This window comes from Callospermophilus lateralis, chromosome 9, assembly GCF_048772815.1.
Source record: "Callospermophilus lateralis isolate mCalLat2 chromosome 9, mCalLat2.hap1, whole genome shotgun sequence".
In the NCBI taxonomy this organism is placed as follows: domain Eukaryota; kingdom Metazoa; phylum Chordata; class Mammalia; order Rodentia; family Sciuridae; genus Callospermophilus; species Callospermophilus lateralis.
In genome coordinates this window covers 46,263,872-46,408,050 of record NC_135313.1, presented here as the reverse complement: position 1 = coordinate 46,408,050, position 144,179 = coordinate 46,263,872, and the positions used below count along the sequence as shown (strand labels likewise).

Here is a 144,179-nt window from a genome sequence, read left to right as displayed (position 1 = left end):
CTCATTTGTAATCAGGAAAATGAATAACTGAAAGAACAATAAGATACATTTTTCATCTAATAGGTTAGCAAATATTTAAAGTTTGATATCATCAAAATCTGGGTAAAAGGAAAGAAATATTTTTATATGCTACTAATAATATAAAATGTTAATGTCATTTTTACCTAAATGTTTAAAATGTGTGCTCTTTGGAAGCTATTATACATCTCCCTAGAAAACACTTCACATATGCATAATAAGGAATCTTCTGAGAGCACCCCCTGCAACATCATTTGTATAACAAAATATAGAGTAGTACTTCCCTGCTGTCTTAATCCCCAATAGAAATGAGTAGGTGCCAGCCCCTTCACATTCCAGAGAGATACACCAATATTGTCCTAAATTTGTTCCCTAAGAATATCTGAAACTGATGGTACAATATTGGGAGTATGATAGTAACCAGCCTAAGAGTACACGCCAACAAACAAGAAAGAATATGTTTGTTTGTGGTTGGTTGGTTGGTTTTTTTTTTTTTTTAAGATATCATTAAGTCAATGGCTTAAACTTTGGAGCAATTCTACCCAGGGATTGCTGCTGCTGTTTTCTTTCTTTCTTCCTTCCTTCCTCTCTTTCTTTCTTTCTTTCGTTCTTTCTTGATCTTCAATGTTTATTATAGTACATAATTTTATTAGTTTTTCTAATCTTTCTCAGTCTTCCACTAACCTCAAAATTTTGGTGACTTCCCCATAGACTTTTGTACCCCATCTACCATCATCCTCTCCATCTTAATCCACATCAATGATAAACAAAGATGATAGAAAGTAACATATTAATAAAAACTATATTATATTTATATTAATAAAAACTATGCTTATTAGGTGTCAAATGCAAAACACTATGTATTATCTCATTTGATCCTCACAACAGTTCTAAAAAATAGGAACTCATGACTCCCTTTTTATGGATTAGAAAACAAACAGATGTGGAAAGGTTTAATAACCTTCACAGGTCACCCCACTGGAGAATGGCAGAGCTGGGACTTGGAGCTAGGCCTCTCTGACTGCAAAGCTCCTGGTATACCCCCTGGGCCATATTCTTACACAGTCTTTCCTTGCTGTGTTCTGGACGTCCTCAAACAGAAGCTCCACTCTCACATCCACCACCTGGCAAGGCCTCCCTAGACCTCATCTCATTGATGTTGCCTCACTTCCAGAAAATCTGTATTCTGATCTTGGCTTCAAGTCCCCCATTTCTTCATGATCATTGAACTTATTATTAATTCAATAGTGTCCATCTATGTCTTGAACTCTCTTTCAGTTTATCCTCTAGCTTCATTTGTCATGTCATAGTGTACCAAGTCATGTCAGCAATATACTCCTTTTTTGTTTGTTTTTAAGCAATATACTCTTAAACCACCACCACACGGTATCCCTTGCCATTTTTATCTTCTGTCATTCCTGTCTTAGTATTTTCAAGGTCAAAATAATGAAAAACATGCTGTTTTGCTCTGAACATTTTTAGGAAAAGTCATTGTTTCCATAGCAATTAAATGTGTCTATTTTCAACTAAGCTCACATTACTTCCCAGAAATTATTTTATGCATCTCTAACCAGCTCTCAACCTGCTATAATGGCTCCCCTATCCTTCAGTTGCCATACCATTTTGGGAAATCTCTCAGAATTTAAAAGTGACTTTCTCATTTACCAGTAAGAACCAAGTTATCTTTTATGAAGACCTGTGTGATTTCACTTTCTCTGTCTCAATATCTCTTAGAACTCCTTATTCACAACTCCAAAGAAGATGATGTGAGTTTCTGCCATTATGAGGCTGAGCCTGGGCTCTATGCCCATTCTCACTCGCTTTCGCTAGGATCACTACTGAGAACCTCTCTGGATGGTGTTTTCATTTAAACATCCTCCCCTTGGATGCCACCTTCTCAGTTACTGCCCTTTGTTTTTCCTTCTTTTCTTTGGAAAATGTCTTTAGAAAGTAGGCTGCCATCATACCTTCCATTTTCCTACCACCCACTCATTCCTCAGTTCCTTGGAATTTGGATTCCACCCATGGTTCTTTTTCTGAAACCATTCTCTCAAAGGTCACCAATTACCCCATACTTGACAAAGATTACCTCTTTCTCTAGCCTTTGTGTACCATTTAGCACTATTTAACACGTCCCTCTTTCCTGTAACTTTGTCCATCCTTGGTACTGTAACAAGTGTCATTCTGGATCACTGATCTCTCCTTTTGTGTCCTTTCCTGGGTTCTCCCATCTGCTTTGAGGAAATACCTACTGAACTCATCAGAACTTCTTTCTTCCTTAGTCCCTCAGGGTTCTCAAGAATTATCTCTGTACATATTATTCAATATTAACTTTAAGTTCAAACAGCCTTAAGTTTCTTATACACACAGCAAACTTCCCTTCAGAGATCTTCGGTTTGTATTTTAACACATCTATGTATCTATATCTATCCATCTATCTAATTGTCTAAGTGAGATAGGTAATGAGAAGATTTTCAAAGATCTCATGATGAAGGGGTGACAGAAAGTGTCTACCTAATGCAATTGCAGTAGTAGTAATTATAGTAATGATAGCTAAAATTCATTGAGTCTTGAATGTATACCAGCCACCATGATGAATGTCTTACATTTAAAAACTTCCTTCCCAACAAATTTATGTGGGAATTATTAGTACTGGCCTCTTAAGGGGTTTATACACAGATCATTTTATATGTCTTTATAACAACCATATGCAATAGTTTTTGTGCCATTCCCATTTTGTAGATGAGCTAATCAAAGTTTTAGATATCAAATCATCACATAGCTAGTAAATGACAAAGTCTGTATTTGGACTCATCTCTGGATAATGATGGTGGTGCTAACTATCCCTTCTTAGTACCTATCACATGCCAGGAACTATGTAAGGTCAGTATACGTGTTATCTACCTTTCACAAGTCTATGAGGTTTTCCTTCCAACACATTAGGAAAATCAAGTTGAGAAAGGTTAAGAAAAATACCCTAGATAATAAAGTTAATAAAGCACAGAATTGATATGATAGCTTAAAAATGGGAATATTAAAAATATTTCTACACCACTGGAAGCACAGAATGGAGCCACAAGTGACAGAGTTTTTTTTTTTTTTTTTTTCTTTTTTGAGTGTTCCATTGGTACCTCAAACTCATTATTTCAAGTCTGAGCTAAATGTTCTATCACTTGCATTGGTTAATTTGATGTGTCAACTTGATGGGCAATAGAGTACTCAGGTTAAACATTATTTCTGAGTGTGTCTAAGGGATATTTCTAAATGAGGGTATGATTTGAATCTGTGAACTCAGTAGATTGCTGTTCCTGTCCCCAATGAAGTTGTGTATTATCCAATCTGTTGAATGCCTGAGAAGAACAAAGGGTACAGGAAGTTGGAATTTCTCTTTTTGCTTCCTGTCTACCTGCTTGAGCAGGGACATCTTATCTGATTTTTTTCTTCCCCAGCATGGTGCTGGGATTTACATCATTAGCTTTCCTCAAGCCTTCAGACTTGGACTAAATTACACCACCAACTTTTCTGAGTCATCAGCATGTCCAGTTTCTCAGCCACCATAATCATTTGAGCTAATTTCCCATAATAAATTGATTTCTCTCATAATTTTCCTCAAAATATCTTACTATGCATTACTTTGGGCCATGGTTGTGTTCAACAGGTTGGCATCCCTATGATCAAAATACCAACTGACAAGAACAACTGACAAGAAGAGGGAAATTTATTTTGGCTCAGTTTCAGAGATTTAGTTCATGGTCAGCTGAGTCCATTGCTCTGGGCCCAAGGTGAAGCAACACGTCTTAGTGAAAGGACATGGCAGAAGGAAGTTGCTCAAGATACCGTGTGGCTGGGAAGTAAAGAGACAAAAAGAAGAAGCCAAAGCGAAGAAGAACCCTTTTAGGGCACACCCCCAGTAACATACCTCCTCTAGCCATGCTCCATCTGCTCACAGTTACCACCCAAACTAGAATGGACTGATTAGGTTACAGCTCCTCTATTCTAATTATTTCACCTCTGAATAGTCCTACATTAACACAGGAGCTTTTGGGAGCACCTCATATTCAAACCATAGCAATGGTTGACTGGGGGGTGACTGAAACCATGGAAAGCAAAACCATGGATAAGGGTGCATCCGCAGAATTTGCTATTTCTCCACAAATATGACTCTCTGTCCTTGTTCCTCTGACATCAAACTCATGCTTGTCTACTTTCGTGGCTTTGTTCTTTGCTAAACATATTCCCTTACCCAGTCAATCTGTTAAAATAATAACTATATTAAATACCATCTCTTCCATGAGTTTGAGGTTATTGGGTTTTTTTGCTTGTTTATTGGTTTTATTTTGCTGTGTCTCATTGAGTTGCAGAGTCTGGCCTTGAATTTTCAATCTTCCTGCCTCAGCCTCCCAAGTTACTGGGATTATAGGCATGGGCACACCCAGATCCTTTTTTTCCTTGATATCTCCAGATAACAGTAATTTCTCTTCCTTTGAATTTACCAAAACACTTTGTTTTGCTTCCTTTATTTTAAAAATTCATCTTGTTTTTACAGTTATTTGTTTCACTCTTTTTACTAAATTTCAACATCCCTAAGGAAAACAGGGATTAGTCATTAGTGTGTCACCTGCAGTAATCTCCCAGAACATTCAACATAATAGGTTTTTAGAATTTGGGAACCCAATAAATATAATATGTTTCTCCTTCTAACTCAAAACCAACTGAGAGAAAAGATTAGGGAGTCAGATTTGTGGAGAAATACCAGCTTTATTTTTTACAAAAAAAAAAACAAAACTGAGAAATACAATAAAAAATCTTGGAACAGTGCCCTAACTCACTGTAAAATTCAGTATATGTTGCTATCACTGTCATCATTATTACATTCGTGTACGCTTCTAAATTCCTCTGTGTTAAATCAATTTCCTATTCCTTGTTCCATAAATATGATTTGGCATTAGCTGAATATAGACTGTCCTTTCAGGTTTCACCCTGAAGGTGAAATCCTGATGAAGACCAATCCTGATGTCTCCTGTGGAGGGACTGTAGCAAGATTAATAACTCAGGTCTCTCTGCTCTGTCACTCACTTCTCTCCCTGGAAGATGAGTGACTTATTTTATTGCTGGATTTTGGAAAAGGAAGTGGGCTATATGATCAGTGGATCACTGTGTTGACCAGGTATGTTCTGGTCTTGCTTACCACAGTCAGACCTGTCCCTTGGGGAGGACTTTCGCTTGTCTTATTCTATGACAGGGTAAATGATAAGCCTATTATTTTAGGGTTACAACATCAAAACCATTTGGTTATGTTTTACAATCAAACATCCCAACAAGTCTATGAAGAATGAACTGATATTATCTCCACTTTACAGAAAAAGAAACCTGGATAAAAAGAGATTCGAAAAAATTAAATTAAAAAAAAAAAACAAAAAACCTTTTCTAAGTTGACACAGTAAGTAGTAAAGATGGTCTCCCTCTGTAACCCAGATATTTGTAATGAAAAATGTTCCTGGTCCTTTTCATATTGTTGTGCTATATAAACCTCCATAACCAATACTCCACTTCCTTGCTATAGCAATTCCAATAACTGGAAGTTTCTCTTTGTTGTAAATAGGCAATTCTTGGTTTGATAACTTGCAAATGAAAAATGTTTTTGTGACATTAGATTCCACACAACCAACAGATATTTACATTGTTAATGAAACCTTAGCCTTCCAGAGTCACAGCAGCAAATATTGTCCTCTAATTCTAGTTTTTACTGATTGCTTTTCCATCATTAAAAAAAGATGATAATCTGGGCATGGCACATCCCTATAATCCCAGGGACTCAGGGGACTGAGGCAGGAGGACTGCAAGTTTGAGGCAAGCCTCAGCAACTTACCAAGTCTAAGCAATTTACCAAGACCTTGTTTCAAAATAAATAAATAAAAAGGGCTGGGCATGTGACTCAGTCATTGAATCCCAGTACCAAAAAGAAAAGTGTTGGAAGTCTCTCATGTACATGGCTCTCCTTTTTCCCTACTCCCATTCCCCAACCCATGTAGGCATTGAGGGGTTTTGTTTGTTTGTTTTAAAGTCCAGTTTATACTAAGACTCTTTTTTAAGCTACGAAAGCATAGTATGACTGTGTGGCATGAAGGTATTAGCATGAACATGAAATCTCCTTTTGGTTAAATTCATGCCAGAAACAATTAAATGATTGTTTTTGGAGACATGCTGAGTTAGCCCTAATCAAGATCAATTTTTATGAAAAGAAGTAAGTACATACAGCACTCAGTTATTGAGGACTGTTACCAGCACAAAATTCCAGAAAGACTCCCTCATACAAAGTCCAATGCTAGAAAACAAAATCCACCAGCATTACTGCCAGCAGAGATGTGATTGCTTCCATATCAGCAGTCCCAAAACATTCGGTAGGTTGGGCCAAGCTAGGGAAGCATAGGGTAAAGAAAGCAACACCCCCACTGATAGATTTTTATAGTGCCACCATCATTCAGCTGTATTTTGATGGCTATTTTAATGAAAAGAAGAAATTATCTTTGAAATTTGGACAAAATCTGGGAAGAGTCTGATATGCCCTAATTTACTTTAACAGCTCCTCTCCATCCTTACCCAGTGAAACATCTCCATATCTGCCCTCAATCCTTCATTCCTTATCCCATTTGCTTTGTTTTGGGAAATCTAATGTCATTATTATTGGACAATATTTATTGAGCAAGGACCCTTCATAAAACAAACTAAATTTAATTTAGTTTACATTAAACCTATAACCTAAGAAAGCAGGAAAATACTTTTCCCATGTAACAGTGTTTCGTGCGTAGTAAGTACTATACAGATGTTAATACTAGTCATAATAGTTCCTATTATTTTACTTGGTATTGCCTCTGATTCTATTCTTTGGTACTTTCCTGTTTCACCCAAACTCCATATTCCCTAGACAACTGGTCAGTTTTTGTTGTTCTTGCCTCTGTTAATCTCTGTATCCCTGAAAGGTTTTCTCTCTCTCTCTCTCTCTCTCTCTCTCTCTCTCACACACACACACACACACACACACACACCCTGCTCTCAGGATCAGAATTCAGGTTTAGTGCCTCATATTTAAACGAATACTTCTCAACATCTAAAATGATAAATTTACACCTAAGGGGGAAAAAACTCAGTGTTCTGTTCAGAAAACTTGTCTGTGTTCAAAAGAATCATAGTACAGGCCTATCTGCTAAAAACAGACTGGTAAGGATCAAAATTAAATACTTGAAATTTTGTTTCCTTTTAAAACTTAAGTGTTGAATGAGCAATCGCTCTGTTGAGGGACTATTTGCATCTTTCCAGTCATCAGGATGTTGTTCAAAATGTGTTTCAAAAGAACATGAGTTATGATGATTTCCCACTTGGCCAAAATGAATTATAATTCCTGTTTTGAAACCAATGGAAGCTCAAATGCTTCTGACTGTGTCAGATCTTACTGGAACAGAACCCTTAAGTGAGTGAATCATTAAACAACATAATTTACTAGTACTGATATTATGCAGGGAACCCAGCTGGACCCCTGCTATGGAGTAGCTTGCAGTACAATGGGGAGACAGGACTGATGTGTTAGAGATGACCACTGAAAACCAGTCTTAACTCTATGCCTAATGAGCAGTTCAGTCCCATACTAAGACCACCTAACCTGGAGTGTGGAACAATACTTGTACACTTTTACCCTTAAGGGAATTTCATACCTAATACCAAAACAACAGTATTTTTTCTCAAGATTCCTACTGTGTAAAATATGAGCATTTCAACTGTGCCTACAACCTGTGACAAGATAAAATAATAAGTATAGGGCTGAGGTTGTGGCTCAGTGGCAGAGTGCTTGCCTCACACGTGTGAAGCACTGGGTTCGATCCTCAGCACCACATAAAAGATAAATAAACAAAATAAAGATATTGTGTCCGTGTATAACTAAAAAATATTTTAAAAAATAATAAGTGTAATAGACTTGGAAAAACGGACAAATAGTATATAATTACAAGAAAATTGGTGTATTCCAGTTTGCAATTACTCATAGCAAAGACAATTCAGGAAAGATGTGAGGTCCCACAAATCCATGTGTCTTTTATCCTTACCAGCTCATTCTAAAAACTTTGTCTTGTAATGTGTTCTATTACCATAATTTCCTACAAGGATGCCCTCTACATGTTCATTAATTCAGTAAATGTTATTGTTTATTTATCATGCATCAGGTACTATGCCAGACATGGGAATACAATTATTGCCCAAAAAAGAAGAAAAGGGAGGAAAAGTCAGTGTGCCTGCATTAAATAGCTTCCAATCGATCTATATTATAACAAATAAGTTTTAACTTTGATAAAAGAAACATTCTGAGATATTCTAAATTTAATTACAAGGACATTGAATGCAAGTGGAGAAATAGGGAAATTAATTACCAGCTGCACATGAAGTCAACAACACTATTGTGTTGAAACATCAACTTGTATCTTACCTTGGCCCACCCCAGGGCAGGAATGAGGCCCTTATAAAAGAGGCTCATGCAGCATTAGCTCCTTTGTTTGCCCTCTGGCTTTTCCTTCTCACTTTCCACTATGCAAGAACACACCATACCACCCTACAGGGTGCAGTGTTCAAGGTGCCATTTTGGAAGCTTTGGATAATTGGACTTCACGAGACTGAATTTGCAATATCCAAATTTAGCTTCTACTATTTGGCGCTTTATCCTAGAAACTGCAAAATAATTCTTGTTTATCACTAGTCTTTCTAGCTTTTCAATAACTCCCTTGATTTCTTATAATCTTTTCTACTCTCATTTTACTATCCTCAGTGGCTGCCATAATTTTAGATCTTGAATGTCCCAGAAAGGCCCACATGTTAAAAGCTTGGTCCCAGGTGATGCTATTGAAAGGTGGTGGAGTCTCTGAGAAGTGGAGCCTTTTGGGAGGTCTTTAGGTCATTGGAGGTGTACCCTCAAAGGGGATTGTGGGAGCTCAGGCTCCTCCCCTGCCTCTTTGCTCACTGTAAGTGGTTTTGCTCCACTACACACTCCTGCCATGATTTGCTGCCTCACTACAGGTTCAAAAGCAGTAGGACTAATCAATCATGAACTATGACCTCCAAATTTTGAGCCAAAATCAATTTTTATCAGTTGATTATCTTAGGTATTTTGGTATAGCAAAGAAAAATTGACTAATAAACAATGGTAATGAGAGCAGTCTTTGCCAATGCTATTTATCTATCAATATGAAGAATTTTTCTTTTTAGGAGGAGGACTTTGAAGTTTGGTTAGAGAAAACCTAAATTCTGTAAGTAGTGCTTAACAGGTGATTCTGTTATAAGAGCTCAGAATACCAGAATGCTGATAGCACTTTGGGTAGTAAATGCTATGCTAATGTTTCAGATGGAAATGTGTTTTCCATTGTAAATTACACTAGATGCCATCTGCTTATACCATATCAAAGAATTCTGATGCATCTTACCTGTGCCCTGAAATATTATGGAGGTCAGGCTTAAAGGTGCTAGCCTAGGGGCTGGGAATGTAGGTCCCATACAGCACTTGTCTAGTATATACAAAGCTCTCTGGTTTGATTTCTAGCAGTACAAAAACAAAACAAAACAAAAAAAGGTGAGGCTGCAGCATATGTATTACTGGATGTTTTTAGCCAAATTACCCTGATAATCAGGAGCCAAAAGAAGCAGAACAGAAAGGTTTGGAAAAAATTGTAGCATGACTAGAAAAGGAGAGCATGTAAGGTTTTGATCAACATGGGTGTGGTTATAAGCCAAATGCTTTGCAGCAGGATAATAGGAAGGAAGTTTGTAGGGCCCCATGGATAGAAGCCTGTGCCCTGCTCTGAGTTACTCTATTTTATAAGAAGGAGTTTGCCCTGAGCTACACCACTTTCAGTGCAAGTGTTAAAGCAGAATGATTCAGCAATTTGTCTGGATAAATAGATTACCTACAGAACCTAGGAAAAAGAATAATCCCCAGCTGCACAGCATAATCTAAGGTGCATGCTGATAAAGAAATTAATTGTGTTAATAAAAATTGCCACCTGTGAACTTATCAAATTACATCAGAGACACAGGTTGCATGAGGGTATCAGACTCATATCAAAGCCAAGTGTATCAATGACCCCAACTACTTGAAGAGCTGAGCAGGAAGACAACAAATTTAAGGCCATCCTGGGCAACTTTGTGAGATCTTGTCTAAAAATTTAAAAAATTTAGCCAGGTGTGGTGCTGCACACCTGTAATCCCAGCAGCTTGGGAGCCTGAGGCAGGAGAATTGAAGCCAGCCTCAACAACAGTGAGGCACTAAGCAACTCAGTGAGATCCATCTCTAAACAAAATATAAAATAGGGCTGGGGATGTGGCTCAGTGGTCTAGTGCTCCTGAGTTCAATCCCTGGTACAAAAAAAAAAAAAAAAAAAAAAAATTAAAGGGGTAGGTGTTTAGCTTAGTGGTAAAGCAATTGCCTCATGTCCTGGGTTCAAACCTGAGTACCATAAAAAGAAAAAAAAAATCAAAGAGACCAGGCTTGTGATCTTATCAAACACACCAGACTAATGAACAATGAAGGACCCTTACCTAAAACACATAAAAGGTAGGTCACCTAAGATGGTAGTACAGAAGCACATAGTGACCCATCATCTTACCAATCTTATCAGACCACCCAGTGAACCAGTCCCAAGACTGACAGACAAGGAACAAACTCCTGACTCTGTGCCTGGGGCTTGAGCTCAGTTCCATCTCCCTGCTTGATACCTTCCACTTCAAAACTATCTGCTATCTGGACCCTCACCTTGAACAGCTCCATGCCCCCCAATAGCTCCACCTCTTGCCTTGAACAGCTCTGTGCTTTAAACAAGTTCTGCTGCTGGCTTCTTAACTCTTACCTGGCCACTACAATGACTCTTCTGCATTCAGCTCAGCTCTCTGCCTTTGCTTTCATTTCTGTAGGTTTTAAATAGGCCACCGTTAACCTTTTGCTACTCATTCTGTAACCTATACATCATTGCGTAAAGACGGATGCACAATTTTGGTGCTATAGATATTAGTAATTAAGATTGTAATGGAATTAAAAAAAAAAAAAAACTTGTGATGGCCCCATTGCTGACTACCATGGTAAGTATGACTGGTGAATTAAAAATTGATGAAATTGATGTAGTTTTTGAATTTATTGTTATTCAGTAAGTTTTGACATTGTGGAAAAACACAAATGTGTCTGGATAAGTTAACAGCATATTTCACTCAGTACAGCCCATCAGGAATCTGTGAATCTGTTTGATCTGTGAAGCCATCCCACCCGTCACAGGCCCGAAGTGAAAAAATACAAACTTGTTTCAAAGATTTCCTTTGTGGGGCTGGAGTTGTGGCATGTGTGAGACCCTGGGTTCAATCCTCAGCACTGCATATAAATCAATGAAAATAAAAAGATCCATTGACAATTAAAAAATATTAAAAAAAAAAAAAAAAAAAAGATTTTCCTTTGTGAAATAAACCTCACATCCCTGCTCACTCAGGAGTTTCCCTAGGATTTCTTTCCAGTGTGTTCAGAAATCAAGGGCAATGCACCCAGAGGCCACTGAAGCCATGATTCAAGTATGCCCAGGAGTTCACAGCTCAGTTTGGCTTGAGCTTCATGGAAGACTTTGGACTTGAACTTTTAAGTGAAAGTGTACTAGCTAAGATTTTAGAGAGCTGGGGAGATAGACTGAATGTATTTAACATCATGAGATGGTCATGAACCTTTAGAGACCAGGGGCAGAATGCTATAGTTTGGATCTTCAATGTCCCCTGAAGGCCCATGTGTGATGCTACTGGTGGACGGTGGAACATTTGAAATGTGGGGCCTTTGGGAGGACCTTAGGTTGTTGGGAGTGTGCCCTCAACGGGGATTGTGGGACCTCAGACTCTTCCTCTGCCTCTTTGCTGATTGGTGATGGAAGTGATTTTGCTCTACCACATGCTCCTGCCATGATTTGCTGCTCACCACAGGTCCAAAGCAACAGGACCAACGATCATGGACTGGAACCTCCAAAACTGTAAACCAAAATAAGCCTTCCCATTTAACAGTTGATTATTTCAGGCATTTTTCTCTATAGGTGCAGAAAGCTGACTAACAAAAGGAGTAAAATCCTCATTTCATCTTTACCCAAACTGTATAGGGTCCATGCTATCATTATCTTTATTTTATGCATACAAGTACCCATGTTTCATGACAAAAGAAAATGGTTCTGGGAATGTGGAAGACTAATAGAGAACCTGTCCTATCAGTATCTAGAACTGTCAGCAAAATAAAATAAATTATATTGTGAATACCATGGTGAGCTTGCAAAATGATTAGGAAAACACCAAGTATTAAAAGGAAACTAAACCTTGGTGGGTAAGTTTTAGTTCAGGGTAGGTATGAGGTTGAAAGAGGCCTTAAGGCCTAAGGAGTTAGACTTTAAAACTCAACAGAAAGAAGAGTTAAAATAGAAATTTGAAACTAGGACCTCTACAGGAACTAAGATTTACAAAGGAGATGAATGGAGAACCACAAAAAAAAATCTATTTCAATCCCAGAGAGGGCAAGGTGATATCTCTTCCTGAACCATTGAATTCTGGACCACACCCAGAGAGAGTTGGTAGAAACAAATGAAAGCACACTCTGAGTAGGGCCACGGAAGTTCTCTTAAAAAAAAAAAGCAAACTCTAATGAATTCTAAGACACATAAGGAAATAATTTGTCATGGGTGAGAGCTGGCAAGTGCTATAATTAGTATCTCTAAGAATTTGAGAAAACAGAATAATATGAAATAGGCTACTAACAAAGTACTTTGGAAAATAAAACACATGAATTAAGGCAGAGAAACATAAGGTAAAAAAAAGAAATCACAATGAAAAAAGAGCAGGTGGGTTTGAAAAAGGATCAAATAGGATAAGTGGAATAGAAAATAGAGTCATTGACAAGTGAAGTAAATTGAGGTCTCCTGCCTTTACATGTCCCATGTTCTGTGTTATAAACATCAAGCCACACTAGCTCCCTGCAGGTCAGAATCTAAGCTAATGATTTCCACAGGAAAACCTTATTCCTTTTACTTGGTAAAGTCTTAAGAGTGAGCATATTAATGAAAATCACACACAAACATCAAATCCTTGATTTTCTAGAGGGAATTAATAAGTCACAACAAAAAGTGAGTTTTTGTTTGTTTGTTTGTTTAACTTTTTGGTACTGGGGATTGAAATCAGAGGTGCTCTACCATTAAGCTAAAACACCCAGTCCTTTTTATTTTAAGACAGGGTCTCTTTCTATTGCTGAGGTTGGCCTCAAACTTGCAATCCATTTGCCTCCTGAGTTGCTTGGATTACAGACATGCAGACATGAGCTATCACGCCTGACCACGAAAAACATTTTTAAATTGGTGTGGTTAACAGAAAGATTTTTTATAAATTACTAAATAAGCAGACCTCTCAGCAGCTATGACAACAAATGATACAGGTCATTCCTTTTTATTTAAACTTCTGAATTATTTGGCACTTGTTGTGTACTTATTGAATGAATGGGTAGAAGTCTGCATGAAATTGCAGTGTGGGGATGGATCATTAACTATGCAGGGGATGTTGAAGAAGAGAATCTGTTACTGACAGCTCTTATGCCTTTGAGGAAAGAGGCTAGGCCATAAAACTCATGCTTCGGAAATATGTGGAGTCAAACTGTAGGAAAATACATCTTATTCGAAGCCAGATTTTAAGGCAGACAGAAGAAAATTGTTTCAAAAGTTCTCTCTTTGAAAAGCTTTGAGATAAGAAAAACTTTTCAAAGGAGGAAGGAATGCATTATGATAAAAGTCCGAAATTTTACAGGTTTTCACTTTCTTCCAAGTGATTTCCAAAGGAATTTCAGAGGAGTCATCTTCTTCCCAGTCCCTGGAGTCTTCTTAACATGTCCAAAGGAGTTGGGGCTTCCTTCAACATCTGTATCTTCCTAATTTGGTGGTTGGGGGTGGGGGATGCAAATTCAATCTGTTTCAAGCTGAAGGGTATTCAGTCTTAAAAACTTGAATCCTGGTCTAGTTAGCTCTCTTCTTCCTAACTACTTTACCACTCCTAGCAAACAGTCAATTAATAGATAATTGCTCTGAATTAAACAAGAGAGAGTCTGATGAGGTTTATTGATCTACAGCGCTGGCAATAAACAAATCACAGAAACACTGTTATTTGGGGCCACATCTAGGTCAGTGAGTCAGATTTATTTGAAACTCTTCTTTTGAGGTTTGATCTGTTGAACATTGAAAAAATAAAATACAAATACATACATCGTTTCCAAATAACATAGTCTCCAGGGCAAGGATCTACAAAGATCGTTAATGACAAGCTTGATGTTTTGCCCTTCCTGTGGATTAGTATTATGTTACAGGTACTTATTTCTACACTCACAGACTCTCAATGCAGTTAACATCTCATACTTCTCTTTACACACTTTCATTATGTTCCCTTGAAACAGAAGAAATAAAAGGCAGGTAGTAAGGAGACAAAAGGAAAGAAAAGGAAACTAACCTGAATCTGGAAGACGTGTGTTAAAGTTTCTCACACATTTTCTTCCCAAGTCAGTTTTTCTCCAAGGCCTGTCACTCCTGAATTTCTGGGAAATCTATAAATCTTCACTGACAATCTTAACAGTTACTGGAAATTCACTCATTTACGAAGGCTGCCCTGTTCAATGTGTTAACACGTGCAAAGGGAGGTATAGTATTTTTAAAAACTTGTAATATTAAAAAAAGAAAAAGAATAACCCATAATTGAGAATACTTTCCAAACATGATCTATTGATCAGACAATTGAGAAAATGTCATGCTAGAGATTCTGAGAACTCCAGACCACCATAAATGATCTTATGACCACCAGACTGATGTCATCCTCACATACCTTCCATAGCCCTCCCTCCCTCAGTTTCCTTTAAAAGAACCTGAGACTCCCAAAGAGTGTCTCACTCTCAAGAAAGCTCTGTTCTCCCTTGAATCTGCATTCTTTCCTTTCCTTAATAAATCTCTGCTTGTGCCTCTGACTCATTTTGAAATATTTTCCTGTGATATTCATTAAGGACCCTGTTGCTCTGAGTTGAGATACCCCTCTTAAGACCTTCCTGGACCTCCTCCAGTGACACTAACTCTATCCTATGCATAAAATGCTCAAAACGTTAGTGAATACCTAAAAGAATAAAATGTGGGCATCGTGGTTGATGCAAGGTGCTAAGATATGAATAAATGAATGTGCTAGATCCCCTTTCTAAATTTCTTGATTATAGGGCAGTTTGTGTCTCCTCTCTTCCAAATAAAAGAGAACCTTCCAAAAGTTGTTTATTAGAAGTAAATCACTGGGCTGGGGTTGTGGCTCGGTGGTAGAGCATTTGCCTAGCACACATGAGACACTGGGTTCGATTCTCAGTACTAAATAAATAAATAAATATGTTGTGTTCATCTACAACCAAAAATTAAAAAAAAAAAAAGTGAATCATTATTATGTACATGGGGAGGATAGGTCAGATTCATTCCACTGTTCTTTCCTTTGAATCTCACCTTTATAGCCACAAAGTATTAATTAAAAAAAAAAAAAAAACTGTAAGAAACTGTTAGTAAAAGGCAGAAAGATCAATATAGAGAGGAAAGGGAACAAAGGGAGCAAAGTGAAGAGGGAAAGGGGAAGTACTGGGAAATGAATTAGAGCAAATTATATTTCATGTTTTGTAATTATGATAAAATAAATCCTAATATTGTATATAACTAAAAAGAACTAATTAAAAAGAAAAAAAAGCAGATTATGCTGGGTGCAATGACACATGTCTGTAATCACTGCTAATTCAGAGGCTGAGGCAGGAGGGTTGCCAGTTTTAGGCCAGCCTGGGCAATTTAGCAAGACTGTTTCTAACATTAGAAATTAAAAAGGGCTGGGAGTGTAGCTTAGTTGTGGAGCACTTACCACTTACCACTTAGTTGTGGAGCACTTAGTTGTGGAGCATGTGTGAGGCCCTGGATTGAACCGACAATATTGAAACAAAAAAATGAATCATAAAACTAATGTGTTTAAATGATGTTATATAGCTAGTCGACTGCATATGTAGCTAGGCAGAACTGATATTGTGTTTTTTGCCCTTGTGTTCTCTGTAATTTGATTTGAGTTTTTGTCAGGCAACCAACCTGGAAACTTCAAGGGTACTGACTACAGCTGGGCCATCTTTCTTTAGTCCAGGCTGTGCCCAGCAACAGTACTGAGCTGATCATGTCTGTGAGCAGCTCTGGAAAAGGATCTCTGTGCACACAGTGATTCAATAAGAGAAGGCAGCTTGGTCATCCTTTCAGGACATAATTACACTCTAGTGTGGTGACCAGTGGTAATTAATTGTACTTTGTTCCCAGCATAAAAATAAACAAACAGAGGGGGAAGTGCAGTGCCTGGTAATTGCCACGGGCATTCTTGGAATTTAAGCTTGCTTCTTTGAATGGTGTAAAGGAAGTGAAAGCCTCATTTTCTCCCAGAATAAAATCAGGTCCTAACATGCAGCTGACTTAAAAAAAAAAGAGCCTTCACCCCCAGCCCAAATAAGCCTTGAAATTTAATAACAAAAACAGAAGCTTCATAAAATTTGCATTGCTCATATTCTCTCAAATAACATAAGTCATTTATACAGATCTACACAAAGCTTCTTCTAGATAAGTTTTATGGAAAAAAGGCAAATGAATAAATATATATGTTTAATTACATAGGGGGAAGATTATCAAAGTGATTTCACATATACATTTACTTATGGTCCCAGTAGGGCCTAGAAAACACCTTAAAGATGATTGAGGATATGTTGAGTGTGGAATCATAGACTAAAAGGCTACAAGAAACTATTTCATTAGATTTTTTCTTTTCTTTTCCCCAACACTGGGGATTGAACCCAGGATGCTCTACTAATGGATGCATCTTCAACTCTTTTCATTTTATTTATTTATTTATTTATTGAGATAGGGTCTTGCTGAATTGCCCAGGCTGGCCTTGGGTTTACTTATTTAGGTTGGGATAACATTCTTTTAAAATAACATTTGCATGCCTTTTTATAAAAAAAGTGCATGGTAGAGTTGTTGGGAGATGTGTAAAAAATTCACCTGCCACAGCTTCCAGAAGAGATTACAGGTATGTGTCACAACACACAGCTAATGTTTTATTTCTTGATGGAGAAATTCCATTCAAGGACATTGTTAGAACCTGCCTAAGGTTAGTGGCAGAGCAAGATCCAACCTGCAGCCTCTGAAAGTGAGGCAGAAGTTCTTTCTACAACACAATATTGGCTCAGAACAAGGAGGAGGAATAGAGAATGTTCCCATGTTTTTAGAAGTCTGGGAATCTAGAGTCCAGAGCAATTCAACAACAGTTTACCTTCTTTTATCTTGAAGGCTAGACTTTTCATTTCTTTCTTAATTCAAATATTTTCATAGTACTAAGGAAGATAAGACCTCAGAGTCCTTTTGGGGTTTGTTCTCATTATTTTATTTGAAGTATTTTAGACTCTAATCATTGTATTACCACTAGTATTATTTTTTGACACATATTCCAACAACTCTACCATGCACTTGTTATAAAAAGGCATGCAAATGTTATTTTAAAAGAATGTATATCCCAAACTAAATAAATTAACCCAAATAATTTTCCATAAATAGAAAGTAAATCTTAGAAATGAACACAAAATAGTTATTAAAGTTCCCCTGCCTATGCCCCAACATTCTTACAATAAATAAAAATATTAGCAAATGAGTAGTGATGTTAACACAAATTAGCAATGTTCAGAGTCTTACTTTTTTGCAATCAGAAAAATTGAAAGAAAATTGACAACAGAATCACATTCTTATTGTGATTGATTATTATTTAATATCAAGCACTTCATATAACCCCTTTAACCACTGTATCAGTTTAGAGAAAACTACAACAGTTATGCATCTGCTATCAACAATGCTTAAAATTAAGGTCCTTTAGGATTGTTATTCCCTGCAAGAACTATGAAACAGTATTGTGTAGCATAGGCTCTAAATATATTTAAATATATAGTTGCAGAGCTATTCTTGAAGTTTGACCTTTAAGTTGATTTGTTTGTGTTCATACCCTGTCTTCATCACCCAATTACCAGTGTGACCATGGGTAAGCCATTATGCTCTTGTTTTTCTCATTTTTAAAATGGAGTAATGATAATACTTGTACTAGCTATTATAAAGATTTAAAGGTCAAATTCATATAAAAACATAGTAACTGCTTAACAATTATTAACATAGTTACTGTTTTATTGAATAATGTCCTTTTATGGTGCTGGCTGTGTTTTAAGAAATGCTGTGTGAGCTTTTCCTGGCAGGAAGAGCAAACTACCTTTGTTTAGAAAAGAAACATTTCAGTAGCTGACTTTGTATGAAGGACAGATCTGGAGTCATTTCCACATTCCCCTCACCTGTCTCCAGGAGAAAGTTTTCTGAAAGGCACCCTGAAGAACCACAGTTAAATGTTTGCAGAACAATATGTCACCCACAAATCTTAATGCTCTTGTTCTCTGTATCTCTTCTGAGTCACCTTTTCAAGTTGGCAGCCTTTCAACTTGCTAATGGGGCCACCCAGCATCAGTGGCATGTATGGACTTAAGGTTGTTTTTCCAGCTCCTGGTAGCTGCTTCTGGAAGTGGGGGGAGAGGTAGGTCACAAATTCTGGAGTGGTGGGGCACTGGGGTGCAGGATGGAGCAGTAAAAAGATGGAATGTGTAGGCTAGGCATGAATGAGGGAAGAGAAGAGAATGCCTGATGAGGGAAGGAGACAAAGAGAAAACAGAATATAAGTAAAAAGTAAAAGAAATATTGTATGGGCTCCAGCATTCCAGCTTTCCTCAATCTCAGCAAGACTGCAGAAAAGATTGTGATTTAAGAAAGATGGCTTAAAAACGGATGACACTGAAATGACAAAATTAGGGGGGAAAACAAGGACTTGGTTAAAAAACAAAACTTTTATAAAAGGTTCCCCCAGGGGTGAGGCTGTAGCTCAGTCACAAAGCACTTCCCTAGTCTGTGTGAGGCACTAGGTTGGATCCTTAGCACCACACAAAAATAAATAAAATAAAGGCAACTTTGTCCATCAACAACTACCAAAAAAAAAAAAATTAAAAAAAAAGTTTCCCCGAGCCAACTTTATGTCAGCAATCCTGTTCAGTGTAAGTATGTGTTATATCTTGCTATATTTGTATCAGTTGCTTTGAAAGAAAACTTTCATTGTGGTTGACATGTCTTTATGTGAAAAAGAACAAAAACTTAAAGATTTGATTTTCTTCCTTAACTCACATTCCTTGACTCTAACCAAGCCTCAAAAAGAGTAATAGACAATAAATTCTGGTCTTTTCCAAGCCAGACTAACTCTGAGGTAGAGGTTGTTTGGTTTCCATTAGAGACATTAAGAAAAATAAATTATTTTAGACTCATGGAAAAAGTATTTTCCAACAATCATGATGTTACAGATATAAAATTTCCAAATCTGGAAAACATTTAATGGAAAATATTTATTATAGCAGTTAAAATAATAGAAATCTATGGCTTTTCTTAATTGCTTAGAAAGCACAACTGAATTGGACACTTTGTAAGGACTTGTGGTGTTTTTCAAACTTCAGTCTCTCAAGATTACAGTAAGTGTGTAACAACCAGCTTGCCAGTATTTTAAGGGTGTTTTTTTTTTTTTCACTCAAGTGATAAACAACAAATGTTAACCAGCATACAAGTGAGCTGATTGATCAAAGACTGAGGTTCTTAACATAGGAAGCAACTGAAGAGTGAAAAAACAGTACTGACACAGGACTCCCACCCCCAGGGCTTCAGATTGTATTTGGATGGAGAAGAGCCTGATCATCAAGAATTTCAAAAACTCCCCCAGAGAGTCTTATATACAGAGAAATTTGAGAAACATTAAAAACCTTGCTACTGACAACAGTGGTCCATTGGACCAGAATCCTGGCTCTCTCCTAGAAGCTTTGTTAGACACAGAATGTCAGGTCCCATCTAAGGCTGCTGAATGAGAATTGGGATTTTTATAAGAACTCCACGTGGCTTACATGCACATGAAAGTCTGAGCCACATTGCTCCAAGGGATTTTTGTCAGTAATCATTTATGTCTTTCTCTGATGTTGGACAGTAATTACATGACTCCCCCCAACCCCCCACCCCAGAAAAAAGATGAAAGAAAAATAGCAAATTTCATTGTCTAAATCTCAGGAAAATAGACCATCTCTATGAGATTTGTAGTATAATAAATGGTGGGTGCATGAGGCATATTTGTAGAGTTGCCAGATAAAATATGAGATGCCCAATTAAAAATTAATGTCAGAAGACTGGGATTGTGGCTCAGTGATAGAACACTTGCCTGGCATGTATGTGTGAGGCACTGGGTTTGATTTTCAGCATGACACACACACAAAAAAATAAATAAATAAAACAAAGGTTTTGTATCCATCTGCAACTAAAAAATTAATAAGTGAATGTCAGAAAAGCAAAAATTTTAAAGTTGAAAATATGTTCCAAATATCACATGGAATATAGGTATAGTGAAAAAGTATTTGTTTATCTGAAACCCAAATTTAACTGAACATCCTGTATTTTTATCTGCTAAATCTGGCAACCTTACATATACTCCCAGGAGTCTTTCTGCTCTCTAGGCTCCCAGTTGGAAAAAAAAAAAAAAAAGGTGTATGTGTGTGTGTGGGCGGGGGAAATAATACCATAAATGGCCAAGTAGCTGTCCCCTAAACTGTCTAGACTAATTGACTGTAATGTTGTTTCTCTTCCAGCCCAGACATCCAGGACTCTGTGACTTCCCCAAGCCAGGCTGATGACTCATTCAGTTGGGAGAGTAATGGGAACTTTACTTGCTGACTCAGGAAGACGCAAACCTTGGCAAATTTTCCTTCAATCTAAACCAAAAGAAAAAAAAAAAATCCAAAGTGTTAAATACAGGAAAATATATTAAAATGCTTTAACTTGAGGCAGGATACATATTAATCACGTTTCTTTTAGTTGATTAAAAAATACATCTTTTAAATGATATTTTTGTGGTTTATTTGATTTTTTTCAATCAAGTATTTTTCTTGAGAATCGCTGCTATTTAAGCCCCCTCAAAGGCCACTCTCCAAGAATGCATTTTAAATCTGTTTTCTTGATGCTGTATACAGTTTGCAAATACAGTGGCAAATATTTGGAGCCGAGATTGTGTGTTGGATAGTTGCCCTTTCTTTGCTACTAACTCAAAACAAGCATTGCAACCATTGGCAAGTCTGATATCTCAATCCTTCCTCCTGAAATGAGCTTTTAATTCATACTCTGTATCAAACTTCTCAGACTGGCTTCAATCCTTCTTTACCCTGTTCACTATTTTTATGTTTAACTGAAATCTTTTGCTGTTATCAGAATGGCTCAAGGATAAGCTATGGCAGAAGAGAAAATTAAGTTCGCATTAGCCAATTCTGACTTTATTTTTCATATTTTGAAGTTTTCAATGGGAAAGTACTGAATAAAAATAGTTGTGAATAATTACACAATTCTGTTGAAGTATTAATGATGTTTCTTAAATACATCCATAGTTGGTTTTGAGAAGGTCCACAATAGAAAGGTAGCTACCAACTCTAGCGCTCTCTCTCTCTCCCTCCCTCCCTCCCTCTCTCCCTGTCTCTCTCTCTCTCTCTCCCCCTCTCTCTCTCTAATGATGCCAGGGATTGAAACCAGGACCTTGTGTGTGCTAGGAAACACTCTACCATTGAGCTTTTGTTAACTTCTGAATATTCTCTGCTGAGTATGGACCTTTACATTTGATGATTTTGTTAACCATGTTATTGACAATTATGATTTTAGGACCTGAAAGCAAACCAACCTGTTCCTAGCAAATATTAGCAAAAATTTTGATCTCAAATCAAACTCCATAAATTCCATATTCTAGAAGTTTCATAACCATTTCAATCCTTGTAGATATCATAGTAAAAGCTCAAAGTATAAGTGCTGTGGCATGGAGAAGAAATAAATACAGCTACAAATGCTTTGCACATCCTAGCAAGATTTCCTTTAGCACAAAATAAATGGAGCTTATTTTCTCATACTTTGAACCTGGTCTAGACTTATAACTTGCTTTTCCAATAAAAGTGGTAGGGGGTCTGGGGGTTGTGGCTCAGCAGTAGAGCGCTTGCCTAGCATGTGCGAGGCACTGGGTTCAATCCTCAGCACTACGTAAAAACAAATAAATAAAATAAAGGTACTGTGTCCAACTACAACTAAAAATATATATATTTTTTAAAGTGGTGGGAATTCTGGGTAAGCAAGCCTAGACTCAGAGACCTTGCAGCTCTATCTTTGCATCTTGGGAAGCTTCCTTACAAGATGCTCCAGCCAACTGGAGATGAGAATTCATGAGAAGGAGAACCGGGGTGCCATGCAGACAGCCAGCACCACACCAAATACAGGAGGGAGGCCATTTTGGACTTTCCCAGTCTTACATGCCTCAGTGATGTGGCTTGAGTGAGACCAGGAGAAACCAGATGATAAACTTCTAACCAACCCAAATAGAATCATGAAACATAATAAATTGTTATCTAATGTACCTAGAATTGGGGAAAGAGGTTGTGATGTCACAATAGGTAATTAAAAAGGTGAAATACTCAAACCTCAGTGTACGTTAAACTTCCCATTAGAAATTGTTAAAAAGGAAGATATCAGGTTACCACCACAGAAATTCAGATTCAGTAAGCCAGGTTCGGATCCTGGCATCATACTTCATATATAAGGATGTCAGACAGCAGTAGTCCTCAGTCAACCCTTTAAGACGACATCCTACTAAGATTTCCTTTAGCATGGAAGAGACCTGAAGCAGGTGGCTATGTAATTGTGCATTGCCCTGTGTATAGTACCACTGGAGCTGACATCTTCATCATTATGCACTGTCCCAGGTAAAGACAGATGCATTTTTAAATGTTTGTGTGAAAAATAGAGCATATTATGATTTGGATTTGAGGTGTCCCCCAAAAGCTAATGTGTGAGACAAGGCAAGAAGGTTAACAGGAGAAATGATTAGGTTATGAGAGCTTAACCCAATTATGAATTAATCAGCTAATGGAGATTAACTGAGTGATAACTGAAAGTGGGTAGGGTATGGCTGGAGGAGGTGGGCATTGGGGCATGGCTTTGGGGCATATATTTGTATCTGGTGAGTGGAGTCTTTCTGTATCTGCTTTTTGATCATCATGTGAGCCACTCTCCTCTACCACACTTTTCTGCCAAGATGATAGTCTTACTTTGAGCCCTAAGGAATGAAGCCTGCTGTCTATGGACTAAGACCTCTGAAACCATGAGCCCTCAAAATAATCTATTTCCCTAAAATTGTTTTGGTCAGTTCTTTTAGTCACAGCAAAACACACTAAAACACTCTCTCTCTCTCTCTCTCTCTCTCTCTCTCTCTCTCTCTCTCATACACACACACACACACACACACACACACACACACACACACACACAATAGAAAGATTATTTTTCTTCTTCTCCATAACCCATTAATCAATGGATTATGAGGGTAGGAATCAAAAGAAGAAGCAGACTTTTCACAACCTCCTAGGGAAACAGATTTGGTAGGAGAATTTGATTGAAACTGAAATGGGCTAAAGTATTGAAGAAAAAGACTAAGTAATAAAAATGTAAGTAAGCTGAATGCAGTAGCCCACATCTATAATCCCAGTGATTTAAGAGATTGAACAGGGACCCTGAGCCTACTAGAAGAAAAAGTAGGCCCAAATCTCTACATGTTGGTTTAAGAACTGACTTCCTTAACAAGACCCCTAAAGCACAAGAAGTAAAATCAAGAATTAATAACCGGGGTGGAATCAAACTAAAAAGCTTTTCCTTAGCAAAGAAAACAATCGATATCGTGAAGAGAAAGCCTATAGAATGGAAGAAAATCTTTGCCAACTGCACCTCAAGTAAAGCACTAATTTCCAGTATATACAAAGAACTCAAAAAACTTAATACCAAAAAACCCAAATAACCCAATCAGTAAATGGGCTAAGGAACTGAACAGACACTTCACAGAAGAAGAAATACAATCAATCAACAAATATATGAAAAAATGTTCAACATCTCTTCTAATTAGGGAAATGCAAATCAAAACTACACTGAGGGGGTGCTGTAGCTCAGTGGTAGAGTGCTTGCCTAGCAAGTGTGAGGCACTGGGTTCGATCTTCAGCACCATATGTAAATAAATAAAATAAAGTTATAAAAAAAATACAACAAATAAATAAATAAATAAATAACTACACTGAGATTTCACCTCACTCTAGTCAGAATGGTAATTATCAAGAATACAAGCAACAATAAATGTTGATGAGGATGTGGGGGAAAAGGTACAATCATACATTGTTGGTGAGGCTTCAAATTGGTGCAACCACTCTGGAAAGCAGTATGGAGATTCCTCAGAAAACTTGGAATAAAACCACCATTTGACCCAGTTATGCCACTCTTCAGTTTATACTGAAAAGACTTTAAACAACATACTACAGTGAAGCAGACACATTAATGTCCAAAGCAGATGAATTCACAGTACCTAAACTATGGAACCAACCAAGGTGCCCTTCAACAAATGAATGGATAAAGAAAATGTGGTATATCTACACAATGGGATATTAATCTTAAAGAAGAATGAAATTATTACATTTGCTGCCAAATGGATGGAGCTAGAAAACATGCTAGGTGAAATAAGCCAATCCCAAAGAAACAAAGGCTGAATGTTTTCTCTGAAATGTGATGCTAATTCACAGTGTGTTGTTCCCACAACAGTCTAAGGAAAAATAGATGTACTTTGGATTAGACAGACAGGGAGGAGTGAAGGGAGGAGGGGGTGTGGGGGTGGGAAGGACAATGAAATGAATTGGACATTACTAACCTATATATATATATATATATATATATATATATATATATATATATATATATATATATATATATGATTACATGACTGGTGTAACTCTACATCATGTACAACCAGAAGAAAGAGAAGCTATACTCCATTTATGTGTGATATGTCAAAATGCATTCTACTATCATGTATAACTAACTAGAACAAATAAAAAGAATATTATGCAACTGGTAATTTTCACAGTTAGTTTAAAAACAGATTTAAGTAACTGAATATAATATATATGTTATTATATATTATATATATTATATTATTATATATGTATTGCATGTAGCTTATGCACTACATAGTTATATAATATAGTTATATGAAAAAGAAAATTTTATCTGAGAATCTGGAAAAAGAATGCTGTTAAGTTAGGCTAAGAACATTTTTAATTTAATCATACATATTTATATATAATTATATAGTTTTCACAGTTGGTTTAAAAACAGATTTAAGTATCAGAAGAAGGAGTAGGGGGATATTTTAAAGTTTTCTAATCAAGATAACTAATTTATATTGAACTTAAAAATTTGGGGCACATTTAGGGATTCCTTTCTCCCTATATAAGTACCAAGAGTTGTATGTGAAAAATTCCTTGGGAATTAGACATATTTTTCTTTTAAATTCTATTTCCCATATGTATTGGATTCTCACTGTATTGGCTAATTCTTAAATAAACACACACACACACACACACACAGATATGCTCATCAAACTGTTTTCAATTACTTTTTTATCTGTATAGTTACATGACTTTTTCTTATATGGGTGGGGTCTCCCTGTGTTGCCCAGAATGGCCTTGAACTCTTGAGCACAAGCCGTCTTCCTGCCTCAGCCTCCTAAGTCGCTCCTAAATATTATGGAACAAGAATCCTGTGAAGTTAGGGTAAGAACATTTTTAATTTAATTATTTACTTGAAATTTTGTGTCTGGCAATATAAAACCTAAATACAATGTGTATAAAATAGGACAAAACAGACAGATGTCTGAATTGCTCAGCATGAAATGTGAGAGAAATTTAGACATAGCTTTGGCCCGAGACAAGAAACAGGGACCTGGGGATGAGAGGAGAACGAGATCTGGTAGAGGTGGGTGCAGACAGCAGGATATGGTCACAAAGGCTGAGGAGACGCATGGTAGAGTTGGGTGCAAGCAGCAGAATGAGGTCACAAGGCTAGGTGAGAAGTTCTCGTGGTAGAAATGGCTGAGGACTTTACGGAACAGGGATATCTAATATTCAGCTGCAAATGATTGACTGTCCTCCACTGCATTAGCCTCAAACATTAGTCTCGGCCTTTGTGCTCAAACTTTCTAATAAATTCTGCCACATGTAACTGTCCTGTATTTGGGTTTCTTTGTGGAATAATTTAGAAGAGGCCATGCTGCATCACTGGGTGAGAACAGTGGGTAGGCAAGGTTGAATGAACAAATCAGATGCAGAAGGTAATGTGCTCTTGAGACTGAGAACTCAGAATTGGCTTAAGTCCTTTAGAGAATCTTTGAAAACATTGGGAAGAACACTGGTAATAGTAGGAATTACTTGTGTTTTGCAATCCTAGATGCACCACTGATATCACTTTAAAATCAACTTAATCTCACTTAAACCATCATTGTGCCTGTATGACCACATCAGTTTCTGTGGCTCTGCTCTTTGAGCAGAGGAATAGCTGGTAAACCTGAATTCCCTGCATTTAGGGCTTGGTCTGCAGCCTGGTACCTTGTTATCACATCTGAAACGGGAGATGTCCCAGAAGGGAAGAGCTATTGAAGTCAGTAAAAAGGAAATGAGAGAAGGTCAGAAATGTGGATGCCAAAACAGCTTCTGTTTTTTTCTGCTGCACTTGGAACGCTATTATTTTGTGATGCCTAAATTAGTGAATGAAAAATTCCAAATATTAGAAATGGAAAAATTTGATGGAAAATGAAGCAGAAATGGAAAAAAAGTTTAACCACCAATTTTTATAGCTCTGGCATTGAACCTGATTCTTTCACGTTTCTATGAATGCCATTTGTAACTATCTGTCCAATTTGGGAGACATTAGCCACACGTGACAGTGCCAATTTTTAAGAACTGCATTTCAATTTATCAGTCATACTAGTCATATTTCAAGTACTAAAAAGCTACAGGTGGATAATACAAACATTTGGACAGTATAAATACAGAATATTTCCATTATTGCTTGAAGTTCTATTGTATGGCACTGATATATTACATCCCTATCAAATGGCCATAGAGCCTTACTTTATGTTCTTCTTTTATTTATTTGTTTGTTTGTTTATTTATTTATTTATTTTGGTGGTACTGGGGATTGAACCTAGTGCCTCGAACATGCCTAGGCAAGTGCCTTAGCATGGAGCTACATTTTTAGTCTTTATTAAATTTTATTTTAAGATCAGTTCTCACTAAATTACTAGGCTGACCTGGAACTTGTGATGCTCCTGCCTCAGACTTTGAAATCACTGGATTCCAGGCATGTACCAACACACCCTGCCAGCTTATGTTCTTCCTAGTAAGCATCACTCACTATCGAATTTTGGTCCCACCCATAATTGTTAGGCAGTCCTTGAAGTTTTCATTTTATATATTTATCTTAGATTTTTTTTCTTTTTGGTACTGGGAATTGAACAAAGGGTGCTTTATAATTGAGTATACCCCCATTCCTTTTTATTTTTATTTTGAGACAGGGTCTTACTAAGTTGCAGTCCTCCTGCCTTGGTCTCCCCAGTCACTGGGATTATAGACATGTACCATGTCTATACATGGCTAAAAGTTAACTTCTTAAAGTATTTTTATTATTTATACTAGTGCAATTAATTCATATAGCCATCTCCTTAGTTGCTATCACTTTTTTAAAATAAAAAATAGTTGTAGAAATACCATGTTGCTTCACAAAAATGTTGAACATGTAACAAACATTTAATTCTTCTTTGTTTCTATGAGCTAAACCTAAACCAAATTATGTAATAAGAGCTCTGTGCCTAACTCCTTAAGGAACATAATCATTTCCTGTTAAATCCAAGTATTTAACATTTTATGAAAATGAAAAACCATATTTTCATCTTGTTTGAAAGGTGAAGATCCTTAATTAGGCTTGATGTTTTAGAGGAAGCAAGACTGGGAGATTTTAGAAAACTCCTCAAGTGAATCATTTAAAAGGTACAGAATTATCTGGACACATTATTAATACCACACAACATAGGGATTTTATTACCAAACAAGACAAAGTCAATGAGTATTGAATAAGTAGCTAGCACTCTTTATCAGAATAGGTGTACTATCCTTTCCATTGTTGAACTGGTTACATTTTATATACATATTTACATTGGAAACACAGTTGTGTAGCAGTAAAGAGCAGAGTTAGTGATCCTATGTTGCAGTTTGTTTTAGAGAGATCCAGAATATAACTGTTATATGCTAATAACAATACTGCTGCTAACTAATAATTATTACTAGTCCATCTATTACTGTCTTAAGTGTCCCAGTTGGACTATGAGTTGTGTGGTCACCTTAGCCATAATAAACTGGATGATACCACTTATACATACCAACTCTGCTATCTTAGCAAACTACTAACTTCTTTATACTCTTTGTATTAACTCTCTGCTACTTAATAACAAATTATTCACAAAATATTTTGATTCCAACAACAAATGTTATCTTACAACATCCATGGGTTATAAATTAAAGAGCTGCTTAAATGGATAGTTCTGGGTCAGTATCCAAGGGTTGGATGTTGGCAGGAGCTGCAGTCAGCTGAGAGGCTGCTTGGGAAGGAGAATCTACTATGAAGATGCTTTACTTACCTGGCAATTGAGAGGAGACCTCACCTTCACACGTGGACCTCTCCATAAGACAGCTTGTGTATTTTCACAACATGGTGGCTGGTTTCCCAATCTAGACAAGTGAAGGAACCCTGGGTATCTTTTAAAAAATTATATACATATTACACACATACATACACACTTAATTTCATATATATATATAAATAAATATATATATTCACACACATATATGTATGTATATATTATGGACCTTTAAAAAAATTATTGATATGCAGTGCTGAGAATCAAACCCAATACCTCACACATGCTAGGCAAGGGCTCTACCACTGAGCCACCACTTCAACCCCGACCTGGGTACTTTGTATAATCTACTCAACAAGATCTCCCCAACACTCTATCTGTATTCTAATTATTAAAAGTAATTCAGTAAGTCCTGCTTACACTCCAGGGGTAGAAAAATAGGTTCCTCTTGAAGAGAGCATTTTAAAATCAGTACACTTATTTTTCTCATCTGTATAATGATAGAAAATTACCCTCATTCAGCAACTATATTGTTATTATAAGGCATAATTCATATAAAGTATTTTAATTTTTTTCCTATAAAGAACATTTTTTTTGTAGATGAACACAATATCTTTATTTATTTTAGTGAGGTGCTGAGGATTAAACCCAGTGCCTCACTTATGCCAGGAAAATGCTCTACCACTGAGCCATAACCCCAGCACCCCTATAAAGCTTTTAAAAAATATTTTTAGTTGTAAATAGATACAATGCCTTAATTTAACTAATTTATTTATTTATTTATTTATTTGTGTGGTTCTGAGGATCAAACCCATTGCCCCAAGAGTGCTAGGCAAGTGCTCTACCACTGAGCTATAACCTCAATCCCATATAAAGCATTTTAATAGAGTACTTGGGACATAGCATTCTTATGTTAACTAATAATATTTATCTAAGTGTTCTTCTAATCAAACTATAGGGTTTTTAATTAATTAATTTATTTATTCTTTTGAGATGGGAAAATCTCAATGTGTTGACTGGTCTCAAATTTTTGGGTGCTAGTGATCTTCTTGTGCCCCACAAGCAGCTTAGACAGCAGGCATATACCACTACCTCCAGCAAACTCTAGGCTCATGAGAGGGACTGTATGTGTTTTATTTTAGCAGATCAAGCTCCAGTTGAAATCTTGGGCACATAATTGGGGGTGTGTGCTTAATAAATATTTGATTAAATGAATGATTAACATATCCTATAATATGACCAGTTAACTGGAATGTTTCTCAATATAGGAAAAAAAGCAATGCAAGAGTCATGTAAACAAATTCATTTTATTGGTGCTGGGGATTGAACCAGGGCCTTGTGCATGCTAAGCATTCTCCACTACTGAGTGAGCTATATTCCTGAAACCTCTTGATATTTAAATTTTCTCCTGAAAAAAATGCATTTATGTAGACATGTCTAGCTAGACTTCTTGAAATGTGAAGATTATTTTTTCTTACTAGCAAAGTATTGCAATAATTATTTAGATGACATGTTACTAACAATAGTAGGCTTAAAGTATAAAGCAAAAATTATTTCAGGAAATATACATTATTATATAAAATGTGCATTTTGCCATTAATGACTCATATTCTTGTCATTTTTTTTCCAAAGAAAAAATAAACATATGTATAACTTCCTAGATTGTAGTTTTAAAAAAGGTCTTTTGGTTATGAGTATTTACATTTATCATATGACTGAAGGAAATAATTGCTAGAAGTTTGGATCTATAAGATCCAGTAACAGCAAGACTATATTTGAACAAAATAATTAGTTGGAGGAAAGTATTAGCAATCATTTATCAAGTGCCAGAAACATTTTAGATTATCCCACATGATTTCTTTTATGAGTCATGACATGTGTAAAAGAGTGATTTTTAAAATTATGTTTTTTTGATAGATTATTTTTTAAAAATTCTATTATCTGATTCTAAACATACCATTAATGCTTTGCTTTTCTAGTTTAGCTTTTGAATGATAGAATGATAACTTAGCTTTATCCTCATCCAAACCTGATTCTTTCCTGTGATATAAAAGTGATATAATGAGAAATGAGAAATTATTAGCACCCATAAGAGGTTTCAACACTTCATTCCAGTTTTCAAAGCAAATTAAGTCTCCTTCAGTTGTTATGATGTAAGAAGAGGCTGTGTTTTGTTTTGTTTTGATGCATTAAGATGCATGATCTTTCTTCCAAATTGATCATTTAAAGAGAAATTGCAAAAGTCACGAATCATGACCTTAACATTCAGAAAGTCTGTCTGGAGAACAGAGATTCTTGCAATGAGGCACAGAAAACACTAGAGAAGTACACAAGACATTTGTTGCTATATGTGATTAATTTTGTTTCCTTCATAAATCCCAAACCCTAATCCTAATTGCAACAAGGAATGAAAAAACATACAGAAACTAAGAAACACTTTCAGGATGTGAATAGCTGCTTATTGTAAAATGAATTTACTAGATATTCTTGAACTTTTCTACTTCTTCAAAACAATGTACTCATTTATGGAAGAAAACTTATTATTACCTTCACTTTGTGCATTCAATTTATAAAGATGCCAATTGCTGATTGATTTTGAGGTGCTGGGGATCAGATCCAGGGCCTCAAGCATTTGTTAAGCAAGCACCCCACCACAGAGCTACACAACCATCTAACCAATTGCTTTTTTTTTTTTTTTTAAATATTTTTTTAGTTGTTGATGGACCTTTGTTTTATTTATTTATATGTGGTGGTGAGAATTGAACCCAGTGCCTTACACATGCTAGGCCAGCACTCTACCACTGAGCCACAAACCCAGCCCCCCAACCAATTCTTTTTTTTTTTTAATATATTTTTAATATTTATTTTTTAGTTATCGGCGGACACAGCATCTTTGTTTGTACGTGGTGCTGAGAATCGAACCCAGGCCGCACACATGCCAGGCAAGTGCGCTACCACTTGAGCCACATCCCCAGCCCCCCAACCAATTCTTTTTAATTCATACTTCCCTTCATTTACCCTTCAATAAATACATAATTGTCTCTTGCTATTTGATGATAATTGTGCTGGACACTGTATATTAAATGATGGATACCATCAACATGTTTGTTTTCCTGATGGAGTTCTTACTGAAATCAATGAACATTGTGTTCAATGTTACGGAAGTATATAAATTTTTTTTAATTACCCCTATATTTAAGGAAGTGTTAATTTTATCAGGCAATATACCTGTAGATGTCATACCTGTAGATGTCAAGAATTACTGTTAAATAGAATGTGTTCAAATGCTGTCAAAACCACCAAGAAGTACATACAAGAAATTAATTGGATTCTAGATTGTGAGTGGATTAGACTTGGAAATATAAACCATTTTTAAAAGAAAGGAGAAAAGCCATTTAAAGCTCCCTGAAGAGGATGAATCTTAAGCTGACTGCTAATGTTTGGGAGCAGTTGGAATAGGACAGCAGCTACAAGAATGGCATTCCAAGGGGAGGAGGAAAGAATCTTGGAGACAGGAGCACTGAGGAAGCAATGAGCATGGAATACTTGTAATAAAGGAGATCTGCGCAGATGCATAGCCTCCAGAAACTTCCAGCCCCCGAGATGTGCTGCTTAGTTTCAGGTACAGATTTTCAAGGGCCTGGAGAGTATGAGAGTTATCTTTTGGGTGTGAGTATGGTACTGAGGATTGAACCCAGGCCCTTGAAAACTAGGCAAGAATTCTCCCACAACTATATCCCCAGGCCCCCAGAAAGTTACCTATTGTTTGTGATTTCTATTCTGGTTCTTTGAATCTCACTTCCTTGCATATCTTTCATTCTAGTGTTATCATAGGTAGGGAGGTAGTTAGAGATGAGCAGGAATGGTAAAACAGGTGGGGGGGGGGGAGAGAGAGAGAGAGAGAGAGAGAGAGAGACTGATTTAAAAAGGCCTCTGATGGGCAATTGACCCAAAGCACTCACTCACCATCATGTGATACTATATGGACATAATAAGTTCCTGCTCTCCTTGTGTGAGTGGGGTGATGGAAGGAATTCATCATAGGAAGATGGGCAGACTACTCAGAGCCACCAAATGGTACCACCAATCTCCTCACCCACATTTATGTGCACATATTATGTTCCCAAGGTCACACACTTGCCCACAAGTTACCACAAGGTAACATAACATGACCTTCTGTTGGATGGCACTAGATTTGAAAGGGCAAAATGGTCCTTTTGTAGGCACATGCTCTCAGTTTTTACACAGCACAAGCTTATGACTTCCCCCAAATGGGCAGTAGCAGCCGCATCAGCACTGATCCGTAAGAGGCATAGTTACCTGCTACTCCAAGGTTTCATGCCACTGCAAGTTAGTACCCTCTACCCTAACAAAAATCCAAAGCCAAATCCTGTCAGTGCATTTCCATCCCTTGTCAATCTGCCCACCCCAGTCTCCAGGGTGTATCTCACTTTCTGTTTCTTTTCCCTTGTCTCACCTGTGGCCCACTCAGGCAAGATATACCGCATTCCCCTGTGAGTAGTGAGCTGGCGAAAAATCACACAACACAGAAATAATTTTGAAAATGCGAGGGCAGGATGGCTCTGCGACCGTAAGAGTCTTGCTTCTACACTGGAAGGAGAGAGTGAGCCGGTGTTTTTTATATTTATGTGGGGGATACACAAAAGTCTTTTCTATAGATTATTTGTCACCAAATAAGGCAAGGGGTGGGCTACCCAAGCCCACTGGGTAACACCAAACTCCACAGCTACTACAGAGCATCCTCTATAGCCCAGCAAAGACTGAGGTCATGTACTTTGCATAATAAGCCACAAAATGACTTGCAATACCAGACAGAAATTTCCTTGGCTTCAAGGCCAAGTAGAGGCTATGCAAATAGCTCAGAAGTGGCCCCCCATACCCTTGCTTACAATCAGTGTCACCTAAATAGTGTCTTTGACTTGCTGTACTTCTGCTTCCATGCTGGGGTAAAATTGTCCTAACAGTAGACATAGTACTATAGGACTGAAAAATAATTTCTTTTTTTTTTTAATTTTAAGTATTTTTTTTAGTTGTTGATAGACCTTTAATTAATTAATTAATTAATTAATTTATTTATTTATATGTGGTGCTGAGAATCAAACCCAGTGCCTCACACATGCCAGTCAAGTATGCTACCGCTGAGCCACAGCCACAGCTCCCTAAGGAAGAATTTCAATACTCCACTTTAAACCTCCAGGAACAATAACTTAACCAAACCCTGAGAGACTGTTTGAAAAAGAACTCTTATGACAATAGAACTCCAAGGAAAACACTTCATCAATGTGCATATATAGGAAGAAATATGGCTGTCTATTTAGAACAGAAGTTTGATTCTAATAGAAACAATAAGTTTTAAGGTGTATTTTCTTCTTTTTCTTGAGTCACTGTGGATTGAACACAGGGCCTTGAACCCATATCTTCTTTCCTGATAGCAGTACTTTGATAAATTAAAACCATTTTTAATTGGGCGCAGAAATGCATGTCTGTAATCCCAGCAGCTCAGGAGGCTGAGGCAGGAGGATCAAGATTCAAAGCCGGACTCAGCAACTTAGTGAAGCCCTAAGTAACTTAGTGAGACTCTGTCTTAAAATAAAATATAGAAATGACTGGGGATGTGGATTAGTGATTAAGCATCGCTGGGCTCAATCCCCAGTCCCAAAAAACCAAAACCAAAACCAAAACAAAAAAACCCCCACCATTTTTAGTCTTTAATAAAAACATTGATCCAGGTCTACTTTCATAACTTCTTGGACAAACATGGCACTTAGAACTTATTTTGATGAATGCAACCAATGACAAAATTTGATTAAGAATTTTTTTTCCCCTCTGGTACTGGGGATTGAACCCAGGAGCACTCAACCACTGAGCCATATCCCGAAGACCTTCATTATATTTTATTTAAAGACAGGGTCTCACTAAATTGCTTAGACCTTGCTAAATTCCTGAGATAGGCTTTGAATTCACAATCCTCCTTCCTCAGCCTTCTGAGCTGTTGGGATTATAGGCATGTGCCACTGTGCCCAGTTGATTAAGACCTCTTATAGACAAAAAAAAATTATGCTATAAAAAATTCAAATAAAGTTGGGTGAGGTGGTAAACTCCTGTAGTTCCAGTGACCCAGGAGCCTGAGGCAAGTTAAAGGCCAGCTTGGGCAACTTAACAAGACTCTATCTCAAAATAAAATAAATAAAAAGGGCAGGGAATATAGCACAGTGGCAAAGTGCCCCTGGGTTTAACCCTCAGTTGTTGGTGGTTGGGGGGATCAGATAGATTTAGGGAAAGGAGACTTTGTTAAGTAAATTCTCAGATTACTTTAAATATATTGTCCTTCTTTTTCTTTGTTCATTCTTGTACTGTTACATTATATATTTTGATATTGTGAAGATTTATGCCACACCAGCTTCTTGATTTTGGAAAATTATTTCACCTTTTAAGTAATCAATTTCTTCATCTTTAAATTGGGAATACTATAGAACTTACCTGATAAGGCTTGTGACTAAAAGTACCCTAATATATACAAAGATTGCTTCGCACAATGTCCAACATAAAGTGAACAGTTATATGGAAATGGTAGTTATTATTAAGTCTCTGGACAATGGAAGTAATACCTAAGGCCCCAGGTGGAGCTCAAAGAATAGAAAGACAACACAGAGAAGCCTTCCTGGAGGACATGAGGATGTCTGATGTGAGTCTAGAAAGAAGAGCAGGAACTAGCCAGATGGAGGAGATTGTGTAGGTTTATATGTGACAGGAGGATGGGGCTGAGGGCAGTGGTTAAAGAGGGAGGCTAAAGTTTTCCAGGAAGATGGAGCTCTGTGAACAAAGATGGTGCTCTGGAAAAACGGTAGATATTTTAATACAGCTAAAGCTCTTTTGTTAGCTAGAGTGTTAAGAAGTGATAGTTGAAAGCTCAATAATAAATAAGCTCACCCAGGGCATGAGAAATGCAGTGAATCAAGGACAGGTACTCAGACGGGTAGTTTAGGAAAAAGGTCCAGAAAGGAGACAAGTTTCCTGCCTGCCTTTTCTTGTTTACCACTCATCTAAGGATCATGATACTGGTTGGGATGTTTTCTGATACATACCAGGTAGGAAAAAGGCAGCACTGATGCTAGAGGTGCAGAGAGAGAGGCCATGCCAATTCCCTAATAAATGTTTGGGAGTGGAGAGACAGGAGAGAGTTCAACAAACAAAGAAAGCAATACAAACTGTAGGTCTGGGTTCATAAATTAAAGGTTCTGCAAAAACGCAGGGTGGTAGATAGGCATTTCAGAAATGTTTCTATGGGTTATAAGCTCAATTTCCCTTGCTATTATTTAGGAAATAAAAGTTTGAAATTTCTCTAAGATTATCTTGGTGTAACTGAACTGAGCTCCTTTGTGTACAAAGGAAAGCCAAATGGAGCCTCAGTTTGATTATGGTCATTAAAGGAAGCATTGACTAAATAGTAGGAGCACTAATACAGTGTAATAACAATCATCCAGATTAACTATTATTACTGCACTGAGTATTAGTGGCAACGAATGCTGCTCAATTCTAATAGATAGGTACAATTATTATTTCCATTTTAGATAAGAATATTGAGGGAAGGAATGGTTGGATTGATTTTCCTAGAGTCACACAGATAGAACTTGGTGAAGCCAAACATTGAACCTAGACACTTGAATTTACACAAGATTTTAAAGGACAGCAGATTTTAAAGGACAGGTAGAGGGTAACATTCAAAACCAAAAATTTTAAAGGACAGACAGGCAGAGGGTAACATTCAAAACCAAATTTTTTTTATTGCCCAAATTTTTATTTCCTCTGTAAAAAGAGCAGTCAGTATTAATGTAGCTATCTGAGGCGCTTCTCCTTTTAAAATGGAAACTTGTTGCAGTGTACCTATTTTAGACTAGAGCTGTAGAGGTGGAGGTGGGGCACTGTTTTTCCTCCCCTTAGAACAAAACATGTTTTTTCCTTGTCCATGCACAAAGTACCCAGCACAATGTGGACTTTGAATAAGTGCTGGCTGAATTGATATGCTCTATAATACATTTTGCAAGGCACTTGTGTGGATGACTGCTCAAGCATGGCCACACAAAGATGCCTGCCTTTATAACCCCAGGTACTGTGATGAGGGTTAGTCTATTTCATTGTCTCCTAATAGAAATGCATGTTGTTTCTTCCTCCTCCTCCTCCTCCTCTTCTTCTTCTAATACAAAATGCTTGATTTGCAAGGCCTTTAATCTGAAATAAAGTCATAAAGAATAGCTAAAGAATAATTGCTTTGCAGGCCTAGTTGAGGAAGTGTTATTCATTTAAGTTTTGGTGGGCATATTGTATCACCATTCCCTTGTTCCTCCCTTTCCCTGGACCTCATGTTTCCTTAGTTTGTTGGACTTCTACCTAGAATCAAGAGTTGAAGAGGAGAGCTGGGCACAGTGGTGCCCTATAATCCCAGTGACTGGGAGGCTGAGGCAGAAGGATCACAAGTTTGAGGTTAGCCTCAGCAACTTTTGTGAGACTCTGTCTCAAAATAAAAAGTTAAAAGGGATGGGGATGCAGCTCAGTGATAATGTGCTCCAGAGTTCAGGCCCTGGTACCAAAAAAAAAAAAAAAAAAAAATTTGAGGAAAAGGAAGCTTACTGGGTCTACCACATTCTAATTTGCCAGGTGTGTGTGTGTATGTGTGTTACTGGGGACTGAACTCAGAGACCTTTACTACTGAGTTACATTCCCAACCCTTTCTCTTTTGGTACCAGGAATTGAACCCTGGGGTGCTTAACATCCACATCCTCAGCCCTTTTTATATTTTATTTAGAGACAGGGTCTTGCTGAGTTCCATAGGACCTCACTAAATTGCTGTGGTTGGGCTTTGAACTCTTAATCTTTCTGCCTCAGCCTTCCAAACTGCTGGAATTACAGGCATGCACCATCACACCCAGTTTCCAACCCTTTTTATATTTTATTTTGAAATAGGATCTTGTTAAATTGCTGAGAATTTGTAATCTCCTGCCTTGAATTTATAATCCTCCCTCTTCAGCGTCCTGAGTTACTGGGATTACAGGCACACTGCCACGGGTCCCAGCTAGATTCACTTTAAACTCTTCTGCCTTCCCTAGCTGGATGGACCTCCATGTGGATAGCCTCTCAGATTTTTAAGGTATAAAAGATCCCAGAGTTTAGGTGTACATATTCATGGACTCTTGGATGTATTAGGAAACACTGAAGAGAAAGATGTGTAAGATACCAAATACTTTGCTGCATATCTTTTAGTAAAATTTAAAAATGAAGATACTTAATGTAATGTTTAAACTTCAAATTGGGAGATACATATATATTATGTACTGGTTATTAGCTTAATGCATATTGTGATTGAGATTGAGGATTTTTGTTTATTTGTTTCGGACACAGGGTCTCCTTGTGCTGTTCAGCCTGATTTTGAACTCCTGAGTTTAAGGGATCTTCCAATCTCAGCCTCCCAAGTGCTGAGATTGCAGGGACGCAGCATGCCCCTGCACCTAATCCATGATTGAGTTTTAATAGTCACTAGGGAAAACTTTGAAATTACTGTTCCAGTACTTGTAAAATCAGGTCCACATAACCTATTTATATTTTATCCTTTTCATCAAATTCTTTAACAAGTGATGCACAACATGGGAAAGTCACTTCTCTGAGCAAAATTTACTCATCATTTTATCTGCCATTCATTCACTGATGAGCCATTTTATTGTTTATTATTTGCTTGGCAAGGTGGTAGCAACTGGGAGTATAAAGAAAAATGTCAGGGTTTTTGTCCTGCAGAAGTCTCTCAGTCCAGTGTTGCCAACAGCAAGGGAACTACCAGGGGCCTTTGTTTCTGTGGTGCATATTCCTTCCTCCAGCTCTCAAAGTATGTCTATCCAAAGTCATCGAATCAGTTTTCTGAAATTATACAATTTCAACTAACAAACCGGGAATTCGACTATTTTGATTTGCTTTAAAACGATTACTACCGATTCTCTGCCTCACCAATCTTTTTGTCAGCCACTGCAATTCCGTTTTAACACACCTCGCTTGTGAGAGGCTGTGCTAGCACTCGGGAACTTTATAATTATGTTCAGTGTTTGTGTGTGGGATGGAATGGGGAGGAAAACGACAAATAATTATAGTTTCGCTGGTGAGAGTCTGCCAGGCTAAGTAGTAGAAATACGAGAAGCGGATAAAGCTTTCAGCATTCTTAAAAGTCCTAGGGAAGTTCCTGGCACGACCGGGGGACGTGGGGTGCCTTGCCACTCCTGTGAACGCGGGAGGACACTTGACCATCACTTGACCTCAACTCTGCGTTCTCGGTTTGAGGCCATCGTCAAGGAGTACTGCCGATAACCCGGGCTCTAAGGGACTGAGACGGCACGGGAGCCCCGCTCTTGGGACAGGCTGCGACAGCGCGCACGGAAGTGCTTTTGGCTCTCTCCAGTCGGAGAACGACTCTTCCCCTCCAACTTCCTCCCGGGGCTGGGCTGCTCGGCCTCCCCAGCCGGCTCCTCCTCCTGCCCTGCCTCCTCCCACTGCCCGCCGCAGCTCTCAGGCCCGAGGTGCGGCGCTCACCCTGGCAGTCCCCAGCCCGTGACGCTGCGTTGAGCCGACCTCAGAGGAGGCCAGGGGCACTCGCGCTGCCGCCCCCGCCTCGCGCACCCTGCGCCCCACTTCCAGGGCAGCCACTTGGAAACAGCCCTCCCGCCTCTCCCAGCGCTGTCCCAGGCTAGCTGGGAAGCGAGCGGCCGACAAGTTTGGGCGCGCGCGGGCGGCGGGCCGCTGGCACCGTGCGCCCCGGGAGGGGCGGCCGCCGCTCGGGGCTCGGCGTCCCGGGCGCACTTTGGCTATGGATTCTCCGGTGCGACGGCGGCTGCACCTTCGCTCCCGCCGCCTCCTGCTTCTTGTCTCCGGACTCCTGCTGCCTCTCTGCGGCGCCTTCAACCTAGATGTGGACAGTCCCGCCGAGTACTCTGGCCCGGAGGGAAGTTACTTCGGCTTCGCGGTAGATTTCTTCGTGCCCAGCGCGTCTTCGTAAGTGGCGGCACTTGGAACGCGAGCCCACCCCCTCCCCCACCGCGCACCCACCCTGCGTTTCCCCACCCCCGGGCTGATCTCCCCGACGATCCCGGCGTCTGTGTGTTCCAACCATACCAACTCCGGGGTGGCTTATATCCTGAGTGGGTGAACGATCGACACCCAGTTCCATCTCTTAAAATTGGTTGGGGGCAGAAGGAGAGAGAGCTTTGAAGCAAATCTGTTCTTAAAATTTAGGAAAAGTGGGAAATCAACAAAGACTGGTCCTGCCGGACTTCGCCCAGCTTCTGTTTTGGTTGATTTCATCTCCCAACTTCTTTTTCTCCTGTACCAGTTAGCCCTTTTCTGCTTCACAGATTTAACACCCATTCTTTTCGCCCTCCCCCACTCTTTCCGCCTCTTAGTCTGATTCTGTTTCTTCTCACTCCTTTTCCAGACATTCTGATGACTAAAGTGACCATATTGTTGTATTAAATTCATTGTGTCTTATCTTTGGGACTGTCAGACATTTGAGCATTTGAGTTGAACAGATGAATTGAATGTGTCATCTGCGCTTTTTATAGTGATTCACTATTTAGGTCATTGTTCAGAAAGAACAAGAGTGTTTGCTGAGTTTTCACTCGCTGCAGGTCACTTGAATGCTGCATTATTTTTGTAATTCAGTTATGTTTTCAAATTGGCAACGTTCCGCTTTGCAACGACTCTCAGGATTTGAAACAGTTATATATTCATTATTGGATTGCAGATTGTCTCTGACTCTACTGAACACTGACATCATTCTTACCCCCACCCCCACCCCCACTCCACTCCCATTTTAGCCTTAGAAATACTGATTTAAACGAGTGTTCACTGCATAAGTTATGGTGTTTAAATCTTTTCAAGAGGGATACTGTACATTCGGATCTAAGTTTTTAGAAGTTTTAACATATTTTTGTTTCTACGTTTTCTCTGTTAGGTATCCTTTTTTGGGAAGTTAGGAGGAAGGGTACAGGATAATTTGGATGGTCAGTACTTAAGACCATTTTCCCAATTCATTCATGCCTAATTTGAGGGTGGTCTACATATTTTCCATGGCTGTTAGGATATTCTTTAGGATTTGTTCTTGTCATTTTTTTCTGAATGTTACTGAGTATCATTCATTTTGATAACAACTTTTGCAACAATACTTAGATTTGATGCAGTTAGTGGAAACTAGGCATTGTTTCATGTAGCAGACTTAGATCTGTTTGTCATTTCCAGTCACAGTGGTTCTTGTATGACTTGAGCACAGATTTTTCCAAAGTGGTAAAAATGGTAGTAACTTCAGATAGCATTTACAACTTCACATTCTATATAATGTTTTTTTAGGGGAGGAGGGAATACCAGAGATTAGATGAAAGAGCCTCATGTATGCTAAGAATACACTCTATCAGTGTGCTACTTCTTGATTTCATCATTTTAGCTAGTTATACCATTTAAAAATTTTTGTTCACAGATATTTTAAAGTACATATCCTTTGACAGTATAATACATTTCAGTTGCTTCTAAGGATGCACCTTTAGATTTAATTTGTTTAGAATTTCTGATAATTAAATGTATAATGTGTCTTTTATGAAAAGCAAGCATTTAAATACTTCAAAACTGATGGAGTGTTTTGCAAATATTCTGCAACAATCTCCTTGAGTTCAGTGTAGGGATACTTGACAAGATGACACACTTTGAAGTACTATTATTATGGAAAACACAGTAATATTTACTATTGATGATATTTGCTGTTGCAAGGCACGTGGCTAATCTTTGGCCAGTCATTATGATCATTGAATATGCTAGGACTTCATACATCTATATGACCTCATATGTTTATATAATCTCACCTGTGGGCCTTTAATGGTAAACTAAAATTGAAGTAGGGTTTGAGTTCATGTAATATTTTGAAGTATTTGTCAGCAACTTTGTTACTAATAGAGTAGGAAACCCTAGTATTAAAATTAAATTAAAAAATGAAGCAAATGAAAACCCTTTGAAGTTTTTTAAAAAATAAAATATATAAACAAAGGTTTCTACTTATCTTTTCAGATTAAACACAGATTAATGTAAAATTATGCTTAGTTTTGTAGAAACACACTTTTAAATTTAACATGCATTGAATCCAAGGTACATGGGATGTCATTTACTATATTGCTAGTTGGATTTATTATTGTTATTTGGTGTTATCATAAACTAATAAGAGGGAAAAGGTGTTTGCTATTTAAGGAATTTTTTTTTCTGCATAGGAGGAAGAATTAGTGAGCAAGCAACAGTTATGAAGTCTACTGCTGCCCCTTATAGTTTAAAGTGTCCAAATATCTTATGCAAGCTGTAGAACTGTTTTATACCTTATTTTTATTTCTTCTTCTTTTTTAAACTAAGATAAAGATGAACTAAGATACGCAACAGCCCATCATTTTTCAGGTAGTACAAAAATTATTATTGAATTATCTTCATATTATTATTGTTGTGAAAATTAAAATGGGCCGATGTTTATTAAAGAGAAGGGAAAATGAAGTGCTAAGCAGAAATGTTAAGGTCGCCACTCAAAATATTGCTCCATAGCTGAGTCTTAGGTTTGAAGTTGGAATTTCCAAAAATAGTGCTTAAAAATTATGATCAATAAAATATTATCATTGCATAGTTTTCTTTTTGTACGCAATGACTTATGGATACAATGTTGTTATATTTACATAAAATTGAAAGATCAGATTAAGGCCAAGAACTGTAATCCTGTTTTTTCTTTTTTTTTTTTTTTTTTTTTTAATATTTTTTTAGTTGTAGATGGACACGATACCTTTATTTTATTTTTATGTGGTGCTAGGGATTAAACCCAGTGCCTCTCATGTGCAAGGCGAGCACTTTACCACTGAGGTACACAACCTCAGTCCAATCCTGTTTTTTATTTTTTTGTGCAGAATAATTGGAGAAATTAAAAGCTACATACTAGGTTTGAGTACTATAATGATATTTTACATTGGTAAATCTATTTTACAATTTGCAAAGCACATTTACTTATATCTTATTTCAGTACAAACTACCAGGGGAAGTAGGGGAAAGGCCATGAACTAGTTCATATAGACAGGGAAATAGAAGCCAAGAGTTTAGTATTAAGTTATTTGAGCAGCTTGGTGTGGGGTGGGGATAAGGGAGGGAGCAAAAGATAGCCTGTGTAATTCAAATCCCACCTACTTTATCTCTTTAAATACTGCATCCTCCCACTTCTCCCCAACCCCTGCCTGCTGGGGATCAAACCCAGGGTTCTATGAATGCTAGGCAAGATCTCTACTACTGCACTACATCTCCAGCTTACTGCTCTCCACCACCCAACTTTTCCTACAAATAATGATTTTTCCCTGCCTTAATGGGAATTGAGCCCAGGAAGGGTTTACCACTGAGCTCTTTCTCCAACCCCTTTAATTTTTTATTTTGAGACAGGGTTTCCTGAGGTTACTTAGGGCTGTACTAAATTGCTGAGAATGGCCTCAAACTTTTGATCCTCCTACCTCAGGCTCCCAGGTTGTTGGGATTACAGGTTTGTGCCACTGTGCCTGGCTCCACATAATGAATTTTTTAAAATATTTATTTTTGTAGTGTTAGGTGGACACAATATCCTCATGTTTATGTGGTGCTGAGGATTGAACCCAGCGCCTCACACATGGTAGTCAAGCACTCTACTACTGAGCTACAAGCCCAGCCCCACATGATGAAGTTTTAAAGAAAGCAATTTCCTTATGTATTCTCAAAGTAGTATGTCATAAGGGTCTCATTTTACATACATATCTACATATGTACACATATTCATTCTCCAAGTAGTATATAAAGTTCTCATTTTAAATATATGTGTGTATGTATACATATATATGTATACATACATATATAAATGGTGCTGTACATTACACACACACACACATGCACACACACACACACACACATAAATAGTGCTTTATAGCACTAAATTCAAATTTTTGGTTTTTTCCTCATTAGAAACAAATGGATTTGGGCTGGGGTTGTGGCTCAGTGGTGGAGCGCTTGCCTTGAACGTTTGATTCTCAGCACCACATAAAAATAAATAAAACAAAAAAAAGGTATTGTGTCCATCTACAACTAAAAAAATATTTTTTTTTAAAAAAGAAACAAATGGCTCTTTTTTATAGTTACTGTGTGTTGCAGGACAGGAATGGATGAGTATTATATGGAAGGAGAATTTACTTTTAAACCTCTGGAAGTCCTGACATGGCAATACCTGGAAAGTTTTAAAACAAAACTGCTGCCCTGGTGTCATCTCAGATCTAAAAGTAGAACTCAGTCGTGATATTCCAGTGGATTGTGGCTCATTTCTCCTTGATGAGCCCATCTTAATTCATTCTGACTAAATGTGAGTTCCTTTTTACCAAGAGATCTCCATGGTACCTCTGCTTCTATTAGTGGTACCATCATTTTCACTGTTGCCCTGGAAATAATTTCATATTCCTCCCTCTCATTTTCTATTTTCCTTTTTCTCTCCTACTGCACTCCTCCAGCATTAGTCAGTGCTTAGTCACCAGCAGAAGGTCTCAGAAGTCCCTCCTCTGTTAAGGTTTCCTGGTGTCCCTCTCCGCTTTCCACTTCTGTTACTGCCTTTTTTATCTCGGCCCTAGTCATCACAGGTGTGGCCCCTGGTGCTCAGGTCGTCCCTTCTCCCTCTGACCATCGTGTGGTTCTCGGGGATGTATCAGACATTGTATATGTTTCTTTTAGTTTTATATTTCAGAAACATCCTTTTGGATCCTAAAGTTCTTCTGCCACTCAGGTTCCTTCAAAAGGGCTTCCATTGCCAGAGGAGTCCAGACTTGTCAACCCAGAGAAGGCCATTGTGGTCTGCCTCAATCTGTGTGCACTTCTTAAAACTTCTCATTTCATTTCTCCCTTTACCATTGTAAACGTTGTCATGACACTTTATAAAATGACTTCAGTTCATAAACTTCAGTGTGGCTTTGGCTTTGCTGGCTGATTTTTTTTTTTTTTTTTCATCATAAATAGCACCTATGTGGGGGCCTCAGTCTTTATTACTTAGAAAGCAAATCCTAGGTAGATTACTCCTGATTAAGGCCACAGGTTCATAGGACATCAGAGAAAGGAAAAATCTATGGAATTTTCAGTTACTGTTTCTGTTTTACATCATACAATTGCTGATTCTGGTATATTTTTTAAATGAAGGTAAGTCTGAAACTGGAATTATAGCTGTGAGATAACATTCAGCACTACGTTATCTACATTGCTTTGTACATGCATGTATGGTATATTTTTCCCAAAATTCCTTTTGGTGAAGTCTCATTGGTCACCTCAGAATGGAGCTAAATATATTAAAACATGTTTTATCTTGAAAAGGTCAGTGCTGAAAGCAGCCAAATAACTCAGTTCATTTGGAGGGCTTGAAAAATGTCCTTGTCCTGGTTTGGCAGGTTGCCCTCCCTTGGTAGCCAGGGTCACATTCCCTGAAGCAACTGCCCTTCAAGTGCTCTTTGGATGGGAAGTGCATCCAAAGGCCATCTTCCTGGTTGGTTTTCGGATCCTGCCGTCTGCCTCTCACTTCTTTTTTCACTTCTTACACCTCTTCCCTCCCCTTTTTTCCTTCTCTTGTCCTCTTTTGTTCCTTTCCTCCTGTCTCCCTCCTCCTGCTCATTCTTCCCCTGCTCTCTCCCTTGCTATACTTTCCCCCCTTATCTTTGAGCAGTTCTTGGCATGTTATTAATAACATACCCTGGGGATATAAACTTTAATTTTGGAGTCCTAAGGAGTCACTTAAAGCTTAGGAATCCAGTCATGGCAAAAGAATAGTGCGGACGGGGATCCTGATAATATTCTTGGGCAAACTTTTTGGAGAGAGATGGAGTCTGTCAGGAAAAAGTTGAAGACATGAATTGAAGTTATTCAGCCATTAGACGAATAACAGTATATAGCCATAGAATGATGATTTCATTGTTCATCAGTGAAATCTCTTGTCAGCTTTCTGGAACTCTGTGCATACAATCAACCTGTCCGCTTTGTCAGAAAAATGTTATAAGCTAAATTTTCTACCCTTTATCAGTTTTTCCTTCATTTGAGTTACTGGACTCAATAGCCATTTGAGAAAACTGAGGAAGGAAAATGGCTTTTAGAAACATATTTTAAGTTTTATATTTTCTACTTTGTTAGGGAATAGTTTATTAATTGTATTAATTGTCGTTGATAATTCCAATGCCATCATCTTGTGTTTTTAGGATGTTTTTGGATTGTCTAAGTTTGCATTTGTCTGCTATTTACCTTTAGAAAATTTTTCTTGGAAATAATTATAGTGGACATTGTTATTTGCATTCACTGGAACAGGGAACCAGGGACTCAGAGAAAAGATGTGCAGTATTTATAGCTTTTAATGCCAAACGTTCCATCAGATTGTGCTGCTTATAGTCTGAACATTTTTTTCTGGTTTGTTACCTCTCTTAACTGAATTCAGCTGTTATAGCCATATATTACACATTCTTAGATGAACTTTAAACTTACTTGATTTTTTTTTAAATAAAGCATTTCATAAACAGGCTTTTCATTTTTGCAACATGTATTGCTTTTTCTATTCCTTAATTTTCTCAGATAACATCTTTTACCATTCTATACCTTTTATTCTATGCAAATATTTATTTTTTTCACTACAAAACTATCTCTTAAGACTTTAACATATGTCTAAGGTAGTCTTACTTTCTCCATCTCTCTGTTTCTCTCTTTTAAAAAACCCTTAAATATCTTAAAAGTAATTAAAGTATCTTTAGCTTTTTTCTTCTAGTAGGCTAGCATTTAGGTATTGACAATGCTCTCACATTCCTTTTATAATATTCTACTATTTTTTGTGTATTTCACCAGTATACAAGACTACACATGAAGGTATGTTTAGGAAAGCTGGGTGAGCATCCATATTAGTACATCTAATTACTGTCATTTCATGCTTATAATGTGCAAATGGTCTGATGAAAAGCGGCAGCCTTGTTTGTGGTCTTATTCAAGGAACTCAAGCTATGTGCTGCCAACACAGTGCTGTTTTCATTCCGAGGACTCTCCTACTGCGTCCTTTCTTCTGTCTTTGCTGAAGGCTTAAAATCTTCCCAGCTCTTTCTGTCTCATGGTGCCAAGTAAAGAAGATATCTAGAGTCCAAAATTGAATAGAGTTTAGTTTGTTTTGGTTTTGGGTACTGGGAATTGAACCTGGGGTGCTTTACCACTGTGCTAAATCCCCCAGTGATTTTTCTAGTTTTTATTTTGAAATAAGATCTCTTAAATTGCTTAGGACTTTGCTAAGTTGCTGAAACTGGCCTCCAACTTTCATCCTCCTGGCTTAGCCCTCTGAGTTGCTGGGATTACGGGCATGCATCACCATACCTGTCTTTTTTTGGGGGGTGGGGGGTGGGGGGGCGGTGTACCAGGGATTGAACTCAGGGTCACTTTACCACTGAGCCAAATCCCCAGCCCTATTTTATATTTTATTTAGGGTATCATTGAGTTGCTTAGCACCTTGCTTTTGCTGAAGCTGGCTTTGAACTCTTGATCCTCCTGCCTCAGCCTCCTGAGCTGCTGGGAATATAGACATGTGTCACTGCTCCCACCACTGTATCTGTCTTTGAATAAAATTTTTGAATAGGGAAATTGTTTTAAGGATAATTAAATGGTTGGACATTTAGTAGAGGATGATTTCTACATCCTAGGGATATTAGAGCATACTGGAAAATTACTTTTTAAAAATATGTCATTACTTTGAGAACTATAATTATTAAATTTGCTTGTTACTCCATTATGAACTTTTCTGGAGTTCTTACATGTATGGCAGGCATAAGGGTGAATTAGAGCCCCCTATATTCGAAGAAGCAATTTATCATAAGGTGGGAACAATAGTTTTGACAAAACATTATAAATGGTTCTATTAAGTGATAATTGATACCAATCTAGAAATGAATTTGAATGTAGGTGTCAAGGCAGATTCTGTGAACTAGTCCTAACCCCTGGAGCCTGGTATGGTCCACAACACTCAAAACATGTCGATACCTATGTATTATCCTTCTTAGGACTATTGCATAAATGACCCAAGCCCTTTTCAAGGTATAGCCCTTGAAATGCACACTTGTGTGAAATGTTATTTTTCATCAAGATATACAGGAAAAAATATTTAATTCAGATGATGTACAGTTTTGAGATTTTTGAGATCATTTTTTCTTTAATGGTGGTGGAGCTATAACCTAGCACTAGACTTTCATGCTAGGCAAGTACTCTCTTACTGAGTTACATCACCAGCCCTGTGGTCAAAGTTTTGACGTACTGAAAGAAAAGAACATTATACATGTAATTTATATATTTACATAAATGTAAATTTACATACATATGTAATTTGGCTATGTAAATCAGCTCTGCTCTAGAAAAAGAATAAGGAGGTTGTGGTACGGTAAGGGTCAGGAATAGGAGTAGGTGGCAGTTCATTTACTCAATCCTAATTTTTTTTTTTACTTATGAAAGATTCTTACTGAATGAAAACTAAGTTGATTTCCTACCCAGAATTATTTTGTTATAATGGAAGAGACCCAATGTGTATTATTGATGCCAAATATGACTGCATAAAGCTTTATTAAACAGGGCGTGGTTTGCTTGTGAGTTTCATTTTTATTTTCAATTTGTAGGTTTCAAGATAAGTGTCAGACAGGAAGATGCTTATAACTAGTAATTCACACAGCCAGTTATTTATCTAGTATAGATGAAATTCGGTAGCTCCTGCCCAGAATAAATGAAATTGAAATTGATTTAAGAAAATTAAAATGAGTGCATTTCACATTTAAAATATAGATTTGCTCATAATTTCACAAAAGGGGAAAACAATTGTAAATATACTTAGCATTTAAGGAAATGAATGATAATGACATAGCATTTACTTAGTGCTGTGTCTACCCATATCCTGTTTTTTCTTCCTCTGCATCTCAGTCAATTTCTTTAGAAGACTGAGAGTCTCCACTGTATCCTCTTTCTCCTCTGAATTCCTGAGAGTGGTTCCTCTTTGGAGTGTTCTCCTAGGATGACTTCTCTCTAAAGCTGCTCCGGGGTGAACTCATCTGTTTTATGATCTGATACTCTCAGCACACTATTTCTCAGGCAGAGCTCTCCTCAGAGCTCCAGGCTACCAATTAGGTGTCTCAGACCTCTCAAGTTGACATACTGAGCTAAATTCATGGTTTCCTGTAAATACTTAATCTGCCTTCCACTCCTAGACTCTATAAGCTTCCCTCGCATCCATGCATGCAAGAAAGATCCCTTTCTCCCATCTTCAGGGCCACCAACTCTCCCTGTTTATTCTACTGCAGATTTCTTCAATCTGCCCACCTTCCTCTCTCCACCCACCTTCCTACTGCAGGTCACTGTCACCTCCTGGCACTGTTGCAGATCTCTTGCTTTCCTTGTCCTATTTTTGTCTTTATTTTTGGTACTGGGGATTGAATTTGGGGAGCATTCGACCTCTGAGCCACATCCCCAGCCCTATTTTGTATTTTATTTAGAGATAGGGTCTCACAGAGTTGTTTAGGCCCTTGCTTTTGCTGAGGCTGGCTTTGAACTTGAGATCCTCCTGAGCCTCTGGGATTATAGGCGTGTGCCACCGTGCCCAGATTATTCTTCTCTTTCTTTCTCTTTTTCTTTTTCTTTCTTTCTTTCTTTTTTTTTTTTTTTTTTTTTTGAGACAGGGTCTCCCTACATAGCCACAGATTGGACCTCAAACTTGTGATCTCTTGCCTCAGCCTGCTGAGTAGCTGGGAATACCAGAGTGTACCACCATGCCTAGCTGTATTCCCTTCTTAATGCTTTCCCCAAAGTTGTATGAAATTTAGTTTTCTTAAGGTTTCAAATGATTTGTGCCAGACTCCCAAACTGTTTTTCTGTGCCACTCCCAGCTTGCTCTTACTTCAGCCACACCTTTTCTCCTGTAACTCCTGCAGACTAAATTCTTTCCTGCCTGGGATCTTTCTGTCTTACTTGGGGTTCCCCCATTAGCCACTTCCTCTCACTCCCTCATCCCACATTTCTTCTCTGCTCTTCCCGTCACTCAGATGCTCCTGAAGGCCCACTTCAGAATCTTGTTTACCCATTTAAAAAAAAAAAAAAACATTTTACTTTTTAGTTGTAGTTGGACACAATACCTTTATTTATTTTTATGTAGTGCTGAGGATGGAATCCAGGACCTTGCATGTGTTAGGCGACTGCTCTGCCACTGAGCCACAACCCCAGCCCCTTGTTTACCTCAATTTACTGTGAGTTTCTGGAAGATCATTTCCCTGACTGCTTTTTCTTAAGGAGGCCTCTCTTCCCTATTCTTTAAAGACAGCGTCCCTAGAGAAAATTCCTTCCTCTAAAGGAACTCTGCTCTCCTTCATCCCTTAGAGAGAACTTTCCTTTATCTGAAGATCTCCTCTCCCTATTCCCAAATCATCTTTCTTGGCCAGTTGTTGGCTCTCTTCATTATAATATGAGTGATTTGTTTCGTTGTTGGCTAGCTTCTTGCCTCCAGGGAAATGTGCACCCCACTGAAAGCAGGTGTCCCTAGTTCTGCCTTTATGTAGAGGAGATGCTCTTTCACACCTTTTTTGAATGAATAAAACACAACAAAAGACAGCATTTCTTATACTTAAGATTTTTGGCTACTGACTATTTTGTCTTCAATTTATTTTACGCTAATAAAAAATGAAATAGTAGTCATAATCTTTGACCAGAAAGCCACTAGATTACTCTTGTGAAGAGAAATTTATCAGTCACTATTAAATGAAATGATCGAGATACAATAGTTCTAAACAAAGATGATTTTTTAAAAAATGGAAAAATGGTAGTGCTTATAATTATCATACTTTGTAACAATTTATTTAGACATATTTATTTTGCTCTGCATTCAGGATATAGTACCTAACAGGGCACTAAATTACAGTTAGGTGTAGGAAGTTCTGGTGTTCTGTTGCACTGTAGGTGACTATAGATAACAATGTACTCTGTACTTCAAAAAGCTAGAAGAAACAATTGTGCATGTTTTCACCTAACAGAAATAATAAAATGCTTGTGGAGATAAATATGTTCACTCTGATTTAAATATTACATAAAGTATACTTGTATCAAAATATATCACAGTGCCTCATAAATATACACAATTTTTATATACCATTAAAATTAAATTTAAATTTAAAAAATGAATATCAGATCACACAAATTGACATAAAACTTCCTTGACTTTAGGTAGCATACGTTTTGAAACAACTTTATTGAGATATGTGACATACAATAATTTGTACATATTTAAAGTGTACAATTTGACCAATGTGCATTTTTAAATGAATGTAGCCCTGAAGTTATCATGTGATATTTTTTAGATGAAGTAGACCAAATAGTACATGTATGTAAGAGAATACCAAATGAACAAGGAAAATTATGCCCTCTGTGAGTAGTTTTTAAAAGTAGTTTTGGATAATATCAAGAGAATGGTTCCTCCTCATAAATTATAAGATATTGCTGATGGTTGGCGTCAATTAAAATACTGTCCATCCCTTTTGTATTTTAGTAGGATGTTTCTTCTGGTGGGAGCTCCCAAAGCAAACACTACCCAGCCTGGGATTGTAGAAGGAGGGCAAGTGCTCAAATGTGACTGGTCTTCTAGCCGTCGGTGCCAACCAATTGAATTTGATGCAACAGGTAAATGTTTATACTGTGGCCCATTCTCTTAATTTACATTATTTGTTTTTTTAAAAAATGTTTTTTTAAAGTAATATTCGTTGTGTTAATAAAGTAATGAATATAATCACCACAGACCCTGAGGGATAGTTGTATAAGAACAAATAATTTGTGTATGATTTCCTCCATAATTTTGTGGCATAAGAAAGCATTAAAAATATATCATTTCTGGACTCAAACTAAAAAGCTTCTTCTCAGCAAAAGAAACAATCAATGAGGTGAAGAGAGAGCCTACGTTTTGGGACAAATTTTTGCCACACACACATCCTCTTATCTAGGATGTATAAAGAACTCAAAAAAATTTAACAACAACAACAACAACCAAAACAAACAACCCAATTAATAAATGGGCTAAGGACAGACATTTGTCAGAAGAAGATATACATTTGATCAAGAAATATATGAAAAAATGTTCAACATCTCTAGTAATTAGAGAAATGTAAATTAAAACTACTTCAAGATTTCATTTCATGCTAGTCAGATGGCAGTTACCAAGAATACAGACAATAGGGGCTGGGGATGTGGCTCAAGCGGTAGCGCGCTCACCTGGCATGCACGTGGCGCTGGGTTCGATCCTCAGCACCACATACAAATAAAAAGAATACAGACAATAATAAGTGTTGATGAGGATGTATAGGAAAAGGCACATTCATACACTGCTGGTGGCATTGCAAATTGGTGCAATCAATCTGGAAAGCAGTATGGAGATTACTTAGAAAACTTGGAATAGAACCACCATTTGACTCAGCTATCCCACTCCTCGGTCTATACCCAAAGAACTTAAAATCAGCATACTGTAGTAATGTAGCCACATCAATCTTTATAGCAGTTCAATTCATAATAGCTAAACTGTGTAAGCAACCTAAATGCCCCTCAATAGATGAATGAATAAAGAAACTGTGATATATACACACATACACACACACACACACACACACACACACAGACACAAAATGGAATATTGCTCAGCATTAAAAGGGAATAAAATTATAGCATTTGCAGGTAAATGGATGGTGTTGGAGAATATAATGCTAAGTGAATAAGTGAATCCCCAAAAACCAAAGGCCGAATATATTCTCTCTGATAAATGGATGCTGATCCATAAAGCGGGGAGGGGAGGCATGTGAAAAATGGAGGAACTGTGATTGGGCAAAGGGGAGGGTACATGGGGGCAGGAAAGATGGTAGAATGAGATGTCCATCATTACCCTAGGTACATGTATGACTGCATGTATGGTGTGATGCTACATCCTTTATAACCACTGAAATGAAAAGTTGTGCTGCAATTGTGTACAATGAATCAAAATGCATTCTGCTGTCACATATACCTAATTAAAAATAAATAAATTAATTAAAAAATATATCATTTCCGTTGCTTTAGATGTCTTCCAATTTAAATTGATAGTGTTGGTGCAGAAATTTAAGGGACATTTATTAATGTGGTTTTGCATTTCTTCTAAGAAGAAGGAGATCATAGGTCCAGAAAGCTTTTTGTCATTTCTCTGTCAGCCAGATTGAAGCATGACTTACTGATCATTATGGAAGATTAGCTCCCTGATCATGACTTCATCCAAGCCTTGGGCTGTGCTACAGAAACCAGCTGAGGAATCTTTTATATTCAAGTAGATTTAGGTGACTCAAAACAAACAAACAAAAATCCCTCTTATTCAGAATTCACTGGGAAAATTATATGTTGTCTTTCTGGGAATAGGATAATTTTATCTTCAGGAAAAAATTTCCGAGTCAGGATTGTGATAGTAGGGAGAAAAATTGCATAATTTAAGTTTTAATTTATATCATTGAAACTAAATATCCATAATTCTTTGTACGTTTATATTGATGTATGAAAGTGTATGTATGTATGTATATATGTGTGTGTATGCTGACATATTTATATTTATATGAATTTGGTGAATCCTCAAATAAATAGTGTGACATTTCTTCTAGTCTAATAGTTGCCCCCACTCCATCTACCACTAAATCTTATCCCTAGTCCTAGTGTAATGGTTTTATACAATTTTTTAAATTATTTTTGATTTGTTGCCTTGAGTAGAATGTTTTAAGATAACCCTGAATAAAATTAATTCATTTTTTCCATATTGTTGTTTCCTCCTGGTTCAAAAATATATTATTTCTGGGAATTATATCAGTGAAACAGGAATCATGATGTAGACTGTTCCATTCCATGTGAGGGATGAGTGCCAAATGACGATCAGTCATTAATCCTGTTAAGAGGAACCAAGTCACGATGGTTCTTTTCCATTTGAAATTATCAACATTAAACTCTATTTTTTTTTCATGTGACAAAAACTTGGAAAACCTCCAGAGTTTTATAAACAGGCAGTTTTATCACAAATAGAAAAATACCTCTTATTCAGAATATTCTGGGTCAGAGCATTTATCTTCTAATACAATATGAATATTAATAAAATGAAATGCAGTTCAATTTTGATAAGATGAAATGTTTTGATATATTTCTGTTTTCAATAACATGAATTTTGTATATTTCAAGATAATTTGTTGTTGTTGTTTGAAATTTGGCTTCAGATCATATTGTATTTATTGAAAAAATAAAATATGTACATGATAATAAAAATTTCAGTCTGTCCAAAAGGGGATAAGATGAAAAATAGGATTCTTAAATCAGCTTACTCAGAGGCAACGTCTCTTATCACAGCAATTTATCCTTCTAGAATTTTTTATACATGTATGCATCCTTAAGAAAAAAACAACTCATAAATAGAAACATACTGTTAGACACTGCCCCCACCTCTGGAGTTCAATCCAAGATGGCAAGCTTACTTGCAGCTTTGCTTTCTGAATAATGTTTATATTTTAGCAAGCATAAAAAAATGGAAACTTCAGTGTAAAGTTTATTATCATCTGGATTTGTGAAATTTGGCTTTGAAATATTTTTGTTAGTTTTCTTTTAAGCTCTTCTGACTTGCCACTTACTTATCTTTTGGGTTTTTCTTTTTCTCTCTGATTTTCATGACATATTATGTAAACAAAACCACAACTGGGATGCAAAAAAAAAAAAAAAAAGAAAGAAAGAAAAAGGCCTGGTTTCCTATTTTACATGTTTATGCAATGACTGAAATATCACAGCAGTTGCCTTCTTGGAATTTAAACCCTTTTATCCAGTAAATCCTCATAATTTGTAGACTTTTAATCAAGGTCTATATAATATCTGAAAACTGATTTTTCCCCCAAAATAGTCATAATAATTAGAATTTTGAGGCATTATAGAATTAGTGAAAACAAAAAGATCATTTTGGGGCATGATTTTGTTGTTGTTGTTTTAGACTAAAATGACTGATCTGTAGAAAAATCACAATTTTTCTGAATTTGAACATGGAAACAGAACTGAAGCCACAGATTAGCATATGATTTAGTTTAGGAATTAATGATCTATATATTTTTGGAAGTAAATGTATTCTGAAACTATATTGGGCTGTTATATAAAACAAACAATATGGACACTATTCATGTAGCAGACTAGGGCAGTCTAATCTCAGTTTTGTGTATGTGCTTGTCTTCGTTTCCTATTGCTTTTGTCATAAATTAGTACAAACTCAGTGTCTTTTCTTTTTTGGTGCTGGGAGTTGAATTTATGGCTTTGCACATGGAAAGCATATGCTCTACCACTGAGCTACACTCCCATCCCCTAGATGTCTAAAAACAACACAAATTTGTTATCTTCAGTTCTGGAAGTCGGAGGTCCAAGATGGGTGTCACTGGGCGAAAATCAGTTGTTCATAATGCTGCATATCTTCTGCAGGCTGTAGTGGGAGACTTTGTTCCTTTCCTTTTCCATGTCCTAGAGGCCACCAGTGTCCCATAGCTGGTGTCCCCTTCCTCCCATCATCAAAGCCAGCAGTGACTCCAGAGTCTTTCTTGTACTGCATCACTCTAACATGGAATCATCCATCTCCCTCTTGGGGCCACACAGATAATCCAGAATAATCTTTCATTTTAAGTTTCTTAATTTGATAAACCTGCAAAGTCTTTTTTTTTTGCCATGTAATGTCACTTAGTCAAGAGAAAGTTTCTGTGAATTAGGATTTGGATACCTTGGCCAGCAGGTGGAGGATTACTCTATCTACCACAAGGCCATTTAAAATATCTTATTAATTAACATTAGTTTATTCTGAAAGCTGCTTCCAAAAAAAAAAAAAAAAAAATCTGCTGGCTCAGATTCAGGCTCTCATACTTACTAGGTGACCCTTGGGCAGGTGACTTACTTATGTTTGCCAGCCTCAGTTTTGCCATTTGTCAAAGAACCATAATATTTACCTCTCACATTGTTGAATAGACAAAGGAAATCATCTCTTTGAAGGTATTTTGTAAACCGGAAGCACCATACATGTAAAGAAAGGATGGTTTATATCAGGCTTATAGCTAAACTATGGGAAGGTGAATAATTAAGTAAGAGGAAATACATAAAAAGATAATTATGGGTGTGGATATTAAATGGATTATATATTGGCTTACATTTTAACTTTTGTTATTGTGACATTTGGGAAAATCCTGCCCTTGCAACATATTTTCCTTTTCTAAAGGAAGCGGATGTTACTAACAGACTGATCATTGCCCAATTTTCTCCACAATATGTATTTTCCAAAAAAGATAGACTGCCAGTCTCCCTGGGAAAGGAAAATATATATTACCTGGACCTGCCAAAGACTCTTTGCTTAGAAATACAGGTTAATGGTATGCTTGTGAAATATGTCCTTTAAAAATAGGAGAAGGTCCTACTTCTATATGCCAGATACAGTGCGGATGTCACCTTTTGCCCACCAGGCCCATCCTAGAGAAGGTCAGAGGTCAGATTCTTTTTTGAAATATCTTGCTACCACACTTAGCTACTTCTTCAGAATGGCCAAGTTTAGGCTGTGGGTGGACTGACAGTGTTAGTTCTCTGTCAAGAAAGATGCTGTGGAGTGTTTTCTGCACATTACAAGACTTTGTATTTAATAGAGAATAAGTGGCTTTCTAGTCTCTGAGCCATACAGTTTGCATCTCATTGCAATTAAAACACTCAGATGGACTCTAAAATAACCTCCTTTAACTCCCTCCTTTTGGTGAATTTTGTCTTCAAGCGTTATGTCTACAGTTTTCTACTATTGCAACAGTCCTGTAAATTATAAAGTTAAGAACAAAAATAGTCTCCCTTCCTTGTTAATAGAACATAAATTTATACTAAGGATTTTTTATATGAAAATGTTTCTCCTGATATAATCTGTAATCTCCTGATCCTGAATTATGTAGTTAGAGAACTGGTAAGCACCTCAGAAATCGTTTAGCCCCATTTATTTATCACTAATTAACTAACATTCCTGCAGTTAGTATTTTATTTTCAATGTTTTGCTGAAACTAAACCCTCACAATCCTTTAAAGTAAGACTTCTTTGCTGTGCACTTTGGTCTTTGATTTGACTTACCCATTCTTCAATACTTAACATTGGATTGGATTTTTTTCTTTTTCTTTCTTTCTTTCTTTTTTTTTTTTTTTTTTACATTTTCAGTAAAGCGTTTTTGTTTTAAAATGTTAGATGCTTTCAGGACCATTTCCTTCTCATCAGTAGGAGAAAACAAACCAGCATTGATAAAGCAGTGGGTGCTTTCAAAAGGCCTGTATTCTTTGTGCAGGATTTTAGCAGAACCAGTAGACTTACTCAAGGAAGAAGGAAGATTTTGCTTCTCTGTTTCTGTGGTGGTGATAATTCAATAAATAAATAAATATCAATCCCAGTGAAACAAATCTTATCCTGTTTTGTTCTGGATATACTTTTCTGATGCTTTTCATTCATTTCTAGAAGGTATTTGCATCTCATGTTATGTACAAGACTTTTTTTTTTTTGTATAGTTCTGTGTAAATTAATTATACTTTCTCATGTCTATGGATTGTGATTTCAGAATACATCTATTTATCTATATATATGATTAAATTTTTAGTAGTTTGTGATTTGAAACACATTGGATTTAGGGACCTTTGTTTCTTGCCTTTGTCAATACAGTTATTCTTTTAGAGTAGTTCAAAGAACTTTTGATGTTTATAAAGCAAATCAATACAGTTATGCTTTTAAGAGCATTTAAAAACATTTTAGAAGTTTATAAAGTAAATCATCCCTTCATCAGGTTCCCAGAAAGTTAATGCTTAAAAATGCAAGGAAGAGCTTTTCTAATTGAAATGTTCTTGGATTTTATGAACTAAAATTCCTTTGTGTGTATGAGTTGAAAATGTAAACATAAAGTTAATTAAGAGAGAATGTGAACACTCCTAACTAAGCTTTTCCATGTGAAGATTAATGGTTTATTTCCAAACTGCTTTGTTAAAAAAAAAATCTTTAAAACATTATGTAAATCATGTGTGTCTATTGATGAGAGTATGAAAAAGAAAAGAAAACTAAGAGGCAAAAAGAAAATAAAAATTATCTAAATCTATTACCCAGGAAATTAGGAACTATAATGTATGTGTGTGTGTATAAATACATAAAGTCATAATTTACTCAATCTGTCTCCTATTATGTTAGGCATTTTGCTGCCTTACTACTTTAAAAACTTTGAACATGCTGAACATTCTGGTTAGTTTTAGTTTATATTTAAATGACTCTTTAATGAATTTCTAAATATGAAATTTAGAAGTCAAAAAAATATTTTTAGGACTTCCTTATATATTTATCAAGTAGGAATATATTGATACAGCTTATATCTTTGAACCAAATTTGATACTGTCTTTTTAATCTGACAAGTCAAACAGTTATTTTGTTTAATTTATGTTTATATTCTTTTGGCGAATTTTTTTTACGTACTTATTATTTTTTGTTGTTTTGTATTATCTATTCTTATTCTTGATCTATTATATTATTAACACATCTGTTTATTTATTAACTTAATTTGCAGTGCTGGGGATTGAATCCAGGGTATTTTGAATAATCCACAAGTGCTCTACCACAGAGCTATATGCCCAGCCCAAATATAATCTTTTTTATTTCTATTTTTTTCTCTCTGTGTGTGTGTATGTATGCATGTGGTAGTGGTGGTGGTGGTGGTGGTGGTGGTGGTGGTGGTGATGTTGTAATATTGCTGCTGGGGATAGAACTCAGATCCTAGAGCATGACAGGCAAGTGCACTGCACTGAGCTACACATCTCTAGCTCTAAATCTGTTTATTTTTTATTAATTTGGAAAATTGGTCTTTATCATAAACATGCATTTCTGTTCAGTGTTGCAGCTGCTTTTCTATCTAACAGATTTATTACTTTTTTTCTTCTTCTTTTTTTTTTTTTTTTTTTTGTGTCAGGCATTGAACTCAGAAGCACTTAATACTGAGCCATTTCCCGAGCCCATTTTTGTATTTATTTAGAGACAGGGTCTCACTGAGTTGCTTAGTACCTCACTGTTGCTGAGGCTGGCTTTGAACTCATGATCCTCCTGCTTCAGCCTCCTGAGCTGCTGGGATTACAGGCACGCCTGGCCAGATTCATCACTTTTTAAAACAGTATTAATAGTTAAAATTTTACAATAAGATTCACCTATGTTAAATGTACAGTTGAATGAATTTTATCATGTTTTTAAACTTTCATATCATTGCTAGAGTCTAATTCCAGAGTATTTTGATCTCCCTAAATAGAAATCTAATGTTTGTATTAGTCTATCCCCATTTGTACTTTATAGGTACAAACGTTAATTTTTTTGTGTGTATTTATTTCCTCTTTTTATATTTCATATATACATGTAACTATAAAATCCCCAATCAACCTTTACTTCTTTCTGTTGCTGAGTAGTATTTGTTTAATGGATAAGTATTTTGTTCATTCCTCATTTTGCATTTTGCACACATATGGGTTATTTGGCTACTGTGAACAGTGCTACTGTGAACATTTGTGTACAAGTCTGTGTGGGTATATATTTTCATATTTCTTAGATAGGTACTTAGGAGTAACATTTCTGGGTCATATGGTAATCTACATTTAACTTCTCTGAAAGCTACCAAACTGTTTTCAAACGTCATTGGACTGTTTTGCCTTCCCATGGCGATATATTAGGGTTCCACTTTCTCTACTTCCTTAGAGACACTTGTTCTCTTTTTTATAATAGCCATCCTGGTGAGCGTGAAGTCATTTTTCATTATGGTTTTGGTGTGTGTTTACCTGTTGACTAAGTAAGCTGAGTATCTTTTTTTGGGCTTATTATTATATTCCTGTTAGAGAAATGTCTGTTCTTCTAGTCCTTTGCCCATTTTTAATTAGGCTTTCTATTAAGTAAAACTGTTGCTTTTTTTTTGTATTTGTTTTTATTACTTTGGATAAAAGTCTTTTATCCAGTGTGTGATAAGCAAGTATCTTTTCAGTTTTTTAATGGTATCTTTTTAGTTTTTTAATAGTGTTTTTGAAGCACAGAAATTTTAATTTTGACGTTGTCCAACATGTCACATCTTTCTTTTATCACTAAGCTTTTGATTTCCTAAACCAGTCTAACCCAAGTCATGAAGATTTATTCCTGTTTTCTTCTAAGAGTTTCATAGTTTTACCTCTAATATTTTAAAATGTCTGAGATTTCATCTAGTTTTTTTTTATTATTCTAAAGCAGGATTCCAAATGAATTGTTTTGCATAGGAATATCCAATTATTCCAGCACCATTTGTTGAAAAGACTCTTTTTTATTGATGTTTCTTGGCACCTTTGTCCATCAGTTGACTATAAATATAAGGGTGTCACGGGTGTTAAAACATAATACCAATTACAAATATATTTCCCCATTGACTAAAATACACATTCAGATGTCAAAGATGTTAATATCTGAATATTAGCAGCTCCAATTTGTGGAAAGACATTTTTTTTTCACTACACTATTAGGTGAATCATGGAATCAGTAGCTATCTTACTACCTCATCATTATTTTCCCTCAAATACATTTTATAGTGTTTGAGACTCTCTGAAAATATCTTATTGCTTATATAATTATTTATTATTTATTTTCATTGAAAAGCAAAGATCTCATCTCTCTTATTTACTGCTGTATTTTCAGCATTGGACATAGGAGGTACCCAGGACTTACTGTTTAATGCATGATCAAAGAGTTTTTTTTCCTCAGACCTGTCAAATTTTACACAAATAAATAAGCTCTATTGGGAAATTTTTCTTTGAAGCAAATTTGTTTTAGGAAGTACAACTGAGCAGAAGTGATGTCTAAGGTAAAAAGCTGCTTGAGGAAGTCTGCAAATTATCTATTTTATTAAAGGACTGATATAGGATGGCATTGTTTTATAGTTTTTTTTAAGCAAAAAACTCAAATTTTCTAGAGACCTAAATAATTTTATCAATCATAGAAATTATAGAAATGAATGGAAACCAAATGACTAAAACTGCATTTAGCCTCTAAATAAAAGTTTACTCTCTTGTTTTTCTAGTGCTTTGCCATTCTTCCTCACTTCGGCCTTTTAAAAAATTCTTATTCCAAAGGATGGATGTTATTTAGGCATAAAAAGAAGAAAAAAGGGCTGGACTTATGGTTCAGTGGTAGCACACTTGCTTAGCATGCGTGACACACTGGTTTTGATTCTCAGCACCACATACAAATAAATAAAATAAATATTTTTAAAAATATTTAAAAAAATATTAAAAAAGGAGAAAAAAATTAGCTCTAAGGTAACAAGGTAGTTTTTTTTTTTAAATAAATATTCCCTGTATAATTCTCCAGCAAGTTGAATGCTGAATGTTTAACAATGGGTTTTGAAATCCTGAGGAAATCAGAAGAGTTGGCTGCTAATAAGGAAGTTATGACAGTCTGCTCTTCTCATTTGCTTCTGTCTTCAAGCATTAAGCCATAGGAGTATGATAAAATAAAAGTCAAAAATATCAAAAGCTGAGATATAGACATTAAATTTTCAAATCTCTAGTGATTGACTTGCTAATTAATTCAAGCTTCTCTAGCAACATTTTCTTCTGTACTTTTGAAAGTGAGAGTACAGAATCTCATGTTAATTTTTATTCCACAGGGCAGAGTCTTCTCCTTTATGTCATTCTGTGAAATACCCTCCAAGTGGTGTGTCATTCTGCACAGCAATCTTTGTAATCTTGATCATTGCCAGAAGAAGCATTTTTTTTTTTTTTTTTCTAGCCCTGGAACTTCTACAGTTATCTGTATCCCTTTTCCTTTTCCAGGGCGGAGGCACACTCCAGGCAGTCTGGGGAGTTCCAACATCACCCAAAATGGTGACCTCAGGGCTGACTCAAAATATTGACTTCACTCATGTGTCCCAGAATAGCTGTCAGTTTTCAGGCAGGTCATGAATGAACTTCTTGTCAGTTTGTTTGGAGAGAGCTTTTCCTTTTCTTTCTCCCACCCATTCTGTTCATACTTCCTTTGAGGGAAACTTCTGCTGATTGTTGAATCAAATATTTGAAGATATCTGAAAAAAAAATTCTGGTTAGTAAAGAAAAATTCCTTTTGAGCACTTCATGAAAAGATGTTAATTTGAGGCTGTGACTGTTGAATCTGGAGGCATTGAAAACAGTGTGTGAGTGTGTGTGTGTGTGTGTGTGTGTGTGTGTGTGTGTGTGTGTGATTCTTTTTTGAAGACTGTTGAATAAATTTGGGTGCTAATGCATGCTAATTCATTATATCCAGTTATGTTTGACTTCTTTTATTTGATAATGTAATTGAAAACATATTTAATTACACGGTGCTTTAAAATATGGCTGTTGGTTTTGAGCAGATTTAAGTTTTAGTCAAACTCCTCAAGTTTACTTTTGAAATTCATCCCTGCCCACCATGGTGCTACAGATGGAACTTGGGACATGGTACATGTTATTGGAATGAGCTTTTTAAACTTACATTTTTGTCAAAAAGAGTCACATTGTGTGATGCTTTGCTTTTTAAAAATTTTTTTAGTTGTAGGTGGACACAATACCTTTATTTATTTTATGTGGTGCTGAGGATTGAACCCAGTGCCTCATACCTGCTAGGTAAGTGTTCTACCACTGAGCCACAACTCCAGTCCCAATGCTTCTTTTTAAAAAAAGTTGCTTCTTTTGTTGTTGTTGTTTGTTTTTAGTTTTGTTTTGGTACTAGGAATTGAACCCAGGGACACTTAACTACTGAGCCACATCCCCAACTCCTTTTAAAAATATTTTACTTTGACACAGGGTCTCACTTTGAACTCAAAATCCTCTTGCCTTAGCTTCCCGAGCCACTGGGACTATCGGTGTGTGCTACCACGCCTGGCTAAACTTACTTTTTCATCAAAGAGAGTCACATTGTCTAATGTTTTTTCACCTCTGTGTGCCTTCATTTTTATTAGTTACCACATATAAATAACTATTGATTCTTTTTGTTCCATAATACTTGTGAATGCATATTGCTGGGAGCCATCAGCCAAGTAGGTATGACAAATTCCTTACCAGCTTACTCCCATGCTGTCTAGTGGAAGGACTTCTGAAAGGTGACCTTGCTCAAGGACCAGGGCAGGATCCTGTTTAGGGTGTTCCCCCTTTAGAATAGGGAAGTTTAGCATAATAGGAGAGTAGGGTGTTCCCCCTTTAGAATAGGGAAGTTTAGCATAATAGGAGAGTAGGGTGTTCCCCCTTTAGAATAGGGCGTATCCTGCTGCTGAGTTCCTCTTGAGTGCTTAGGTCAGACAGTATATTTTGAGAGACAGAAGCCCATGCGGGGTGGATTTAGGCAGGAGTGGATTTGAGAGAGGGGATTTGGGCAGAGAACGTGGATTCCCCCAGAGCGTGTTTGTAGACAGCCGGTGTGAGTTCGGGAATAAAGAATTGCTGTTTGAATCTACAAGCTGTGTGGAGACTCGTGATTTGTGCCCAGCAAAAGACTGCGGCATTTGGTGGCTCGTACGCGGAACGTCTGAAACTTGGAGGTAAGTGAGATTGCTCGCCCCTGAGGGAAGGCGAGAGAATGGGTGACCATTTCAGAAAACAATGTGTTCTTCTTTTGATTTATTTTGTTTTTCTTTCAAGCTGCCTATCCCTAGAAATTTCTCAGGCAAACTGGAAAAAATGGTTGACTAAAGGTTTGAAGTTTGTCGGCCCTGAGGAAGAGAAAATTGATACAACGATTTTTTATTCTGTTTTTGCTTCATTCAGTTTCGGTTTTGTTTTGTGTTATCTTATTGGGTTGCGTTATCTTTATAGTAGATTAAAACAAACTGAAAAGATGTTAAGTAAATTGTTAGAGGTTCAGAACATGGTGAAAGACATTTTAGATCAAGCAAAAGAGAAGGTCTCTCCAGCTAGTCAGACAGAGGAAGAAAATTTAAAGGAAAAGGGGTTGTTAGGAAAAAGGCCACAACAGGAGGCTGTTACTAACTCCGTTTTATCACAAGAGGGTTTAATTCAACCAACAGCCCCACCGATAGAGACAGCTGAGTGGCCCTCAAACCCCGTAGTTGATAAATGGGATCCTGAGACAGGACCTCAAAGATTAGCATGCCCTGTACTTGAACAGGTAGGAGGGCAGCGAATTCATCGTGCTTTAGATTTTAAAACAGTGAAGCAGTTAAAGGAGGCTGTAACAACCTATGGTCCCCAAGCTCCCTTCACGGTGAGCATGGTCGAGTCCATTACTAACTTGGACATGACGCCAGCAGATTGGGCTAGCATGTGTAAATCTGTGCTAAATGGAGGACAATATTTGTTATGGAAGGTTGCCAATGAGGAATTTTGTGCAGAGACAGCTAGGAGAAATGCAGCAGCCGGTTACCCTCAAAGAAATTTAGAAATGCTGCTAGGAAAAGGACCTTATGAGGGTCAACGGCAGCAAATTGAATATGATCCTGCTATATATACACAAATTGCTGCAGACGCAGTTAGGGCATGGAAGACTTTACAAGGACATGGAGATTTACAAGGTCAGCTATCTAAGGTAATACAGAGAGCTAATGAACCTTACGCTGACTTTGTAGATAGGCTAATTCAAACGGCTACCAAAATATTTGGGGATACGGAACAAGCAATGCCATTAATAAAACAACTGGCTTATGACCAAGCAAATCGTTGCTGCAGAGAGGTTATTAGACCATGGAGACATGAAGATTTAAACACATATATTAAATTATGTAGAGATATTAATGAACAAGGGCAAGTCTTGGCAGCTGCAGTACAACAGGCTTTAGATACCAGGCCAAAAACATGCTATGATTGTGAACAAACAGGACATTTTAAAAGGAGTTGCCCCATAGGAGGAGGATTTAACAAAACTAGGTATCAAAGAAATAGAATACCGGGTATTTGCCCACGATGCCGTAGAGGGAGACATTGGGCTAATGAATGCCGTTCTCAAACTACCATAGAGGGTACTCCCTTACCAAAAAACGGAAAAGGACCAGGTATTTACCCACGATACCGTGGAGAAAGGCATCAGGCTCCGTTGCCAAAAAACGGACAGCCGGGCCCAATGCTCCGGGGCCCACAACCACAAATATACGGGGCAGTGGAGGAACCCAGCAACACCATCAGAGTAGTGCCCAGGACACATTGTCCATTAAATCCCTCATCAGACAAACCCGAGGGAGCGCAGGGTTGGACATCTGCGCCTCTGCCAGAGCAGTACTAACTCCAGAGATGGGAATTCAAATCATTCCCACAGGAATAAAAGGACCTCTTCCCCAAGGGACAGTAGGCTTATTATTGGGACGTAGTTCATCTACATTAAAAGGACTTATGATAAGTCCCGGGGTAATTGATCCCGATTATGTAGGTGAAATAAAAATTATAGCTAGTTCTCCAAGAGGTATATCAGTAATTTCACCTGGAGACAGAATAGCACAGTTGTTAATAATACCCAGCCTACATAATAAATTTCCTAGTCATAGTGTAGAAAGAGGTTCCAGGGGATTAGGCTCCACAGGTGTAGATTGGGCTATGTTGTCTTTAAATTTAGATTCTCGCCCAATGTTAAAACTAAATATTCAAGGACACGACTTTAATGGGCTACTGGACACAGGTGCAGACCTTAGCATCATATCTAGTAAGGAATGGCCAAAACATTGGCCATTACAACAAGCCACTCAAACGCTTCGAGGCCTAGGAGTGGCTACTAATCCCCATAGAAGTGCAATGATATTAGATTGGAAGGATCCTGAAGGTTGTGAGGGAACTATACAGCCCTATGTATTGGATCATCTTCCTATAAATTTATGGGGACGAGATGTCCTAGATCAATTAGGTTTGACGTTAACAAATAACATCAATCCTAATGCGCCCACTACTAGGGCTAGACAAGGTTTTAGGAAAGAAAAAAGATTAGGAAAACAAGGACAAGGTATAGCAGCACCAATTCAAATAGATCAAGGAACAGACAGACATGGGTTGGATTTTCAGAAAGGGCCACTGAGACAATCAAAATTACTTGGAAATCAGAAAGACCAGTGTGGGTTCCTCAGTGGCCCCTGACTAAAGAAAAGATACAAGTAGCCCATGATCTGGTCAAACAACAATTAGCGGAAGGACATATACAACCTTCCATATCTCCCCATAATACTCCCATTTTTGTTATTAAAAAGAAATCTGGTAAATGGAGATTATTGCAAGATTTAAGAGCCATTAATAATGAAATGGTTATTATGGGACCTGCTCAATCAGGGATTCCTCAATTGTCTGCTTTGCCAAAAACCTGGCATGTTTTAGCCATAGATATTAAAGATTGTTTTTTTTCAATTCCAATTCATCCCGAGGATAGTCCACGTTTTGCATTTACTATCCCTGCATTAAATCATGAAGGTCCTGATCAGAGATATGAATGGAAAGTACTCCCTCAAGGGATGGCTAACAGTCCAACTATGTGTCAAATATATGTTAATAAAGCAATCCAGCCACTTAGAAATCAAAATCCTGAACTACAAATATTTCACTATATGGATGATGTATTATTGGCACATAAAGATAAAAACATATTGCTGGAATGTTATGCCACACTTACAAACTTATTAAAAAATTATAATCTAGAGATAGCAATAGATAAAGTACAATTAAATTTTCCAATTAATTATTTAGGAGTTCTATTATCCTCAACCATGGTCCGTCCACCAAAAATTCAAATACGAGTAGATCAACTCAAGTCACTTAACGACTTTCAAAAGTTATTGGGAGACATAAATTGGATAAGGCCTTATCTAGGCATACCAACAGGAGAGTTGGGACCTTTATTTGATATTCTAAAAGGTCCATCAGATCCAAACTCACCTCGCATGTTAACTCCTGAAGCAAGAAAGGCATTGAAAATTATTGAAACATATATGGAAAATATACATTTGGATAGAATTGATATAAGTTTGCCTTTATTATTTATTGTACTACCAACAAAAAATATTCCTACAGGAGTATTTTGGCAAGAAGGTCCATTATTGTGGATACATTTATCTTATTCTCCTAACACTATTCTTACTAGGTATCCTGAGGCTGTAGGACAATTAATACTCAAAGGAATAAAAGCAGCGAAGGGAGTGTTTGGAATTTCTCCCAATAAAATTATTACTCCATATACTATGGATCAAATTGATGAGTTAGCTAATGAGTTAAATACTTGGGCAATAATCATGTGTAAATCTAATGTTTCATTTGATAATCACTTACCATCTAATCCTTTGTTGTCTTTTTGGTCTAAGCATCCTGTAGTTTTTCCAAAAATGACAAGAAAAACCCCTATCATGAATGCTCCAAATATATTCACTGATGGGTCAAATAATGGTACAGCAGCAGTAGTTACCCCTGATCAAACTTTTACATTTTTAGTACCCAAACAATCAGCTCAAAAGATAGAGCTTAATGCAGTATTACAAGCCTTTTTAATGTTTAAAGATTCTGTATTTAATTTATTTTCTGATAGTCAGTATGTAGTTAATGCTATAGTATCTCTTGAAGATGCTGGTAGGATTTCCCCTTCTTCTACTGTTTTCTCTTTGTTTTCCACTATACAAAGTCTAATCTGGGACAGAAAAGATCCATTCTTTATAGGACATATTAGAGCACATACAGGATTGCCTGGAGCCCTTAGTTTGGGCAATGATTTAGCAGATAAAACTACACATGACATACATATTTTCTCTACACTAGAAGAAGCTACGAATTTTCATAAAAAATTCCATGTTAATGCTAATACTTTACAAAAGCGTTTTAAAATAACTAAGGAACAAGCCAGACATATAATAAAACAATGTCAAAATTGTGTGACCTTTTTACCACAAGTTAATCTTGGAGTCAATCCTAGAGGACTGATACCTAACCATATTTGGCAGATGGACGTCACACACTTGCCAGAATTTGGAAAATTAAAATATTTACATGTTACAGTTGATACTTCTTCCGGATTTTTGATGGGCTCCCTTCATGCCGGAGAAAAAACTAAAGATGTTATAGCTCATTGCTTACAAAATTTTGCCACTGTGGGTGTTCCTAAACAGTTAAAAACTGATAACGGTCCTGGCTATACCTCTACCTCTTTTAAACAATTTTGCTCATCATTTGGTATTACTCATATAACAGGAATTCCATACAATCCACAGGGACAAGGCATAGTTGAAAGAGCTCATCAAACTATTAAAACGTACTTACTAAAACAAAAAGAGGGAATTGGAAAGGGGTATATATCCCCCAAAGATAAACTTAAAATAACGCTTTTTACTCTAAACTTTTTAAATTTGGATTCATCAGGACTTAGTGCTGCGGAAAGGCATATGTATCCAAAAAATGTGCATAAGCCTAAAGTTCTTTGGAAAGATATTCTAACAGGACAATGGAAAGGTCCAGACCCAGTGATTGTCTGGAGTCGGGGCTCTGTTTGTGTGTTTCCACAGGGAGAACAGCAGCCGATTTGGATTCCAGAAAGACTAACTAAAGCAATTTCTACAGATCAAAAAGATAATTTGACTCAAATCCATAACAGCTGATATCCAGAACTCCAGCTTGGCCATTCTTACATCTGCGACTGTGATTAACCAGGATGCTTTTTTCAATATCTATTTTATTATTGCATTTTTCCACATCATAAGGTTCTATTTTTATTTTTTGAGCTCATACAAACCTAGGTTAATGTTTTTCTGATCAGTTTTATTTTTTGACTATAGAGTTTTTAAACATTGCAATGGAGATTTCACCTAGGTAAAGCTACAAGGCCTTTATTATTATCTTATGTGTTGTACGTTTGTTTGCACATTTGTGTTTTGTGTTATATGTCTGTGTGTGCGTATGTCCATATTTCATATATGAGGAGCGCTCATGAGAAAATGGATCCAAATTATTATTTTTTTTTATTCACGTGATTTAAATGGTTTAATTTAAATTAGGTAAACAGCTGTTAAGGATTGTTTTTAAAGGTGGTTAACAGATCTGCTTGTTTACTAATTTAAATCAGGTAAACAGCTGTTAAGGATTGTTTTTTAAGTAGGTTAACAGATCTGTTTGTTTACTTTCACCTTTCCTTTTCATTATATTTAATAATTCTTTTCAGGTTAATGTCTTTTTAGCATCATTGCCAGAATTCCTATCTTCATCCCAATGAATATAACTCAACAAGTATGCTCAATCAAGGAGTCAACTTACTTTGGGAGGAAACGGACTTTGGGAAGAGACGGACAGATTGATAGATTCCTCCCCTTTGAACTGCTTACAGAACTTGCCTGGACTATGTAACTACGTTTAGTGCAGCAAATTGTGGTAATGCTGGCATATCTTTGCTGATGGTGTCACCAGTGATCTTTGCTGATGGTGTCACCAATGATGCAATTTTTCCAAAGGAACTGTCAATTGGCTTGGTGTCGTGGCATTTCTGTATCCTCCTCCCTTCTGCTAGTGATGGTCTAAATTTGGGGGCCAATGGCTATATGCTGGACCGGCAGTCAGTGACGGGTATGATCCAATTGCAATGGTATCAACCTAAGACAGGAGGCTGACGCCTAAAGGTCAGTTGCCTAAAGGTCAGTTTTCCGATGACGGGTAAGAACCATATGTTGAATTGGACAACCTACCAGGCGCGGTCCTTAAGCCACATTAACCTCACTCCCCCACTGGCACCAAGGCCAAATTTGGGGGCCAACAGAGGTGAGGCAAAGAACCTCACCCCCCCACTGGTGCATAGACCTATCCACAAGTATGGCTGTATGCTGGACCGGTAGTCAGTGACGGGTATGATCCAGTTGCAATGGTATCAACCTAAGACAGGAGGCTGACGCCTAAAGGTCAGTTACCTAAAGGTCAGTTTTCCGATGACGGGTAAGAGCCATATGTTGAACTGGACAACCTACCAGGCACGGTCCTTAAGCCACATTACTTGTTGTTTAATTAATCAGAAGGGGGGAGATGCTGGGAGCCATCAGCCAAGTAGGTATGACAAATTCCTTACCAGCTTACTCCCATGCTGTCTAGTGGAAGGACTTCTGAAAGGTGACCTTGCTCAAGGACCAGGGCAGGATCCTGTTTAGGGTGTTCCCCCTTTAGAATAGGGAAGTTTAGCATAATAGGAGAGTAGGGTGTTCCCCCTTTAGAATAGGGAAGTTTAGCATAATAGGAGAGTAGGGTGTTCCCCCTTTAGAATAGGGCGTATCCTGCTGCTGAGTTCCTCTTGAGTGCTTAGGTCAGACAGTATATTTTGAGAGACAGAAGCCCATGCGGGGTGGATTTAGGCAGGAGTGGATTTGAGAGAGGGGATTTGGGCAGAGAACGTGGATTCCCCCAGAGCGTGTTTGTAGACAGCCGGTGTGAGTTCGGGAATAAAGAATTGCTGTTTGAATCTACAAGCTGTGTGGAGACTCGTGATTTGTGCCCAGCAAAAGACTGCGGCAGCATATAAAAGCAAAAATATAATTATAAAATTTATTCTTATTTTTTATGACATTTTCTAGCTTATACTAAGCCTGATATCTTCAAAGACAGGTGTCCAATAATCATTATAGCAAGGGATGTTTTCTAACCATGTCTTTTAAAAAACCCACAATAGAGCATGGTTCCTCCGATGAGCACAAACTACTTGACAAGGCACAACAGCATCTTATGCCACTACATACACATTTAGGGAAAAGTATATTTGTTCAGAAAAATATTTATGGAGACAGTTTTTCAAAGTGGTAGGGAAATAATTAAATAATAATTTGCGAAGCAGGAACTTCTGCCCAACTTTTTAGTGATATAATAATTGAAGAAATATTGTTTAGCATAGAGGCCACTCAAAAATCCCATGAAGCCCCTTCTTAGTATAGCATGGATGCCATTGATAACGACTTCTTTAGGTGTTTCTTTCTAATCACATGAACAATGCACACTTCTCTATAAGACTTCAATATTAACCACTCTTCCCTTCTTTGCATGAAATTTTCAGGCCTAGAAAGCATTTTTCTCCTTTATGCTCTGTTCCCTTTCCCCATAACTCCTGACACATCCCTAGTCTGCAGTTTGTCCACTTTAATTGCAGGTTCCATGATTGTGTCTTGTGATAGACACATTGAGAGGTAGACGCCCATTTCATCATGCATTGAGGTCTCAAGTGGACACTCACAGCTAAATTTCCAGGTACGCTTTGAATCTAGAATGGAAGGAATAAAGTTTTCCAGGCAAGAGAAAAAGGCCTCTGAAAATAGACTGAGCATGACTTCTTTCAGACTGCAGACTGAGAAGAAGGGAACTCTTAGATATGAAAGTAAACATACTTTGGAAACTTAACAGAAATGTATCCACTATTCTGTTTGACATGCCGTATTCTTGGGGAGCTTATCACCTTAATCTAGCAATGAATCTAAGCCTCAGACATGAATGACATGCTTTGCTGAGGGTCTTGTGTAAAATGGAGGAGGATGTAAATGTGACTTGAGAGAATATTGGTCTCTTAAATCAAAACAGAAATATTCCCAAATTTGAAACAGAAGGAGGTACAGGGGATTGGTTAAACTATTGTATGGCTGTGTAATGGGTTACTAAGCCACAGTGAAAATGATGACATCAGTTTATCATTACTGACATATTTTTAAGGGGAAAAAGCTACATGTGTGCTCTCACACAGTTATCTTGTAGTGATATTGGGTCTATCCCAATGTACATTTTTTTTTTAACCTTGGAAATTTTAGAGTATAAGAAGATATATGGAGCCTTAGTTTGAACCTCTTTGATGTAACAGTTCTGTTCAACCTATGATTTCTTCTACTCTTAAAAAACTCTTACTTCTGCTTGGACATCTTAGGAGTTTCATATTGCTGAAAAGGCTGTGTTTTAAATAAAAGCAAAAGCAGGAGATGGCAATTATAAGAATATTACTTGTGGTTCAAGTACACTAACTTAGAAACTCAGTTCCCTTTTTAAACTTGCTGTGATTTCCTTAGTTTATGGAGTTGCTTTTTGTCTTCAGATACAAGTTAGTGGAGGAGACTCTTTCTAAGGTCAGCTGTGTTTTCACAGTCATACTCTGTTTCTCCTGCTTCATTGAGGTGAAGGGGAAATACTCCTATTTCTGGAATAGAATAGAATAAAACAGAAACAGAAAAGAATAGAAAGCCCACAACAAAGAGAGAGAACATAATTATCTTGTGTTGGAGTAAACAAAAAATTCCCATTAAGTAACTGGTAAGTATGAATTTTTTTTAAAACAGAATTCTTTGTGTGTGTGTGTGTGTGTGTGTGTGTGTGTTGCTGTGGATTGAACCTAGAGCCTTGTGCATGTGAGGCAAGTACTCTACCAACTGAGGTAAATCCCCAGTCCTTATAAATGTGAATATTTGATTAAAAATTTTAAAACATTATCAATTGAATCTGGTTCTTTTAAGGGCTATGTTTCTTTGTGGTTATTATTCAGGCTCTGTTGGAAATAGCATTATGTGTCTAGTACACACTACACAGTCTGTGCTAGGCTATACTTCAGTGAAAACATATTGCAATCACAAACATAGCACCAACTGTTACTTAAAAATAAGTCATTAATTTCTTAGCCACGTGTGGTGGCACGCACCTGTAACCCAGCTACTTGGGAGACTGAAGAAGGAGAATCACATGTTTAAGACCAGCTCAGCAACTTAGCAAGATCCTGCCTCAAAATAAAATAAAAAACAAAAAGGGCTGGGATGTAGCTCAGTGGTGGAGTACTTGCTTGGCATGCTTGAGACACTGGTTTCTATCCTCAGTACTGAAAAAGAAAAAAAGGAAGGAGATTATTTCTTGCTCATGTCCCCATCTAACAGGGGTCCTGGGTGACCCAAAAACTTGGACCAAGGATGCTTCCATCTAGCAGTTCGACTAAGAGCCTCATGGATGGGAGAGAAAACATAGAGGACTCATCCACTCTTTACTGACTGGAACTGCTTTATCTTCTCCTAGCTTAGGGACAATACAGTTAAATGTTCTGAATTAAACTGTGGGAAGATGGGAAATGTAAGGGAGCACATGTACTCTTGGGTGGTATATAGGTTACTTGTGTGTTATTTCACGCACCGTGAGTGCAGGCTTCAGAGGCAAGCCAAGGGAACACTCGGTTTTCATGGTTAATAGTGCATATTAGCTATTTCGATTCCTTCTCTTCCTTCTCTCTGCTTAAAAAAGGGTGCCTTTGCCATCCCTGACCAAAAAACCTGGTAATTTAGATTCCAGTTTGAGGCCTTTGGAGACTGACACCTTTTTTTTTTTTTTTTTTTTTTTCAGAAGAGGAAAAAGCTAAAAGAATAATATAGTGAATAACATTACAGGTTCCACCTTACATAGGATACCTGGTATTATTGAAACTCTCATTAATTATTTATAACTCTTTAGTTAGTCTTAAGTCTTCAGAATAGAATTGAGTAACCATAACCACTATTAGTTCTATGGTAGTTAGAGTAGTTACAAAAGTAACCACTAGTGAGTAATTTCACTATCTTGGGTGGGTGGTGGTTGTGCTAAACCTCTTAATGACATTTACATATTGGCTGGCATTCTTAAAATGGATATTTGTCTGTTGAAATGTCCAATATAGTTATTTAAACACATATTAATAAAGAATTATGACAACAGGTTTAAGAGGAACAAACCTGACTTTAAAAATAGTCTCTTCTCAGAATACTTTGTGCATAAACTTTCATAACTTTTTCCTTGAATAAGTCTAGGGTTTTTCTGAGGAAAGGATTTATATACTTCCACAGTGCTTTATGTTATTAGTTCCTGGCACATTGGGCATAACTTTCTCAATAGTGAGGTATTGAAATATAAACGTTTGAATATAGTATGTCAGATCTCTGTTTCCTGCCAGCAAAATTGCATTTCCTGGTTGTAACGTTTTGATTCATACTGTCGTTGGTGTTCATCTTAGCCTTGTCATTTACAAACTGTGTCGTACAAAAGAGTTTCATAAGCTTTGATTTTTCATAAATATCCTGAAGCCATAGAAATAACTTTTGGCAGTATAATGAGTGATCACAGTGTTTTGTTGTATAGTTATGTAATGATTTAGTAACTGGGAAATGTCATTTACAATTACTTTTCACATGTGAATTAGGATATTTGCTGGGGTTCAGAGCAACCCTGGATCTTGTTCTTCTGGGTTGCTGAACATAGTATTTGACTAAACAAAGACACACCATTCCTAACTTCACTGGACAGAAATAAACTTTCTTATACTAAGACCAAATATTTTAGTTTTTCATCTCTCTCAATATTCTGTTTTTTTAGGCAACAGAGATTATGCCAAGGATGATCCATTGGAGTTTAAATCCCACCAGTGGTTTGGAGCATCTGTGAGGTCAAAACAGGATAAAATTTTGGTAAGTCTTTGTGATATTTCTTTTCAGGTGAGTTGCATCAATTTATGTGGAGATGGATAGCAAGGGTGATGGTTTCAAACTCATGGTGAAATTCAGCATTGTCAAGCACACAGAATGTAGTGAAATAAGGTAGCTGTGATCAAAGGCTGCTCCTCTGAGGATACCACGCTCCTGATTTTTCTACCCTTGTTCCTGCGTTGTTCGTTTTTCATGCCCCACTTGATAGCTCCCATTAGTTTATTTCTATCCACTCAAGTTTAGGAGTTGAATACCTGTGATTAAGAGAGCGCTAGTGCTCCTTCTTGTTTTTAAAAAAATAGCAAACAGTTTTCCCTTTACTTCCCCCATCTTCCCCTCTGCCTCTGCCCCATTTCTCTGCATCTCTTCTCATGGAGAGTGCTTTCTCCAGTAACTGTCTCCACTTTTGCACCTCTTGTTCTCTTCCCAGCCACTCCTGTCAGGTAGGCAAGGCTAAGCTCACCATTCATTGACTGTCAGATCACTGAAATCCACTGGTACATCATTTTGTATATGTGTCCATGATATATATAATAATATATAATATATAATAATATAATATATAATATATAGTATATATAATATATCCCCCCCCCACCAGTTGTACTTTATCTTTCTTGCCCCTCAGCACCATTTGACCATGAATGAAGTAGGTCATTGCCCCTACTTCCCACCTTTTAAAAATACATTTCTTCCCTTGATTTCTGTGACGCCATACTTTCCTGATTTTTCTTCTTACTGGCTGCTCCTTTGTATTGTCTTTTCATGGCTCCTCTTCTACTCAGTTGCTAAATGATGAGATGTCCTTAAGCTCTATTCTGGACCTTGTTCTTCTCTCTAACCATACCTTTTACCTAGGGGCTCCTATCCTGTACCATGTCTGTAAATACAAATGCTGTGTTACAACCTTCAAATCTGTATCTCTGGCTCTTAGTTCTCTCTAGATTATTTATTTATTTATTTTGTCCTGAGGATTGAACTGAGGGGCACTTGGCCACTGAGCCAACATCCCCGGCCCTATTTTGTATTTTATTTAGGGACAGAGTCTCACTGAGTTGCTTAGCATCTCACTATTGCTGAGGCTGGCTTTGAACTGGAGATCCTCCTGTCTCAGCCTCCTCAGCTGCTGAGGTTACAGGTGAGAGAGTGCCACCACACCCTACTTCTCCCAAGACTTTTAAAGGCACATTTCCTAACTATCTATTTGGCATTTCCCTTTGGATGTCTAATAGATTATTGAAAATGAAAATGGTGCAAATAGGACTCCTGTTACCCTTCATCAAAAAGCACAAAGAAGCACACAAACTTATCTATTCCTATACAAATCTTCCTGGCAATTGAGAAGCATGGCTCTCTCATCCACCAGGGAACCCTATCAATTCTGCCTTCAGAATGTATCCCACACCCATCAGGAGATCTTCATCTTCATCACGGTTGTCCTGTAGTGAGCCGTCACCACTCTCACCTGGGCCAGAGCACTAGCTCTTCTCACCCCTCTGCTACCGTGTTGCCCCAACTACTGTCTGTTCTACATAGAAGGACTGAAGGGAATCAGAGTCTTTCCCTTTGGTGAAAACAGTCCAGCACTTTCTGTCACTCTTTTAATGAATGTCGGAAACTTGTCCTGGCTTATCAGCATCCCCCAAATTGGGTTTTGGCCTTTCTCTTTGGCATCTTCTCAATCCATCTTCATACTTCAGTCACATTGGTCTTTCTGTCCATTTATTCCATACATGGAGTTATTTCTGTTTATACCTTAGTGCTTTGTGCCCTCTGCTTATAACAGTCATCTTGTTGATTTTCAAAATCAACTCTTTATTATTCATATTTCAGCTTTAATATCATTTCCTTGGAGACTCCCCCCTATTTTAATTACCTGCTTAGTATTTATTACTGTCTTTTGTTTTTCAAGTGATAATGAATTTGGGGAAAATATTATTCAGGAGGAGGATTTTAATCAAGACTTTAACAATTTGAGACGAAGGATGGGCTTAAGAAGGGGGGCACGTTACGCAGAAAGAAGAGCAAGGAAGCAAAAAGAAGCAGGAGGAGCAAATCAGCTACTCTAGAGCGTCACATGTGCAGAAGTGAAAATTCATACTTGCAGTTTTATCAGGGTGGATATAAAATAGCCTGGTGTTGAAGTCTGAAGCATTTACGTTAGCACTTTGCTTCAAGGAGTATTATAGAAATCCATTACACTTCTTCAGTAAATTGAATTGTCAGTGCTTTTCGTAGATTTTGGTGCCATTATTATGTGCACCAAATTATGTGCATTATTTTATGGCTTCTACATGACATTGAAATTAGAATTCTGAAAACAAAAAGTTCATGATTTACTTGGAAAATAAATAAGCACTGCAAGTTCTAATTACTCAGTAAACTATTTACTGTATAATTTAGGGGTGTATCCTTAATACACTGAGTGTTATTGAGTTCAAAAGTTGATTTGGTCTGTGACCTTCAGCTTATTAGCACATAGCATCAGGAAATATGTTACTGCAGGGCTTGGTGATTCACACCTGTAATCCCAGTGGCTTAGGAGGGTGAGATAGGAAGATTACAAATTTGAGTCCAGTGTCAGTAACTTAGTGAGGCCCTATGAAACTTAGTGACACCCTGTCTCAAAATAAAAAAAGACTGGGAATGTGGGTCAGTGGTTAAGTGCCTCTGGGTTCAATCTCCAGTACCAAATAAATAAATAAATAAAAGAAATATGAAATAATATCTTTTCTAGCTATTTTGAACACACATATTTGGACCACAAATGTGGCCTTCAGAAGTAAATGAGAAAAATATTACTTTTAAAATTATTATCTACTACTATGATAGGATAGATGGATTAATCTTAATTTTAATTAAAAAATTTTAATAGTAGTGAGATTGAACCACTTAGCTATATCCCCAGCACTTTTTATTTTATTCTCAATCAGAATCTTGCTAATTCACCCAGGCTGGCCTTGATCTTGTGATCCTCTTTCCTCAGCCTCCCAAGTCACTGGGATTATAGGCATGCACCACTGTGCCTGGCTTAATTTTTATTAAGGTTTAGAAAGTGATATTATAATTTTTTGGAGACTTTTTGTATCATGGACTGAACCTTTGGTTTCAGGCCTGTGCTCCCTTGTACCACTGGAGGACTGAGCTGAAACAGGAGAGAGAGCCTGTTGGAACTTGCTTTCTTCAAGATGGAACAAAGACTGTTGAGTATGCTCCATGCAGGTCAAGTATGTACGGGAAATTGTACCAGCCTTTAACAAGAGGGGCGGGAGCCTAGTTTGTTAAAAATTGGTGTGTGAGTGTGGGTGTGTATGTGTGATAAAACATGCAGGTTATGAGAGGAAAATGAAAACATCATATTAATGAGAGCAACTGCAAATATGAAGTATCTAAGCTTATTGTTTCTAAGAACTCCTTTCAGCTTCCTTTGTTAGTAATGAACATCTGACTTTGTAACTCTTGAATTCAATCATGATGTGTCAAAAAGTGCTCAGTTGAGCTTCTTTAACCGAGATGAAGGACCCTGCAACTTAAGATTTTGATTCAGTAGGTCTAGGTTAGGCCAAGGTACATGCATTTTTAATAAGCTTTACAGGGTAATTTTGATGTATACCAAAGTGTGAGAACCTTTGCTTTACATTAATAATGATGGTAAAAATATGTCTTAAAGAGCCAGATTATATAGTTTAGGAGTCTTAAGTCTAAATTCTTAATCCTTACTTGGAGTTTCTAGGTAAATTAGCTACTAAACAGGTGATATAAAAGTTTCATGCTTTTCACCAATATTAATTGAAATTTTAAATGAAATTAATGTTGTGACTAACCATGATTTCAAGCTCTTATACATTTGATTATGCTTGTCCAAACTCTGCACATCTTTTTCCCCTTAGAGATTCTAGTCTTTTTGCACCCCTGCCTTTTGTTCAATTAACTGCTACTCTAAGTCCTGTTTATTCAAGAAACATAAAAATAGAGGATCAAAATGCCTAGTCTGTGGAAGATACATTGCAGGATTTCCCATGAATGTTCAAAAACAGAACCGAATCCTCTGTGCTACTATGTTTTTCATACATACCTATGATAAAATTTAACTTATAAATTAGGCACATTAAGAAATTAACAATAATAACTACTAATAATGTAGAATAGTTATAATAATATCCTGTGATTAAAATATATTTAAAATTTATAAATTGTTTATTTCTGGGATTTTCCCCTTAATATTTTCAGACAGTGATTGACTTAGGGTAACTGAATCTGTGGGAGGCAAAACCATGTCAAGAAAAGTGGACTGCTGTATGGTGTTTTTACCTGGAGCCCTTTTTAAGTTAGTTCTTTTTCTTTTCTTTTCTTTTCTTTCTTTCTTTTTTTTTTCATAATACATTTATTTATTATATTTATTTTTAGTTCCCGGCACATTGGGCACAACTTTCTCAATAGTGGGGTACTGAGATATAAATGTTTGAATATAGTACGTCAAGTCTCTTTTTCTTGCCAGCTAAATCACATCTCCCGGTTGTAACTTTTTGATTTGCTGAGGATAGAACCCAGTACCTCACACATGCTAGGCAAGCGCTCTACCACTGAGGTGTAACCCTAGCCCTTAAGTTATTTCTTTTTATGTTCCTCTGGTCACCAAATAGTTGAATAGAGAGAATTCATAACAAAAGTTCAACTTGTAAGACTTTTCCTGCTAGATTCCTTTTCTCCACATAAAGCAACATGTGGCACCAGGTCTAAAGAACTATTTGGTCCCCAAATTTGTAAGTAGTTGAATCTCCAGAAAACTGCAAATTATTTCATTAAACACTTATTTCTTATCCCACCACCTTGATTCTACCTATTGTAAGTGGAAAGTAAACATCAAAAGAGTGTCCTCCCCCAACATCCATTTAATGTGTGAGTAAAAATTAGGTCCCAGAGCACCCTGTTCAGGATGGAGGGATTCAGAAGCTTCATCCTCCGAGCTTTGTGCCATCTGTCCTGTTGGTTTTTGTGTTGGTTTTTTTGTTCATGGTACCGTTATTTTTGGTAGTGTAGAGAAAATCTGAGGAATAAATTTGTAATTTCTGTATTACAAAAATGTTCTTACTCTGAGAGGAAAATTTTATAGCCATGAGGAAGAAGCAAACTATTGTATGCCAGAATATAATTTATCAATTATACAACATATATACAAACACTCTTATTCTCATTTGAGAAATGTAGAAACAGATTCAGACACTTGGAAAAAAAAATTTCACTTCTTATGGGTACTGAGTGGTCAAATGAGGATTTGAACTAAGAATTGCCTTTTTTTTTTTCCTCTCTCTTTTTGGTGCAGGGGCTTCAACCTAGGGTCTCATGTTCACTAAGCATAAGCTGTACCACTGAGCTATACCCACAACCTCCTAGGTCTGTCTTGTTCCAAAGGAACCTTTCTCCTGCATTACTAACAATGAAAAATGCTTTCTATTTCAGTTGCTTTGGTTTAAAACACAGCTTTTCTGCAAGGAATACATCCTGTGTCTTTCAAGAGAATAGGTCTGGATAATTCCCGAAATGAGACAGTAAACAGAAACCTCCTAAAAATGTGCATCCTAATGATTCCTTGTGGATCTGTCACATAATGCTTTTATTGTTTGGTTTAGGCATAGAAATTGTAAAGTAATTCAAAACCTTGTTTTCTAAGGTATTTAACATCTAAATCTGACTGGGGAACTATGGCTTGTGGCCGTTTTTGTAAATAAGGTTTTATTGGAATAGAGCAACGCACATTTGTTGGCATATTACCTGGGAAAGTTGAATATTTCCATAGTTGCCATGCTGTATGGCCCCTAAATCTAAAATATTTATTATCTGGTTCTTTATAGAAAAAGTTTACTGAACTCTGACCTAAATAATAAAACCTCAAATCTTAGGAAAATCTTGGAGAACAATCTTATAAACATAACAGCAAAGTGAATATTTTTTTTCCTAACAGGCCTGGCATCAGTTACCCTTGATTGTTGTACATACTCTTTGATCCAAACTTTGTGATGCTGAGCTGCCTGCAGGCTCAAATTAAGAAGGGCAGCTTATCCAGAGAAAAATCTCAAAAGTTAAAAGCTTGAAAACCTGAGTGATAATTTCAAATTCTGGTAATAATTAACCTACAGCTATGGGTTATTCACTTAATCCATCTGGACCCTTGTTTTCTTATTGGTAAAACACTAGTTCCAACAAAGCATGGCAGAGGTACAGTTTTTATATATGTGTGTGTGTGTGTGTGTGTGTGTGTGTGTGTGTCCTCTATTTTCCATGATGATGTGGGTTTTGTAGGGCTATATTGCCAACTTCTTGATAACTTTGCTTGTCTTGGTTGTATTTAGTTTATGGTTTTTTTTTTTTTTTTTTGTTGTTGTTGTTCATTTGTTTCTATTTGTGTTTTGGTTTGGTTGGTTGATTGATTTTGTTGTTAGCATGACCTGTGTGGACAGTCTGGACTAGGAATTTCCCTATCTACTCTCAGTTTTCCTTGTTACTGATTACAATTGCTTCCGGCTTTTCATAACTGTGTCTATGACCATTCTTGGTGTTATTCAGTAGACCAGATGTCCAATATGTTCTAGACGTGCCTGAGCCACAAATCACATGATGTAAATAAATACTCTTTCAACGCCATGCAAAAGCTGAGTTCTTTGTTCCTTCTGCTCACTTTCTGATGATAATATTATTTGAACATAGATTTTTTCCAGTTTGGATTTCCAGTTCCTTCCATTTTTTCAGTACTTAGAGAATATTAAATACTTTGCTGATTTGAGATAGTAGAACATAGTAGTGTAGACACACCTGGATTCAGATCTGTAACTCTTTATTTGATCCAGCCAATTCAGCATGTCAAGTTACTTAATTTCCCTAAACATTAATTTCCTTATCTGTACAAACTGTGAATAATATCTTCTTGCTGTAAACATTTTAAAAGGAAATTCTATGTAAAATGCTTTAACGTCATATCTGGCTCACAGTGAGAGCTTCGTAAGCACTAGCTGATACTACTATTGTAATCAATAATATTCATACCTATAGTATCATTGCAAGGTGAAACAAATGAGAGAAGTATTAATTATCTGTAATAAAACAAAACAAAACAAAGCCTGCATTGAAATATGTTCAACATGAAGGTTTTTGAATTGTTGGAAACACTCCATTCAATAGGTACCCGTTAAGACAATTTTAAGGAACAGTAATGTGTTTTAGCTGGATGTTCTGGGAAAACAAAGCAGTGAGTTGTACATATGATAATCAGAAAAGAATGTCTTTATAAATAGCCTGAAATAGTTCCCCAGATACAGCTGGAATAAAAAAAAATAAATGGCTAACTTGAGGTTAGAGCAGAATTCCTTGGTATGATTCACTAGACACTGGAAATCCCAGCCCCACATTTTCCCACTCTCTTTTGGTTAGAAAAATTTACATCAGGGTAGTATTACACTCTTGTGGCCATTTTCTAAAAAAAAAGATTTTAAATTTAGATATTCAGTATGTAATCTTGGGGCACTTCCCAGGTTTAGAAATGGATTCAAAATTTTTGATGGGATTATTTTACACAAAATTCTCGGGAGTTGTCCTTATGACTAAATGTATATACTTTTGGTTCCTATATTTGGGTGGCTAATACAGTAATAAGTTTTATATATTTGTAACATTGGTTGCAAGAATTCTTTGATAATTAAAGGATGATGCTTTCCATTGTTCCTTGCTATCCTTAAAATAAAATAAGGAGGGCTGGGATATAGCTCTGTTGGTAGAGTACTTGCCTCACATGCACAAGGCCCTGGCTTCAATCCCCAGCACCACAAAATAAATAAATAAATAAATCAAGGAGAAAGTCTTTAGATTCATCCTTACTTCTATTCTTGGTAGAGTATTACTCATGGTTAAAGTTAATTTTAATTAATTGGCTAATTATATAATTCAAAGTTAGTTTCTTTTCTGAGAACTACAAAAAAGGGGAAGATAACTGCAGAAGAGCAAAACAACTTTGGTTGGGAAATACTTGAAGATGTCATGTTTAAAGATGTTCACTCTATTTAGATCCCAGTTTGAAACATGTTGTGAGCACATTTTCATATTTTGTTCTTCATAGAATGTTTTAAGTTTGGCCCTTGCCCTTTTCTGAAATTCTCAACTATCTTCTTTACATAGCTTTTATTTTTAGTGTTAGTATAAAATGTATGTATATGAAATGTATGTGCAAGGAATGTATGTATCTCTTTGCTAAGTTATTTTTTATTTTTATTTTTGTACTGGGGATTGAGCCCAGGGGCACTTAACCACTGAGCCACATCCCCAGGTCTTTTTTGTATTTTGTTTTAGAGACTGAGTCTCACTGAGTTGCTCAGGGCCTCATTAAGTTGCTGAGGCTGATTTTGAACTTAGGATCCTCCTGCCTCAGCCTCCTGAGCTTCTGGGATTATAGGCATGCGCCATTGAGCCCAGCCTTTGCTAAGTTTTTCATAACTTCTCAAAGACCTAGCAAGAGTAGAGTGACAGGAACAAAGAGTGATTTCAGATGGCAAATTTTAAGTTGCAGGTGAAAACTCATTTTCAAGTCACAAATGAGTTGAAAAATAAAATGAAATACAAAGTAGAAAATATTGGAATATATTATATGTAATAATAGTAATATTATTTTGTGAAATTTTTAAAAACAATTTTTTAGTTGTAGATGTGGTGCTGAGGGTCGAACCCAGTGCCTCACACGCACGAAGCAAACATTCTGCCACTGAGCCATAATCCCAGCCCCTATTTTGTGAAATTTTACTTACATTACATATTTAACATTATTTTATACACAGTGTATAGTATGTTGTGATATAACCTATAATCTTGCTGTGGATTGTGTTTAAAACAAAGAAGTTTGAAATTCACACTTGTAGTTGATCTTTCTGTTACCCAGAAACTGGTCCAGATATTCAGTGTCTCTTGTTTCCAAATCTGAGGAAATGATGCTGATAAACGTGCATACTAACCTTTTCAGAATAGCATGATGGCTCAGTGCCTGCGTGATTGACCAGTCACAGAAACTAGCACATTGTCTTGCAATTATGGTGATATCAGATTTTCTCATGTTTTGTTTATATTGTTTGTTTTTGGTTTTGTGTATATTTCCAATCTTTTTATTTTAGAAAATATTGATGCTGATGGACAGGGATTTTGTCAAGGAGGATTCAGCATTGATTTTACTAAAGTAAGTTCTTATTTAAAACTGAATGAGATTCGGATCTACCTTACCAATAAACTGTGCTTAAAAATAAACTGGTCATTACTTCAGCGTCTTTATAATTATTATCTGCTTAATGGAAATAGCTAATAAAACAACCCATTCGTTTTGACATTCTTGCCTTACATTATTCCCTCCCTAGTAAACATTGCTTATTTGAAATAGGCATCAAATAGACATAATAATGAGAAGGGAGGGAAGTGAAGAATCTCCTCAGTAAATGATAGGTAACTATTGTGACTTAATATTAAATATTCCACTTACATGAACTTATAGAATAAAGTTTCTGTTTTCAACTGAAATTTTTTTTTCACAAAACTATCAATTGAAACTTTATTATACAATTATACAAAAGCCAAGAAGCACAATGTTTGCCATTTATGTGCCTGTAGGTACCTAGGGAAGCTGATGTGATTTCTTAATTGTAGCATATCTCATATCCAAGGCTCTAATATGCCCTTCAGAGTTGCTAGCTTTTATGTGCTTTTCTAAAATAAAATTTTTTTTTATATTTTCAAAGTTTTTCTCAAGTACTTTTCTTATAAATTTTTATTTTATTCTTGTGAGCTATTTAAACATTTTGTTGATCAAATTGAAATACTAATCCCTTTTAGAGAGTTGTAAAAATATATCAATTAATTAAGAGTAGAGCTTCCTTGGAAAGCTTACTTTGTAGCTTTCTTGGAAAATGTGAAAAAAGAAAAGTCCGTAAATTTATGAAACAAACTGAAATTAAAATCGTGGGATGATGGAGTAGTAATAAAGCATTTTCTTATATTTTTAAATATCATATTTTACATTTGTTTATTTCATTAATTTTTTTTCTGAACTAGATGCTAATAATTATTGCTAACTCTACTTACTGTGTACTTGATTTTGAATTCACTTAGTTTCATATTACTTTAGTTAAATTTAAACTTTAAGGAAGGCAAACAGAAATAAAGTATATTAATAAACATTAGGCTTAAACTTGCATGATATATTTTCTCCAGTAGTTATTTTTTTTTAAATCCATGTTTTCTATACCTATGCCTATACAACTATTCCCTTAGAAGTATTCTCATGCTGTGCAAGTTATTGCTAAATTAACTGTTTGCTTTCTTAAACCCATTTGTGAAGAAAGCATATATTTTAAGTTGAGCAATTTGGAACCGGTTTTATATAGTTGGGGCATGAAGTTGTTGAGAGCCTGAAAGGAATATGTGTGCATTTGGAGTGAATAAAAAAATTTATTCTTGCCCCCAGCAAGAAGAAATTTCTAAAATACTGTGCTCAAACTTAGAATACTTCCAATTAAAGCTTTACAGTTTGCTACAGATATAAGAAGTGCTAGTCAAGTATAATTTGTAGAAATTTACCTTCTAATTTCACACCTGATATGAGACACTAAAAATAATATTCCTTTTAGCAGAAAATTCGTTGGTATTTAAAAAAAAACTTCCTTATGAAGTCACAAATCTCATATACAATATTAAGAAGTGACTTTTTATTATAACCCAATAATTCTTTGAGCTAGTACATTATTCAAAACATGGAAAATAGCTGAGTTCTACAGAAAAAATGTTTTCATATTTTCATGCATTTTTTAAATAAAAGATACAAAAATCACTAAAACCAAATTAGATGAATATGAACATTTTAATATTATTGGCTTTTATATGTAATAGGTATAAATACACATAAGTATTTTTTATGCTTATTACATTGATTAATGTTTCTAATGCTCTTTGTTTTAAATATATATACTTTTGTTGTTTGATTCAATCTAGGCTGACAGAGTACTTCTTGGTGGTCCCGGTAGTTTTTATTGGCAAGGTAGGTTAATATGTTTTAAATTATGCTATACTGCCTGTGTGTTTCTGATTCACCTAGTTTATCATGCAACTATGAAAAATTTCAAACTGTTTTAAAAAAGAAATGTAAAATGTAATATGTTTATAAACATTCAGTTATGTAACTTTTTAAAAAAGAAAATAGCAAGAAATATTATAAATATGTATATATTCTTAGTAGAAAATAATATTTTTAAAGTAAAATATAAAGTATATAAGATTTAAAATAACTTATTTTGATTTTATGTGGTGTGTATTTCTTTATGTCTGTATTCTGGAAGCCATGACACAACCACTAGTAGGAGTAGGACCAATCTGGGTAGGCAAATTGTGGCATTCTGACAGCTCAGAGTTTTAATAGTATTTTGAAATTGCTCATTAGAATAATTAAATGTTTATTTTCTTATTAATCACTGACATCAAGATTAATCTCTTAAGGGTTGGGGACTTTTTAAAACAGAAGATCTTATTATTATCTTTTTAAAAGTATAATTAAATTGGCATTGACAAAGAGAAAACTATATTTTTCAATCATTTGGGGAGACCTAATTAAATTTCCATTTGAACAAATGAATAACAGATCATTACTGCTGACAGTTTGAAAATAGTTAACTGAATCTGTTTATTTGCTTTGTTTATGTTTTATTTATCATTAGAGATCACAATTATTTATTTAGTCAATATATTGACATGATAATTTCTGCCCCAAATGCTATTTACAAGATCATAACTCTTGTTTATTATTCTTCTGATATTTAAACACTGTCAGTGTTTGGAAGAATTGGAAAACCTATGCATATATGGATTTGAAAGTACTTTTTAATTTCTGAATTTTACTTTTATGTTCTGCACTATGCTTTCCTTACTTGGTTCTTTGTAGGAACCTCATTTGCTTGCATTAAAGTAACAGAGAAGCCAAAGAGAGATTTGCTGAAGGAAAATGGGATGGAAGGGAAATAAGAAGGAATGATAATAGGAATAAATGAAAAGTTGAAAGGGAAATCAAAGGAGGAGATGAAGAAAAGAGTATGTGAGACATACTACCCTGAACAGCAATATTTGAATTTCCATGAATTATCTGTCTATTGGGAAGAGATCTAGGAATATTATAATTGAGTTTTATTGTTTAAAAACAAAACTTGGTATTCTAAAATACATATGAAAAAGTAATAGGATGTTAATACTTTCCTGTTAGTTATAGAACTATGGACTTGTGGCCTGGGGTTTTGTAGCTCTGTGGTAGAGCACTTGCTCAGCATGCAGGAGGCCATGCCTTTTGTCCCACCAGTAAGAAAAAACAACCAAACAAACATGGATTTCCTCTTCTTTTGTACTAGGTGTGTCATTCAGTAGAGGGGAAGGAAGCTGCTGATGGTCATGCCTGAGAACTAAAACTGTGAGGGAAGCTAGATTTTGTGATTCTCAGGACTGCAGTTCTTTTTAGGTGTTATAGTTGTGAATGTTTTTAAATGACTTGTTCTTTTAATACCTTGAGTTATTACATCATATATTTTTGTGTTTCCGTTTAATTATATATTAGGACAAATAGATACTATATTTATTAGAGTTTTATTATAAGTGGTCTAGAATATGGGACTGAAACTGAAGTGAATTGGCAGACAATCTTTTGTTTTAATAAGATTAAAATCAACAGATTTCACCCTGGATAAATAGGTACTTTAGAATGAATTGTTTTTAATAGATCTTGGAATTGCCTCTGTATAAAAAATGGTAATATTTTATTCTAAACAGATTATCATTTTCCTCTGTTCTTTGATTCAAGAAACATTTATTGAATTTTTTCTATGTTTTCAGTTTGTTTAGGTACAGAGGATAAACTAGTAGCTCCTGGAAAGTGCTGCCCGATATGACAGAACAAATTAGATCCACATCAAAAACTTCAGCTCTTATGAGTTTCTTTCTAAAACGGCAGAAATCAAAATTTTTAGGCAGGTGGTATTTAATAAACCAGCCAACCTTTCTTGGGGTGGAGGTTATCTGCTTTTTGTGTAGTCATCTGGATTCCATGTCTATCTAATAATTTAAGGTTGTGAGACAAAGTGAGCTCACCCATCCAGATTGCTTCATGAGGGCATTCAGATAACTAGTTAAATCAATAAAGTGATTATTCTGATTATAAAGGTAACAGTATTTAATCATTGCAGTAGTTGTTTGCTTTTACAGATTTGGTTGGGAAATAGTTCTTGATTGCATTATTTTGAATTTTTGGTAAATTAAGACCAAATATGTGTTTTTAATTTTTTATTAATGGAGGATAATTTTAAGTTTTGGCTTACACAGTAAAAGTTTTAAGTTAAAGAATCTCTGACTTCAAATTTAGCATTATAAAGGAGGATTAAGACTAATTATTAGATGTACTAATATCTACTACTGTTATATTTAATGTATTTAATGTATTCATTGTCTATATCATAGAGTTCCCAGTAGAAGATCATTTATTACCTACATATACATGTTTATGTGCACGTGTGTATGTGTGTATAGATATATATATATATTTTTTTCTTTTGTTATTTTTTTGGTCAGGTCAGCTCATCTCGGATCAAGTGGCAGAAATTGTATCTAAATATGACCCCAACGTTTATAGCATCAAGTATAATAATCAGTTAGCCACTCGGACTGCACAAGCAATTTTTGATGACAGTTATTTGGGTAGGTAAAGGGTTATATTTGTTCTATTATTAAAATAGATAAAAATCTTTTATGTGAAATAGATTAAGATTTTTTAAAACATAAGTAATGTACAATTTCAAATTGTTATTGAGTACTTAGGTTGTGTTACATTTCAGTAATGGACATGGGAGAGTGTGATTGTTTATGTGGTGATAACAGTGGCTAACCTTTCAGATGTGCTTACTATGGTCCAGGCATTCCTAAAGTTTTGTGTGTATTTGCTCATTTAGTCCTCACTAGTCTATGAAAGTTCACTGTCATTCTCATTTTGTAGGTGAGAACACTGAGGAACAGAGAGGCAAAAGCACTTGCCCCAAGTCACACATAATTTGCTGTTTTGAGATTCAGACCCAGGTGGTCTGACTACTGCACTTTTAGCTACCATTAAACTACATTCGATGTACAAATATCTACTACTGTTTTATTTAATGTATGTAGTATTCATTAAACTACAGTTTGGGTCTTGGGGATTTATTAACGTTTGTTCTTTCTCTTTAAATTTCTCTTTTATTTATGAAAACAAATCATACTCAACAGAACTAGTACTTACTGATTGAGAGAATCTGTTATTTCCTCTTTTTGATGAACTGCAAATTTACCCTAATTTTAATAGATTTCTTTGTAAAGTGGATAAAATAGTCCTGTTTTTCTAATACAGATAGTGGACTTGAGTATTTAATAGATTTATTTATTTATTTATTTACTGGGCGGGGGCGTAGCAGGGATTGAACTCAGGGGTACTTGACCACTGAGCCACATCCTCAGCCCTTTTTGGTATTTTATTTAGAGACAGGGTCTCTCTGAGTTGCTTAGCACCTTACTTTTGCTGAGGCTGGCTTTGAACTCTCCATCACCCTGCCTCAGCCTCCTGAGCTGCTGGGAATACAGGTATGCACCACTGAGCCCAGCTGAATTATTTTAAAATTTATTTGTCATATACATTATTAAGCTGTTACCCCAAAAGACAAAACCCTACCTAGTTAAAGGAGTTACTTGATCATATTTTGAAGGGAAGTTGACTTAACAAAGACGCTGTTAATTCCTGCCCTCATGGTGTCTCACCTTTGGTTCCCATTTAGGTTACTCAGTGGCTGTCGGAGATTTCAACGGTGATGGCATAGATGGTATGAAGCATGTGAACTATGTTTAATCCTTTAAAGAATTTAAATCAAGCGTTTGAAACATGTGACATTGAGATTCTTCAGCAATTTGAAACTATTTTTATGGAATTTAAATGGAAGACACTAGTAAGAGTTAGTACACTGAGGAGAGTCCCACTCTGGGTCTCTGTTACTCTCTCTCTCTGTTGGTTGTTCAAGGTCTTCTGTGGGCCTTGGTGTCTTTCCCACCCTAACCACAGTCAGTGATTTCTTCAGCTCCTTCCTCTTTGCTTTCAGCAAATTTGGTCCTCTTGGAGCATTCCTTCTTTATTTAGGTTCGATTCGTAGCCTCTGGACAAGGTCTGTAAGATGTTATCCCCTTCCTCTGTGTACCAGTGTTCCTTCAGAGCTCAATGCAGCAGTCTTAGATAGACTTTGCCCAACTTTGGTCTTACTTCTATGCCACAGCCATCCCTACCCCATTTCAGTTTGCTTTATATTATTTTTCATTACTTAAGGATAACTTTTCTTAATTCATAGGTTACATTATCTTAATTCTTGCTTAGGAAGATTACAGTGATTTGAGGGTTCCTGTATATTTATTTGAGTACTTGAGATGATTTCTGCATTTTTCAGATTTTGATTTTAATAGTTAAAATGCTATTTTTTATTATAGAATATCAGTTTTTAAAAATGTTTATTTAGTTGTAGATGAACACACAGTATCTTTATTTATTTTTATGTGGTGCTGAGGACTGAACCCAGTGCCTCACACATATGAGGCAAGTACTTTATCACTGAGCTACAGCCTCAGCCCCTGGAATATCAGTTTTTTAAAAAATCTCTCATTTTCTACTAAAGTTATAAAACAAAACTTTAAGCTGCTTCTTCAGTTTCCAATGTTGATCTTAAAATTGAAGACATGTTCATTTATTTATTTTTTGTTTTTCTTTTCAGACTTTGTTTCGGGAGTTCCAAGAGCAGCAAGGACTCTGGGCATGGTAGGAGAGATGAAAATTGTTTTTAAAAATCTGTGTGTTACCTTTTATTTTACTATACTTCATGTGCTTATATTTTTTTCTACACAGGTTTATATTTATGATGGGAAAAACATGTCCTCCTTGCACAATTTTACTGGTGAGCAGGTATGCTTTTAAAAACATCATCCTTACAAAAGTACATATTCATTAGAGAAATTGTGGGAGATGAAGTATAAGAGATATCTATTATCCAGTCAAACAGATAATCCATCAAACTGTCATTATGGTGTATTTCTCGTGTGTATGTGTGTGTGTGTGTGTGTAAATAAAAAGTGGTTTATTTAAATTTTTATGTCTTGCTTTTTTCACTCAGCATTCCCTAATGTCTTAAAACTTTGCTTTGTGATATAAAAATGGAGTAATGATTCTATAATATTTAATTTTTAGGTATAAGATAGGCTTTGTACATTTAACCTTTGCTTTAGCCAAGTAATTTAAGCAAAACTTTAGCTTTTGTAATTGATTATTATGGATTTTTTTTTTTGAAATAAAAAATCAAATTACACACACATAAAACTACAAAAACTTTCTTTGTGGAAGTTCAGAAAAACTTTTCTATGCTGATGGCATTCAATTCCCTGTAAGGAATGATCTATATCTTAATTTTATTAGAGGCAAAACAGCATGGCACAGTTTTACATATTATAGATATTACAAGCAAACCTGGTTTGTACTACATGAAATAACAATATTCTTCAATTAAAATGTAGTTCTTTTAAGTAGAGACATTTTATAATATTGTATATCTTAGAATTAAATAATAAGTTGGCAATGATAAAAAAACAAACAGTAAGTAGAGAAAAAAAGAAAAACACCTTATTGTGGTTTGCAGTTCTGGGATTCCAGCCTACATGCTCAGCTGAGGGCTAGGTTTTGGGAGAGGATTAATAGGCTGAGGAACTAGAACCCTGGTCTCCAGAAACTTCTTCCATCTGTGCGACAACCAGGGTGGCTGTGCAACACAAAAAGGCCTGTAGTTGATTGGTGTTTAGGGTTATTTCAGGGGTGATTATCTCCTTCTGTTGTTGTGACTTCTTTGGCTCAAGCAGTGTGTCCTGTTGGATGACCTGTGTCTCTGGATGCTGACATGTCTTCATGAAGCTTCCTTCATTCTTTCCAGCTATTATGTGGGGAAGGGCTAGAAAACATGGGCTTTGGATGAGTACAGACCTGGATTATCCATGATTTGTTTGCTATTGCATTGCACAAAACATTCTTTCATAACTGTTTAGTTGTTTTTGTTTGTTTGTTTGTTTTTGTTTTTTAATAGACGGGCATGTGGCATAGTTGTGAGAATCCAATGAAAATATTTCAACCACAGTGCTCAGGATCAAACTCCCCTGAGTAAATGCCATCCTTTATACTTTCAGGACAAACACAAAAGCCTGCAACTGTTATTCTGTTATTTTCCAGTCACACATCAACATGGTACCCCAAACTCTGTGTGCTTAACCACACAAGCTCTGATCTTGTCATCAAGTACAGAGTATACCTTTCACTTTTCTCGATTACACTATATCAACTGAAAATAGATAATGTGAGAATCTCCCTTATAAGATGCTCTGATCAAGCCACTGATGGAAGACTCCAAGAGGCAGGGCAGGTCTCCGTGTCTCTACAGAGAGCTTCAGGAGAATTCCAGACTTCCAAATTAAATTTTGGAAGCATTCCTAACTTTCCTTTTTCAGTGTGTGGATTCTTTCTTCACTCTGGTCATCTTTAACCTGTCCTTTGTCCTCATTTTGTTTTGCATGTGGGCCTGTCTTTAGAACTTCCTTTTCACATTTATTTCTAGCCAGGCTGCTCTGACTGTGATGGGCACTAGTCCTCTGTGGTGGGAAAAGCATTTCTTTTACCTATGCCTGTAAGTCCATAATAAGCCCACACCCATTTAACCATGTATAATTGAAAAGCAAAATCATCTGACAAGTAATCAAGTGAAATATGAGATAAAAATGAGCTCCTTTCTATATTTTTTTCCAAACAGTAATTTTTCTATAGTAGGGGTTTCATACTGGAAAGCCAGTTATTATCTGTCATTAATAGCTATTGTCAATTGTCCATACTACATAGGCATCCATATATGTGTATATATATATATGTGTATGAAACTGATTTTTTGGTTCAATTAAAATGTCTGTCTGTGACCATCTGTCTTTCTGTTAGTGTGTCTGACTGTTGTGTTTTGGGGGAATGCAGAGGAAGTGAGATAATAGAACTGGGAAGGAAAATTGACTATACTTGGGCACATGTTGAAGATACTGGAATGATGTGTGTGGAATGTTTTTCCCATAAATCTAGCAAAGTAAAAAAGACTCATTAACTGATTTTCTTTGTTGTGTAATAAACAAAAGAGATTCAGATTGAAGCCCTTAAATGCAGAGAAAAGAGTAAGGGTTTCAATGTGGTACGTGTAATACGTGTAAATATTAATAATAAATATTGTCTAAGCCAGTTAGATGAAGTATAAACACTTCATTTTTGTCTTTGTCTTCAGATGGCTGCATATTTCGGATTTTCTGTCGCTGCCACTGACATTAATGGGGATGAGTAAGTTTTAAAAAATGTTTCTAGAAACTGTTTCCTCTCTTGTTTATGAATGCTCTACTAAAACTAAACATTTTTTCTTTTGTTTCTTGATTCCCTTCCTGCTAATTTTCTTTCTATTTGTGGAATTAATTTGAAGCAACCTCAATCATGAATATTAGGCAAACTCTATGCTGGTCACAATTTTTTCAGTAGTGTTTATAATGCAAAAAAAAAAGTAAGCTTAGGAACTACTTATAGATTTTTAAAAGAGCTAAAGCAAGGTTTGACTTTGAAATAACTGCTGTGATAATTTTGTGCTTCAGCACAAAAGAGAGGTGCAAAGAGGGAAGTAGCATTTTAATGAGAAAGAAAATGCTTACTAAGAGATGGAATCCAATCTTGCTCTGGTGAGAAGATTTTGTGCTTTCAGTTATGCAGATGTGTTTATTGGAGCACCACTTTTCATGGATCGAGGCTCTGATGGCAAACTCCAAGAGGTGGGGCAGGTCTCCGTGTCTCTGCAGAAAGCTTCCGGAGAATTCCAGACTATAAAACTGAATGGGTTTGAGGTCTTTGCACGGTTTGGCAGTGCCATAGCTCCTTTGGGAGATCTGGACCAGGACGGCTTCAATGGTAAGATTGAAATCCAGCAACTGTGGGTTCCTGATGCTCTGTGTCCACCTGGGAAAAGTCCTAGCACCCATCTAGAGAAGTTTGCATGAGTGAACCTTCCTAGAAAGATAGGATATTTAAAGTCAGGTTGTCTTTTTTTTTCGTTAAAGATCAGAGCGAAGTTTTCAAAAAATCAGCTCTCCTGAGGTATTATTCATGAAGCTTCAAGTTAGAGTGTCAGATGGTTAATTTCTGGAAGAAAGCTTTATTCCTGTGGAGCCCAGTGCCAGCTGCTGATTTTTCTCTCTGCCTCCTGCTAAACAGCAGTGCCCTCTACTGTCCATTTAATTACAAGTGAAAAAACGAAAAACAAAAATAATGCTCCCAGCACAGTGTCAAGGAAGTGCTGATTCTAACTCTAATCTCATAGGTATGAGTTGCCACTAATATTTTTAAAGTCATAACTTTATTGTGTCTAAGACTTTCTGAGCCAGACTCTTTGCCTCTTCATGGGGACCTGTAAAAGGTCCATTGTTTTTATAATAGTATCATTTTAGTAGCTATATGTATCTTTAAAAAGCAAGGTTGGCTTTTACTATAGTACTCTTTTCAGAAACATGAAATATATGTCACAAGTTACCAAGATTAAAAAAATACTATTAAAAATCTTTCTAGGGATCACAGGATAGAGAGATGAACTCTTGGTGTGTTTGTATAACCAACAGTGTTTAGGGATATGCTTCCCCAAAATGTAAAGGAAATTGATTAAGAAAAACACTGCAGAAGTACAGAAGACTTACTCTCTAGTGGAAAGAGAAGTGTTGTTTGACTCTGGGCTCCAGTTCTACTTCATGAGTAGTTGTATGTTATATACCACTCAAGTGTCATCTTGATTAACCCTAGAAATATTCAACATTAGTGAACAATAGGTCAGAGGCACACTTTGCTTCCTAAAATAGTCTGGAAGATTTTAGACACCAAGATAACTTAAAGTAAATCAAATAAAGCTGTGTTAAACGGCTCATAATAAAACATGAAAAGAGTACAGTAAAACATGCCAAACCATTACTTACTGATAACAACTACCACCTAGAAAGTACAGGCCCATATTTGAGGTTCTACTTTGCATAAAATGGATGAGTTGTTTGCTATATCAGTGGGCCCCTGTCTCCCAGGCTTTCTGGGAAAGCCTGGACTTGTTTTCTGTCAAGGGTATTCTAACCAGTTTATGGAAGTTTCCTTGATATTGTGATCCAGTCATTATCTCATCCTTCTTATTAGATTTTAATAATAGGATATGATCTACCAACACAACAAATATAAACAACAGCTAACAATATTGAAGTTTTAGAAAGATTTTATAAAGAGATTTTACTTCCAGAGAGAGATACCATAGAGGGTGTTGATGGTCTTCCAAGGTTTTACCTTAGGTCTTATTGTCCCAAGTAGTAGTTCTTGAAAGATAAGGAATTTAGTGGAAAATTGTCTGAGCTGGATTTGTGTAAATATATCATTAATTATAATATAACTGGATCTATTTTTGTTCATGGCTGATAACAGTAAGTGTCATTGTTTCTGTATTTCTGTATCCTACTCTTTCTACCTATCCCCATCAGGAAAACACTGGGTACTATCAAGAGGGTTATGAAAGGCAAAACAATAAAGTTATATTCCGCGATTTTACATAGCTCCAGGGTAATTTTGTGCAGTTTTTGCCAACATCTTTTCAGAAAAGCAGGGGGAGAAAAAAAAAACCAACCAGAAGAGAGCAACTAAAATGATCAAAGGAGGAAATTGATTGCATGAAAATATAGTGCTTTTCAAAAATGACAGCCAAGAGAAAAGATAATAAGCATGTATAAAATATTAAAGGGATTAGAAAAATTAAAGATTATTTGTAATAATAATATCTTAATTTTAGAGCCATCTTTTGTTGGGAAATTATATTTTAATAAATACTTTTTAATGCACATATTAATTTAGCAATTGTATTTATATTTTAAAACTTCAAAAAGAATAACAGAGGGATTCTTAAATAATTTAAATACTGAATTTTAAAGGATGGTACATTCTTAGTTCCCATTAAGAACAAATGTTATGGTAGGTGCTGAAAATGAGCCCATTTTTTCACATATACATTTTCCCTCTTTAAAATGCATGAACCCACCCATGTCTTTATGTAGTGGCAATGTATACATGAAAAAAATAAACATTAGAATGTGATTATCACAGTGGGCATAATGGTCTTATACAATGGGTGAGAGATCAAGGTATCTTTGGTGTCTGAGGGGTTGTCATTGAGGAGGAATAAAACAGTTTGGATACATTAAGGAACTGGAGGCTATTTGGTGTGGCAGGTACAGAGGGACCATTAGATGCAAGACAGATATTTGTCCTTGTTCTCATGAAGCTTGTTTTATGGAGATTCATAGAGTAAGTAAACAAAAAAATGAGGAAATGCAGGTAGTGTGACTGGGCTTTTTTTTTTTTTTTTTTTTTTTAAGACAAAGTACTATAATAGGGAGTTCCAAGAGTTCCAAGATAGTACAATACAGTAGGGGTCCTGAGGGACAAGTACTCGGCCTCTTAGAGTTTCTAGGAAAGGCCTCACTGACAGGATAGCATTTCATCTATGACCTATGGCAAGCAGAAGCAGCAAGGCTTGAAAAGCTGTCGAGCAAAAGTGTTTGGACGAGAAAACAGCAAAGGTATGCCCAGAGATTAACTTGGTGTGTTTAGGAAATAGAAAAAAGGTCAAGATTGCTGGGAAGAGTGGGTGAAACAAAATGGAGGAAGGTAGAGAGGGTAGGAGAGGGAGATTTTCAAAGTGAGCAGAAGACATACCAGGCACGACTTAGGTCTTATTCTAAATGCTTTGAGAAATAATTGAAGGCTATCAAGAAGGGGGATCTGAGACAGTAAGGTTAACACTGGCCGGCTCTGAAAAGAATGAGCCATGGGGAAAGACTAGAAGTGCGAGGCCACCTGAGTGGCTGCTCCAGGGGTGCAGGCGGAGCCTGGCAAGGGCTTCTCTAAGGTGGTAGCAGGAGAGACAGAGAAATGGATGGGTTTATAATATATCTTCGAATTTATAAAGATCATAGTGACCATTTGATATTTTGGAGTTTTTTTTTTTTAAAGAATTTTAAATTCTATTTGTTTATGTCATTTCATTATAAATTGAGCAAGATCAGGATGAAGTTATAACCTTCAAATTTCTGAGCTGGATTTACTTCTGCTTAGGAAAAACAAAAGCTATGCATAGCTAAATAAGCTAGAAATTTGAGAACTAATGAACTTTAGATGGATCTTTTGACAAATGCCCATCTCCCTGTCTACCTCCTAATTTTAAAAATAAAGCATTTTAAGTCTAGAAAGGTTAAGTGGTTTGCCCAGGGTCAGATCCAAAAATATCTGGCTCTGAATTAATGTCATTTCTACATAGTTTTGCTTGAATCTCCTTGAATTAGATCGTTACTGTTGAATAGAAAGTACTCTGTTGAATTTTGAATCAATATTTAATATGATCAAGAGATTCTAAATTTTTTTTCAGTTTTTTAAATTGTGCATTATAATTATACTTAATGGTGGGATTCATTAATGGCACATTTTTATATACGCACGTAACATAATTGGATCAGTCTCATTCCCCAGTAGGTTTCTATAAATATTAAGATCACTATGTAAATAATTGTAAACACTAAGACTTCCTTCTCTCTGTCTTGCCCATCTTCCCTGTCCCCTTTCTCCTGAATCATTGTTACCCTTCTCTTTTCTTCTCTCATCCTCGCTCTCCTTTCCTCCCACAGATATTGCAATTGCTGCTCCCTATGGGGGTGAAGATAAAAAAGGAATTGTTTATATTTTCAATGGAAGATCAACGGGCTTGAACACAGTGCCATCTCAGATCCTAGAAGGGCAGTGGGCTGCACAGAGCATGCCACCAAGCTTTGGCTATTCCATGAAGGGAGCCACAGACATAGACAAGAATGGATATCCAGGTGCTTTTCTGTAAATGCATGTGGCTCGTGCACTTTTTCAGTCCAAATAGCAAAGAGTACTAATTGCCATTCTCTTGATTTATATTACACATTATTTCAGTTGAATATTCCAAGCATTGATCAGGCCTCCCCTGTACAGAAGACACTGTTCTCAGTACAGGGGACAGGAAGAAAGGCAGCTGTTTCCTGGTGGCACACAGTATGAAACACGTAACTCTGAGTCCATTTCATTGTCTTGAGGTCTATAATAAAATGTCAGAAAAAATGTTGTAGAAGCTATAAATAAAAACCAAGTGCTCATTCCAAGTTTTTAAATGTTAGCCATTGTTTTTGTACTTAATGATATAGCATTTTCGTGGACTTGCCTAGATTAATGTGATTTTTTTAAAAGATAAATTATTTATTTAATAAGGCTTGTGAGGGGACACAAGCTAAGTTAGGTTACTATGAGGCCATTTTTCTAGATGTGAGAAGAGATTGAGGAAGTCATTTGCCCATACTTGCTCACTGGGTTAGTCCATTAGAACAAGCAAAACCTTTTTCAGGCTCTTATATACATGGAGTATTACAATGAATCCAGGATCAAAGTAGGTCTTTTTTTTTTAATCTAAAAAAATAAGAGAATGTAGATCACCTTTGTTGTTGAAATAGTTAATAGAAGCTCAATATACAAGTATGTTGAAACGTTTCTAGAAATAAGAAATAAAGTTTACTCTTATCTATAAATTGGCATTATTTCCAGTTGTATGTTATAATAAAATATTTATTATAGAACTTTTAGAAAATACAGCAAAGCATATTTTTCCTATGCATTCATATTATTATTTTTTCTTGGTACGAGGGATTGAACCCAGTGGTACTTAATCACTAAGCCACATCCCCAGCCCTTTTTGCATTTTTATTTAGAGACAGGATCTCACTGACCTGCTTAGGGCCTGATTTTGCTGAGGCTGGCTTTAAACCCTTGATCCTCCTGGGATTAATGCTGCTGGGATTAGAGGCATGCACCACCACGCCTGGCTTGCATTCATACATATTTCTTAACAAAGCAGAATCATGCTTTGTAAACTGTTTATTCTATATTTTGTTTTCTTAAAGTATCAGAAACAATTCCCCTATTTTTCTTCTAAAACAAATTTTAAAATAAATTTGTTTCTAAAATAAATTTTATGTTTCTCTCTAATAAATAGCTATATCATATCTAACTTTACCTTATTTGAGGGCATTTATATCTTTACATGTAATTCTGTTGCATACCACTGAATATTTCCTTAGGACAAAATTCTAGAATTGGTATGTCAAAGATGTGCACTTTATGAACAGCCTTAAAAAATAATTCCATTTCCGCTACAAAATGGCTTTTGTCAACTTTTTCAAAAACATTCACTAGCAGTAAAAAAATAATCATTTTCCCACACTGCACTTCTTTTAAAATAATTTGGAGTACCTAGTAGATGTATTATATTGTTGTTGTTGTTGTTGTTATTATTATTATTATTATTATTATTTTGGGATTGGGATTGGACTCAGGGCCACTCGACCACTGAGCACATCCCCAGCTCTATTTTGTATTTTTTCAGAGTTAGGGTCTCACTGAGTTGCTTAATGCTTCACCATTTCTGAGGCTGGCTTTGAACTCATCATCCTCCTGTCTCAGCCTCCTGAGCCACAGAAAATATTATTTTGTTTCAATTAACAGTTTTTAACTATTAATGAAGATAAGCATTGTTGTTTATTTGTATACTTACTTTTGGAATTTCCTTTTTATGTTTTTTTTTCTCTCCTTTTCTATTGAGACGCAATTTCTCTTTCATTCCTTCATTTTTAAACTTATGCAGTGCTTTAAATATTGACAATTTTTAACTCCTTAGCTCTTTTATACATTTCCCAGTTTGTCATGTTTGTGTCTTTGGCATAAAGATGTTTTGAATTTTAATGTAATTCAATCTGTCTGTCTTTATTTGCTCTTGTATGCTTCTCTGCTTAGAAAAGGCTTCCTCAGATTGAACTTGGATATATTGTAAAATGCATCTGTGGTTTCAGTTTTTTTAAATCATTAACCAGTTATGCTCTTATGTATAAAAACTAATGTATTTTGTTCTTGCTGATTTGAATGCTGCCTGCTATCATATTCAACATATATGTATACATGTGCTTTCTTGTTTTTGTTTCTAAAACGAGAACTGGTGGAAAATTTTATAAAAGTATAAATACACAGGCATCTATAAAGCTTTTGCCTTTGGGGAGTGTACATGTTTGCTGGCTATACACTTCTGTATTGGTGCTCTTTTTATGAAATAGCCAACAAAAACTTTTTATCTTCCTGAATGAAAGTCTGGTTTATGATGAGCATTTGCAATGATGAACACTTATTATAGTTTTCCAGTGTTTTATCCTCATATATCTTATCTTAGAACCTTTTAGTTTTGAGAAAATGTTTAAATCTTATGTGCATTAAGCATTTCTAGAATGATACATAAACTTTAAAAACAATGATTATTACTAACATGTTCTTTTGCTTTTTCTTAAGACTTAATTGTAGGAGCTTTTGGTGTAGATCGAGCTGTCTTATACAGGTATGTTTCATGTTCTGTACTATGGGAATATTTTGAATTAAAAAAAATTCTTTCAGTTAAGTCCCAGTGTTTGAATTTCAGTTTTAATTTTCTTAGAGTAAGGATAAAACTTGTTTGTTCTTTATATTCAGGATTTGCTGTGGGTAAAGAGTATTTATACAAGGAAGTCTCGAAGAAAATAACAGTTTAGACTTTTTTATTTAGAAAAGTATTCAGAGTTTTTGCTCATTGTCCTTAAATTTTGTTCAGAGACACTCTCCTATGCTTTTCATTTCTCTTTAAAAACTGTATGGATAGGGGCTGGTATGTAGTTAGTGGTGGAGCACTTAACCTAGCAGGTACCAGATCCTGGGTTCCATTGTGAGCCCCTTCCCCACATCAAATGTATAGGCTGTATTTTCCTATAAGAGGTAGGAAACCAGCCTGGTGTTTGTGGCCCAGTATTCTATGACCACAGTGATTATGTAATGGATCCCCACATGAATATTTTTTGTTAGAAAAATGTGTAAAAATTCATATTTCTCTATTTTCCAACTTCATATATATTACCAGTTTTCTGTCTTTCATCAATTCTCATAGAATATCAACTGGTATCTCAAGTAGATTAATATTTCTACAGATGGAGATTAAGCATGGTAGGAAACCTAACATCGATGCTAAGTAGTAGAGTTTGTAATGGCTCAACCTAATTACAGCTTTGGGGGAATGTGTGTACTTACAGATTTCAGGGATTTGTTGTTTTGAGGCAGTTTCATTGACTTGAGTCTACTGTATTTTTGTACAAGATGTAAACTTGGATATTTGAAGTTTGGAAAACTATATTTACAGGTTGTAAATACCTATCTGAAATTCTTGGGATCAGAAATGTTTCAGATTTTAGAATTTTTCTAATTTTGAAATAGTTACATAGACTTTACCAGATGAACATCCCTTATAATAAGAAATATGAAATGGTTCAAAATCCACAACTTTTTGAGCATCATGTTGGTACTCAAAAAGTTTCATATTTTGGATTTTTTTTAAAATTAGGAGTGCTTAACCTGTATTTTATTATTTTAGCTTTAAAATTGCTGCTAATGAAGTAATAAATGCATGTGGTGCATATTCAAACAATGCAAAAAGGTCATAGAATAAAAATATATTTTCTCATGTCAATTACTAGTTTATTAGGTATGCCCTACAAAAAATATTCATGTATTAAAAGAAATCACGTGCATACATGTATGTGTGTCTGTAGGCATTCTTTCTTTATTGTGGGATTTTGATGTACCTTAGAGATTATCTTATGTCAATACAGATGGATTTATGACACTCATATTGCATTGCATTAAGTAGGGACCTTGTAACTTACTTAAGCATTCTGCTTTAATGGACTCAGTTCAGATTTGTTGGCCAATTGTCCCGCTTTTCTTGGAACTGAGCAATTTCCCAAGATGCAGGACTTTCAGTGCTGAAATTGGGAAAGTTTTGGGCAAACTGAGGCAGTGGTCATCTTACGTTTGTTTCAATGTTTTTTGCTCTTAGAATGCTTTAGATGTTACTGTATCATGGTGAATGTGAACCTAAAATGCTGAGATCAATCCAAGTTTCAGCTTCTAAGTTTGAACTTTTTTCTTCCTTTTTTAAAAACAGGGCCAGACCTGTTATCACCGTAAATGCTGGCCTTGAAGTATACCCTAGCATTTTAAATCAAGACAATAAAACCTGCCCATTGCCTGGGACAGCTCTCAAAGTTTCCTGGTAAGGATATGTGTTTAATAATAGTTGTGATTAATGGTTTGATTATTGTAAGAACAATTAAAAATTAAGATGGCAGGGCTAAAATATTACTAAAGCAGTTTCTGTGGATACACTCCATGTTTAGGCCATAGATTGGATTATAGAAATAGTGTTCCAAGAAAAATTTCTAGAATGCTCCAGAAATACTCAATAAATTACTGTAAAATTTATTTTTAAAGAATTATATGGTCAATGGATATATTTAAAAAGAAGAAAAAGCTAAAAAGATCTCAGAACTCATTTTATAAAAATTTCATTCTAAACAGGCCCTTTTAAATAAAATCTTTTTTTCAATTAAATTTTTTTTTCTTTTAGTTGTTGATGGACCTATTTTATTTATTTATTCATATGTGGTGCTAAGAATTGAACCCAGTGCCTCCCATAGTCTAGGCAAGGGCTCTATCACTGAGCCATAAACCTAACCCTTTAAATGAAATCTTTAAAAGATAATGTTCTTTTTCAGATTTCAAATCTGTATGGCTGTATGGTAAAATTACTTTGCCTTTATATTTTGATCTTTTACTTGTTTCTTTCCTAAGAAAAATACAATATTTTTTCATAAGTCTAGTGTCTGACTTCTCTGCCCCATTATTTTCCAAGTTTATCATGTGTATGATACTCAGGATTTTTGCTTTGTTTTCTTTCTACCTGTATTATAATTTCTTAAGTTTCTTTTAAACTGACTCATGTTTTATCTCAAAGTATTTTAAAAATACAATTGGGGAGGGCTAGGGTTGTGGCTCAGTGGTAGAGCGCTTGCCTAGCATGCACGTGAAGCACGGAGTTCAATTTCTAGCACCACATTAAAAGAAAAAAAAAATACGAAATAAAGGTATTGTGTTCATCTACAAGTAAAAAAAAAAAAAAAAAAAAAAAAAAAGTCCAAAATGGAAAAGACAATATCTTTCTCATATGTGAAAATAAATACAAAACTAACTATTGGAAGCTTTTGGCCCTGTGTACTTTAACATCACTTAGAGGAACACTGTTCACATTCTTTACTTGCACAGAAAAATTGCAAAGAATTATAGATAAAGAGGAAAATGATTGGTAACCAGGAAAATTTTATTTAAAAAGAGCTAATGATAGTTATTTTCCTGATTTTGTTTTGAATTATTATGGTCATTAAAATCTTGAAAAATTTAGCTTATTCATGGGATTACATTAATCATTCCATATTATTTCTCTTAATTTTTATTGATTGTTAATCAAATTATTTTCAAGATTTTGGCTTCTAGTTTTACTGCCTTTCTTTCCTTCACTCATTTTTTATGTTTCTGTGAAGATGCTAATAATATGCTTGTAATTATGCTAATAATTAGAAGACTTCAAATGCACTAATTGAAGTACTAGCTTTCATCTAATTTTGACCATGATACACAGCTAGAAATAAACCTTGCACCATAATCCTATAAACCCATTACTTACATCAACTTTTTTTATTTTATTCACTTTTTTAAGATGCTGGATACAGCCAACTACACTGATTTCATGACCTGTTAAGATATTGTAAAGCACATCCTTTAGAGAAGCTTGGTAATTAAAGGATGCTTCAGTGGATCGTTTTTTTTTTTTTTAATTATATAAGACATTATTTTAAATATAAACTGGCATTTCCCTTATTTAGATTTATCAACAGGTTCTGTAAACTTGAATGGAGGTTAGGAAATTATTTTTCTTATCGAGGTACCCTGAAAGGAAACATGTTTAACTTAATGAAGAATGAGTTTAGTTAGTCTGGGTAGTTTCATGTTTTGAGAACAATATTAAGACATGAAGAAAGATGCAGGGCTTCCTGGCCTTAACTATGCAACATCAGCCCTCTGCACCTGCCGTTTCTGCATTCTTGGTTTCAACCAACTGCAGATAGGAAAAAAAAAAAATTATCGTCTGTACTGAACATGTACGTACTTTTTGTTTTTACTTATTATTTCCTATATTATTGTGTATTCCCTGACAATACAGTAGAATGACTATTTACATGGCGTTTTCATTGTACTAGGTATTATAAGTAGATATGACTTAAAGGTAATCTAGAAAAGACTTAAAGTATGAAAGAAGATATCTGTAGGTTATATGTAAATTCTGTGCTGTTTTATTAACGAGCATCCACTGATTTTGGTATCTGTGGAGGTTGAAGAGTAGTTCACAGAACCAATCCCCTACAGATACCAAGAGGTGACTGTATAAGAAATGTGAGATTTGAATGATATATCTAAGCTGGATTATAGGATTTACATGTATATATTTTCTTTTCCTACAGTTTTAATGTCAGGTTCTGTTTAAAGGCAGATGGCAAAGGAGCACTTCCAAGGAAACTTAGTAAGTGTCCTATGAAAAATCAAAGTATTTTAATACTCTTACATATACAGCACTTAAAAATGTTATAGGATACTTAGTAACTCAAATTGTTATTGTTTTTAAACTGAATGTTTATGCTTAAACACATTTAAGATAGCAACCTAATTACTTTGGCAACTGTTAAGCCAGTAAATACATTTGAGAAATAATATATTTATTAATGGACATTGTGTGCAAACTAGCCCACAAAATAGCAAATATAATGCACCATATATAAATACAGCTTTTAGAAAGGTAAGCATGTAATTATGTAAGATGAACTCTGAGGGGAATGAGTATCCTTGTTATGAGTAGATGATAGATATCTCACTAGACTGAGATATTTAGCTTTATATTTCTGGGAAATACTGAACAATCTTAGATATAGAGATGATTTAGGAATAGTGAGGAGAAAATGTTTTCTTCACTAAATTTAATCTAGCCAGCAGAGTGTACTTTCTTTCCTAAAACAATTGATGTGACCCTGAGAGCAAAGTAGGGATATTAATCAATATTGCCAGAATTTGCCAGTACATTAGATAGTGACAGGTGCTAATGAGTAACAAAGCAAAGAGGAGTACTGAAACCCTTGGGCAGGTGTTCATGTGAGTGAGTCCAGCAGGACCTCACTGGAGGTAACTTCTCTATAGAGACCTGCAGGAACAGAAGACTGGTTCACACAGAAGAAATGACAATTTCAAGAAGCCCAAGGAAGGGCTGGGGTTGTGGCTCAGTGGTAGAGCACTTGCCTAGCATGTGAGAGGCACTGGGTCCGATCCTCAGCATCACATAAAAATAAATAAATAAATAAAATAAAGGTCTATCAACAACTAAAAAAAAAAAGTCCAAGGAAGAAATGTGTCTGTGTGTTTGAGAGACTGCAAGGAGAGCAGTGTGACTCAGTAGAACCAAACATGAATCACAATAACCCTGGATTTTCACCTAAATTTGAAATGAAAGTCAATCAGTATTTAAAGAAACTTGAAAAGAGAGCTGTTGTGTTAAAAATTCATACTCTCATCTGCTTTTAAGAAACTACTTAAAGAACTGAATTTTAGAAAGTGGTAATTGTAACAACTGTGCTTCCGACTCTGCACAGTCATTTTACGTGATTCTTAACCCATCAAATAGTCACTTACTTCATGAGGGACATGTTTATCTGACCATTTGATATGGTAGCTTCGTTCAAAGCAGGAATTTCAATTGGTACAAATTGTTTACCATAGTTTTTATATGATGTGGTTTCCAATTAATGAGTACTTAATCAAAATCGACAAAGAGTCTTGCCACTTGGATTAATGGCAGAAGTTTGGTTTTTTTTTTTTTTTTTTTTTTTGCCCATGCTGGAGATTGAACCCAGGCCTTAGGCACACTAAAGCAGTTACTCAACCACTGAGCTATATCCTCCTCCGAGAGTGAAAGTCTTAATTCACATATATTTCACCCTCTGGACTTCATACAGCTTAAACTAAAAGAATTTTTCCTTTTATATTTTACTGCCATTGTTATTTGGAATTATATATGATATTGCTTTGGGGATGTTTGGCTTAATTATTTAATTATTATAGTAAATTTATTCAGTGTTAATATGTTGTAGTGTCCCTCATTAAAAGATATTTTTAATGAATTTGAAGCCGATCACTTCTCAGAAATAAATATCTCTGTTGACATGAAAATTCTAGATGTCTAGGACAGAGGTAAGTCCATAAAGAATACATTGGTTATAAATCCTTTGATTTATATAGACTTCCAGGTGGAGCTTCTTTTGGATAAACTCAAGCAAAAGGGAGCAATTCGGCGAGCACTGTTTCTCCATAACAGGTCCCCTGGTCACTCCAAGAACATGACAATTTCTAGAGGGGGACAGATGCAGTGTGAAGAGCTGATAGCATATCTGCGGGTAAGAGATCATCTGTGTTCTGTTATCTTTTCTTTTTAATTGTTACTTTTTCATTTTCATCTAAATGACTTCCAAAGTGAAGAGCACAAAAAAATATGCTTAAGGAAATCTGGCTCTTTCAAGCGTCAAACCTGACAGTAGAAGTCATGGATCTTACTTCTGGCAGACTGCAGATGGCCTTTCAACAACAATATTACTGAATGAATTATGATAAGGATATTTATTAAATATTGCTGGACTCAAGACAGTAAAGGAAATCTCCAGGGTCCAAAAAGTCAGCAATCAACTAAACCCCTGAGCTCAAACTGAATTGTGAGTTGAAAGCAAAATTTTGAGCCTAAGCTGCTGGCAAGGATGGGCACTGGGGAAAGGGTGAGTAGGAATTTCAGACACCAGCTTAGGGATTCAGACTCTCCAGGGCCTTCTGCAATCTGAGACTCCTTCATTAGGTCTAGACACTTTCATGAAGCTAAAGTGTCCTTAGGATGGAGGTGCATCTTGACTACAGCCAGAGAAGATGCAAAGAAAAGACTCTATGGAGGTCAGGGTGACCTGTAACTACTTCTTTTCAATATGTGACCTTGCACAAGGTACTTATCAAAATCCAAATTTCTTTATCCTTAAAAAGGGAGTATTAATAATATCAATTTTCTTCTCTTGTTGTAAGTATTTAATAAGATACTTACATGTTGTAAAATCATAGTCTGGCATGAATCTAAAAATCAAAGGTAGTTCTTATTACTAATATTCATGGATTTCCCTTAATCATATCACAAAAGAATGTGGTTCATATTAATCTGAATATTTTAGGGGAACTGCTTCCACAGATAAAAGATGGAAATTTTAAAAAGAAGGCAAACATATCGCTAAAGCTTTAGAAGATTGAGAATCGTTAACGGGTTTATTTCACAGACTCATGTAGAATTCAGCACTGAAACTCAATAATTAGAGAATGTAGAAATTGATCAGGAATAAAATTGATCATGTATGCCGCAGTCTGGCTGGGCAAAATAACTGGGCAGTGACAAGCAACTTGTGAAGGTTGATACAGCGGGAGCCGCTTTATTGTAGGACAGCAGAGGTATTTATACATAACTGAATACACAGCTTGACTCAATTTAGCATCATCCAGTTACAGCAATCAGTCATTAAGGAATCCTCATCATCTTAATAATTATACACAGCTTAACTTAATTGACATAATCTAGACACAGCAGTCAGTCATTAAGGAATCTCCATTATCTTAATAGCTCGCTGGCGTTACTTCTCAAACCACTCCTCCTGGCAAAGTGCCAGGTACCATCTTGACTTGTCTGTGCTCCTCAACACATGTATAGGCCATAAAGGTAATCTAAACATTTCAAAGAGATATCATAGGAAATATGGTATCTGATCACAATGTACTTGTGTTATCTTTCCATCACTATAAGAAATACCTGAGGTAATCAACGTATAAGAAGAAAAGGTTTGAAAGGTTTTAGCCCATGATTGGTTGAGCAACCCTGTAGTTTTTGGGGCTGCAGCTTAATTCTGAAAGAAGTTATGAGGCAGGGCAGTACCACCCACCTCATTGCCAGAAAGCAAAGAGCAAGAGAAAGAGACTGGGGTCCCACAGTCCCTTTCAAGGGCTTCTCCAGTGACCTGAGGACCTGACACTAGGCCAGGCCTCTTAAAGGTTTCCCCACTTCTTCAGTAGTGCCTCCCTGGCGTCCAGGCCTTTATCACATGGACACTTAACATCCAAACGGTAGCAAACAGTTTTTAGAAACCAATAGCAAAAAGATAACTTAGGAAATCGAGTTCCTAGGAAATGTAGTTTTAAATAACTTAAGGGTCAAAAAGAGATTATATTGGAAATATATAATTGAATCATTGTGAAAATACTACATATCACAATGTCTAGATGTCACAGAAGCAAAATGTGAGTGTAAGTGTAGATCCTTCAATGCCATTTAATTTAAATGAATGAGGAAAAGTAGAGGTATTAATTAGACTAGCTTCATAGAATTAGCTGACTTTGTGATGTGCACTTGTAGATTTCTCCAGATACTTTAAGTTGATACTGTCTTTAATGTGAAGATTTTCCATTTCTAGGATGAATCTGAATTTAGAGACAAACTTACTCCAATTACTATTTTTATGGAATATCGGTTGGATTATAGAACGGCCGCTGATGCCACAGGCTTGCGTCCCATCCTGAACCAGTTCACCCCTGCTAACCTCAGTCGACAGGTACTGTCTCTCCCAGTGTGCTCCTGCTACATACTGGGATCTTTATTAAGTTCTTGTAATTTGTGTTCTTAAATATCATAAGGGATTGCTTTTATAATGTTGGTAGATGTTTAGTTAAATAAGTCAGAGGGGTAGAAATGTGAACTTTCCTGTCAGAGATATTTAAATCCACTCTGACCTTAGTTGTGTGCAGAAAAAGCCAGGGTCACATTTCATAAGCATAAAATAATAAAATAATTCAAGGAAAACAACAAAACTCCATTCTTTACGTAGCGTTTTAGTATTTTGCTAAATACCTTTGATACACATCTTTAATATACATTTTGTTTTTAAAGTGTATATAGGTATATATGTATTTACACATTACACCAATATGCATATATAGTATATATTCTGTACATAGACTAAGTACAAGAACATAAGACTTCAGATTGATATTTTAATTTTAGAAAAACCTGTGAAAAACATGTATTTAAATATTGTTATTTTCTGTTTCTTCCTTTTATAACATGTTCATATTTTTGGATTGATATTTTTCCCCATAAAATTCTTTAAACTAAATATAGATTGACCTTTCTATTTTCTTTCTTTCTTTTTTTTTAACCTTTATTTATATATTTTTGTGTGGTGCTGAAGATTGAACCCAGTGCTTCACACATGCTAGGCAAACACTCTACCACTGAGCTACAAACCCAGCCCCTCGTCATTTCTTTTTTATTTTCCTTTAAAGGATCTCATAACTTGCTCATTTGGTTTTTGGTTTTTTAGGGGGTAATTTGACAGGATTATATAACTACAGCATAAAGCAAAGTTTTAAAAAAAATGTTTAGTGTTTTGTAACTTTTATATTTTAATAATCCATTTTGTATATCAGTAATCATATGTCATTTTATACTATCTATTTCAAGAGAGCCTGTTATATATAGCTCTGTGTTTATATTGTCTAATTTGGTAGGTGTACAGTGTTATGTTTATTAACAATTTTGTAGTGGATCTCTATGCCTCTTAAGGTCTGTCAGTCAGTATTGTGCTATCTTTCAAAGTTAATTTTTATTAGAAATTAATTTTAATAATAGGTATGTATTAGTTTTCTGGAGCTTCTACAACAATGTACCATAGAGTAAGGGACTTAAATAACATAAGTTCATTTTCTCACAATTTTGAAGGCTAGAAATCCAAGATCAAAGGGTCACGAGGGTTGATTTCTTCCAAGGCCTATCTCCTTGGCTTATAGATGCTCACCTTCTCTTCTGTTCTCACGTGGTGTTTCCTTTACATGTGTCTGTGTCCTAGACTCATCATTTAAGAAGCACAGGTGAGTAATATTAGATTAAGGCCTACCCTAGTGACATCATTTTAGTTACTTCTCTAAAGACTGTATCTCAAATACAGTCACATTCTGAGGTACTGAGGAATAGAACTTCAACATACAATTTGGGCAAACATAATTCAGCCATAACAATATCCAAAATATTATAATTTTAACTTGTAAGCAATTTAAAAATTGTCAGCAAACAATTTACATTCTGTTTTTTTACTTTCTTCAAAATCCAGAATATATTGTACAATTATAATACATTTAAATCCAGATGCTAAATTTTTGTTGAAAAAAATTTTTGTTTATTTAGAATTCATATAATTTATAGTTGAAAAAGATATATGTACTCAGGTTATTCTAAACATACTAAAAATTTTTTACTAAGGGATTTCAATATCGTTTTTTTAAGTAAATCAGTTTCTCAGTCACACAAGACAAATTTCAAGTGCTCAAGGGCCACATTTGGCTTCTACATGGCTACTTATATTAGTGCAGATCAAAAGCTTCCTCTTTTGCAGTAGGAGATTCAGTGGTTTCTGCAGAAGGAATGGTTATCCCCCCCCCCATTTTTTTTTCATTCAAATATATATCATATTCTTGCTTAGTCCAAGATATTAAGTATAATTCCAGGTATGGTGGCACATGCCTGTAATCCCTGCAACTAAAGGCTGAGGCAGGAAGATCATAAGTTCCAGGCCAGCCTCAGCAATGTAGTGAGACCCCATCTCAAAATAGAAATAAAAAGGGCTAAGGATGTAGTTCAGTGGTAGAGCAACTCTGGGTTCAATCTCCAGTAGTTGGAAAAAAAAAAAAAAAGAAAGAAAGGAGAGATATTAAGTATATAACTGGAGAGATTTGGTTCTCTGGACATAGAAGACATTGCTTTGTGGGTTTCCACTTCTGAAACTATCTTTTCTGGTAACATGGTTGTTTGTTTGTTTGTTTTTTTTTATTGCTTTTCTTCTATACATTGTCACTTAATTATTATGTAGTCATTCAGGAATGCTGTGTTCCTGTTGATAATATTTTAACCACAGCTCCAGTGCCAGCTTAGTTCTTTTCCTACCCTGAAAAGTGGTAGTTAGCCATGTGTTCATTTATCACAGTTTTATTAATATTTTTATACAAATTTCTTATTCCAGACTTCAGATACACAGCTTACATGAGTTTGTTATGCACAAAATTCACCCTTTATTCCTGAACTGAGCAGTGAGTTCCTTTGTGTGACTTACAGAATCACCATAAATTCTCCTAACAATCCTGACCTTTTCTTTTTTCTTGATGCTTATGGCAACTGCTTGCTAATTGAATTAATTGAATTAATTCCATATATTTTGGGGTTTCATCCCAATTAAATTGGCAATTAGCATTCCTATCAAGTATTCTATTCCAGGTAACTGCACTTCCCTTGTGACTTAAAAGTATGCAGTCATTACCTGTTTTTAAATGATTCCTTTCATTATTCTTTTCCTTTAAATCCCTTTCTCTCTTCTTTCCATCTGCTTCTGGGTATGAAGCCCTTTAGATACTAAGAGTAGACAAACCAAGAATTTTCCTTCCTTCTTTTCTCAGTTTTTATATTCCTATTTTCACGTCTTATCCAACATATTCTGCACCTTCCATTGTTTCTCTTTGGGTTTTTTCCATACTGTTCTATCCAGCACATTCTCCTGGACAGACCTGGATAAGGAAAAGTTCAGATTTTTCTTGTTGTACCTATTCTGGTCATTCTAACACTTCTGGTTCTTTTTCCTTTATTTCTTTCTAAATGGCCATGGACATGCTGCATCATTTTGACCAGTTCTTTCCCCCTTTGGTCCTCCTGTTGTGTGGCTCCAGTATATTTTCCGTTCTTTATTCTTTTGTCTTTTGTAGCCATATTTCCATGACATTGACAGAGGGCACACTCTTTAGTGAGGAATTCTAGGGGTTTATATTTATATTTAATATATTTAATATTTATATTTATATATTGCTGAAGTTCACACAACTTAGTTGTAAGCAGAGTCAAAACCTTCAGCCTAGCATGGTAGTGCACACCCTGCAATCCCAGCTACTCAGGAGGCTGAGGCAGGAGGATCACAAGTTCAAGGCTAGCAATATAGTGAGACCCTGTCCCAAAACAAAATATAAAAAAGACTCAAGGATGTAGCTCAGTGGTAGAGCAGCACTGGGTTCAACCCCTAGTATTGCAAAAAACAAATCAAACAAAACAAAAATGAATCTCTCAATTTTTAATCATTACTTCTAAACCAGATTTTATTTCAAAATAGCAATTAAAGTGAGATAAAACTAAAAAGTCCAAATGTTATGTTGTATCTTACTAATATTATTCTTTTTTCTCATTCTTGACAAGCTACACTGACCTGTTTGTAAATAAATGATTTTTTTTTATTCAGGTATACAAACAAGTTGACGAGTGTATATAAATATACATGTGTTCATACATGTCTATACACATATGTACTGATATACACTGCATATGCAACCTGCATATTTTTTTTCATGTAGATAAATAAATATTTTTTTTCTAGGCTCATATTCTACTTGACTGTGGTGAAGACAATGTCTGTAAACCCAAACTAGAAGTTTCTGTAAATAGGTAAGTTTTGTTCCAAACAATAAACATTACCATAAGAAATTCAAATCACAGAGCACATTTTCCTATTCAAAGTACTAATATTTTAATGAGAATTAGTTATATTAGGGGGTAATACATGATTTTATATAATAATAAAGCTATTAATCTTGAACTTAAAAAATATCTACTTTGTTTTTACTAGTTGCCTAGCTTGACAGATTTGTGACCATTTAGCTTTGGATACTATCACAAAGTAATATGTCATCTTAAAGATATACTTCATTGTAGGAATACTCTTGACTCAAGCACATCTTTACCATGTTTTATAGCATATACATTAAAAAGATTATTGTAAAAATCATGCTTTTAGAAAAAAATTAGGGGATTAAAATTTACATGCAGGGCTGGGATATAGCTCAGTTGGTAGAATGTTTACCTTGCATGCACAAGGCCCTGGATTCAATCCCCTTCACCACACACACACACACACAAAGTACATGCTGAGCCAGGCATGGTGATACATACATGTGATCCCATCTACACAGGAGGCCAAAGCCCGAGAACCACCAGTTTGAGGCCAGTCTGGGCAATTTAGTGAGACCCTGATTCAAAATTTAAAAAATAGCTGGGAATGTAAATTCAGTGCTTGCCTAGTATGTGTGAGGCCCTAGGTTCAGTCTCCATCCTTTCCCCTCCACCCCAAAAGTACATGCAGAGATATACAATTACTTCAGTAATAAATATGAAAGCCAGTGATTTATTAGTGGCATCATGGCATTAATGTTTTCTTTTACAGAGAAAAGTGTTGGACTTGCTCCAAGTATGCTATTTTCTGTTTTCTATTGAACTGTGAAGAAGTCTTAAAATATCTTGAGACACTGTTGAACATGTTGGGGCTGTCTGTGTATTTATCTCTTATTTCTTTGAACAGCCATACACTCCCCATGTAGTCTTTTTTCACTGTCTACATTCATATTAACTTTCAGTGATCAAAAGAAGATCTATATTGGAGACGACAACCCTCTCACATTGATTGTTAAGGCTCAGAATCAAGGAGAAGGTGCCTATGAAGCTGAGCTCATCATTTCCATGCCACCACAGGCTGATTTCATTGGGGTTGTCCGAAACAGTGAAGTAAGCAAGCTACCTCTTTAAAAATTGAAATGCACTCACGGGTCTTATTAACATTAATGAGCTACTCCCCTATTTAGTGAAACACAGCTTAGCCATTCTACCTAAGGCTGAATTGCTAGACAATAGAGTGCCTATTCTATGTAATTCCTTTTAAGCCTAATACTTTACATAATGCATTGATACGACATTTTAAAAATTGCTTGCTAAGTGCCTGAAAATGAGGTCAGAAAGATAAAGTGTCTAAGCCTGTCCATCAATTTATTTGTCAGAGGAACTATGGTTATGTATGTAAGTCCTCTAGGGATCTTTCAGAAACACTTTTGCATTTATATGTGGCAGTCACACACAGTTCTGACTTCTTATTCCACATTTGTTGAGATTTATTTTTTTCACTAAAAAAATAAATTTAATATCTAACTGCACGATACTCAGTTGTAACTTTATAATCTTGTGGTTTCTACTTTTTTTTTTAGCCATTAATTTATTTTCCTTTTCACGTCCTTTTTCTTTGTCTAACAAAGGACTTAGCAAGACTTTCCTGTGCATTTAAGACAGAAAACCAAACCCGCCAAGTGGTATGTGACCTGGGGAACCCAATGAAGGCTGGAACTCAAGTAAGACATTTTAATCGAGTGGATTATAGAATACTTTGCTGTTCTCTGCATTCGTTCATAGTATTAAAACAACAATATCAAAAACATTTCAAAATGGTGTCTTTAATTTGGTTTTTGACTTTGAGTATCATAATTGACAGAGTTCTGCTCAGTTTGAACAAGATACTAAAATAATGAGTTGTGCTATTGTACCGTACTCAATAATCTGCTTTAGATGCTGCTTTTAGTTTAGTAAATGGATGAGAACATGGATTAAGAACTGTTATAGCTGGAGAGGTAGCTTAGTTGGTAGAGTGCTTGCCTCGCATGTAGAAGTTCAATCCCTAGCAAGAAACAGACAAACAAAAAACCAAACAAAAACCAAAAAAAGGAACTGAAATTTTAATTTTGGTATTTTAAAGTGACGCTTTAATGGATCCTCAAAAACTACTCTTGCAAATATCAGGACTGTCTTCTTAGGTGAGATAGAATCTACTTATTAACTTGAAGCCATGTATTACAGGTCCCACACAGAAGATCAAAGGGAAATTGAGTTGGATCAGGCCCCTTCAGATGGTGGAACAGGGAGCATAGGAGCTTGAAAAGAAGCAAACACCCAATGGGTCTCTTCCCAAACCTATTAAAAAGGAAACAAAATATACCTCTTATATTTCAGTATAAAGGAAAACATGACAGTCTATGTGGTGTTGCTGTTACAATACAATTAATTTATTTAATGACACATTAATATTGGCAATTTGAGATCTGTGTCATTATGGAGCTAAACATTCCATATTTCTTGAAGTGTATATTTCTCTAAAAATCATTGTTTTATGTGTATGGTGTCTAGGGAAGAGGCCTTGAACAAATATTCTGATCAGTCCTTTTACTTTGTATGTACTCAAAGTTGTCGTTAACAACAGAACATCTTTTTAATTTTTTTGCAACCGTATTTTCTCTAGATCTTTCACTCACAGCCCATTCAGTGTAGAGAGTTCCTAGTTATTCCAAGTTGCCAGCTCCAGGCTTTCCAAAGTGGAAAGCAGGAAGCAGTTCCCAGGAGGTGCCATTTTTGTGTGTCATTTGTGTTATCCCCAAGAAGCCTTCTTTCTTTTACCTTGACTCATTTGTTTGTGACAGGCAGGAATTAGGATGTTTGGTACCTGAGGGGTTTGTGAAAGGTGAGAGGAAGAGCAGTTCTGGTTCTGGCCAGACTTAGGCACAAATCATTGTGTCTAATTAATTAATTGAATCAACAAACATTTACTTTTGCACATTTTAGAAAGATAATTAATATCACAAGGAGGTGTAATTATTATTAGTAATTGTTGTTAAATAGGTTCCAGTATCGATTGTATCTTAAATAAGAGATTCAAGAGAAAACCGTATTTAATTATCTGTGTTCACTTTTACTATAAACAGTGTGTTTTAGAACATTTGTTTTATTTGGATATTGGATTTGAAATTTCTCATTTTTTTTTAGACTTTGACTAATATTACCATTTGTTCCTCTTTCCTTCAGCTCTTAGCTGGTCTTCGATTCAGTGTTCACCAGCAATCAGAGATGGATACTTCTGTGAAATTTGATTTACAAATCCAAAGGTATGGAAAACGCCTTGTGTTACCTTGTAATACCTGTTGAGGAAATGTGTTACAGATATATTATATAACATACTTTAAATATTTTTGAATAGGATAGGTTAAAATTCCAGTACTTTATAGGATTTTTAAAATCAATATTTACATCTTAAGAATAATATTGTCAATTTTTGAGTTTGTAAGACAGAATTAAACATTAAAAAGTAAAACTTGATCATCTTCTGGGAATTAAATGCTATCGAAAATAATTGTTTTGACTTAGAAGGTTTTCATTTCTTTGTGGCTTTGAATCTATTCATTTTTAGTTTTGCTGGGTTTGCCTCAATAGGATTTTGATGATGTTTCTATCCAATTCTGTTCTAAATTTGTTCTTTTTCTTTTTCAGCTCTAATCTTTTTGACAAAGTAAGCCCAGTTGTATCTTACAGAGTTGACCTTGCTGTTATAGCTGCTGTTGAGATAAGAGGGTCAGTATGATTACTAAGTTGAGTATCCTATTGACATGATTGCTTTTGAAATGTAACTGTGAAGCTCAGCCTTCTTTTGGATCATAAACACTTCATGTTAGTGGTACATTACTAAGGCAGGAAATTCTGTTTAAAAAAGGTCTTGGGTATGTTCCAAAGCCCCAAATATTTATTTGTTAGTCCTCTAAAAGAAACAAGACATGACTATAATATGCTCAAAATAAGCTTATTGAGATTTTGCACAAATTGACTTTCCAGTTCACCTGTTATGTGTAGATTTAATAATAGCAGCTATGGTATCTGTGTGCATTCTCTAGTTTTTCCTTTTAAGATTCTTTGTTACTAGGTCTAATTTTATTCATTTGAATATAGCATAATTTTGAAATTGAACTGACCATATCATTTTGATATTCATGGTAGGTTTTCTTTGGTCATTGTTTAGAGTCTCAAGTCCTGATCATATCTTTCTTCCGATTCCAAATTGGGAGCACAAGGAGAACCCTGAGACTGAAGAAGATGTTGGACCAGTTGTTCAGCACATTTACGAGGTTTGCAGCTGTTGGATTTAAGGGAAACCTAGTGAGAGAGCCAACAAAGAGAACAACTAAGCTATGTTTTAAAATCAATGCTATGTAATTTTTATGTGAACTCTGCATAGATTTAGTGTGTACCTATGGTGTACCTATATTTCTTTGAATTTTTCCCTATTTATAAGTTTGTTTTTAGTAGATAAAAAGCTCTAAGTGTTTAAAGAAGGTAATTGATATAATTCGTTATATAATTTTTTTAATTTATTTTTTATTTTTATTTATTTTTTTATTGGTTATTCAAAACATTACAAAGATTGCAGAATCACAGAATACAACAGTTACTATTATGGTATTATGTAAAAATGTGGATGTGTAACCGATGTGATATAATTTGTTATTTAAAACCAATTTATTCTACTTGGATAAAAGAATTAGGTCGTTGGGTATTTTCCCATGGGCATTTTGCAGTTCTGACTAAAAATTGAAAATGCCTACAGTAAATAATCACAATTTTATTTCCATAGGTTGAAAAATTTTGTTATCAATAACTCTATAATATTTAACTCTTTTGTTTATATTTTCATCCTGATAACCTGTTACTCTAGAGACAAATGTTGAGTTTGATATTCTTTGTATAAGATTATGTTGTAATTTAGAGTCTATTTGTGGCAACTCTGCTGTTACTCAAATCCCGTTGTTAATATGATTTCTGAAGTTGGCACATGGGAAGGATTATAGAATAAATTTTTGCCCAGGGTATTTATATTTCTTTTCCTCATTAGCTGAGAAACAATGGTCCCAGTTCATTCAGCAAAGCCATGCTAAATCTTCAGTGGCCTTATAAATATAACAACAACACTTTGTTGTACATCCTTCATTATGACATTGATGGGCCAATGAACTGTACTTCAGATATGGAGATCAACCCTTTGAGAATCAAGGTAACCAAGCTATTAAACAGCTCTTCCTTATGATTACTTTTTATTGCTTTCTTATTAAACCTGTGAAATGCATGAATAGAACAGCTATTTTATTGCATAGGCTTTGCCAAAATATTATAATTCATAACCAATACACTAAGAATTAGATTATTTGTAAAATGGTTAATAATGAATTCTGAGAAGCCTTGGAAGATATTCTTAAGTGAGTTGATTTGACCTTGGATGGATCACATCTTAGTTTATCCAGTGTATAATATTGTTTGAAGACTGTTCTTTTGTTGGAATTTTTATCTTTGGAATAAGATATACTATTTTGCTTGTGATTTTCTTAACTTACATGACCTATGAAAATATCATTTTATAGAATATAAAAATATGCTCTAAGACATAGTCATCATCATCCTAGAACATAAATTTCTGTAAGAGGCTATTGCCCAACATAGTTCAAGGAAAGTTAAGAAAACTAAAAAATATGCTCAAAATTAATACTCATCACAGATGTACTTTAGAATTTCAGGCTGTTTCTATGTATTTTCATCCGTTTCCCTTTTAGTTTTGCAATGAGAGAGACAGTAATTGCTAGGGATAGCTAATTTTTTAAAGACACATTAAAGACTCTATATTTTCTGTCCTCACTCTTCTCAACATATTAACTGGTGAATTTTCTGTCACACCAAATTTTCATGCATAATTGTATATAAGAGCCGTTTGTCAAAATGTCGATATAAAATGTTTTCCATTATTATTTATCACCTTTTTGCAATGCAATACAGATCTCATCTTTGCAAACAGCTGAGAAGAATGACACAATTGCTGGGCAAGGTGACCGGAACCATCTCATCACAAAGCGAGATCTCGCCCTTAGTGAAGGAGATGTTCACACTTTGGTAAGTGCCATTTCAAGTACATGAACTATAAACATTTGAAAATATGTGATTAAAGGACTGATGCCAAAGAACATTTCAAAAATAACAGCAGCTGTGCTTGAAAGAACTACATATATTTTTAAACTGTTCAGTCCTCCTATTTTCTTTTTCGTAGTCAAATTAATGCCAAATTTTTAAGTGATTTGTCAATTGCTGATAAGAATATTTTATGTTCCAAATTATTTTTCTGATTCTGCTTCTTTTAACTGACCTCTTTCTGGGTCTCATCCTGATCTTTGAGGTTTTAGTATAATACTGTAGAAAGAACCCAGAAGGCCTCAATGAAAACATGTTAGAATAACTAACGTGATTAAATTTTGTTGAGTGAGATCATGCTATGACTATGCTTTAAAGGAGCTCATCGTTAACTTTGAAAATTAGCAGACCTGCAAACCACCACCCATTAAAGAAGCTTTGGAGTGTTTATGTTGAGTACCAATCATTAATTACTTTTATATCAATTCTGTGTTCCTTCTTCATCTTCACCTAGTTCACTCACTTTTGGCTCACTTAATTACTTCTAGGATGCTATTCTCTTCTGGTTGTCAATCTGTCACTTCTAGCTGCTCCTTAATGTCCATTTTCAGACCTTTAACCTACAGAGTACTCTATGGCTCAGATCTCAGATTTCTTCTCTGCTTTACCTACATTCACTCACTTGATCTGTGCTGGTTATACTACTGAGAGTGTTGATGCCAGCCACATTTCAAGAGTTCAACAGTCCTGTGAAGCTAGCAGCTCTTCTATCAAGCAGCATACATGTCTCTATATTGATGACTTCTGTCATCAGGGAAAGTTTTTTTGGACAGTACTGCACTAGGTGATCCTATTGAGTCTCATGGCTGTAAATACTATCTGGTGCACAAGAATTTGAATTATATTTCTGACCTAATCCTCTGTATTGAACTCTAAAATCCAATATCCAACTACCTATTAGAACTTGTCTTAAACATCTAATAGTAAAATTCATTCTAAAATTATACCTTGACTCTAAAAGAAAACAGGTGTCAGCCAAGACTGCTGTATTGAACAAAGATATCTTTCAGAATTGATAGAAAGATAAAAACTTTCAATGATAGACATAAACTAATAGAATTCATGACAACTAAGCCAGCTTTATAGGAAATACTTAAAGATATACTGTACAGAAGAACTCAAAAACTAGCTCCTAAACTGCAAAATAGACCAAGATCATAGAAGAGTAACCAACTAAATGAAAATCAAGACCAAATTAAATATAACAATAACAACAACAACAAATGGCAGGAAATAACAACCATTTATCCATAACAACTGAATGTAAATGCTTGCGACTCCCCAGTTAAAAGTATAGAGTGACAGAATGGATTAAAAAGCAAGATCTAACTATATGCTGTTTGCAAGAGACTTATCGGCAAAGATGCTCATAAACTGAAAGTAAAAAGATGGAAAAAAAATATTTCCTGAAAATGCAGACCAAAAACAAGTAATAGTAGCTATTTTTAAAAAATATTTATTTATTTTTGTTAGTTTTTTAGGTGGACACAATATCTTTATTTTATTTTTATGTGGTGTTGAGGATCGAACCCAGTGCCCCAGGCATGCCAGGCAAGCGCACTACCACTTCTGCCACATCCCCAGCCCAATTGTAGCTATTTTTATATTCTAGATTACAAGCAAAAATTAATAAGAAGAGACAAAATAAACCATTATATCCTAGTAAAGGGAACAATCCTATAAGAAGATATAAAGGTAGTATTATACTCCAGATTTCAATGTACCTAATTATATTAAATAGCGACAACAACAAAAAATACCTTCTTGACATTAAATACCAATTAGACCACAATACAATAATACTGGGGGATTTTAAAACATGCCTATCACCAATAGACAGGTTATCCACACATATACTCAATAAAGATATTTCCAACCTAAATGATACTATAAATCAAACAGACTTACTAGACATCAACAGAATTTCATCCCAAACAACTGAATTTACTTCTCAGCAGTCTGTGGAACCTTTTCTAAAATAGCCCATGTTCTAAATTATAATGTAACACTTATCAAATACAAAAATAAATTTGACATAATAAAATTTATTTACAAAATTGATATAATCCCATGCATCCTATTAGATCATTATGGAAAGAAACTAGAAATCAGCAGCAAGAAAAATAATAGGAACCCCATAAACACATGGAAACTGAATAATATGAAAACAGAGATAAAACACATCAAAATCTCTAGGACAGTATGAAAGCAGTTCTAAGAGGAAAATTTATAGCATTGAGTGCCTACATTAAAAAATTAGAGATATTTCAAATAAATAAGCCTATGTTCCACCTCAAGATCTCAGAAAATGGAGAACAAACTAATTCCAAAATCAGTAGAAGACAGGAAATAATATCAGGGCCAAAATTAATGAAATTGAGAATAAAAGAAATACACATGATCAATACAACAGAGTTGGTTCTTTTTTTTATTTTTTTTGGTACTGGGGATTGAACTCAGGAGGACTCAACCATTGAGCCGTGTCGCCAGCCCTATTTTGTATTTATTTAGAGACAGGGTCTCACTGAGTTGCCTAGCACCTTGACATTGGTGAGGCTGACTTTGAACTCTATCCTCCTGTCTCAGCCTCCAGAGCTGCTGGGATTACAGGTTTGCACCACTGCACCCAGCCAATAAACTGGAAAATCCAGAGTATACTGACAAATTTCTAGGCACATTTTCTTGCCCAAATTGAGCCAGGAAAATATAGAAAACCTAAACAGACTGATATCAAGTAATGGAATTGACACATCAATTAAAAAATCTTCCAAGAAAGAAAAGGCCAGGACTAAATGGATTGTCAGCCGAGCTCTATCAGACTTTTAAAGAAGAACTAACACCAGTCTTTCTCAAATCATTCTACGAAATTGAAAGGGCAGGAACAGTTCCAAAGATATTCTATGAAGTAGTAAAACCCTGCTACCAAAACTAGAAAAACTAGGAAAGAAAACTATAGACCAGTATCCCTAATGAACATAGATGCAAAAATTCTTAATAAAATATTTAGCAAACTGCATTCAAATACATATCAAGAAGATAATATACCATGTTCCAAGTTGGTTTCAACCAGGGATGCAAGATTGGTTCAACATATGCAAATCAATAAATATAATTCACTACTTAAATAGAATTAACAACAAGAACCATATGATTATCAGAATAGATGAAGGAAAAGCTTTAGATAAAATCCAGCACCAATTTATGTTCAAATGTTGGAGAAACTAAGAATAGAAGAAACTTACCTCAATATTTTAAAAGCTGTATTTGACAAAGCCATATTGCACAGAGAAAAGCAGCTTTTCCTCTAAAATCAGGAACAAGAGGAAGATGTCTATCATCACATCTATTCAATGTAGTTCTTGAAACTTTAGCCAGAGAAATCAAGCAAGAGAAGGAAACTAAAGGAATACACACAGAAAAAGAAGTCAAATTATCTCTGTTTGCTGATGACATGATCTTATATCTAGAAGACCCAAAAACTTCCACCACAAAACTCCTAGAGATGATAATGAATTCAATAAAGTAGCAGTATACCAAATCTACACTCATAAATCAATAGCTTTCATATACTCTAACAGTGATTCTGCTGACACAGAAATCAGAAACACTATTCCATTCACAATAACTAATAAACAAAAAACCTTGGGTATTAATCTAACCATGGAGGTGAAAGATCTGTACAATGAAAATTATAGAACACTGACTGAAGAAAGAAATTGAAGAAAACCTTAAAAGATGGAAAGACCTCCCATGTTTGTTGGATAGGCAGAATTTATATTGTCAAAATGACAGTATTGGGGCTGGGTTTGTAGCTCAGCAGTACAGCACTCGCCTTGCATATGCAAGGCCCTGGGTTCGATCCTTAGCATCACATAAAAATAAATAAATAAAATAAAGGAAAGCAATCCTGAGCAAGAAGAGTAATGCAGGAGACATCACAATATCTGATCTCATATTATACTACAGAGCTATAGTAACAAAACCGCATGGTATTGGTATCAAAATAGATATGAATTCCAATAGAATGGAATAGAGGAGACAAAGACAAAACCACACACTTACAGCCATCTGATAAGTAAGAAAGGTGCCAAAAAAATACAAGATGGAGAAAAGGTTGCCACTTTAACAAATGGTGCTGGGAAAACTGGATAGCTGTATGTAGAAAAAATGAAACTAGATTCCTTTCACACTGCACAAAAGTCAAATTGAAGTGGAGCAGAGACTTTGAATTAGAATTGAATTATACTAGAAACTTTGCAACTGTTAGAAGAAACCGTAGGGTCAACACTCCATCATATTGGTGTAGGCACTGATTTCCTTAAGAAGACCTAAAGGTCAAGGATAAAACCAATAATCAATAGTGGAATGTCATCTCAAATTAAAAAGCTTCTTCACAGCAATGGAATAATTAAGAGCATGAAAAGAAAGCCTACAAAATAGAAGAAAAATCTTTGCCAGCTACTCCTCTGTCCATTAACATCCAGAATATGTAAAGAACCCAAAAGTTCAACACCAAAAAAAAAAAAAAAAAAAAAACCCACAAATAATCAAAAACCCACAAATAATCAAAAAACAATCTTATCAAGAAATGGGCAAAAGAACTAAACAGGCATTTCTCAAAAGAAGAAACACAGGCCTGGGGTTGGGGCTCGATGGTAGAGCGCTTGCCTAGCATGTGCGAGGCCCTGGGTTTGATCCTCAGCACCACATAAAAATAAATAAAATAAAGGTATTGTGTCCAACTACAACTAAATAAACAAATAAATAAATATTTTAAAAAAGAGAAGAAGAAGAAACACAGATGGCCACCAAATACATGAAAAAATTCTGAACATCTCTAGCAATCAGGGAAATGCAAATCAAAACTACACTGATATTTTATTTTATTCCAATCAAAATGGCAATTATCAAGAATACAAATAATAGTAAATGTTGGTGAAGATGTGGGCAAAAAGGGACACTCATACTTCTTGATGAGTTTGCACATTAGTACAACCACTCAGGAAAGCAGTATGGAGATTCCTCAAAAAGACCAGCATAGAACCACTATATGACCTAGCTATCCCACTCCTTGGTATTTATGGAACCAGTCAGATTCCTGTCAATAGATGAATGGATAAAGAAAATGTGTTATATATACACAAAGGAGTTTTATTCAGCCATAAAGGAGAATGAAATGATGGCATTTGCCAGTAAATTGATGGAACTAGAGAACATCATGCTAAGTAAAATAAGCCAGACTCAGAAAATCAGGGGTCAAACATTTTCTTTCATATGCATAAGCTAAAACAAAGTAAGGGAAGAAGAATGGGAAGTCGAATATCATAAAGATATTGGGAAGACCAGTGGGGTTAGAAGGAGGTCAAGAGGAAGGGAGAATGGAAGGGAAAGGGGAGGAAATGCAGAATGAATTTGACAACCTTACTCTGGGTACATGTATTAATATACCACAGTGAATTCCTCCTTTATGTATATCTATAAAGTACCAATCAAAAATAAATGAGTGAGTGAAAGGAAGAGGAACAGAGTAGAGGAAGGAGTAAGGGAGGGAAAGTAAGAGTTCTTGGGACTAAAATGGATTAAATCAAATTTCATGCAGGTATGACTGTGTCAAAATGAACCCAGTTATTATATATAATTATAATGCTGTAACAAAAGAAAAAAAGAAAAATAGACCTTGGAATTTTCTGAACTGTGCTCTTTCCATAGTGATCCATATGGCGTAAATATCCACTCCATTCTCGGTTCAAACCTGCATCTTCTCTTTTTTTCTCAAATCACACATCTTACATTTCAGCCAATTCAGTCAATATCTATTTTCAAATAACTCAGAATCTGACCCCTTCTCAACAGCTCCACCACTTTTACAACCTAACCCAAGCCACCTTCTTCTCTTGTTTGGACTATTGCTAAACCCTCACTTGATCTCTGAATACTTTCCTTCTTCTCTCTATAGTTTATTCACCACACAGAATCCATGTGATTTTTTTCAAATATAAGTCAGGTCATGTCACTCCAATGCCTTCCTATCTAACTAAAAAGAAAATTAAAAACAAACAAAAAAACCCCCAGAGCCTACACAGCCTTTAAGCTTATCATGACTAGAGTCTTCCTCCTTCTCTGCCTGCCCCCTGTGCTTACATGCCCAGCTTCTCTGTGTCAACCTGGCTTTTCATTGAACCACCACAGCATGTTTCTACCACCAGATTTTGAAAACTGCTCTTGCAGTTCCTAAAATGATTTTTGTCCAGATAGCCCTGTGACACATTTACCCATTTCTTTCTGGAATACTAACATGTCAAATTATGACAGTGGATATCCCTGACCAATCCACAGGAAATGAAAACTGCCTTTACCTCACCCCACCCCCATAAATTACTTTGATCCTGTAGTTTATAAGCTATAAAACCATAATTTTAAAAATCGAGATAAAACTTACAGTAACACAGAATTCACACCTTAATCATTTTGAAGTATATGATGTAGTAGTTTTTAGTATATTCGCAACATTAGATAACCATGACCACTGTAATTCCAAAAGATGTTTGTCACCCCCAAAAGAAGTGGATCTACCTATTAAGCAGTTACTTCCCATTCTCCCCTACCATCAGCTCCTGGTTTCTTCTAATTTGATTTCAGTCCTGCATTTACCTATTCGTGACTTTCCATAGATATGGCAACGTGTAATATGTGTCCTCTTGTGTCTGGCTTCTTGCACTTAAGATTCATTGATGTAGCATGTGTGAGTACTGCATTCATTTTTATAACTGCATAATGTTCCACTGTGTAGATACTACCTTTTGTTTATTCATTCACTAATTTGATGGAAATTTAGATTGTTTTTACTTTTTGTCTGTTTTTAATAGTGCTGCTGTGAATATTCATGCAAAAGTTTTTATGTGAACATGTGTTTCAGTTCTCTTAGGAATAAACCTAGGAATGAGACAACTGGGGTATATAGAAATTTTGTGTGTAACTTTTTGAAGAAACTGTTTTCCAAAGTGGATCCCAGCACTCAGGACGCTGAGTTAGGAAGATCACTTGAACTTAAGAGTTCAAAACCAGACTGGGCAGCATAGCAAGACCTGTCTCAAAACAAAACAAATGTCTGCATCATTTACATTCTCAACAAGCAGTATATGATGCTTCCAATTTCTCTACTAGTCATTGTCTTGTTTTTGTTTGATTGCTTTTAATTTTTTATAGTCATCCCATTTGGTGTGAAGCACTATTTCATTGTGGTTTTTATTTGCATTTCCCTATTGACTAACATTGCTGAGCATCTTTTCATTTGTATATCTCTTTTGGAAAAATGTCTGTTAAAATCCTTTGTCCACTTTTAAATTGTTTTTTCACTCCTGTCTTTTATTATTGAGTCGCAAAGAGTTCTTTATATGTTCTGGATACCATCTATTAGATATATGATTACACATATTTCCTCTTATTCTGTGTGAGTTTCCACTTTCTTGATGGCATCCTTTGATGCACAAAATTTTTAAATATAAGAAGCTCAGTTTATCTTTGTCATCTTTTGTTGCTTATATTTTCAAACCATAGCTGGGCATGGTGGCACATGCCTGCAATCCCTGGTTTGGGAGGCCAAGGCAGGAGGATGGCAAGTTCAAAGCCAGCCTCAGCAAAAATGAGGCTCTAAGCAACTCAGTGAGACAGACTGTGTCCCTAAATAAAATGAAGTGGGGATGTGGCTCAGTGGTTGTGAGTGTCCCTGAGTTCAATTTCTGGTGCCTCCCCAAATTATAAAACCATCAATAAGGAAAAGGTTATAAAATTTACATCTAGGTTTTCTAAATTTTACTCCTATAGCTCTTATATTTACATCTGTTTGTTTTGAGTTAATTTCTGTATGTTGTATTGTAGGGGTTCCAATTCATTCCTTGCATGTGATTGTTTAGTTGTCTGGGCATTATTTATTGAAAAGATAAATAGTTTAGGCATCCTTATTGAAGACAAATTGGTCATAGATATGTTTGGGCTTATTACAACCCCATTTTATTTTTGCATTATTATAACACATATTAACTCACTGTGATATATACACACAATGTGCATTGATCATGTCCCTCTTCTCCCTTTGCTGTCCCTAATGTCAAACCCTTTCCTGTCCCTAGTAATCCCTCTTCTGCTTTCTCATTGTCCCATGTGTATGTTCTTGATACCAAACCAAATTGTTTGGATTACCGTAGCTCTGCAACAGTAAGTTTTGAATTTGGGAAGTGTGAACCATCTAATATTTTTTTCTTTTGCAAGATTGTTTTGGCTCTTTGGGGTTCTTTGCAGTTCTATATGAATCGTAGGACGAGCTTGTCCATTTCTTCAAATAAAGGTCATTGAAATTTTGAGAGAAGTTTTGTTGAGCCTGATCAGCAACTTGAAGAGTATTACCATCTTAAAATATCATGTCTTTACATCATTGAGCACTAGCTGACTATTCATTTAGTTTTTCTTTGATTTTAGTAATATTTTGTTGTTTTCATTGTACTATTCTTGCATTTATGTAGGTATTAGTTATGTTATTCCTATGTATGTTGTTCTTTTTGATGCTTTTGTTAATTCTAAATTTCCTTTTTGGATTTGTTTATTGCTTATATTTTTATGTTGATCTTGTGTCTTGTACTTTTCTGTACCTGTTAGCATTTATTAGTTTTGGGGAGTATTATTTAGTGTTTTCTCTAAAGAAGATGTTGTCAGCTGCAAAGAGAGAGCTTTCATTCATTCTTTCATTATGTTGTTGTTGCTTAATTGTCCTGACTAGAACCTTCCATACAATGTTGACTGGAATGGCATGAGTGAGCAGTCATCCTTGTGTTGCTTGTGGTCTTAGAGACAAATATCCAGTGTCTCACCATTAAGAGTGGTGTTAGCTTGGGAATTTGTAGATGCCCTTTGTCAGATCTAGGGAGTTCACTTCTGTTCCTGTCCATTCATTGGTGGTAACACTTATTGGATAGCAATTGCTATGAGGTATATGCATGTGATCTGTTTAATGCACGGTGACAGATACACAGAAGGTAATACATATTTGTTTTCTTTGGTTACCAGCCTTCAAGTTACTGATTAAAAACATCAAGTGTGGCAGAAGTCTTCAGCTTGCTATTAGATTCTACAGGCCTGACATAGAATACCTCTAAAATTTCACTCGCTTTCCTTTTCTTTTGCACTTGGATATTGTAATCTGATTTTCATGCTCTTGTGTCACCTTAGGAATGTTGAGTACTAGCTGTAAAAACAAGTCTTTTAAGTTATAGGTTTTATCCTTCTATAACTAATCACACTAAAACCAATCTCTTCATTACAAAAATCATAGTCTTAACTATTAGCCTGATTATTTTAAGCATTAATCCCACAACACAAACGAATCTAGATAATCTCTCTTTGGCCTTTACATAAAAATAATAAAATACAATGTCTGATATTTAAATGTTGCATAGATTATAGAACGACCCTTTTTTGGGGTAAGTAAATCATTTGTTTTGACAGGGCTGTGGAATTGCTCAGTGTTTGAGGATTGTCTGCCAGGTTGGGCGACTAGACAGAGGCAAGAGTGCAATCCTGTACGTAAAGTCTTTACTGTGGACTGAGACCTTTATGAATGTAAGTAGACAGATGTAACAGCAGATTTATCCACTTTTTTTCCAAAGAAATCAAAAAGGTCTGACATCTGGAAAATCATCTCTTTGTTATTTCCACGCAGAAGGAAAACCAGAATCATTCGTATTCTCTGAAATCATCTGCTTCATTTAATGTCATAGAGTTTCCTTACAAAAACCTTCCAATTGAGGATATCTTCAACTCTACATTAGTAAGTTATTGGTTTAGGGAAATAGAGTAAATATACTCTATTCAAAGACCTTAAATATTTAAAAACATTTTTTTATTTTTTAATGGCACTTCAACTATTTTGATATTTAAAGTAATGGAAGAGTCATTTGATAGGATTATGACCTTTTAAAAAATATTATTATTCTACTATTCCAACCTAGATTTATCAAAACTGGTCCTTTCACTGACACATCTTGTCTTATATAAGAGAGTTTTTTAGTGTATACTAAATTATGTGGGGGATTTTTAAGGATATTTTCTTCCCATTAAATTAGAAAGTGTGAAATTAACTGCAACAAGTGAAGGCATTTGGAAGATTTTTGAGGATTGAAAATGAGATCAGCCATCATACATAAATGGCTGGACTGGAATATTTAGAAATCATTTTAGATGCAATTGGAAATTATTCTATTGTTGAGAATTTTATGTGTATATTTATATTTTGATACAAAACGTGTGACCACCAAATTATTGTATGCAAAAAAAGCATTCAGTGTGATTACTATTAAAATAAAATTTAACAGCACCCAAGTACTTAGTCATCTATAAATTATTTTTAAGACTAAAGATCTATTTTTTTTTCCTGACAGGTTACCACTAATGTCACCTGGGGCATCCAGCCAGCCCCCATGCCTGTGCCTGTGTGGGTGATCATTTTAGCAGTTCTGGCAGGATTGCTGTTGCTGGCTGTCTTAGTTTTCGTAATGTACAGGGTACGTAATGGTCTTAGAAAGAGGGAGGAAAACAGAAGAAAATGGGGAGGGAGGGAGAGAAAGAAGGATTAAAAAGAAACAAGGGAAGGAAGAAAGTGGCATAATTATATGACTTATTTAAAGGAAGAGTAATTGCATAAAGTTTTATGTAAATTTTCTTGGTTATAATATAGTCACTAAAAAAGTATTTTGGGGGGGAGAGGATTTCATGAAAATTGAAGAGGATCCAGTAGGAATTAGGAAAGGAACTAGGAAGAGGGAGGAGAGCTAGGAAAGGGGTGATACTGGGGAATAATATTGAACAAATTATCATGTTATATTGTGTGCACCTATGACTATATATCAGTAAATCTCACTATTTGGTATAATTATAACACCAAGGAAAATATGGAAAAATATTTTTAGTTTTCTATATTGATGTGAAAATAATGTTTTTACTTCAACTGACAGATGGGCTTTTTTAAACGAGTTCGGCCACCTCAAGAAGAACAGGAAAGGGAACAGCTTCAACCACATGAAAATGGTGAAGGAAACTCAGAAACTTAACTGTGATTTTTAAGTTGTACTGCATCCTAGATCACTAGAATTACCAGCTTGATTGTAGATTTCAATTTCCTTCATGAGGAATAAAATTATAAGACTTCTGCTGAAGGTACTCAGTGACTTCCGTCTAACCACAAAATTGAGAGCAATATTTGTTGGCCTTCTCTTTATGAGTAAGTTCTGACAGGTTAATACACATACATTGCCCTAGATATTTAAATAATAAAATTTCACATGATGGTTTTTATTCAATGTACATAAGACAGGTGGTGCCTCAGTTACTACTTTATATAAAATAGTATCTATTACAATTTTCATTTCTGATTTAGTATTTTGGGTTTTGCTGTTTATTGTTGTTGTTTTAAAGCAATCTAAATTTGGACCTTAGCATTCACATTTTTTTTTTTTTTTGGTACAGGTACTTAATACATATTACACTACAGTTGACTTGTAAAGCTACTAAAAGCTTTGTAATTACCTGAACTTGGATTTTAATATCTGTTACATAGTAGAACTTTTTTAAAAATTTATGATACCACCAGAATTATTTCCTGGAAACTGGGTGTTTAGGTTTAGCTCAGTGGTTGCGCATGTGCTTAGCATGTGTGAGGCCTTGAGTTCAATCCCCAGCCCTGGGGAGAAGTTTTTTCTGTAATAATAACGGTACAATGTTTTAATATGAAAATTGGGTACATGTGATTAATTTTTATTTATATTTAATCTGTAATCTGTTTCATTACTTTAATTTGTATAGTTTAAGTCCTACAAGAAATCCTTTAAGCCAACCTATATAAAAATGTAGTCTGTATTCAGAAATACCTTTTTGTGTATGTAATAGTGTAATTTCAGCTCAATATCCTGATGGTTAAAGCCATACGAAGTTGGAAATCATTTCCAAAGCACATCTATCCCATTGTTTTCATCTGGCTATTTACAATACACTTAAAGAAAGCATTTTAATTGAAAGACTATTACTTTATTAATAGTATGTTCTTAGATTAGAGTGGAGTCTTTAGTTATTAATTTATTTTCCTCCTATATATGTATTTTTCCTTGTATTTCTAAAATTGTTGCAATAACGGGTCAAGATCATTTTCATTACAGACAGGAACCTGAATCCCCATTCCCACCCATGAGAAATGCATGAGATCAAAACTCTTCAGGTAGCTCCATGGTTTACTTCTAGCAGTAGCATGACGCTACTCCCATGGGTGGTTCCTCAGTTTAATCAAGGTAATGTGCAAAACCAGTCTCAGTTATCAGAATAACTACAAAAAGGTATTTTTATAAGCTGTTCAACTTATTGAAAACCTTTTAAAGCTTTCTAAAGTTTTTTCTTTTTTAACAGAAATTACTTTTTTAATAAAAGCAGCATAGGCAGCAAGTTGTAGTTTTATATACCTGCAGGGTGGTGAATCTTCTGGTGGAATGTATGATTTATTCACAGTTCCTCAAGGCCTAGGGATGGCTTTTAATTATCCCTATTTTGTGCAATTACATCATGTTGTACTCAAGAAATTAAGACTTTAGTAGCTTTTTAACTGCTGTCCTCATTAGGCAATGATAAATATTTCCCTTAAATAATTGACTATTTTTTTCTGTATTTTAAAAATAATTGCAATTTATCTTGCCATATAGTGTTATATAAGCACAAGTGGATGACCTGAACTGGAGAATATATTCACAAAGTAGAACCACATTTAGATGCAAGTTAGAACACAGAAAAAACCTTATATTTAGCTTTAGTGAGTTTTAAAATTAATGGGTTTTGGAATGTAGAATTTATTAGTAGCTTGAAAGATCTCAATCATATGCAATAAGTATTTTTATTGCCAATAAATTTAAATTCTTTTAAGAAAAAAATATTTTTATCCTAGGACCAAGTGTTGCCTACCACCAAGCAGTCACTAAGTTGATCTATAGCAACTTTTTCCATATCTGTTTTTCCATCTAAGAGCTGTCATTCATAAAAATACACTTTGAATAGAAATTCATTCTTCAGTAGGTATTAGTATTTGCTTTCATTTAGTCTTTTCCTTTTATTAACTCTATCTCAAGGAATTTCTATTGGAGATTGAAAGATGCTGTAGTTGGAAATTAACAAGATATTTTAAATTGCTTTTATGAAATGTAGTGTTATAGTATGGATTTTCTTTCAAAAAATGAACACATATATCTCTACAAAAATATGGAGTATAATTTGAAAGTCTATTCTGAGGAAAATGTTGGGATTATTACCCTAAAGTGGCACATGAGTATATTTGATTAGATAATAATTAAAAAAATAGTTCTATGGAATCTATTTTAGTTGTCAGATATTTCAAATACTACTGTATTTGTGATTTATTGAAAATTAAAATTAATTTCAAAGTAGAAAATTCTCATTAATCTGAGAATTTTTAAAAAAATGAGTTAGGAGATATTAAAACCATTTGCCATAGTTGAGAAATATTGATACTGATATTGGTTTCTTTTTTAGGGTATTTATTTTGGAATTGGTATTTTGAGAAAATTTGTGTGAGGGTCACTTTTTTCATTTTCCTTTCTTTTATGATCAATTATCATAAATTCCGATCAATTCTTTGTCATTGTAACAGGTAAACAAATTAGAATATCATTGCCACAGTTATGCCTGTGTTATGAAATTACTTATTCATAATTAATTCTCGTGAATATCATATTTATATTTATATAAAGAGAAAATCCAAGTGTTGATAAAAGAGAGTTTACTGGCTTCTTTAAGAGAGCTGAGAAAGATTTTTGATATTGAATCATGACCCTGAGAAGAGATTTATGGGGCACATTTATAGTATATAGCAAATCAGCTAGTTTTTGTAAAGCAAACAGAATGTGAAGTTGATATACGTTTCTATGTTGATGAGCCAGATGGACAATAATAGGTTTTTGTTATACCTGTGGTGTGGCCATTGACTATCTCAGTGTCAGCTTGTTTGTACTCTTGGATAACTTGCATATGTAGTAATTTGATAAATAACAACAACAACAAAAATCTGATAAATTAATTATGGGATCCAAAAAGTAAATGAAATTAATTAATATATCTGTGCTTTGGAAAAATTTCCTTTTAACTTGTCGAATGATGAGTTTGAATAGTGAACTTTTGGATGTGCAGCATGGAATATGTTCTTGTATTTTGTTGTAATTTCTGATACCTAATGAACTTCTTGGAAAAGGTGTTGAATCTTTGGTGGTTTTCATTGTCATTGTTATCAAGTGCAATATAACAATGTAACCAAACCTAGCTAATATCAAACTTATCATTAATTTAGTAAGCCTAAAGAGCAGTTTTAGTAGTATTTCTGTTAATGGGAAAGAATGTTTCTGCTGTGGATGTACAAAGAAGTTATTTGCCCTTAAACACTCCATTCTATGATTTATTTCAGGCTGAATATGAACTGTTCCTTTCCAGCTTTGAAACACTTTGAAATATCTTAAGGTAACTTGGAATCTGTGTATATCAAAATAATTTGCTACCTAAGTAACACAGAAAGTAATTATCTTTATTTAGCTTCTCTTGTGATCACCCACATTGGGTGAGACATAAAATGAGTTTTTTCCTCAAATCTGTCATTTGCTAACTTGGTTTGAGTTAGTGAAAGCTGATACAGTGTTCTGCTTAGTTTCCCATGTGTAACTTGTGACTGTACAATAAACTTGAGCATATGGTGCCACCTTTGTGTATTGACTTTATCCTTTTCTTCTATGATGTTTTATTTTTTAATAACATGAACCAGCACTAATGTACTAGGGGTGACCTCAAAGTGGTGACATCTCTCTAAAAGTTAAAATTCTTAGCAGTGTTAAAGGAAACACACACACACACACACACACACACACACACACACGAGCCTAATGTTAAAATATACCCTTAGAAAGGGAAATATTTATTTGCCTGAAATGTAAGAATCCTTTACTCAGTGGTTGAGTGCCTGGCTAGCATGTACTAAGTTCAGGGATTGATCCCAAATACCACTTAAAAAAGGAGAGGAAAAAAAAAAAAAGAATCCTTTGATTTCCAAACAAACTGAATTATGTCTGAATTTCATTACACTGATCTTTTTTATTGTTACATTATCAGATGACTTTAAAACTGTACATTTCCAGGCTGTGGTTGTAGCTCAGTGGTAGAGTGCTTGCCTAGCATGTGTCAGGCACTGAGTTCAATCCTTAGCACCACATAAAAATAAAATAAATAAAATAAATAAAATACAGGTATTGTGTCCATCTAAAACTAAAAAATTAAAAAACAAATAAACTATATATTTCTTTTTTGTTTCATAATTTTGTAATATATATCTCTAATTCTAGCAGAGGTTGAATATACCTCATGCAAAATCTGAGCTCCAGAATGCTCCAAAATCTGAAACTTTCTGAGAGTGATATTGAGGCTCAGTCTCAGGATGCTTAACTGGTAATTTTCAAGCAGATATTAAAATATCTCAAAAATTCCCACATCTGGAACATTTCTAGTTCCAAGCATTTCAGATAAGGGAAATATAAGCTGTCATTTTATAATCTGACTAATCTATTCTACAAATAGATTGGTGAATTATAGGGTCATTTTGAATAACATTTGATGTTTTTTCTCTTAAGTCTGTTTTATTCAAAAAAACTTTTGTTCTTAAAATTGAGATAATTTGTTAAAAAGCACTCGTATTTTAGTTTCAAAAACAACTTAATCATGCAAGAACAAATATTACAAAAACCTATTTTTTATTCATTCAATTTTGAAATAAAATATTTTTTTATACCACATGCAGCAGTTTACTTTTCACTGAGGAAGTGGAGAGTGATCAATTTTATATTGTTAAAGCATTTTCCAATAAAAGTTACCATGGAAAGTTATGGATCAACATAAACATGACATTTTGTTAGTATCTGTTTTCTCCAAAATGCTTAAAAACTACGTGTATAATCTACACTCAGGTATAGATTATAGATTTTAGGCTGCACTTGATGACTACATGTGTTCTGCCATTAGAGAGGTCTTGTCAGAGATAAAGCAAGTAGGTTAGTTTTAGCAGCAGCTACAACTTTATATAGCAGTAGTTATGCCATTGTTTTTTTTAATCATTTTTTTTATCATTTAAAACTATGAAAGAGAATTGGAAAAATTAGTATAGCAGTAAGTAAAGACTAAGTAAAAATGTGACAATTTTTTTGGCTTAATCAGCCAAAATATAATATATACGATATTATATAATACATAAATATAGTATATATGCATTATTATATCTAATTGGCCATTTTCATGGTTTCATGGATATTATATAATACATAAATATAGTATATATACATTATTATATCTAATTGGCCATTTTCATGGTTTCATGGATACTGAACATTTATATAATTTTAGGATTCTTATGAAGAAAACTGCCTGATACCTCTTCTTTTCTGCAAAAAGAAGTTTACTTGATTAAAGGGAAAAACAGTTGTCTGGCTCTAACCACATCCAACTGTCAACACTTATCACTAGCATTGTTCCACTTGCCTAGCAAGTGAAAAGTTTTCAGACTTCCCTGAATCAGATGCAAAGGATCAGAAGGCAAGTCTTTGCCAAGAAGTAAACAGGTTGATCTTGTTCCTTGAATTTGGTGATGCCAAATATCTATTTTTACGTTCTCCTTAATAAATGCTGCTGAATGTGGACTGCCTTAAGATGACTGTTTTTTGGCAGAGACTCTTCCAATAACCAGGAAGGAGGTGGGGATAGTTAGCTGTGACTAGTGTGGATATGTTTATTGTCAGTGAGGAAAATTATGGTCATGGCTGCTTCTGTAAAACTGATAGGATAACAAGTATGGCCTGGACTAATCTCATCTGAATGAGAAGGAACCCTCTGACTAGCAAAGGATGGGCCTCCTCAAAAATACCATGGATTCTCTAAGAAGAGAAAAAGCAAAGCTGGGGGTCGGGGGGCGGTGAAGGAGCGATTAGGGAGAGAGGTGCTTTTTAAAAGAAGCATTTTTCAACTAAAATGAAATTCATAAGAATTTTTTAGGATTTGGTAGACAGGATATTCTATAAGAAACTTTCTGGATACCTGAATTCATATAAAGTCAGAAATTCCTAAGAAACAAAATAAATTTTTAAGAACAAATTAGGTTATAAGTTTCTAAATGGGTAGACAGATATGATTTGTGGGGAAAACTGGGGTAATTGGAAAAAACATGTTAAATGTATTTATTAATTTTTTTTTACATTTTATTTTATGTTATTTTTGTGGTGCTGGGGATTTAACCCAGGGACTTGTGTGTGTTAGGCAAGTACTTTACCACTGAGCTATATCCCGAGTCCTGCATTTAGGTAAACCATATGAAAATGTTAAAATTCTGGTTGGTAAGCTAACTGAATTATTTCCCCATAATAAAAAGCATTTTTGTAATGTAATGCACAGAGAATAAAATAAAGAAGTGTTAAGATTCTTGGGAAATTACATTGAAGTAGCATAATACATAGCCATAAATTTCTACTGGAAAAAAAAATGAGTTCAGAAATAGATCATTGCTGGCCTGCAGAAGCTGCCTTCTGTCCCTTTCCAGACGTACTCTCTCTATTTACAAAAGTAACCACTGTCCTCATTTCTAACACTATGCATTAAATTAGATGTGATATTTCTCTTAAGCCAGCAAGTCGTACCTATGCTGACCACTATAGTTCTTATTAATATGTAAAATTTACAGCCCCTACACTTGGTGAGAGTGCAAATGTTTGCTCTGAATGTGAGTTATAAAATGGGCAAAATCTTTTGTGTCCTAACTTAGTAGTTGCTGTTTAGGATCAAAGGAGATAACATATATAAAATTGTTTTGAAAATTGTTTAAACCTCTTGGATTGAAAATTCTGTCCTACCACAAGCTTAACCTCTCTATACCCAAGACGTATCGGAGTCTAAGGTTGTTAGGATTTTATGAGAAAATACAAGAATGGGAGTTATCAAAGACACGTGTTATTTACTTATCAAATAACAGTCTTATCATCCTCCCCTTTATTAGTTGAAGAATAGGAAGAGAACTTCAAGCAGCAGACTTCTCTTTTCCCAGGTTAATTTTAAAACATTTCTGAACCCTACAGTGGTGTATAATGGTGACACATCATTAATTAGGCAAGCTGATAATTAGAGACTCATTTGCATGCAGGCCTGAAATACCTCAAAATTCAATCATCTGCAGCCATGTTGGTAAGAAGGACAGAAGTGCATGCATTTTAGAAGAGGAGACTGTACCACTTATTTCTAAGAAGTAGCTGGTAGTATAGTAAGAAACACCTGGTTTGTTTTGTTTTACTTTGGTGATATTTCTATTCACATTCTTTATTACAATTTACATATCAGCTAATATTTAGATAATATATTTTTCCTCAATTTATTTGAAAAATCAACTCAGAGAGATTAAGATCTCACAGAGAGCAAGTAGTAGACTTGGATATGTAGGTAGGGTGTGTTTTCTTATTTGTCCCATTGCCTCTGAAGTGGAACACCTATAAAAACTTAAATTGAGAAAATTATGTTAGTCTTGGTAACTTTGAAATAATTAATTTTATTAAATTAACTGAGAACTTGTCTTTCCTTACACAAACCACCTAATGCTTCTATACATGTTTTTTTTTTTGTACCCTATAGGATGGACATCTGAATAGCAACTTCATTATGGAGTGTTGTCTTTGGAACATTAGATGTGTACGAAGGGCTTGCATATATTAATGTACTAACATTACAAGACTTAGAACAGTGACTGGTGATGTTTTCCTGTTACTTCCAAAACAGGAGGTAATAAGGGCTTACTTAACCCAGTAGGGTAAAAATGGGAATGGAAAGGAGGGAACATATTTTGGATATATGCTTGCCTAAAATCCATAGGTTTCTGGTTTGGGGGATGGGTTGGACTTTGAATTGAGATATGAAATGGGGTAAAGAAGCAGAGATTTGGGAGAATATCAGGAAGGTCAGGAGGGGAAAAGGTACACTTAAGTTTGAGATACCTACAGCACATCTAGATGGAAATTTCCTGCAGGTTCTTATAAACATAAATCTTGGTACTCTGGCAAAAGATCAAATCTAGAGAAGCAAAGTTCAGAATTTTAATAAAGGCAATAGTAAAAGGGAATGTTCAAGAGAAATGTATAAAGTATATTCCTGGGGCAGTGGCCTATGCTTATAATCCCAGAGGCGAGGGAAGCTGAGGCAGGAGGATCACAAGTTCAAAGCAAGCCTCAGCAACAGCAAGGCGCTAATCAACTCAGTGAGATGCTGTGTCTAAATAAAATACAAAAGAGGGCTGGGATGTGGCGCAGTGATTAAGTGCCCCTGGGTTCGATCCCCAGTACCAAAACCAAACAAACAAACAAAAAACATGTATAAAGTAGGGAGACAAAGAAGAGGGTGGAGCACTGCATTTTAACATTTGAAAAGAAAGCAGGATGGTAAGTGCCATCTAGAGGTACAAAGAATATCAAGACAGAACATGACAAAAGTACTATGAAGAGACAAGCAAGATGTTTGGAGAATAGGAGGTTATTGGTGACCTTACCAAGAATGGTTTCGGTTGTGGGATGAAGCACAGAAGCCATATTACAGTGGTTCAAGTGGTGGATGGGAATTAAACAAGTAAACTAGGCTTTGCTGGGCTTAGAATGGAAGGGAAAGGGTTATAGCTTACGTTTAGGTGTAACAAAAGGTGCCAAAGCTTATTTCACAGACGGAAAGGACTTGAGAAGTTTTATATGTTGAGAGAAAAAAAAATTTTTTTTTAAGGCTATACTGTAGATAAGGAGTAAAGAAAAAACTGGGGAAGGCAGATCCAGGACATATGGAGGAAAAAGAAGGAGTGGCAGGATTAAGCACCAAGAAATCCGGTAGAATAATCCCAGAAAGCATCTTGGGTTAGGAGCAGAGTCACATGTTGGCCAGCAATGGCATTATGCATTTTGTTTTGCCTGCTAAGTACTTTAAAAATAAATGAACCAGTTGGCAACATTAATGTCTGAGAGAAATTTACTCAAATGATTGAGATTCCAGCTTCTCCTAAAAACTGCAACATTCTGGAAGATCACCATCTGCATTCTTTCTCCAATAAGCATTGGAACTGAGTAACATTGCTCTAAGATGGCCAAGCAACTTTTAGTTTGACACAAACCTCAGAAGGTATTGTTTCTTACATTAGATGAGTCCCTTATTAGTCATTTGCCTAATTTGCTTGACCGCTCCAGGAATTTGAGGTTGTAACTCCTGATGAACATCCTACTGGAATCATAACTGGATGTGTGTTAATTAGCTTTCCTTCACGATAACCAAATATCTGAGATAATTAATTAAAAGGAGAAAACGTTTATTTGGGCTCATGGTTTTAGAGTTTTCAGTCTGTGATTGGTTGACCCTGTTTCTTTGACCCAGGGGCAAGGCAAAGTATATCCTGAGGAGCTCCTTGCCAATCCGGTCCTCTTTTAAATGTTCAAGATTAGTGCTCTGTTTTCTTTTTGTCTCCTTACTCAATGCACTTCTCCTGAGCAAACTCATTTAGGACTATTATGATGTGGTAGAGCAAAAGCTGTCACCTCATGGTCAAGAAGCAAAAGAGTGAGGAGGAGGCTGGGTTTCCACCATTGTCTTCAAGGGCACACCCCAGATGACCTAAGGAGCACCCAGTAGGCCTCACCTCTTAAAAATTTCACCACCTCCCAATGGCACCATGATGGTGTACTGGGCTAATACTCTATCACTAAACTATATAACCCTTCTCCATATTTTCTGAAAAATCTAATTTGCTTGAAAGTAATTAAGACTAAAGTTCTATTACTTCATTTCTCAGACTAATCTTTAGGGATTACTCTTTAGAAATCTCATATTCAGAATATTAAATAGTTATTATAAAGCATTCACAAAAGTGCTAAATGATGTCTATTAGTAGCAGTATTTAATTTGAAATATTGTGCTATTTGCCAGATTAATAGAAACTATTGTTGATATTTTATATGGTACATGGCTTATAAATTTTTTTCATCTTTGAATAATGTAGTTAAAAAGGTTAATGAAATTATCAGGGACATAAACATCTATAAAATTAGGGATATTATCACCTAATTATCAGATAAGTAAATTATTTTGAAACTTTTGGTATACTTTATTAAAGAAATAAAAGGTAAAAGAGTTTGTCAAAAAATAAATTTCCAGCTGGACGCGGTGGCACATGCCTGTAATCCCAGTGGCTTGGGAGGCTGAGGCAGGAGGATCACAAGTTCAAAGTCAGCCTCAGCAAAAGCAAAGCTAAACAACTCAGTGAGACTGTCTCTCTAAATAAAATACAAAATAGGGCTGGGGGTGTTGCTCAGTGATTGAGTGCCCCTGAGTTCAATCCCTGGTACCAAAAATTTTTTTAAAAAATTCCTTCTTCTAGGTAATACCAATTTTGAATTTGTAATATGAACTTTTACTACTAAACTAGAGCTCAATACTTCGCCACCAAGTGGTGCTAAATGACTAGCACAAACTGAACCTCTATGGTCTTTTCTCAAGCATTTCACGCATTTCACAGGTGTCCAGTGACTTGCAAGTAATAAATATGACATAGCAGGAATTAATTTCCCTGTATTTCTAGAGGACAGCCTACCCTCTTGAGGGAACCCTACGGCAGCTGAGTAGAGCAGCCATTCAGTGACAGAGCCTAGAATGTGCTTTATGCATTGGGTAGATGTCATCCCTTCTTCACATCTTAGTTCTCCAGATCCAGCTCTTCACCCTACCTTCTCCGTGTTCTCCCCTTAATTACTTGCATTCTTGTTCACTAAATATGCTTCATGCTATCATATAATTAATTGCCTATAAATTGCCTTTTGTTGTGGGAGGTTCAGTGAAATAGATTTTGGACATCTTTGGGGGCATTATGTCTCTAGCAGTCTGTCTTTGGCTCTCAAAGGTTCACACCAATCTCACACACAAAATCTCCAAGTTCCCAGAAGTCTCTAAGCATCAACTAAAAGTCCAAAATCCCATCTAAATCTCATTAACGCAAACATCTCATATCTCATGAATTAGGTATGGGTGAAGTTGGGATGTGATCCATCGTCCTAGAGGATATATTTTTCTCTATCTGTGGGCTGTATTGCCAGAGAAACAGTTATCTGCTCCAAACATGCAACAGTGGGACAGGTGTACAATGCAAGGATAGATATTCTGGTTCAAAAAAGGAGAAAATAGAAGCGGGGAGGAACGGTCACTGGTTCAGGTAACTTCAAAACACTGGGCAACCTCCATTTAATTTATTTTTGAGGGGTACCAGGGATTGAACTCAGGGACACTCACCCACTGAGCCACATCCCCGCCCTATTTTTGTATTATTTATAGAGACAGGGTCTCACTGAGTTGTTTAATGCCTTGCTGTTGCTGAGGCTGGCTTTGAACCGGTCATCCTCCTATCTTTGCCTCCTAAACTGCTGTGTCCATTTAGTTTTAAGTCCTGTGAATAATTTTCTGTGACCCCACCGTCTGAGTCATTAGTTTTTTTTCCCCACCATGAACTATATCCCGTGTTTGCAACTGAGTTATCAGACTATTCTGGCCAGTAAGAGTAATATTCTGACCATCCTCCTTTCATTTCTTTCTCTCCCTGTTCTTCGTTTCATATAAAGCTGGCTGTGTTTCTGTTGATACAAAATTCACAGAAAACTTGTGAGTCTCCTGTGTATGACATTGGTATTTGCTCCATTAGTCAAGAGGCTTCTTTGCTGTTCTTTCATAAATAATTTCACCTCTTTCTTTGGCTTCTGTTTTGATGTCTGTGAGGATCTTTGAGTCACATATTTTGTGTCTTAAAAGGAATTTTCTGAGGTATAAACAAAAGTTTGTATAGCTTCTCTGTTTTCTCTAGCACAATGACAGTTTCTCAATTTTAGCAACTTCTGCAATCTGCATTTTTTGAAAATTTCAAAATTCATACCTGGTTCCTTTCTGTTTTATATATATATATATTTTTTAAGAGAGAGAGAGAATTTTTTAATATTTATTTTTTAGTTTTCAGCAGACACAACACCTTTATTTGTATGTGGTGCTGAGGATCGAACCCAGTGACACGCGCATGCCAGGCGAGCGCCCTACCGCTTGAGCCACATCCCTAGCCCCATTCCTTTCTGTTTTAAAGCAGTTTCACTGAGTCATAATTCATATTTCATCCATTCATCCAATTGTACACATTCTTGTAAGGTGTACAATTCAATGTCTTTTTTGTACATTTACAGATATAAACAACCACCAGCACAATTTTAGAATATTTTCACCACCCCAAAGAGAAACATCATGACCTTAAACTATCACCCTCCTAATCTACCACCACTCTCAGTCCTAAACAATCCTTGACCTGTTTTATGTTTCTATGAATATTTAATGTAAATAGAATCATAATATGTGGTCTTTTGCTATTGCTTCACTTATTTAGCGTGTTTTCAAGATCTATCCATGTTGCAGCAAGTATCAGTACTTCATTTTTATGGCTGAATAGTATTCCATTGTTAGGATATTTCCCATTTATCTATCCATTCTTCTGTTGCTAGACTTTTGGGTTATTTCACTTTTTGGTTATTGTGAATATTATTTCTATGAGTGTATGTTTACAGGTTTTTGTTTGAATACTTGTTTTTATTTTTTTTGGATATATATGTAGAATTCGAATTGCTGGGTCATTTGGTAATTCTATGCTTAACTTTTGAGGAACTATCAAACTGCTTTTAAAAGTGGCTGTACCCCGTTACATTCTAAATCATCAACAAATGGGAGTTTAAATTTCCCTATATCCTTCAATGTCAACACTCATTTTCTTTTTTTATTTTTAAATTTTCATAGTCATCCTAGTTGATGTGCAGAGGTATCTTTTATTGAATTTTGATTTGCATTTTCCTAGTGACTGATAATGCAGAGCATCTTTTCACGTGCTTTTTGACCATTTCTATATTTTACTTGGAAAAAAATAACTATTTAAGCCCTCTGCTAATTTTAAAAAATGGGTTATCTTTTTGTTTTTGTGTGGATATAGATACTGCGTGCGCACACACACATACGCACACTGTGAACACTGGACTCTAATGATTTGTAAATATTTTCTCCCATTCTGTAGGTTGTCTTTTCATTTTCTTAATAGTATCCTTTGATGCATAAAAGTTTTAATTTTAATTTATAATTTTTTTCTCTTGTTGCTTGGACTTTTGGTGTCATGTTTAAGAAACTATTGTTGCATGTAAGGTCATAAAGATGTATCCCCATTCTTCTAAGAATCTTATAATTTAGCTTTTACATTGATGTCTTTGATCCAATTTGAGCTGATTTTTGTAAATGGTGTTAAAGTAAGCGTCTATTTTTTCAAAACATTTTTCATGTGGCTGTCTGGTTTTCCCAGCATCATTTGGTGAAAATTCTATTCTCTTTTATTAATTTTTTTAGTGTTCTTGTTAAAAATCAGTTGACTTGTGTCAAATGAATAGTGACAAAAACTGCATTCTTAATAGTTTTTCAATGATCAATGGGTCTATCCTTAAGCCAATACCACAGTGTTGGCATTACAATTACTGTAATAAATTTTGAAATCAGGTAATGTGAATCTTCCTACTTTGTTTTTACTATTCAAGATTGTTTTTGCTATTCAGGGTTCCAGGTAATTCCATGTGAAATTTAGGATAAGTATGTATTGACATGCCACAAAAAGGTGTTAGATGGGATTCTAATAAGCATTTTGTTGATTCTATATATCAATTTGAGGCATATCATCATCTTTTAAATATTAAATATTCCAATCCATGAATGTGTAACTTTTTCTCATTAATTTTACCTTCTTTAATACTTTTGAATAATGTCATTGTTTTCAGAATACAAGTTTTGTAGTTATTTTGTTAAATTGATTCCTACACATTTGTTCTTTTTGAAGCTATAGTAAATTGAATCATCTTTTTTTGTGTGTCTTGTTTTTGAATTGTTCACTATAAGAGTGTGGAAATACAATTGATTTTGTGATTAGGCTGGACCCACCTGGATAATCCAGGATAATATCTTCATCTCAAGGTTTTCACACCTGCAAAATGCTTCTCATTGTATGGGGCGGACTATCATAGGTTCTAGACATCTGTACTTGACCATCTTTGAGACCATAGACTATTTTATTGTGACAAACAGGTTCATCCAAAGGGTTCCCATAGGAGGTAGGGGAAAGTTGGGGCTTTGTCTTATTCTTTATTCTCTAGTGGGCACTTTGGAACACTCTCTGCCAGTGGTTATTATGTCTTCATTCTTGGTACCCTTCCTATTTTTTCCAAAATTATTTGACTTCCCTATAATCTCCTCTATTTAACCCTTCTACACTAAAAGAAATGCTATATATATACTGCATACAAATACACACAAATGCAGTCTATTCTCATTATTCACAATTGTGTATATTTGCTGAAATGTATTTGTAATTCCCAAATCAGTACTTTCATGTTATTCGTGAATATGTGCCAAACAGTGAAAAACACTTGTAGCCCAACATGTAGGACCTTCCCAGCTGAAGTCAGATGAGGTGCTGCTCTTCCTGCTTTTTTTTTTTTTTAAAGCTCTCATACTGGAGAAAAAGTGTCCTTTGTGTGGTCTCTTCAGTGCCACACTTTCCAGGGTTGTTTTCTGTTTTGCTTTGTTTTGATGATTTTGTGGGGTAAAATGGACCCAAGCATAGTGCTGGAGTGCTGTCTAGTTTCCCTAACCATAAAAAAGCTGTG

At 35.6% G+C, this 144,179-nt stretch overlaps 1 protein-coding gene across 3 annotated transcripts; it reads left to right on the top strand.

Annotated features, from left to right (window-relative positions):
• Positions 1-39,402: 39,402 nt before the first annotated feature.
• Itgav (integrin subunit alpha V) lies at positions 39,403-133,117 on the top strand. 3 transcript variants are annotated; one of them, XM_076866882.1, is made up of 31 exons: positions 39,547-39,822; positions 51,413-51,543; positions 74,217-74,308; positions 77,439-77,553; positions 83,476-83,537; positions 85,340-85,385; positions 87,950-88,075; positions 89,176-89,220; positions 90,154-90,197; positions 90,285-90,341; positions 92,734-92,786; positions 93,196-93,398; positions 97,187-97,378; positions 99,909-99,954; positions 101,587-101,694; positions 103,997-104,055; positions 105,819-105,973; positions 108,068-108,205; positions 112,058-112,125; positions 113,091-113,238; positions 113,760-113,852; positions 115,354-115,433; positions 115,816-115,896; positions 116,339-116,444; positions 117,209-117,367; positions 118,141-118,254; positions 127,828-127,941; positions 128,042-128,149; positions 128,760-128,882; positions 129,333-129,405; positions 132,830-133,117. In XM_076866882.1, the coding sequence occupies exons 1-31, from the start codon at positions 39,638-39,640 to the stop codon at positions 132,832-132,834; spliced, it is 3,129 nt and encodes a 1,042-aa protein (XP_076722997.1). In that variant the 5' UTR covers positions 39,547-39,637; the 3' UTR covers positions 132,835-133,117. The 3 variants fall into 3 exon arrangements, with proteins under 3 accessions (XP_076722998.1, XP_076722997.1, XP_076723001.1); XM_076866883.1 differs by having other exon boundaries at positions 39,403-39,822; positions 129,333-133,117; XM_076866886.1 differs by lacking the exons at positions 39,547-39,822; positions 51,413-51,543; positions 83,476-83,537 and having other exon boundaries at positions 74,221-74,308; positions 129,333-133,117.
• Positions 133,118-144,179: the final 11,062 nt, after the last annotated feature.

Coding starts and splice junctions, on each gene's coding strand:
- Itgav (XM_076866883.1), top strand. CDS start 39,638: ATGGATTCTCCGGTGCGACGGCGGCTGCACCTTCGCTCCCGCCGCCTC. Junction 90,198..90,284: donor CAGCAAGGACTCTGGGCATG/GTAGGAGAGATG, acceptor TTTTCTACACAG/GTTTATATTTATGATGGGAA. Junction 128,883..129,332: donor TAGTTTTCGTAATGTACAGG/GTACGTAATGGT, acceptor TTCAACTGACAG/ATGGGCTTTTTTAAACGAGT.